General features: G+C 47.9%; 2 protein-coding genes, 1 long non-coding RNA gene and 2 other non-coding genes across 15 annotated transcripts; 4 read left to right on the top strand and 1 right to left on the bottom strand.

Annotated features, from left to right (window-relative positions):
- Positions 1-28,649: 28,649 nt before the first annotated feature.
- Positions 28,650-28,722, bottom strand: TRNAK-UUU (transfer RNA lysine (anticodon UUU)). Its single transcript has one exon. It is a non-coding gene; the product is annotated as a tRNA-Lys (tRNA).
- Positions 28,723-52,682: 23,960 nt separating this feature from the next.
- Positions 52,683-68,103, top strand: BLACAT1 (BLACAT1 overlapping LEMD1 locus). 2 transcript variants are annotated; one of them, XM_055369600.2, is made up of 2 exons: positions 52,683-53,116; positions 61,923-68,103. In XM_055369600.2, the coding sequence occupies exon 2, from the start codon at positions 61,959-61,961 to the stop codon at positions 62,058-62,060; it is 102 nt and encodes a 33-aa protein (XP_055225575.2). In that variant the 5' UTR covers positions 52,683-53,116; positions 61,923-61,958; the 3' UTR covers positions 62,061-68,103. The 2 variants fall into 2 exon arrangements, with proteins under 2 accessions (XP_055225575.2, XP_055225569.2); XM_055369594.2 differs by lacking the exon at positions 52,683-53,116 and adding an exon at positions 54,565-57,957.
- MIR135B (microRNA mir-135b) lies at positions 54,592-54,704 on the top strand. Its single transcript, NR_106466.1, has one exon. It is a non-coding gene; the product is annotated as a microRNA mir-135b (primary transcript).
- A 12,833-nt stretch (positions 68,104-80,936) lies between the features above and the next one.
- LEMD1 (LEM domain containing 1) lies at positions 80,937-121,628 on the top strand. Of its 10 annotated transcripts, none has more exons than XM_055369510.2 (7): positions 80,937-81,006; positions 82,421-82,540; positions 83,644-83,766; positions 86,707-86,771; positions 105,058-105,141; positions 118,646-118,722; positions 121,148-121,628. In XM_055369510.2, exons 2-7 carry the CDS (start codon positions 82,459-82,461, stop codon positions 121,344-121,346), a joined length of 630 nt encoding a protein of 209 aa, XP_055225485.1. In that variant the 5' UTR covers positions 80,937-81,006; positions 82,421-82,458; the 3' UTR covers positions 121,347-121,628. The 10 variants fall into 10 exon arrangements, with proteins under 10 accessions (XP_055225485.1, XP_018885102.1, XP_055225519.1 ...); XM_019029557.4 differs by lacking the exon at positions 105,058-105,141 and adding an exon at positions 113,418-113,483; XM_055369515.2 differs by lacking the exon at positions 80,937-81,006 and adding an exon at positions 81,091-81,227.
- Positions 121,629-123,811: 2,183 nt separating this feature from the next.
- On the top strand, positions 123,812-126,073 carry LOC134759071 (uncharacterized). Its single transcript, XR_010134945.1, has 3 exons — positions 123,812-124,570; positions 124,692-124,722; positions 125,844-126,073. It is a non-coding gene; the product is annotated as an uncharacterized lncRNA (long non-coding RNA).
- The last annotated feature ends 8,372 nt before the right edge of the window (positions 126,074-134,445 follow it).

Raw genomic sequence — 134,445 nt, forward strand, 5'->3', positions numbered from 1 at the left:
GGCCTGTGTATGTGTGCTCTTTGGGTCAGCCTAATTTTTCTGCTTCTCATCTGTACCATTTCAAAAATTCCCTCTGAACCCCTTGGTGTCCCCTGCCCTCCGATGCCAACTTTCTTTCTGTGCATCTTGCAATAAGCCAAACACAGTAGAAGCAGCACTACCTAGGACTTCCACTAAGGAGGGGCTCCTTCCCTGCTGCCTTACCAAGCAATACTTTGAGCCTTAAAGCCACGTAAACTGTGTGACCTTGGGCAGTTACTGACATATCTGACTTCCTTTCCTGTCCATAACATGGAGATGGTAATAGTCCCTCTCTCATGGAGCTGTTGTGAGGTTTCAATAAGATGTAAACTTGGCACCCAATCAATGCTGTTTCTCTTTTCTGCAGCCCATTAACTCCCTCCTTGCAGAGGGACAGACAACAGACCCTCAGCTGGGGGTTTCCCTGGCACCCCAGCCCCTGGGGCCCATCCCCTGTGGGCCCTGCAGCCCCCTTCCTCTCTGCTAGTCTAATGGATCTGTGGCATCCCCGGGAGGCCCTGGTCACCCTAGCCATGTAGCAGTGTAATGCTGGCAGGCCTGAGCAGCATGACAATGGTGGCCCCAGCAGCAGCTCAGCCCACTGCCCACTCTGCTCCTGTCTCCTCCTCGCTGCCAGTGACATGCCACTGCTCTGCAGATAGGACAGGCGTCCCTGGGTGCCTGAGGGCTGAGCAGGGAAGCTGGAAACAGCTCTCCCTCGCAGACTGTGTGGGCAGTGCATTTGAATAGCATCTGAAAAACCAAAGTTCAAGCCCGCCCCACTTTCCCCTGGGAGGCACAGCATCCAGACAGGGAGAGTTCAGCCAACAGAGAATCTTTTCTGCACATTGTCAGGGGCTCCCTTTCCCTCTGGCCCTATATCCGAGCAGGCACAGTCTCTGAAAGCACTGCAGGGACATTTGGGAGGCCGGAGACTTGACTCCGCCCCTAAGGTGCAGAAATCACTTTGTTTCTCTGGGCCTCTGTTTTCCTCTATAGCAAAAGGGGAATAGTGTGAATACCTGCCTTTCAGGATGTGAGAACTAAATGCAAAGGTGACTGTGAAAGTGCTTTGCACACTGTAGAACGACCTGCATGTGTATGAGATCATTAGTGTTTGTCCAAAGGGCCCTTTTTAGGGTTCCAGGAATCAAGTAAAGACATGAAAAATGAGAAGCTAAGTGAGAACAGAGAAACTCACCTCAACAGCCTGCCCTTGGCAGGCAGGAGGGAGATTGGCAGCAGAGACCTGAAGATGGACTGACCCATTATGGCCTAGCTAGTTAGAGGTCTGTGAGTCATTGGGACAGCAGGACTTGGCTAGACTGAGCCAACTCTTACTCCTCCTCTGGCTAAACCTAGGCCATTGTTTTCCAGTGATTTATGAGAAGTGGGGATGATTAGGAGAAAAATATCATTTACCTGTAGCAGTGTGATTCCAGCAGAGAGCCTGGGACTTTCTGCTTTATCACTGCACCAAGTGTCATATCCTCCCTTTGCTATTTGTGGTGAAAGTACAGGCATGTGTGCATTCATGCATGTGTTTACACATGTGCATGCACATGCACGCACACACACACACCATTCTAGACTTCAGATGAGGCAACAGCTGCATCCCCGGAGGGTTCTAGGACAGGGTGGACCCATAAATAGAGTCAGCCAATCACAGACCAGTTGACCCTAGCAACTATCAAACCAATTAGAACCCCACCACTACATCCAGTGGTGCCTTCCAAACTTACACACACACACACACACACACACACACACACACACCCCACACCCTTCAGGTTGATGCATTGCCATGACAACAGAATCACCACACAAAGCTGGTGTAAATGGGAAAGTGGTCCTTAGGAACAAGACTGGAAGAGTCTTTGGGGTGAGGCTGCAGGCCACACTGGCTGGGGTGGGCCACTGAGAGGACCCCTACGCAGGGTGGGAGAGGAGAGACAGCTGGTTTACCTGGGCTTTCTAAGCCCATTCTTTACCCCTGGGTCTCTGTTTGCTCACCTAGAGAATGGGGTCAAAGACTCCTACTTGGGTTACAGTGAAATGTAATGAAATTATTTCTCAACTAATAGATAGGGATAAGAGCCGTAGATTTTCTTTTCAGGAAACCTTAAGAATTTTGAGACTTTTGGACCAAGAGAGTTGATTGATCTCCAGGAAGACCTAAAACCAAACCCTAAAACCCAGCTCGTGAGTTCATTGGACAGTTGGATCTCAGTTCAGTTTGAAAGTAGTTACTCAATATCTGCCATGGGCCAAGCACAGGTGCTGATTTCAGCCGTAGCCAGGTAGCCCTTGAGGAGCCAGTTGAACATCTTGGTGAAGACTTTTAGAAATGCTCCGGAGGCCTGTTGGATGGGCCTGGAGACAAGTGTTCTGGAGGTGGCTGACCGGGAAAGACTTTGCTCAGGGCCAAGGAAGAAGGCCGAGGTTTGAACCCGCAGGCCCCACTGGCCCACTGGCCTTTAGCTTCCGGGCCCCACACCCCTCCTTCAGACAGATGCCAGAGAGGCCTTAACCTTAGCCATTGGCCAATCTGCCAGTGGCTCCTCCTCTGCCCAGTTGCTTCCAGTAGCTCCTCAACAGGGGGCCTTTGAGTCCCCAACCCCTCTTTCAGAATCTGATGAAATCTGAGGAATCAAAACACATATGCACAGCATTTTCTGTTCATTTTCATGAGCTATGGGCCTCCTTGTGCTCATTCACAGACTCCCTTATGGCATATGGATCCCCTGCCTCCCTCGTCAGCTCATCCTGATTTTCTCCCTCTCTTGTTGTGTCCAGCCACATCAAACTATGAGTACTTCTCTTGTACACACCACTGTGTTTCACTGCTTCACGCCTTGGCACATGTTCCCACCTATAGGAGAGGTTCCCTCCTTCACCACTTACGTAGTAAACTCCTATTCATTCTTCAAAATCCAGCTCAAGAGTCACTGCCTCCTTGACACACACAGGCTCAATGTTGTCTACACAGGCTTGATCACTCCCCAGTCGGAAGCATGTCTGTTCAACATACTTCTCTCACTGTGTGCCTCCCAGTGCGTGGGGGCTCCATGTCTTCCTCCTTTACTGGACTGAGAGCTTCCTGTGGCCAGAGACTACATCTTTAGCCTTTGTATGCCCAGGACTAGTATATATCAGGTGCTCAGCAGGGTCTAGGACAGGGGTCCCCAACTCCTGGCTGCCTGTTAGGAACTGGGCCACACAGCAGGAGGTGAGCAGCAGGCAAGCAAGCAAAGCTTCATCTGTATTTACAGCCGCTCCCAGTCACTCACATTCCCATCTGAGCTCTGCCTTCTATCATATCAGTGGCAGCATTAGATTCTCATAGGAGCACAAAGCCTGTTGTGAACTGCACATGTGAGGGATCTACGTTGCATGCTCCTTATGAGAATCTAATGCCTGATGATCTGTCATTGTCTCCCATCACCCCCAGATGGGACCATCTAGTTACGGGAAAACAAGGTCAGGGCTCCCATTGATTCTACATGATGGTGAGTTGTATAATTATTTCATTGTATATTACAAGGTAATAATAATAGAAATAGAGTGCACACTAAATGTAATGCGCTTTAATCATCCTGAAACCATCTCCCTGCCCGGTCGGTGAAAAAAACTGTTTTCCATGAAACTGGTCCCTGGTGCCAAAAAGGTTAGGCGCCACTGGTCTAGAGAACCGACACGGCAGAACTGAATTGGCAGAGGAAGCAAAGCTGATGAAGGAAGAAGAGAATAAGCAGACCAGAAGTTAGGACAGGAGCAAGGGGAAGAGAGGTGTTGGAAAGGAAAGGGAAGCCAGGAGGTGCCCACAGAGCAAGACTGAAAAACATCATTGAATTTGGCAACTAGGAAGCCATTGGTAGGGTGGCCATAGGCCCAGTTTGCCTGGGATTCTCCCAGTTCTAGCATTGAAAGTCCTGGGCAGACAGAGATGGTTGGTAGCCCTAGATTGGTGACTTTAACAAGGGCAATTCTGGAGATGGGAGTAGGGCAGAGGCCTGAATGGTGGGCTGAGGGATGAATGGAAGGCGGGAGAGGGAGACTGGGAGAATTGGTGGCTGCTGAGCTGTTTGGCTGAGCTGAAATGAGGCAGGAGCTAAGGACCGTGCCGGTCTCCTGGCCCTTCTCTCCTGCCCACCGCCAACCCCCTCCCTGGAGAGAAAGCAAACACAGCTGCCGTCAGGAACACTGTGTACACCCTTAATGAATTCTTCTTGAAAGGCTCCAAGCCCACCACCTGGGTCGCCCAACTAGTCCCGCACCATCCCAATCCCCGCTGGACCAGCGGTTCTCCGTTGTCTGACTTCCTGTGGTAAGTATTCAGGGGTTTTATCCAGTTGGTGCAATGGATCCTGCTTGGACTAGGGATGGCTCTTCTCTTCTTTTGAACTGTTATTTACAAGTCTCATTTGTCTTTGCATATTAATAGATTGTCTGACTAATTCGATTCTGAACTTTTTTTTTGAGACCGAGTCTCGCTCTGCTGCTCAGGCTGGAGTGCAGTGGCGTGATCTCAGCTCGCTGCAACCTCTGCCTCCTGGGTTCAAGCAATTCTTGTGTCTTGGCCTCCCAAGTAGCTGGGATTATAGGCGCCCACCACCACACCCAGCTAATTTTTGTATTTTTAGTAGAGATGGGGTTTCACCATGTTGCCCAAGCTTGTCTTGAACTTCTGACCTCAGGTGATCCACCTGCCTTGGCCTCCCAAAGTGCTAGGATTACAGGCATGAGCACCTTGCCGCCAGACCTCTGAACTTCTTGAAGACAGGGATCATGCCCATCCTCACTGCCTCCCTTCTTTCCCTCTCTTTCCCCTTTCCTTCCTTCAGTAAACACTAATTAAGTGGTGTTTGAATTCAGTAGTTGTGGTGACTGCCATACTTCCTGCCCTCAGGCACCTCACAGTCTGGATTCCAGCCTCCGAAATGGGGAGTTTTATATCCCTGAGCAGCAGAAGAGGGTCCTTGCAGGGCTTTAGTGAGTCTGAAAACCCATAACATTATATGCTAAAATTGTGAGTGTGTATGTGTGTGTTATGTGAGATAAAGAAGCAGAGACTGTATGTTTCTAAAGAGAGAATCTCAGCTGGCTGGGTGCAGTGGCTTATGCCTGTAATACCAGCACTTTGGGAGGCAGAGGCAGGTGGATTGCTTGAGATCAGGAGTTCGAGACCAGCCTGGCCAACATGGTGACACCTTATCTCTACAAAAAAATGCAAAAATTAGCCCAGCATAGTGGTGCATGCCTGTAGTCCCAGGTACTCAGGAGGCTGAGTTGGGAGAATCACTTGAAGCTGGGAGGCAGAGGTTGCAGTGAGCTGAGATCGTACCTCTGCACTCCAGCCTGGGGGACAAAGCAAGACCCTGTGGAGAGAGAAGGAGAGAGAGAGAGAGAGAGAGAGAGAGAGAGAGAGAGAGAGAGAGAGAGAATCTCTACAAATTAACATGTTCAAGTGGAATCAATCTGCGATATTCAAGTCCTATATATGTGATATGAGCAAATTATTTGGCACTCTGTACCTCTATTTCCTCATCTGTAAAATGGGGGTAATATAGCACCCTTCTCATAGGGCCATGATGAGGGTTAGATGGGATAGGTATATAAATTTAACATAGATCTTGGAACATACTAAGAGGACAATTAACACTAGCTATTGTTCTTTTTGAGAGAAAGGAACTTTTGTGAAATTCTCAAAAGGTTCCAAGAGCCACTGGTCCAGTGAGTGAGCAACCTGCGTGCTGAACGTGGCGTCCCACTGGGACAGTGCTAAGGGGAGTTAGTCTGAGGTGCACTTGAGGCACCTTGAACTTCCCCTCTGCATCTCCCAACCCCCAAGTAGCTCAGGACCTTGCTCTAAACAGCCACTCAGGAGGAAAGACCATTTGAATGGACCGTCCCCAGTGCCACCGAATAGCGTGTCCAGGTTAAAACACATGTTAGGAGAGAAACCAGAACTCCACTTCCCCCAGGGGAATGGATTTTAAAAGAAAAAGAAAAGAAAAGAAGGCCTTTGCTCTTGATCACATTAAAAGCAATAGCCTCCACAGCAATTAGGCACTCGTAAATTACACAGCCTGCCTCTGTCAGCTGGCTCCACACTATCTCATTAGCCAGGGTGCCGAGAGACACTGCACACCCTGCTGGGAGCCGCCTCATTGCCAAGTTCCTGCTCCATAATTAAACACAAAATCCCAACCTCGTGGAGGCACCCACCGCCCCTCCTGTGGGGGACAGAGAGGCAGTGGGGGAGGGACAGAGCCAAGGTGAGGCCTTGCTTCTAGGAGTGAGCTGTGAGCAGTCAGCCCAGGGCTCTCCCATGACCTTGGGAGGGGATTTGGGACAGGAAGTGAAAGGGCACGGAATGAGAGGAGGGAGTCCCACCTTCTTCCTACCTGAACGCCTGAGACCAAGAGAGAAAATGGGCCACGTTGGCTTCTGCAGGAGATTCTGAGTTTCAACTTTAGGAAATGAGGTCCTAGAAAGCGGGGGATTGTCTGAGGACATCTACTCACTCCACTGCCCACATCTGAGCACACCCACATAGACTCCATTGGTTTGGAGCCAGACAAGGGCTGATGAGATGCATGCTGGGGCACTGTCAGGTTGCTAGACAAGGTGGACCCCAAAGGGCCTCGTAGCCAGAACTGGGTTAAGGGGTGGCCAGCTGGCAGGTGCACAGAATGCCCTTGGAAAGTATCAAGATGTGTGGTTGGAGAAATTGTTTGGGGCCGGGTGCAGTGGCTCGTGCCTCTAATCCCAGCACTTTGGGAGACTGAGGCAGGAGGATTGCTTGAGTCCAGGAGTTTGTGATCAGCCTGGGCAACATAGTGAGACATAGTGTCCCTCCCCCACTGCCTCCCTGCCAGCCCCCCCACCCCTGTTTCTACCAAAAGTTAAAAAAAAATTAGGCCGGTATAGTGGCTCACACCTGTAATCCCAGCTTTTGGGAGGCTGAGGCGGGCAGATCGCTTGAGGCCAGGAGTTCGAGACCAGCCTGGCCAACGTGGCAGAACCCCATCTATACTAAAAATACAAAACTTGGTGGCACAAGCCAATAATCCCAGCTACTTGGGAGGCTGAGGCAGGAGAATTGCTTGAATCCGGGATGCCGAGGTTGCAGTGAGCTGAGATCACACCGCTGCACTCCAGCCTGGGTGACAGAGCGAGACCCTGACTCAAAAGAAAAAAAAAATTAGCCAGGCATGGTGGCATGTTCATGTGGTCCCAGCTGCTGGGGAGGCTGAGGTGGGAAGATTACCTGAGCCCAGGAGGTCAAGGGTACAGAAAGCTGTGATCGCACCACTGCACTCCAGTCCGGGTGGCAGAATAAGACCCCGTCTCTAAAAAAAGAAAAGGAAAGGAAAAAAGAAATTGTTTGACAAGTGTGTAAGCTGTAAGTGAGCCCCTCGCTGTGGTGACTTCTCTAATGACAAGCTGGTGGGACTGGCTGCACAGCAGGGCTCTTGCTTGCTGGGTGAGGAACACAGACCAGATTGGGGAGGGGAGAGGGACCAAGGCTGGCCCCCGCAGTTCTTCTCTGCCCACCTCACAAAGCCCTTGGCATCTCTTCTAAACCTATTTTGAACAAATACTTAAAAGATGTCCCCATGAAGCGGTGACAAATGATTAGCCTGCCCTGCTTGCCCACTTGTTTCCTGCCAACTGTGACCACCAGGGAGGATGGAGAAGATGCTCCAGGCTTCTGAATCCCACCCAACTGCTGCTGCCCAGGGACAGCCAGGATGGGAGCAGAAGCAGGGGAGAGAGGGCAGCTGCCTGGCGCCTGGGGAGGGGAGCATCCCCACCTGCATCCCCACCTCTGAGTTCTCTGGTCGTCCCGCCTGGGCAGCTTGGGCCAGGATGACACCAGGCTCCAGCTCCAGCCGCTGGATCTTGATAGGGAAGGACAGAGCCTGAGAGAAAATCGTGCAAGCAGGCGAGTTTACTGGAGACAGAGACAGGGGACCCAGAGGCCAGAGCCTCTGAAACCAGGGCATGGGTAGAAGATGTGGATGCTATTTGGCAGACATTTGCATGGCATTTTATGTTAAAACTGAGCCACTGCATTGGTGCCAGCATTCAGCTAGAGCCCAGGGAACTAACTCTGCTGACAGCATCAGAAAAATGCACAGAAATTCCCCCAGCCCCTGCCCTTCTCCCCTGGTGGTTCTTCTGGCTCCAATTGGCCCCAGGCCAACACTGTGATTTTTGGCCCCAGACCTTGCCTCCCCCGCTCACTCTTTGCCTCCCTCCATCCTAGGGGCAGGGGTGAGGACAGACTTGTGGTGGTGACTCACAGTGTTGTCCTCTGAGGTTAGCACAGCCCAGAGAAATGCCTGGGCAGGCTGTGCTCCTCTCACTCCTCACTCAGAAGCTCAGTTTGAGAAGCAGCCCTTGGCCAGGCTTGGGACCTGTGCCCAAGACTGAGGAGAGACAGCTGTCATGCCCCCACCTCAGCCTGGAGGCACCAGGTTCCCTGGCCTGCGGGCCCAGCACGGAGTTCTTAGCCCAGTCCTGGGGATGTTGTTTCCTGGAGTTGCAGCTAATTTCCCTAATTTCCTCCCAGACCAGCTTCCCCTTTCCCTGAAGCCTGGGAGGGGCTGGGACCCACAGAGCAGCCAGGTGTGGCCCCAGGGATAGGAGTGGGGCCTGGCAGAACAGGGAGGGGTCAGGACCTGGGAACAGTCTGGACAGGCGCAAGGTGGGAACCACATCGGGACCAGTGAGGAAGAGGCTGGGGTTTAGACTCACACTTCCTTTTCCTCTCGGCTGAGCCCCGGGACCAGAATGGTTCGAGTTACCAGGGCCTTCCGGGAATGCAAGCTGAGTGATGGGGCAGATATCGGGCCAGTTCAGCTCAGACACCCCTGAATGATCAGCGAGACTCAGGGGCCCACACCCACATGGACAGGTATATCCAACCAAAATGCACCTGAGTGTGTCAGTTACTACCAGGTGCCACTATCTGAGTGGCCAGGCAGTGGTACCTGGCAAGTTTACCTGGTACAATACCTGAATATATCAAGCTGCCTCCAAATCAGACCATTATGCCAAATGTCCTGGCAAGAAAGACATACTCCAGGGGGCCAGCTCCTCCAGGGGCCAGCCTAGCTCTGCAGGTTGGTATCTGGCAGTACCTGGTGTAGCCAGGGAAACAAAGGGAATTTGTCAGCTGGAATCTGTACTTCCCCAGGCCTACTATTTGCTCCAGGAGCTCTCCCGTGGGTCCCCTGGGGCACTGATATTTCTCAGCATGTCTTCCCTAGGATCCCAGCCATTCATGATCCCACAACTGACTTTGCTCTTAGTTGAACAGCTGGTGACTGAACCTGATCCAATATTTACTCCTGGAAAGAGGGCAAAGGGGCAGGTGTCACTCCAGGCAGCCTGGAGCTGCAGTTGGCTGGGTCTGGGGGAAGGGAGGGGAGGGTTTGCTATTTTCTCTGGTGCCAGAGGCTTTCTCAGACTTTAGGTATTCCCCACCTAACCATCTGCCTCCTCTTCCTGACATGGGCTGGGGAGGGGACTGGAAGGGAGCTTTGTCCCCAGGGAACTGTCCCTGAGAGGGGTGAAGCCAAGTAGATGAGGAACCTCAGCCGGGAGGTGAGAAACCCAGACCACCAGCTTGAGAGGACAAGGAGCCTCCCCAGTGGGGGGCTTGCAGGGAAAGGAGGCTGTCCTGCAAGAAGGGGCAGTCTGCAGGATGCCTGCAGGTTTCCCTGAAAGGGGATGGGGAAGAGAAAAGACCGGAGACTGGAGTGAGACCCTCAGTGAGGAATGGAAGCAGGTGGTCCATGAGTACCAGGGCCGGGGCTGCCGCCTCAGAAAGGAGTCAGGCCACGGCCACTCCAGAAATCTGGTGAATCCAGAAAGTTGGTGATTTCCCCACCCTTGGCATTGTAATCGAATCCTCCCTGGTGTGATTACAATGAATCTTGGAACTCAAAGTGTGATTTCAGGGAAAGGCAGCCAGGAGCTCTCCCTTACCAGTGCGGCCTCGGGGAGAAGCCCTAGGGACAGTGAATTTGGGATGCTTCAAAAGCAGCAGGCCCAGGTGGGGTGGGGCTTGCTGAGGAGAGAGGGTGGAGGCAGGGAGGGGGCAGTGGTGTGCTGTCCTGAGGAGAACGGGCTTTGCTATGCACCTACTGTGTGTCAGGCACCTTATATACCAGACTACAGTGAATCTTCAGGACAACACGAAGTCACTGTTGTTAGCCAATTTTACAGATGAGCAAACTGAGGCTCACAGAGGTTATGTGGCTTTCCTAGTCACTCAGGGTGAGGCAGAGCATCCAGGTCTGAGTCCCAAGCATGTGTGCCTTTTGTAACAGCTCCAGACCTAGGGAGATTCCAGACCCAGGGAGGGATGCCAGCAGCCCAGCACGGGGCAAGTCAAACTTGGGAGGGTGTCTCTGCCACACCTCAGTGTGCCCATCCTCTGGTGCATGCCTGCTTCCTGGCAGCCCCCAAAGACTCTGAATCAGAGGCAGCGCCACTCAAGAGAGGACATAGGCTCTGACCTCGGAAGACTCTGGATTCCGATGCTACTCATGAGCAGATGTGACCTTGGGCAAGCCATCCACAAAGAGAACCTCGTCACGCCTTTGTCTAAGGTTGTTTCATAATTAAATGAGATAATGCGTATAAAACATCTGGCACGGACCACATGTGGTGGCTCACGCCTGTAATCCCAGCAATTTGGGAAGCTGAATGGGGAGGATCACTTGAGCCCAGGAATTCAGGACCAGTCTGGGCAACATGGTGAGACTCTGTCCCTACAAAAAATTTAAAAATTAGCCAGGCATGATGGCACGTGTCTGTAGTCCCAGCTACATGGGAGGCTGAGGTGGGAGGATCACTTGAACCCCCGAGGTCAAGTCTGCAGTGAGCCGTGATTGTGCCACTGAACTCCAGCCTGGGTGATGGAGTGAGATTCTGTCTCAAAAAATAAATTCATTAATTAATTTAATTAAATAAAAAACTTGGCACAGAGTAGGTGCTTAAGAAATGATAGTTCTCTGCAGGGCTGGCTTCCATGGGCACGCATCATGCCGTCTATCAGGTCCTGTGCTCAGAAGGGCCCCACACTCAGAGGGCCTCCTGCTTGTTTTAATGCTTTATTGTTCTCTTGTTTAAATTCTTAATACTTTTTCAACAAGGAGCCTTGCATTTTCATTTTGCATCAGATCCTGCAAATTATCTAGCCCATCTGGGTTATTGGTGTGGGTTTAGTTCCTTGAATCCAGAAAGGACTACCTGTGACCCACACTATGAAACAGCCACCATTTCATCATTTCGTGATTTTGTCTGCCCAGGAAATGCTTCTCTGCTTATCCTCCGTGCATCTAGCTGTTGCTTATAAGAAATCAGAGTGAGCCAGACAGAACCGCAACTCTCCTTTGGCCCCCAGCACCTCCAGGGACATGAAAGCAGATCATACCCCTGCTTGCTCTGAGGAGAGGGACTTCTGAGGGAGAATCTTGAGCCCTGGTTTCTGGCAATGAAGGGTGGTCTCCCTGATGCCAACAGCCCAACAGCAAGATATTAAATGCCTCACAAGGTTGGAGGCCCCAGCTCCCAGGGACTCACATCTTCCACCGGGGCCCAGCAGTGTGCTGTGGCCCCTCCCCGCCCACTAGGATGAGGGCTGTAGGCCGGGGCAGACACAGAGCTCTAAGCAGCAAGGTCAGGAAATGATCACCTTGGGAGGTGTTCCAGGAGCTGGAGCTCAGCCCACCACCTCCCTCCACTACAGCCTGCGTGGAAACATCTGACCTCCGCAGTGCCTGCCCCTTACCTGTTCTCAGACTCCTATTCCCAGGGGCCCAGGTGTTTGCTAAATTGGCAGTTTTGACCCATCCACTGACCCCTGAGAAGCATCGCTATAGGGAAATGAAAATCGGGAGGCTGTCTGTCTTCTCTTTCTTTCTCTCTCTGTCTCTCGAAAGATGATTTAAGCCATTTCTAGATCTAGCAGCCTTTTGCAAGGACACTGGAGTTGGGGGGTGGTGATGAGGGAGAGGACAGTGGAAGAGGAGGCTGAGGTGCAGCTGCGGGACTTGGGGAGGAGAATCATAGGCTGACTCAAAGATTATGAAATAGCTCAGCTAGAAGGGAACTTTGAGAAACTGAGGTCAGAGAGGGAAAGTAAATTGCCCAAAGTCACAGAGCCAGGACTGGAACATGGGTAACCTAATGCCCAGCCCAGGGGTCTTTCCACTTCACCATTTGACTTCAGGATCAGGGACAAACTGGAGGGGTGAGGGAAGAAGAGAGACTTCACCCCTGTCCACCTGCACCACACACACACACACACACACACACACACACACACACACACACACACACACACACACATTTAGATTTATTCTAGATCCAGTTCCTCCTGGACACTGGAGAAAGGGAGGTGTTAAACCCTAGTCAGGTAAAAAGAACATCAAGGTAAGGAGGTATGTGGCTCTGACCCTACCCTTCCATTGGCATGGCCTCTGAAGTCTGAGGTTCCTGGAATGGCATGGTGTGGTATGTGTCTGCCAGGACCCTTCTCCCAACAGCTGATCTTACGTGACTGGTACCTTTCTGAGTCCCAGACTTAGATTTTGGGCCCTCTTCATAGGAAAGAGGGACTTGGAGGGTTTCCCATTCAGGGATGATTTTAAAGATAATAATATTAGTAGCTAGTATTTATAAGCACATTATATGTGCCAAGTGCTGTTCTAAAAACTTTTCTTATATCAACTAATCTAATATTCACACAACCCTTGGAGATAGATACTATCATTACCCCTATTTTATAGTCAAAGAAATGGAAACACAGACAGGTTAGATAGATTGCCCAAGCCTACACAGCTAGTAAACAGTAGAACTGGGATTTGAACCTAGATACCCTACCCTTTGGGCTCCTAGTTAAGTGCTTCTCGCAATGTAACATCTTGATCCCCATCCAGTGAGGTTTTTGTTTTTGCTTTTGTTTGGAGACAGGAGATCTTGTTCTGCTGCCCAGGCTGGAGTGCAGTGGTATGAACATGGCTCACTGCAACCTCACCCTCCTGGGCTCAAGTGATCCTCCTGCCTCAGCCTCCCAAGTCCCAAGTAGCTGGGACCACAGGTGCACACCACCACACCTGGCTAATTTTAAAAAAAATTTTGTAGAGACATGGTCTCACCATGTTGCTCAGGCAGGTCTTGAACACCTGGACTCAGGCAGTCTGCCCATCTCAGCCTCCCAAATTGCTGGGATTACAGGTGTGAGCCGCAGAGCCTAGCCTCCAGTGAGTTTTTAGTTGAAAGCTACACATAGTTCTACTTCCGTCTGATTCATCTCCATCTGCCTCATTCCTCACTCCCCACACCACCTAGGTGCCAGGCACCACTGCCCAACTAGGAAGTAAATCTGAAGTTTGGGAGATCTGCTTCTCTCTCCTGAGTGCCCCTTTCCTGCCCCTCAGAACACCCCTTAGTGGCATATACTGCCACCTCCTGGCCACCAAAGGTTAAGACTGACCCTGTGTGCGTATTTCAGGACTCTGTCCCTGGTACTCAACTTCTCTCTGGATGATGACATCCTCGCCACAGCTACGTGACCACCTATAGCAAGCTAATCCAGTCTGCTACCCATGGGCTGCATGTGGCCCAGGATGGCTTTGAATGTGGCCTAATATAAATTCATAGGCTTTCTTAAAACATTATGAGATTTTTAAAACCTCATCAGCTATTGTTAATATATTTTATATGTAGCCCCAGACAGTTCTTCTTCCAATGTAGCCCAGGGAAGCAAAAAGATTGGATAACCCTGATCTATACTCTGTTGATTCCCAAATGTTTATCTCTCTCTGTTTTTAAGAGTCTCGCTCTGTTGCCCAGGTTGGAGTGCAGTGGTGCGATCTCGGCTCACTGCAACCTCCACCTCCCGGGTTCAAGTGATTCTTGTGCCTCAGCCTCCCAAGTAGCTGGGGTTACAGGTGCGTGCCACCACGCCTGGCTAATTTTTGTATTTTTTAGTAGATACAGGGTTTCACCATGTTGGCCAGGCTAGTCTCAAACTCCTGACCTCAATGGATCCACCTGCCTCGGCCTCCCAGCGTGCTGGGTTTACAGGCATGAGCCACTGTGCCAGGCCCCAAATGTTGATCTCTTTAGAGATCCAGATCTATCCTGATGCAAATGCAAATGGCTCGAACCCTCCAGCACCTGTAACTTCCCTCAAGTCACAGGGCTACAAAACGCAGAGCTGGAACCAGACCCCGGGGCACCTGGATACTTACTCAGTGCTCACATCACAGCACCACACTGCTTCTCCAACAGTAGCATGAAACATGGACACAATGAGTGCCCAGAGAGGGAAAGGATAAAGATCACATGCTGGCTGGTGGGAGAGTCAAGATTTAGATCCAAGTTAGAGTGGTGGCAAAACAAGTCTGCTTTCTGTAGCGTGCCATGTCTGTTCTGAGGGTTTGCAGAAGGCAAATAGCTCTTTTTTTCTTTTTTCTTTTTTTTTTCTGAGACAGAGTCTCACTCTGTTACCCAGGCTGGAGTGCAATGGCACAACCCTGGCTCACTGCAACCTCCGCCTCCCAGGTTCAAGCGATTCTCATGCCTCAGCCTCCCAAGTAGCTGGCGTTACAGGCGTCCACCACCAGGCCTGGCTAATTTTTTTTGTATTTTTAGTAGAGATGGGGTTTCGCCATGTTGGCCAGGCTGGTCTTGAACTCCTGACCTCAGGTGATCCACCTGCCTTGGCCTCCCAAAGTGTTGGGGTTACAGGTGTGAGCCACTGTTTTAAGAGCAAATGGCTCTTAAAACACACAGATGTTGAGGTGACGTGTGAGGCAAGCTGAAGGATGGGTGAGCTGTCGGTGGTCGGAAAAGGCTTTGTGGCTGAGGAGTGAGGGCAAAGGGGCATGTGCTGGCACTTCCTGCGGCCGACTGTGACAATGGAATGAAAATTCCCCTGGAAGGGAGGACAGAGAGTTGAGGGCAGGACCTTGGGTTCTGGCATCACAGAGGGCACTGGAAGAAGAAATGGAACAAGGGAAAGGGACTTGAAACAGTCACACGAGAGGAGCTGAAGTATCAATACTTCAGAGATGGACTCCTGCATCTTAGGGCAGGGATCAGGAAATCACGGCCTGCCTCTGTTTTTGGACCGCCTGAAAGCTAAGAATGGTTTTTACTTTCTTACACGGCTGAAAAAAAAATCCATAAAGAAAAACAATCTTTCATGACACATGACAATTATATAAAAACTGGAATTCTAGTATCTATAAATAAAGTTTTATTGGAACGCTGCCGTGCTCATTCACTTATGCATTGTCTATGACTGCTTCCTGCTACAACGGCAGAGTTGAGTAGCTGCAACAGAAACCACAGGTCCCACAAAGCTTAAAATGTTTATTATCCCACCCTTTACAGAAAAGCTTGCCAACCCTACCTCAGAGGATAAGGGTCACGGGCCACAGGTTCGGCCCCCATGTTGGAAGGGAAGTTCAAGCTGCAGACAGAGACAGAGGGGAAGGGGGTGGGTTTTCAGGAGGCCTTTGTAAGAACACCAGCTGTCCTGATTTTCTTTTCTTTCTTTCTTTTTTCTCTTTTTTTTTAATTTTGAGATGGGGTCTCACTATGTTGCCCAGGCTGGTCTCGAACTCCTGGGCATAAGCGATCCTCCTGCCTTGGCCTCTCCTCTCAAAGTGCTGGGATTATAGGCATCAGCCACCGTGCCTGGCTTTCTTGACAATGAGCCCACATCCTCCGCCCCCCCGGCTCCATGAGACCTGGCCTAGAGGGACTCAGACCCCCCCTCCACACACTCTGGTGTGGAGAGGAAGCCCAGCCCCAACATTATGGCTTTGAGTGATTCCATACCCTCTAAGCCTTAGGATCCACCTCTGTAAGATGAGAATAATAATGCAAACCTTGAAAGGTTGTTGAGAATTCCAAAAGATAACAAAGTTCATGCCACAGTTGTTGGTGCCAGATGGCATTCTGCAATCTGTAGATCTCGGTGCTGTTAGGCCAGGCAGCCCGCAGCCAGCTTCTGAAGCCCGCAGGTTTCAGAAGTGGGTGCACCTCCTAACTATGTCCACTAGAGGGCAGGAAGTCCCTGCTGGCGGCCAGGAGGGTGTCAGCTGGAGCCGGTCCGCAGGTCCCCCTTCCTGGGGAGAGGTGCCCTCCCCTGCTGTTTACAACCCTGGCCTTTGATCAGCTTCTGTTCTCCCCATGGCCTGCTGAGGGCCAGACGGGCGCAGAGCCTCCCGCTGGGGGCGGGCCAGGCTTCCTTCTTGCCCTTTCGCCTCTCCCACTGGCAGGCCAGACTGAGGCCAGGCCACTGGATAAACACTCCTTGGCCAGTCTATTTGCAGAGTTTTGCAAAGCCCTTCCATGCACATTGCCTTATGTGCTCCTCCAACAGCCCAGGGATGCAGGCAGAGCAGGTAACATGATACCCCTTCATCTAGGTGAGGAAACCAAAGCTCAGAGAGGCTAAGTGACTTCTCCAAGATCCCACGGCTGGTGAGCAGGGTGGCTGGGATCGTAGCTGGTGTCTTCTTCTCCTCCTCCTCCTCCTCCTCCTTCTTCTCCTTCTTCTCCCTCTCCTTCTCCTTCTCCTCCTCCTCCTCCTTCTTCTCCTTCTTCTCCTTCTTCTCCCTCTCCTTCTCCTCCTCCTCCTCCTCCTCCTTCTTCTCCTTCTCCTCCTCCTCCTTCTCCTCCTCCTCCTCCTCCTCCTTCTCCTTCTCCTCCTCCTCCTCCTCCTTCTTCTTCTTCCTTTTTTTTTTTTTGAGACGGAGTTTCACTTTTGTTGCCCAGGCTGGAGTGCAATGGCCTGATCTCAGCTCACTGCAACCTCCGCCTCCTGGGTTCAAGTGATTCTCTTGCCTCAGCCTCCCGAGTAGCTGGGATTACAGGCATGCGCCACCACACACGGCTAATTTTATATTTTTAGTTGCGATTGGGTTCCTCCATGTTGGTCAGGTTGGTCTGGAACTCCAGACCTCAGGTGATCCGCCCGCCTCAGCCTCCCAAAGTGGTGGGGTTACAGGCATGAGCCACCATGCCTGGTCGTAGCTGGTGTCTTCTGATGCCAGGTTGTGGCTCTCTCCTGTAAGCAGGCTGCCCTTAACAACCGCACCCTCCCTGAGGAGGCTCTAATGTCTGCAGTTTCTTTCAATGGTCCTGCTCTTGACCTCCTCCCTGGTAAAACACCAAACCACCCTTTCTGCCCTCTCAGAACTCAGAATGGTGCAAGGTGCTTCCATGCACAGGAGCTCATTTCTACCAAGAACAGGCTCCCCCAGGGCATTTGAGGACAGCGACTCTTATCTCAAGGGGCTTTGGATGCAGTTGGGAATACAAAGGCAGACAGTTCTACACACACAAAAATGGGAGGCTGGGCAGTGACTCTGAGGGCCAGGCAACTGACCCAGACAGTGACAGAGAGATTGTGGGGCTGTGGTGGTCAAGGAAGGCTGCCAGGAGCATGGGGACCTTTGGGAAGCTACAGGGGAGTGAGGAGGCAGGAACGCTCAGGGTCTTTCCAGGTATATGGTGAACCAGACAGACATCTGTACCAGACGGCAGAGCGAAGCCATCAAGTTAGAGGAGGCTGGTTCTCAGAGAGCTTCAAATGCCAGGCGAAGGGAGGTCAATTTGGTCATGTGAGAGACGGGGAGTCATTGAAGGTGTTTGAGGGAGGGGGGACAGGAAGCAGTGGCATTTCAGGAAGGCTGACATCCAAGTGAGGAGGAGACTGGGAGCATGTCTGGGACTGAAGAGTAGACTAATTTTTCTTTTAATTTTTGTAGACTAGGGGAGTATGTTTCTGTGGCCCAGGCTTAAGGTAACTAACTGTAGACGCAACGGAAAACTGCCAGGGTGTCCTGCAGGATGTGATGTTGGGGGTAAAGGAGAAGGACCAGCCCAACATGGGAATAACTGGAGAGTCAAGCAATGTGTGTGTGTGTGTGTGTGTGTGTGTGTGTGTGTGTGTGTGTGTGTGTGTGTGTGTCGGGGGACGGGCGTGTGATCTCAGGGAAAGGATCATTAGTTCTTTTTATATGAGGGTGAATTTGAGGACATCAGATAGAAATGCTTCGTGAACAGATCAAGATACAGGACAGGATGTTGGAAGACAGTCAGGGCTTCAGTGTGGATGAGGAGGGAGTCAGCCACAGGGGCATGGTCTTGCAGCCGGGGAGGGACTCTGGATGCTGGGGGAGCCAGTGTGGAGAGGGAGGCTGAGGCCAGCAGGAAGAGAACTAGAGGTGGGAGGGGTCAGGGCAAGGGTATGTGTTGAGGTCTCCCCAGTGGCCAGTCCCCTTCCCCACCTCAGCAGCTCCTATTTTCATTTGGAAGATCCTGGCAACTCTGGGGACAGAAGGGATCTCTGGCTGTGGAGTGGAGCACATGGTATCATGATTGATTCGAGGGGGACATGTCTCCTAAGTCTTGCCAACCAGAGACTTACAGGGCTTTTGAATGACATCCTGGGACAAGAAGCTCTTTCTATCACTGTGTGAAGGAAGAGGCAGGTGGCACCAAGAGCAGCAGCCTGGGAGGGAGTATGAGGCTGAGGAAGACAGAGAGGCAGAAAGAAAGAACTAGCCCTATGTGACATCCCTGAGTTGCTCCATCAGTCCTTGCTGGAACCATTTGTGAATGAATAGATGTCCTGTATTTTTTAGCCTGTTAGGTAGAGAGGTTTTCAGTTTCCTGCAAATAGAAGATTCCTAATTCCTATGGAAGATGCAAGAGAGCCTGAAGAATATTCCTTTCAATAATTAAGGAAGAACATTTCAAAATGGAAGAAGGGGTGAATAGTATCAAATGCTGAGAGTGTCAGATCAGAGACTTTTCTGAGGGGGAGCGGTTCTGAGGGGGAGCAGTGAGGGAGAACAGGGTCTTGCTCTGTTGCCCAGGCTGGAGTGTAGTGGTTTGATCGCGGCTCACTGTAGCCTCGACATCCCGGGCTCAAGCGATCCTCCCACCTCAGCCTCCCAAATAGCTGGGACTACAGACATGTACCACCATGCCTGACTAATTTTTTTTTAATTTTTGTAGAGATGGGGTCTTGCTATGTTGCCCAGGCTGGTCTCAAACTCCTGGGTTCAAGCGATCCTCCTGCCTCAGCCTCCCAAAGTGCTAGGATTACAAGCGTGAGCCACCGCACCCAGCCCAGAGATGTTTTATAGTTACTCAAAAACTGTGTGACAGAAAAGGAACCTGGGGGTCAGAGAGGCTTGTAGAATCTGGCAGCCCCTACAGCCAGGACTCAGAACTCCCAGTCTGATCAGTTACCTCAAGGGGGAAAGGGAGCTGTTTCCCCTTGGGGGAGCTATTTCCAGAGCTCCTCCTCACCCATGTCTTTGCTGTAGCCCTCCCTCCACCAAGCCCAGCCTCACTCAACTCCTTTCCAGGGGCTCAGTGGCCATCTCCCTGCCCCCAGGCCAAACTCACCTGACTGTACCTCAGGTAGAAGAATAGCTAATATTTTTAAAACTGTTTAGGGAAAAAGAAACCACCTTCCTCTTTACTTGCCACCCCAGCACTGGGACAGTTCTTCCTCGTGTCTAACCTAATTCCCTTCAGCTGGGAGGGACCCATCAGTGCTCCCACTGACCCACCCTTGTTGGGGGGCCTGTAGGGCATCTGAAGGTGACACACTGGACAAGGAAAGAGAGGCAGGCAGGCAATAGGAGTGGCTGCAGAGGCAGACGGGCGTCCTGCCCCAAATACGGCCCCCCGGGCTGCTGCAGCGAGGGCTGGGCTCTTCCTGAGCGGATTACCGCTGTGGTCTAAGTGACTGAAGCTGCTGAGAATGCTATTGTAGCAAGAGGCTTACCGAAATGTAGACACCCAGCCCTGGCATGTCCCGACACACAGATGGGAAAATAAGCAGAATAAGCTCCCAGTGCTAAGCCGCTCTATTGTCCTGTTGCTGCTAAAACACCTTGCTGGTTCTGCCAAGCGCCCACCCCTCCAGCACTGCTCACTGTGGCTCTGTGGGCTTCCCCTCTTCTGATGGCAGAGAGGCCGCCCTGCAGGAAGGTGAGACAGGGAGGTCGACAGCCCACGTGTCCGGCTGCCAGGCTATGCTGTTCAGCCTGAATATGACAGAGGAGATGCATGCAGTTGGGTAACATGCCCAAGGTCACACAGCAGCACAGTAGCAGGGCCAGGGTTAGCATCTAGATTCCTGACCTCTGGTGAGAGGTCTCTCCCAGGCACCCTGGGTCCCATCCCATCCCAAGCTCTGTCTGCCACAAATCCCCCTTCCTGATTCCCCTAGACACCCAGTTCTTTCCCTGCCACAGCCCAGGTGGCTGCCCTCTAGGAACCCTGATGAGCAGACTTGCAACAGATCAGTGTGCAGATCGGCACGGGATCTTCCTCAATTCGGTGTTGGTTCACTTAACGGGGATGGAGTCACAGGCTGTGGCCACACGACGTGGAGAGAGATCAAGTCCCCACTGCTGCCAGGGGAAAACAGACTAGAAAACTCCCATCCCAGCATCTGAGGACATTAAGGGCAGGCAGGAAATGGGAGCGGATCTGCGATGCCCACTCCACGGGAGGCGAACTGTTGCTTCAGGGAGGAGGCCCTGGTGCCCCACAGGTGCAAGGCCTTGGGAACCCAGAGGAAGCACTGGGGCTTTCCAGGAATCTGGCGGCTCTAGGGTGGAGGCAGGAGGGGGGTGAGGAAGATGGGGCTGGGGGAGGGGGCAGGGTGGGTGGGGAGAAGATGGGTCTGGTGTAGCAGCAGGGCTGTGGGGTTCTACTGACTGCTGTGCACCTCCAGCTGGGCGTCCCGCAAATACTTCCAAGACAACACACCCCAACCTCAACTCAGCGTCACTCCGACAGCCTTTCCCCTGTGTTCGGTGGCCTGGCCGGTGGCGCACCCTCCCCCAAGCGCCCAGCCAGAGATCGGAAAGCCCCTCTTCACACCTCCCTCTTCACAAGCTTTCATTTCCTGCCAGTCACACATTTTGCCAAGTTTACCTTCTTGGTTTTTCTCAAATTCATCCTGTCCTCTCCCACCGCTGCCTTGGATCTCTTCTCACCTGGCTGCAGCAACAGCCTCCTGGCTGCCCTCGCGCCTCACCCCTGAAACCCATCCTCCATGCGGCCTCCAGCCTCATCCCTCTTTCCCGTTCAAACTTCCAGGGTCTCCCCATCCCCAGGGAGAGCATTTTAGGCTCCTTAGTATGACCAAAAGGATGTCTATGGTTTGACTCCTGCCTGCCACAGCCGTGCAGTACGGTGGTTAGAAGCACAGATGCTGGAGCCGGATTTCCTGGGTTCAAATCCTATCTGTGGCTGGGCGCGGTGGCTCACACCTGTAATCCCTGCATTTTGGGAGGCCGAGGCGGGCAGATCACTTGAGGTCAGGAGTTCGAGATCAGCCTGGCCAACTTGGTAAAACTCCACCTCTACTAAAAATACAAAAAATTAGCCCAGTGTGGTGGTGCATGCCTGTAATCCTAGCTACTCTGGAGGCTGAGACAGGAGAATAGCTTGAACCTGGGAAGTGGAAGTTGCAAGAGCTGAGATCACACCACTGCACTCCAGCCTGGGTGACAGAGCAAGACTCTGTCTCAAAAAAAAAAAAAAAAAACCTACTGTTACTTTCTAGCTGTGTGTCCGAGGCAAGTCACTGAACCTCTCTGTGCCATGGTTTTCTCACCTATGAAATTGGTATTTTAAGAGTACCTGCCTGATAGACTTGTTGCGAGGATTGAATGAGTTTTTCTGTGTAGAAGCAGTTAGAACTGGAATTATTACCCCCCTACCCCTGCCAGCCTGGCTTCTTCTCCTGCCTCTCTCTGTCTCACACGTTTGCATCCACAGCTCAGCTTTTCTTGTAATTCTCTCTCTAGCAATTGTGCAATTTCTCAGCTCAGTGTCCGGGCCCCTCAAAGGGATAACTTCATCCTGCAGTCTTCAGTCCACCCCCAAGAGCCACTGGTCGCCCCCGTGGCTTGGCTCTCCCTAGCATGTGGCTGCCTGCTTTCTTCTCTGTCTCCCCTGCTGCCCTAGAGGTCCTTGAGGACGGATCTGGGTTCCTGGTGCCTAAATCCTGCGTGGTACACAGGAGGCCCTTGATAAATATGTGTGGAACGAATGGTTGCAACATTGTTCCTGGAGAGTTCTCAGAACTCTCTGAGAGTTTGTAGTGAGGAGTGAGGGTGCTTATGAATGAAGCTTCACCCCACCCCTCACCCCCCACCACCCCATCCCCCTCCCCATCACCATGGTCCTGGGGATACATGTTAACATTCATGCCCTGCCCAGGTGTGATGGCTCATGCCTCTACTCCCAGCACTTTGGGAGGTTGAGGTGGGAGGATTGATTTCTTGAGCCCAGGAGCTCCAGACCAGCCTGGACAACATAGCAAGATCCCATCTCTACAAAAATAGTCCTGGCTATGCCAGAGGCTGAGGTGAGAGGATCACTTGAGCCCAGGAGGTCGAGGCTGCAGTGAGCCAAGATTGTGCCACTGCACTCCAACCTGGATGACAGAGTGAGAACTTGTCTCAAAACAAAAAACAAAGCTGGGCGCAGTGCCTCATGCCTGTAATCCCAGCACTTTGGGAGGCTGAGGCAGGTGGATCACGAGGTCAGGAGTACAAGACTAGCCTGGCCAACATGGTGACACCTTGTCTCTACTAAAAATACAAAAAATTAGCCAGGTGTGATGGCATGCACCTGTAATCCCAGCTACTCGGGAGGCTGAGGCAGGAGAATCCCTTGAACCTGGGAGGCAGAGGTTGCAGTGAGCCAAGACCACACCACTGCACTCCAGCCTGGGCAACAGAGCGAAACTCTGTCTCAAAAAAAAAACAAGAAACAACCCCACATTTTTGTCCACCAGGCCATGTGTCTGCTCCACTGCTATGGGCATCAAGCACACAGTGATGGGCCAAGCCAGGGAAAGGGACTACTGCCTTCTGGGGGGCCCAGCAGAGGGAAGGAGCGAAAGAGAAGGAAAGTGGGAGCTGTCATAGTGAGAGGTCTCCACAGCCAACTTTGTTTGGGCCTTTACTGGTTCCTATGACCCTAGGGACCTGCCCCCAGAGTGACCCAACAATGTTGTCTGGGCTGGAGTCAGAACAGGGATCTGGTCCCTTAGCTCTGCCATGCCCCTTCCCAGGGCCCATGACATGGGGATAATAATGCCTACTCCACTTCCCAGGGTGATTGGAAGGCTCATGTTCATCCACTCACCCATTCTTCACCCATCCATCCATTCATTCGGCAACTTCATTAAGTCATTATCTTCTATGCCAAGCATGGTACTAGTTGCAGGGGACACGACCTTGGTTAATACACACACAGCCCCTGCTCCTGGGGAACTTGGAGACTTAGGAGATAGACAGGCAATGAAATAAGTGTGGTGATCAACAAAGTATGGACTATAATGGAATGAATAAAATAAATGGTGGAGAGGCCTCAATGGGACCCCCAGGACTGCCCTCTGCTCATGTGGTGATATTGGCACCAAAGACAGGGTGTCTTAGCCAGGAGTAGCTCACTTCTGTCATCCCAGCACTTTGGGAGGGTAAGGTGGGAGGATTGCTTGAACCCAGAGTTCGAGACCAGCCTGGGCAACATAGCAAGACCCCACTTCTGCAAAAAATTAAAAAATTAGCCTGGCATGGTGGCACACACTTGTAGTCCCAGCTACTCTGGAGGCTGAGGTGGAAGGAGGGCTTAAGCCCAGGAGTTTGAGGCTGCAGTGGGCCAAGACTGTAGCACTGCACTCCAGCCTGGGCAACAGAGCAAGACCCTGTCTCAAAAAAAAATTTTTTTTTTTGAGGCACAGTGTCTTGTGGTTACAGATTCTTGGCACCATGGCCCTCCTCCCTCCCTGCCCTCCCATGCCAAGGGCCAACATTGCTGCCCTTTAGTTCCTGGAAGGGCTTCGCACCATTAAGGGCTTAATATCGTGAGGCCCCAAGGCCCCTGCCAGCTCACTGTGTTTAGAGCCATATTTAAATCAGTTCAATGCCTCTGGGAAGAGAAAGCCAGCTGCCTGGTGATCCCTCACTACCTCTCCAGGCAGCTCAGAGATGCCCTCTATGCTTCTTCCTCCTGGGTTCATCTGGAAGCAATCTAACATTGTTTAAAAGCTAGCCTTGACAGGCAGATCAATTGAGGTCAGGAGTTTGAGACCAGCCTGGCCAACATGGAGAAACCCCGCCTCTACTGAAAAATACAATAATCAGCCGGGTGTGGTGGTGCATGCCTGTAATCCCAGCTACTCTGGAGGCTAAGGCACGAGAATCACTTGAACCCAGGAGGTGGAGGTTGCAGTGAGCCAAGATAGCACCACTGCACTCCAGCCTGGGTGATAGAGTGAGACTCAGTCTCAAATAAATAAACAGATAAATAAATAAAAGCTAGGCTCGAGCTGGACAGCTGGACAGCCTGGGTTTGAATCCTACCTCAACCCTGTAGTAGCTGGGTGGCCCTGGACAAATGTCCTCACCTCTCTGAGCCTCAGCTTCTGTATTTGTAATGAGACCTCCACCATGGAGCTGTGCGACTACATGACCTAATGTACATAAAGTGTTTACAGCAGTGCCTGCGTGTGATTAGCTCTGTTTTATGAACAATGCCCTTGCTTTTACTACATTGCATTCTGTGTTACTTGCTCTGCTCTCCTGAGTCCTTGTGGGCAGTACCCTCTATCTTCCTCATTCATCTTGGTATCCCCAGGGCCTGGCACAGTGCCTGGCTCAGAGCAAGGAGGCCAAAAATATTTGTGGAGTGACGTCTGACTTAACCGTCAGAATGAGCACTAAGATGGGCTGGGGCCAACAGCCAGTGCTGCCCACAGGTGGGCAGGGGCACGCTGCCTGGGGAGGGGTCTGAGGGAAGCGGGCCAGGGCCAAGGGAGGCCCAGTCAGGGGACGCTTGGTGCTGCTTTTCCTGCTTGCAGATCCCAAGGCGCAGTGGCGGGCCGGGGGCGGGAAAGGCAGGCCCGTCCTCCGAAGCAGGTGCCCAGGCAGGTAGAGTCTGGAGCCAGCCTAGAAGATTTACAGTTCTGCCACTGAGCGCCTGGACCAGGGACAGCTAGAGGGAATCCACACGGCCCTGCAGAATGGAGGGGGCAGCTGGCCAGGCCAGGCCTGGGACAGAGGGCACCCCTGGAACTGCCAGGGTTTGAGGAAGGAGGGGCAGTCCTGATGGTTACCCCCTCAGGGGGAAGGGCAGAGGATGTACCCTGCTGGAAGGACTCGGAATGTCAGCAGACAGCCAGCCCTGTGCCTCACCACACTCCCAGGAGACCGGGGCCAAGGTGGGAAGGAGCCTGCTCTGAACCTTACGGGACTGTGACAGTCCCAGGGCTCACACCCTGCTCACCAGTGCGCTGCTCACCCCACATACAGCTTCGCAGGGCACACATGGGGCCACGGGGTCTTCACCCTTGGAGCTCAGCTAGGGCATAGCAGGTAGGGGTGGGGGATGGGGGCAGGGATCTGACAGTCTCACTCAGTTGAGGGGGATGCTGAGTCATAGATGTTGGGAAGCCCATTCTAATGGTGATGAGAGTGTTGTAAGTCCCTCAAGGACTGGCTTTCTTGCTAACAGATGAGAAAGGGTCTGGCATGTTGGATCATGGGTGAGGGGTGTCCTCTGCTCTAAACCTGCTCAGGGTCGGGCTCCATTTTCTCTTCTCAGCCTTTGAACCCCAAAAGATGGAACTGGCCAACCAATGGACAGCTGAGGATGTCGGCCAAATCCCTGCGGGTGGGGACACCCTGCAGAGTGACAGTGACCTGCTGCAGGAACCCCATACCACACACATATAAACACGCTACACGTATACACACACACACCACACATACACCACACACATATACACACACACATGCATATGTACAGCACACACCATATATATACCATACATACTACATACACACACAGTACACATACACATACACACCACACAGCACACATATACACACACTACACATATATACACACACAGCATTCACACCACACATACTACACACACATCACACACACACACACCCAACCCCATACACACCACACACATCCCTTTCCCTCCCTCAGCATCTCACTAACACACATACACACCACTCTGCTCCTTTCACAAGCTAACAATTCCAAACAGACATGCCTGCCGGACTTAATGTTTCCCATAGGGAATGAGGTGGTGGTCAAGGCCTGGCTTGTGGGAATGGAGGTATGGTTCTATTAGCAGTTGTGTGTATGTGACATATTAAACCTGAGTTTGCTGTTGTTCAATATTCAGTCATTCAACATGTATTTCCACACTAATTAAACACTTACTGTGTGCTAGGCACAATTCTAGGTTCTAGGGAATCCTAGTTGAGGTTTCCCAAGAAGTGAACCTTGAGACAAGGGCTTTAAAAAAATTAAAAAGCTTTATTGAGATATAACTCACATACCATATAATTTACCCCTTCAAAGTATATAATGTGGTGATTTTTAGTATATTAAGAGTTGTGCAGCCATCACAATTTTAGAACACTTTCATCACCCTATAAAGAAACCTCATACACATTAGCAGTTATTCCCATTCTCCTCTTCCCCTGACCCCTAGCAATCACAGATATACTTTTTGTCTCTATAGATTTCCCTATTCTGGACTTTCATATCAATGGAATCATACAATATGTGGCCCTTTGTGACTAGCTTCATTCATCTAGCATGATGTTTTCAAAGTTCATCCATGTTGTAGCACGTATTAGTACTTCATTCCTTTCTATGGCTGAATACTATTCCATTGTATGGATGTACCACATTTAGCTTATTCATTCACCATTTCATGGACATTTGGGTGGTTTCCACTTTCTTGCTATTATGGATTATGCTGCTATAAATATTTATATACAAGTTTTTGTGTGGACATATGTTTCAATTCTTTCAGGTATAGATACCTAGTGGAAATGTTGGGTCATATGGTAGCTCCATATTTAACATTTTGGGAACCTGCCAAACTGTCCTCCAAAGCAGCTGCGCCATTTTACATTCCCACCAGCAACATATGAAGCATTCCAATTTGAAATAAAGTTTTAACTGTAGAATTTTATTTAGGAAGTGATCCCAGGATATACCAGGAGTGGAATAGGGAAGGAAAACTGGGAAGGGAAGGCAGCCAATAAAGGATCATTATCAGGCAAATTACCCCTGGGAGTCATCAAAGCTCAAGGCCACTGAGTAACTCTGGGAGCCAGGTTAGAACGGGCACCACAGAATCATTTTACCTGGGAAACAAAGGGGTAGAGGTATGTTATACACTAGCTCCCAACAACGATTAGTTTCTACCCTAATCATCATCACCCACTGAGGCAACCAACCAGAACACCTCAATCCAAGCTCATACTTCTTATTTTACACACTAGTAGTATCCCTTCCTCTACTTATAACACTTGTTTATACTCAAAATACCTCAGGTTCACTAAATATGCTAGTAATAATACTTGCTACCTGAGATCTATTAACTGCCATTGGTTGAGGCTTTCTGGGGTGTGTGTTAGTTTCCTGAGAATTACCTTTTGCTGGATGCAAGGTGTATTAGTCCATTTTCACACTGCTATAAAGAACTGCCTGAGACTGGGTAATTAAAAAGGAAAGAGATTTAATTGACTCACAGTTCTGCAGGGCTGGGGAGACCTCAGGAAACTTGCAATCATGGCAGAAGGGGAAACAAACATGTCCTTCTTCACATGGCAGCAGGGAGGAGAAGAATGAGAGCTGACCAAAGGGGGAATTCCACCCCTTATAAAACCATCAGATCTCTGGTGAGAACTCACTATCATGAAAACAGTATGGGGGAACCACCTCCATGATTCGATTATCTCCACCTGGTCCCGCCCTTGACACATGGGGATTATTACAAGTCAAGGTGAGATCTGAGTAGGAACACAGAGCCAAGCCATATCACAAGGCAAGCAAAGCAGGTACCGCAGGAGAAAGCCATCTGGCAAAGAAAGGCAGATGCTGGTGGATGGTTAAGCACTGCTCTGTAGTTAGAGCAAAGGAGGTGAACAGAGTACCAACAGCACCTACTACCTGGGGTGAACCAAAGTTCCTGCCCTCATGGAGCTTACACTCTAATGAAAGAGCCATAAACAAACATATGTACTACACAGTCACGTAGCACCAGAAGGGAAAAAGCAGGTCAGGGGTTGGAGAGGGATGGGGGATGCTGTGTTAGCTTAGGTGGTCAGGGCAGGCATTTCTGAGGAGGTGAGATTCTAGCTGAGACCTAAATAGAGTGAAGGACAGGCTGTCTGAAGCCAGTTGCCTGCCTGTATTTTTTTCTTTTTTTTTTTTTTTGAGACAAGAGTCTCACTCTGTCGCCCAGGCTGGAGTGCAGTGGCACGATGTTGGCTCACTGCAACTTCCCCCTGCCAGCAATTCTCCTGCCTCAGCCTCCCAAGTAGCTGGGATTACAAGCACACGCCACCATGCCCGGCTAATTTTTGCACTTTTTAGTAGAGACAGGATTGCACCATACTTACCAGGCTGGTCTCGAACTCCTGACCTTGTGATCCTCCCGTCTCAGCCTCCCAAAGTGCTGGGATTACAGGAGTGAGCCACCGTGCCCAGCCAAAATAGGACGCCTGAACAAGGACTTGAACCCTGGACCCTCAGATTAAAAGTCTGATGCTCTACCCACTGAGCTCTCCGGGCTCACCTGCCTGTATTAAAGTCTGGGCTGTGGTGCTAAAACACTGAGTGAGGAATAACCTTGGTAGGTTGGGACAAGGGTTGGAGCAGCTGCAAAAGGTCCACAGTGGCTTCTGCAGAGTGAATGAGGCAGAGCTTAGGAAATGAGATGAAAAATGCAGCCAGGGGCCTCATCAAGTTGGGCCAGGTTGAGAAATAGTTTGAGTTTTATTCTAAAGGTAACAGAGGCCACTGGATGGGTGAGAATCAGAGGAATTTTTAAATCTGGTTTCTGCTTTTGTTTCTTGGTATTGAAGCCATTGGATTTCAGTACTGAAACTTCCCTATCCCAATCTTTAGTGAGGCTGTTAGCCAACACTTTGCTGCTGGGCGTCCAAACCCAACACTGCAACACTCATTCATTCCACTTATGTTCCCAGCACTGTCCTAGGCGTGGGTATGCAGCAGTGAACGCATCTGACATAAGCCCTGCCCTCCCAGAGTGTTCTACAAGGAGGAGATGAATAAACAACATAAATATGCACTATAGGTTATACATACAGAGCCCATACTAGACAACGGTCAAGGGTTTAGACTAGAGAAAAATGAAGTACATGCAAGGGATACCAAGTGCTGGGGGGTGCTTAGAAATTTCAAACACAGGGGTCAAGGATGTCTTCCCCATGGGGCTGACACACTAAGATAGCCCCTCTCAGCCTGGCTGGCTTCCAGGAAGGCTTCTCCCCAGCTCCAGGGAATGCGTCCATTTCCTCCCTAGCACGGACCCTGCGGCCAGGAGGGAGGGCCCTGGTTGGATCTACCGAGGAGAGAGAGAAGAGCAGGGACCCTGGAGCGGAGGACTCGGGTGTGCTCATCAGATGGTCCAGGCACATGGCCTTGGAGGATGGTGGGGGGCTGGGGTGGGGGCAGGGGAGGAAAGGGGCTGGGGCTGGCAAGTCTCAGGGGAATATTGATGAGTTTTCTGGCAAGAAGTGACAGGGCTGGTGGGGACGGTGTAATGAAGACAGATGATCTCAGGCCAGCTCTGCTCATCTTCCTGTGGGAGGAGGAGGGGCACAACCCGGGTGGAGGGTGGGGAGTGGGCTTGCCAAGTGCCTGCTGTGCCCTCTCCTCTGGCACCTTAGCTCTCCAGCTGCCCCAGCTTCTCCCCGCTGCCCCTCCTTCCTCCACTCACCTCAGCCCACGCTCTTCTCTCCTTCCTGCCCTGCTTTCTCTGGAGAGAAGACCCTTTCCCCTTCCCCACTTTTCTCTCTTCTTTCTTTTCTTTTTCCCTGTTTCTCCCATTTGCCTGTCCTTCCACAGCTCTCTTTTGTCACTTCTTTTTCTCTCTGCCCACCTCCACCCCCAGCCTCCTGACTGTGACCTCCAGAGCAATGCGCTGTCTTTTCTCTGGGGATTTCCTACAATTCTCTAAAACAGCAGCGACCCCTGATTCTATCAACAATTTATTCAGTGCCCCCTGCATGGTGGGCACTTGCTGTGCCAGCCTGCAGACCAGGGCTGCACAGTACCAGGGAGGAGGGAACATGGAATATTCGATTTTCCCTGACTTCCTTCCTTCCTTCCTGCCTGCCTTCCTTCCTGCCTTCCTTCCTTCCTTCTTCCTTCCTTCTTTTCTTCCTTCCTTCCTGCCTTCCTTCCTTCCTTCTTCCTTCCTTCTTTTCTTCCTTCCTTCCTGCCTTCCTTCCTTCCTTCCTCTTTCTTGCTTTCTCCTTCCTTCCTTCCCTCTTTCTTGCTTTCTCCTTCCTTCCTTCCCTCTTTCTTGCTTTCTCCTTCCTTCCTTCCCTCCCTCCCTCTTTCCTTCCTTCCTTCCTTTCAATCGTAGTAAAATACACAGAACATAAAATTTACCACTAGTGACATTTATTTTTTGTTTATTTATTTTTTTGAGACGGAGTCTCGCTCTGTCGCCCAGTCTAGAGTCCAGTGGTGTGATCTCGGTTCACTGCAACCTCCACCTCCCAGGTTCAAGCAATTCTCCTGTCTCAGCTTCCCGAGTAGCTGGAATTACAGGCGTGCACCACTTCTGGCTAATTTTTGTATTTTTAGTAGAGACTGGGTTTCACCATATCAGCCAGGCTGGTCTTGAACTCCTGATCTCGTGATCCGCCCACCTTAGCCTCCCAAAGTGCTGGGATTACAGGCTTGAGCCACCGCGCCCGGCCACTAGTGATACTTAGTACATTGGATGTGTGTCATCACCACCATCTAGTTCCAGCACATTTCATCCCCAAAAGGAAACCCCATTCCCATGAGCAGTCAGTCCTATTGCCCCTCCTCTCAGCCCCTGGCAACCACTCAGCTGTTTTCTTGTCGGTGGACTTGCCTATTCTAGATATTTCATATAAATAAACATGTGCTTTTTGTGTCTGACTTCTTACACTTAGCAGAATGTTTTCAAGGTTCGCCATGTTGTAGCATGTATCAGTATTTCACTCCTTTTTCTGGCTGAATAATATTCTACCATGTGGTTATACCATATTTTGTTTATCCATTCACCCATCAGTTGATGGAATTTGAGTTGTTTAGGTCACTGAATTTTGAAGCAGAAACCCTAGTGTTGAGTTCCACGCCACTCCTACCTGTGTGGCCTTGAGCAGCCATGTATGTCTTGGAGCACTGATAATTTCACCTATGAAATGGAACTGTAAAACTTTAAGTCTCTATGCTCTTTTAGAGCATAAGAAAAATGGTCTATGATCTTCTAGCTTGATAAGTTGGAAACTGCCTCTCACCTCTCTCCTTCTGTACCTCTCCCATTTGCTATTGAATTTGGGATCAATGTTGAGTAAAAAAATTCATGTGCCAGCTGGGTGTGGTGGCTCACACCTGTAATCCCAGCACTTTGGGAGGCCGAGGTGGGCGGATCACAAGGTCAGGAGATCAAGACCATCCTGGCTAACATGGTGAAACCCCATCTCTACTAAAAATACAAAAAATTAGCCAGGCATGGTGGTGGGTGCCTGTAGTCCCAGCTACTCGGGAGGCTGAGGCAGGAGAATGGCGTGAACCCGGAAGGCAGAACTTGCAGTGATTCGAGATCGCACCACTGCACTCCAGCCTGGGCGACAGAGACTCCGTCTCAAAAAAAAAAAAAAATCCATGTGCCAAAGTCAGGTGGACTAATAATGTTTATTGTTGTGTTCATTGTCACCTAGACCATTTTCCTGATTTATTTATTTATTTTTATTTACTTATTCTTTTTTAGATAGAGTCTTGCTCTGTCGCCCAACCTGGAGTACAGTGGTGTGATCTTGGCTCACTGCAACCTCCACCTCCCAGGTTCAAGTGATTCTCCTGCCTCAGCCTCCCGAGTAGCTGGGATTACAGGCACTGCTACCACACCTGGCTAATTTTTGTATTTTTAGCAGAGGCGGGGATTCTCCATGTTGGCCATTCTGGTCTTGAACTCCTGACCTGAAGTGATCTGCTTGCCTCGACCTCCCAAAGTGCTGGGATTACAGGCATGAGCCAGTGTGCCTGGCCCATTTTACAGATTTAAACATGCATTATTTTTCAAATTTTAGTATCTTTGAAATTGGCACATAGTTTACAACCAATGGTTGTATAGTAACTAATAAAACTCTTTATTTTTCTAGTGGTTTGTAAAATAATTGTGCTTATTCCAATCAGCAGTTCAAGGTTAGTGTAACATGCTAGGAATAGGTCAGTGAACATCACCATGAACAATACGAGAAATAAAAACTGACTTCCTAATGAAACATTTTTGATGTAAGTTAACTGATATCCTGGTATGTGAACTCTCAGCTAAATGAGTTGGTTGACATGGAAATATTGATTTACTTGAGCTGACATAATGTCAACATCATTTAAAACACCATGCAGACACACCTTGCTGGCACAAATGGTTCTAAAACACTTGGCCGCCATGGTAGGGCCATAGATTCCATGAGAAAATCCATGTGAATGGACTTTGTGAACTGAGACGCTAGATGGTAGTGCAAAGGTGCGGTTATTAGTCTCTCATTCTCCCAAAGCTCTGCCTCCCTGCCCTGCCCCCTCCCACCCTCTCCAACATGGGAGAAGTCGCATACAAATACTGAATATTTTTGCCTTCATTAAAACAGGCCAGATATCGTAATTACATCCCAGAGAGCAGAGGGCTCCATCTGAAGGGAGGAGAGGGAGGTGGATGAAAGTCAGTCAGACATGCAGAATTCATGAGCTTGGCTAATTGATCACCTCCACTAAGAACAGATCTTAGCTGACTAGGGAAGAAAACCATATCCGGTTGTCCTGGCCCTGCTCAAACCTTGTCTCCTCCCGGAGCCTTGAGTTGGGCCAGCCTGCCTCTGAACTCCCATGGCAGGCCCTCGGTCAAGACCTGAGCACTAACTGCTCCTGTGGCTGTCCTCTGTCTCCAGCTAGACTGTGAATGAGTTGAGAGCAGAGGCGTTCTGTGAACTCTTTTCTGTGAGTTTTCTCATGGCTATGTGGCAGGAATGTAGTAGAAATATGGAGAGGAGTCAGGAATAAGGGCAGTGTTCCTCAAAATGTCCACCCAGACCACCTGCATGGGCTATCACCTGCTGGAGCTGGTTACAAATGAAATTCCTGGGAATCCACCCAAGAGACTGTATTGCAGTACGTAGGGCCCGGGAATCTGCATTTAAACAATCTACCGCAAATAATTCTATGCTCAGTACAGTCAGAAAACCACCAAGTCTAAGGATTAAACTAGGTGATCCTGCAGGTGCTTTCCAACCCAACAGCCTGTGATGTACTTTGCTGTCTTCTAAGCATTCAGTCCTCCTCCTCTCTGTCCTTGAAAGCCTACTGTGTGTCTCGCTTCTGCCAGTGTAGGAAACTGATGCTCAGCCAATGTTCAGGAAAAGCGTCCAAGGGGAGACTAGCATTGCTGTCCCTGCTGCCAGCAAGAGAGCAAGGAGGGTGGAGGAGGACAAGATGGGGCTGTGGGCTGGGGAAGGGGAAGGACCAGGACGGGAGGGGGCTGAATGAGCCAGCAGGAGGTGCCTTGGACCTTGGCAGTCACTGGGGGCCCTGCTGGTCCCATGGCCCCTGCACTCCCTGCCCACCCAACTAGCCTGCCCAAAAGGAGGGAACAGTGCTAGCCAGACACCTTTGTGCTTTGATCACTAAGAGAACTCACTACCACCAAGAAGAATGGGCTGCTGAGGTTTAATAGGACTCATGTCGGAGGATGAGGAACAACTTGTGGGGCCTTTGGCTTCACTAAGCTACCATGCAGAGCTGTGACTCTGGACCGATGCCATGGAGATCCCTGTGCTTGATCCTCCAGCCAGGTCCCTGATGCACCCCTTGTCTGAGGTGAGCATGCTCAGGGTTTAATAACGGCTGGTGCAGCTAACGTTTATTATGTCCGGCCCCCAGCTAAGCACTTTACATGCATTACCTCATTTAATCTCTATGCCGACCCTACTAATAAACCCCTTTTGCAGATAGGAAAACTGACGTTGTGATGTATGGTGTAACTTGCACAATGTCACCTGGTTCTTTCTTTTTCTTTTCTTTTTTTTTATGACAGAGTCTCTCCGTTGCCCACGCTGGAGTGCAGTGGCACAATCTTGGCTCACTGCAACCTCTGTCTCCTGGGTTCAAGCAATTCTCCTGCCTCAGCCTTCCAAGTAGCTGGGATTACAGGTGCCCACCACTGCACTCGACTAATTTTTGTATTTTCAGTAGAGACGGGATTTCACCATGTTAGCCAGGCTGGTCTCAAACTCCTGACCTCAGGTGATCCACCTGCCTCGGCCTCCCAGAGTGCTGGGATTACAGGCATGAGCCACCATGTCTGGCCTGGTTCTTTCAACTGGTGTTTTACCTCTTCCTCAGATGTCCATCTCTATCCCTGTTGCTCTCCTCTTTATCCTCTCCGGCCTGGCTCTGTCCCTCTTATAGCAAGGGGCCTGGAACTCAACCTAGCGTGAATGCTCTAAGGGTTCTGTCCTGGTGTGGGACACTTCCCTTCTGCTGATGCAGCCCTGTGGTGGGCTTTTCTGGAAGCCTCACCACATTGGTGTTCAACCTGAGCTTACTGTCAGGTGAAGCCCCTAAATTGATGCTTTCTGATCCTAACTCTCTATTCTATTTTTATATAATGGGGATTCTGTGCCCAGGTACAGGAATTTACATTCATCCCTATTAAATATTTTCACCTACATGCTTCTTGGTTCTGTCTGTTACATCCCCTATGGACACACACACACATACACACACACACACACACACACTCCTCTTTCCCAGAAGACAGATGTGTATTTTGGACAATCTACTCCATGGGGACTATCTGTTTTCCACTCTTACCCTTAAAAGTAAGGAAACACAAGTTGTGTACATGTTTCCTCCAGGGTTTTCCTGGTCACATTGCATACTCAGGCAAGAAGGCTTCATGACCAAGCGTGCAGGCTCTGGGTCAGACTGCCTGGGTTGGAATCCCAGCCTGAGCACGGAGCCTTGTGACCTGGAGATATTAATGTAGCCTCTGTACTTCAGTGTTCTTCTCTGTAAAATGGGGATAACTATATCTATCTCACTTGTTATTCTGAGAATTAAATGTGATAGTTGGCCGGGTGCAGTGGCTCACACCTGTAATCCCAGCGCTTTGGGAGGCTGAGCAGGTGAGTGGCTTAAGGCCAGGAGTTCGAGACCAGCCTGGCCAACATGGTGAAACCCCATCTCTACTAAAAATAAAAAAATAGCCAGGTGTGGTGGCATGTGCCTGTAATCCCAGCTACTCAGGAGACTGAGGTATGAGCATCACTTGAACCTGGGAGGCGGAGTTTGCAGTGAGCCGAGATCGCACCACTTCACTCCAGTCTGGGAGGCAGAGTGAGACCCTGTCTCACACACACACCAAAAAATGTGATAGTAATTGGGCAGTAAATATGTTGGCCTCCTCGTTGCTTCTTCCGGCTTCTCTGGGTCCCCCGATCTTGCTTTCCCATCCCGACACCCTCCCACATCTGTTTGACCTTAGTTACAAAGAGAAACACAGAATTTCTGTGATGAAAGGGCTTCAGATGCAGTCCAATCCAGCCCCTTTGTTGTACAGATGAGAAAACCACAGTCCCTCCTGCCATTCCTCTGTTGCTTCATTTTGTTCCAAAGTCGTTGTATTTCCAGCACTCCAGTTACCACCTTTTCTCTCTCCAGCACACATAGCAATCAGATCAGGCTGCTTTTCCCCAGTGCAATCAGTGAGCTCCCAGCCTCCAGCTTGCTGGATTTATGGCTCTCTGCTGGCTCACGGGGTCCTTAGGGGTCTGTGTAGCTCAGGAGTTATGGGCCAGCCGAGACAGGGCTTTCAGTGCACTTGGCCCAACTTGTCAGTCACCTCCTGGGGCCGGTTGCATGGAAAAAAGAAAATCAAATACCAAGGCCAATATGCTGACCACATTTTTATGCTCTTCATTCAAATCCAAAATGTTCCCTATGGGGCATGCTGGAAGCTGTTCAGAAGTGAAAGGCAGAGATCGTTCTCCAACTGGCCAGGAAAGGAGGACTACAGGGAGGATGCCGCATGTCTGAGCAGTTTGTGTCCCTTCTCAGAAGACGTTGTGCCCATGTGCCAGGGCAGTGCAATGACAGAGGGTGGTGGGGTAGAAGCTCTGATTTCTCTGAATTCTCCATTAATTCCTTCAAAAAAAGGTTAATAGTTATGTAACTAGCTTTTAGACAATTCCTCGACTTCCTCTTCCCAACCAAAGCACCAACTTTAGCTCCTCTAATACAGACATTCTGGGGCCAGCCCTTTGCCAGAGATAAGGAGGGGCAGCCTACCTAGGCTGTTTAAGGCAGTTTTGTAATGCAGGGGGTGGATGTTGTATAGCTAGCTTTCTTTCCAAGTAAGGAAAAAATACAATAATCATTTCTTAAGATAAAGGACATTCTAGGCTGGGTACAGTGGCTCACACATGTAATCCCAGCACTTTGGGAGGCCAAGGCAGGCAGATCACTTGAGGCCAGGGGTTCAAGACCAGCCTGGGCAACATGGCAAAACCCCATCTCTACTAAAAATGCAAATAATTAGCTGGGCATGGTGGCACATGCCTGTAGACCCAGCTATTCAGGAGGCTGAGGTGGGTGAATCACCTGAGCCCAAGGCTGCAGTGAGCCAAGATCGTGCCACTGCACTCCAGCCTGAGTGACAGAGTGAGACCCTATCTCAAAAAAAAAAAAAAAAAAAGAGAAAGAGAGATAAAGGACATTCTAACAACACTAAGGGTGGTGGGGAGAGAGAGAGAGAGAATGGACAAAATGTCAGACTGAGGAACAATCTTTAAATTGAATTAATTCGGCATTATTAAAATGCCAACTGATTGTCTTCGCATTTGCTTTTTGCAGTAGCAGCGCGATCCCCTGGGGCTGGAGTCTGAGATATGGAATTAACTCAGGGCCTGCCACTTAGCAACATGTGACTTTGGGTAAGTTAACTGACAGACTTGAACATCAGTAGACTTGCCTTCAGTTTCCTCATCTGTAAAACAGGAAGGATAGCACTTATCTCATCAGGTGGCTTGGGGAGAGAGGGGCAGAGAAAGGAATGGACCATTTACTGAGCAACTATGAAAAGACAGGCATGTTGATATAGGATGTTTCATTTAATCTTCAGGACAACCTAATGAGGTAGGTGTTATCATGACCATTTTACAGATGAGGAAACTGAGACTCAGAGGTTAAGTAATTTGCCCAAGGTAACTCACAAACCCACAGTTAGCACCTGTGTTTGCTTGAATGCAAAGCCTACACTCTTTCCAGAAGGGCAGGCAGAAAGGAGGAAAGGGAAGGAAACAGGCTGGGGCAACAGTTCCTGGTCCAGACCTCAGTTTTCTCTGCGAAGTAGAAAGCAAGATCATCTACTGAGATGGGGAGGCAGGGAAGGGTCAGGAGTGGTGTAGGTTTGGAGAAACTTCTGTGGCCCCAAGACAGAGAACTTACCCATCCTCAGAGATAATGTTGCTAACAAGTTGTTCAGCACCTGGTTTTCTCTGGGACATGCTCCCCAGGGGAAGGGTCACTGTCTTGTTCATAAAGAAGAAACATATTTTACCGCCTGCCACAGTGGCTCATGCCTGTAATCCCAGCACTTTGGGAGGCCAAGGTGGGCGCATCACATGGTCTGGAGTTCAAGACCAGCCTGGTCAACATGGTGAAACCCCGTCTCTACTAAAACTACAAAAATTAGCCAGGCTTGGGGCGGGCGCCTGTATTCCCAGCTACTCAAGAGGCTGAGGCAGCAGAATTGCTTGAACCCAGGAGGTGGAGGTTGCAGTGAGCAGAGATTGCACCACTGCACTCCAGCCTGGATGATAGAGCAAGACTCAGTCTCAAAAAAAAAAAAAAACAAACAAGCAAACAAACAAAAACATATTTTACCATTTGCTTATTGCAAAAGCAATACCTAGTACAGTGCCTGGCATGTAGTAGTAAATTTATGTTATTTAATAAATAATATGGAGTCCCAGGCCAGGCGCGGTGGCTCTTGCCTATAATCCCAGCACTTTGGGAGGCTGAGGCAGGCAGATCACGAGGTCAAGAGATTGAGACCATCCTGGCCAACATGGCGAAACCCTGTCTCTACTAAAAATACAAAAATTAGCTGGGCGTGGTGGCGCATGCCTGTAGTCCCAGCTACTCGGGAGGCTGAAGCAGGAGAATCACTTGAACCCAGGAGGTGGAGGTTGCAGTGAGCCGAGATTGCACCACTGCACCCCAGCCTGGCAACAGAGTGAGACTCCATCTCAAAATAATAATAATAAAAAATAATAATATGGAGGCCCTACTATGTACTGAATCTGCTGTAGGTATTGGGGCCCCTTACATTCTAATAGGAGAGTTGGATAGTAACACAGAAGCCAATAAATAAAACATTCTCAGTTAGAAATAAAACTATGAATAAAGTAAGATAGAGTAAGGGGATAGAGAGTGCCTGTTGCAATAGGGAGCTTCTCTCAGGAGGTAACATTTGAGATACACCTGGAATGATGAGACAAAGTTATTCATGCCAAGATGATGGAAGGGTGTTCCAGGCAGAAGGAACAACAAGTGTGAGGCCCTCAGCGAGAACAATCTTGGAATGTTCAGGGAAGCCAGAAGGAAGGCTTGTGCAGCTGGAGAGGAGGTGAGTGTGGGGGAGAGTTGTAGTAAACGAGAGAAGAAGGGTCAGACCGTGTAAAACCTCATAAGCCAAGTTAAGAAGCTTGGATTTTATTCTAATTCCAGTAAGAAGTCTTTGGAAGGTTTTAAGCAGTGGGAGGGATGTGATCTGATTTGTGCTTTAAAACACTCACTCTGGCTTTTAGATGGAAAGTAGACTGTAGTGGGAAGAATGAGTGGAAGCAGGAGGCCAGGGAGGAAGCTGGCGCAGTCAGCCAGGAGAGGGGCAAGAACACTAGACTCAAGGGGCAGCCAGGGAGACAGACAGAAGTGGTTGGATTTGAGCAATGGGTCTGGCTGATAGATTAGCTGTGGGAGGGCGAGAAAAAGAGAGGAATCAAGGATGTTCTCTACGTTTTCGGACAGCGCTGATGGTCCTATTACTGAAGGAGGAGCGATTGGGAGCAAAAGGTATGGAAATCAAGAATTCCATCATGGACATGTTAAATTCAAAGTTCCTGGTAGACATCTGTTATGGGTTGACTTGTGTCTCCCCCAAAAAAGTCCTAATTCCCAATACCTGTCTATGTGATCTTATTTGGAAATAGGGTCTTTGCACATGTAATAAGATAAGGTCATGAGGGTGGCTCTAATCCAATATAACTATCATCTTTATAAAAAGAGATCGGCCCGGCACGGTGGCTCATGCCTGTAATCCCAGCACTTTGGGAGGCCGAGGGGGGCAGATCACCTGAGGTCAGGAGTTTGAGACCAGCCTGGCCAACATGGAGAAACCCCGTCTCTACTAAAAATACCAAAAAATTAGCTGGGGGTAGTGGTGGGTACCTGTAATCCCAGCTACTCAGGGGGCTGAGACAGGAGAATCACTTGAACCGAGGAGGCAGAGGTTGCAGTGAGCTGAGATGGAGCCATTGCACTCCAGCCTGGGCAACAAGAGCGAAACTCTGTCTAAAAAAAAAAGAGAGAGACAGAGATCAATTGGTCGGGCACAGTGGCTCATGCCTGTAATCCCAGCTACTTGGGAGGCTGAGGCAGGAGAACTGCTTAAACCTGGGAGGCAGAGGTTGCAGTGAGCTGAGATCGCGCCATTGCATTCCAGCCTGAGTAACAAGAGTGAAACTTTGTCTCAAAAAAAAGAAAAAAAAAAAAGAGAGAGAGATCAAGTTCAGCAAAAACACACAGAGAAGAACAGCATATGAAGACATAGACACAGAGAGAAGATGGTCTCACAGTGATGAAGATGGCAGAGACTGGAGTGATGCTGCTACAAGCCTAGGAACGCCTGGGGCTAGAAAAGGCAAGGAAGGATCCTCCCCTAGAGGGGTCAGCCTGGCCCTGCCAACACCTTCATTTTGAACTTCTAGCCTCCAGAACTTTAAGACAACACATTTCTGCCATTTTAAGCCACATAATTTGCAGTACTTTGTTAAAGCAGCTCTAGGAAGCTAATACAACAGCTGAGTGAAGAGGTCAAATGAGCATTTGGATATGCAAGCCTGCAGCTTAGGAGAGAGCTTGGTTTCTAAAGCCAAAGGAATAAAATTGCCTAGAGAGTGGGTTTGGGAGAATTGAGAGGAGAAAAGAGCCCAGGGAGAGACAGAGGAATGGCCAGTGAGGCAGGGGTACCAGGAAGTGCCTCAAGGGAAGAGTTGGAAGGAGGAGAGAGCAGTCAATTATGTCATACACTTATGATGATGGGTGAAATTGAACTGGCTTCAGCCTTTGGATTTTGCAAGATGGAGACTGTCGATGATTTTGACAAGAGAAGTGTCAGCAGGGTGGTGAAGACAGAAGTCAAACTGGAGTGAGCTGAGGAGTGAATAAAGGTAAGAAAGTGTAGAGTAATTACAGAGAACTATCTTGAGTTTTGCTGTAAAATGATAAAGAAAAGGGCTATTACCTAGAAAAAGGTGTGGGAGCCAGGAAAGGTTTTTTTATTTTATTTTATTTTTTATGAGATGGAGTCTCACTCTGTCGCCCAGGCTGGAGTGTAGTGGCATGATCTCGGCTCACTGCAACCTCCGCCTCCTGGGTCCAAGCGATTCTCCTGCCTCAGCCTCCTAAGTAGCTGGGATTACAGGTGCACACCAACATGCCCAGCTAATTTTTCTGTATTTTTAGTAGAGATGGGGTTTCACCATGTTGGCCAGGCTGGTCTCCAACTCCTGACCTCGTGATCTGTCCACCTCGGCCTCCCAAAGTGCTCAGATTACGGGCTTAAGCCACCGCGCCTGGCTGGTTTTTTTTAAGGTAGGCAACATTAAGGCATGTTTTTCTGTATGTGGGGATGATCTAGGGTTGAAAGAGAAACTGATGATTCAGGAAAGACAGGGTATAATTTCAAGGAGCAAAGACACAGAAGTGAGGGTGGATGGGATCCAGTGCAAAAATGCAGGAGTTGGCCCTAAGTAGGAATGGAGACTTTTCATCTATTACAGCTGCAGGGAAGGCAGAGAATATGAGTAGAGATTGTGTAGATGGGTTGGTGGATTGTGATGGGACCATGAAGTAATTCTCACCTGTTTGCATCCATTTGTATTTATTATATCAGTGAAGTATGGGTTGAGGGATGGTATTGCCATGCCTGATACTGTCATCCAGGAAAGTGGACAGTCAGTTAAAGCTACACACAGTCCAGACTCTTAGGTGGCAATGAGGACTCTCCTGAAGAAAAGGATGACTGAAATGAATCCTTGTATCCATGAAGTGTCCGGTGCTGTGCTAGGCACATGACATATTCATTGATGAAAACTGTGGCTTTCTATCTGGATCACAGAGCTGATGCTCTGGTGACTGTAACAGGAATAGGCTCTAGCCCACTGTGCTACACACAACAGACTCAGGATGCTGTGAGTGACGGTAATTTCTAAGTACTTCTGATTGCTTAGCAAGGAAAGCATCTGCATTTTGTCCCTTCTGATGAGTTATCTCTGTTTTCAAGACTGACCAGGGACTGGGCTACAGTGTGTTTCGTGTTAATTAGGAGAAGGGGGACAGGAGGCAAAGGTAGGGGTCAGTAAGGTGACCTGTCCAGATTGGAGCTGCAAGATATCCCTGCCCCAGACTAAAACACTGCACCCTCTGCCTCAGAAGGGAAACAGAGAGCCTCCCTCCTCTGGAAGCTCAGAGCAGAAAAAGGCACAGCCACATTTTTTCTTTAGATGAAAATATGGCCACCCAGTCCTGGGCCTTTGCCTTCCCTTCCTATTCCTTCTTAGTTGCTCCTTCTCCAGAATAAATTATTTCTATTTCTATTTCTTTTTTTTTTCTTTTTTTCTTTTTTTTTTGAGACGGAGTCTCGCTTGGTCGCCCAGGCTGGAGTGCAGTGGTGCGATCTTGGTTCACTGCAACCTCCATCTCCCGGGTTCAAGTGATTGCCCTGCCTCAGCCTCCCAAGTAGCTGGAATTACAGGTGCACACCACCACACCCAGCTAAGTTTTGTATTTTTAGTAGAACTGGGGTTTCACCAGGCTACTCTTGAACTCCTGACCTCAGGTGATCTGCCTGCCTCAGCCTCCCAAAGTGCTGGGATTACAGCTGTGGGCCACCACGCCCGGCTATTTCTATTTCTTTTAACTCCTTTTATTTTGAGTAGAGACGGGGTTTCGCCATATTGACCAGGCTGGTCTCGAACTCCTGACCTTAAGTCATCTGCCCATCTTGGCCTCCCAAAGTGCTGGGATTACAGGCATGAGCCACCGCGCCCGTCCAACTCCTATTTTTCTAGCCTTTCTGATTCCACCTGCCCTCCTCCATTTCACTGAAGCTGGGGCCTATCTTTGCCTTTTCCTCCCCAGGATCTCCCACAGAATGCTTCCTTCCTGTCCCAACCCTTCCACCAATACCACTAGATGTGAAAGTCCAAAGGGTTTTTTTTAAGACACCTCTAAAGTTCCCACTGATGTTATGCCCCAGTGTCTGAGGTGACCCGACCTGGTCTCTGTGTGGCTGAGAGAGTGTCTCTTTGTGCTGGCTGATGAATGGCTGCCCTGCACTGTCCCAGGACCTCAATCCCTGGAGGGTAACAGGAGAAAGCCCACTCCCCTCCTTAGGCTCTGCACCTGCTGCTCTCAGCTTTCTTTGGGGCCACAGGGTGGTTGGGCAGGGAGCTAGCTCACTAAGCCAGAAAAGAGCAGCACCAGGTCAGCAGATCAGGAGTCTCTCTCTGTCTTATCCTCTCTGGACAGAATGGGGCCGCCGAGGGGCTGCCCAGACCCACAGCCTTTCCTCCCCATGACTCCTGCTTTGTCCCCACACATCTCCTATTACCTGCAGGGATTTGGATCTCTCAATAGAAAGTGAGCCTGCTGGGATGCTATTTACCTCTGTGAACGAGGGTTTGAACTGTAGAATTTCTGGGCTGGAAAACATCTCACCTGGTTAGCCATCTTCACCCCTGCCTGAAGACACGGCACTGTGCAAACCTTCAGGCCAGCATCACTTTCTGAAGGAGACTCTGATTTTCCTCGATAATATATCTCGGTGCTTCAAACCACAAAACTCCATTCAGTTCAACAAAAGTGCACGGAGTGCCTATTTTAGTATTGTTTTTATGTTGTTTTACATATTATTAAAGTATTTCACTATTTGTTTTGGACAGGTAATACATGCACATGGTACAACATCACAACTGCTAGAGGGGGAACAATGAAAGCAGGTGCCCCATCCACTCAGGTCCCCTTCCAGAAGTACCTATCATTAGCAATCAATGTCTTGTGTATTTTTCCATAGACATTCGACACATATACAATTTCATTTAATCTTCACAACAGCCTTCTCAGATGGATATCTTAAATCCATCTGAGATTTGGCAGATGAGGGAACCATGGCTCAGAGAATGTTGGTAACATTGGCAATTCCCATCGAAGTGCATGTTAAGTCCAAAGCCCAAACAGTTTCTGCTATAACATGTTCCCAGATCTACCATTTAATCATTTCCTTCCCTTCTACCACAGCCTCTCACATCAGCAGGTTTGGCTCCAGAGCCTGGGTGTGCAGGGCCCTGTCCTAGGTGCTGAAGGCTCTGGTAGAGGCAGGGGATTACTTAGTCTCTACCATCATGGGCTCGTGGATAAGCTGGGAGGCTAGCAAATACCTGAAGTATAGTAGAGAAAAGGCATGGAGCCAAACAATTCTGCTGGCCAATGAATTTGTACATGGTACTAAGCAAGCCACTGCCTCTTTCTGACTCTGTTTCCCTATCTGTCCGGTGGAGATAAACTTAACTCTCAGGGCTCTTGTGAGAATCTAGGGATAGTAAATGTATAGGAAAGCATACAATCCCAGAACATGGAAAGGAGTCTAGCCAGTGCTATTGATAGCTCCCCCCAGGTGAAGGCCAATGGTCACTAAATGAGGAGGTAAACAGAGTGGTGCAGGCCGCTGGGGAGTGACAGATTGAAACAGGGATGTCATCATCTATGTTCTTTATTTTGGGGATGTCTTCAGCAGGGACAAAGTTGGGCCAATTGCAACCATCAGACACTAGAAGTTAAAGGGGGCTACAGTGTGGGGTTGGGCTCAGAAAGAGCAACACACAGGTAAGCCTCTTTCAAAACATTAGTCTTTGGAACCTGGAGAAATCTGCCTGGATCACACCTGCAAATACTACTCTGGGCAGCTCTCTAGCTCCTGCAGGTCCTTCCTAGGCTCACCTCGCTCTGTTGTGTGCTCCCTCTCTGCAAGCTGGACGATTCACTGCTTTCTCATGAGCCAGTTACTAGCAGCTCAAGGGCCTCTCTACAGGTTTCTTCTGACCAGAACTCTTCCCTTGCCCCTCACCATCCCATCTTCACCCAGCTATCTTTCATCCTTTAGATCTCATTCCTCAGAGAAGCCTTTCTGGGCTCCCCAGTGAAGAGTAAGAGTCCCCATTACTCACACTCCCCAGATGTCTCCTGATTAGCTCATGGCACTAGTCAGTGTCCATCTTGTCCACCAGACTGTGCACTCCAGAGGACTGGGCACCACACGCACTGGTTCACCTGTGTATACCCCCAATGCCTAGCACAGAGCCTGGCATGGAAGACATGCTACATTATTATTGAATGAACGGCTGAAGTTACTCAATCCTGCCTTTTGGGTTCAAACTTTGCCTGTACCTTGGTTTAGCACCTCTCACACTGGGATAACACCTCTGACTCCAGTATTTGTTGCTTTTTTAAAACATGATTGTCTCATCTGGATCTTCTTCTTTTGCATTCCTGGCACCCAGCCCGTGTCATGGCACGGGTGGTGGGGGGCGGTGGCGGGGGGGAATCCTGCATATTTCTTGCTAAATGAATGAATTCTTGGCAGGAAGCTGCTTTGAACCAGAGGGCATTTCCTTCCAGGCAGTTAATGAGCTGTCTGCCAAGGTGGGCCAAAGGAAAGAAATTAGTAACAATATTGGACTGCAGTTGAGGGGGCTGGAGAGAGGAGAAAAGCAAAGATCCTTAGTGCCATCTCTTCTTTGTCATTGTGTGTGGGGCAGGACATGGGCCGTGGTCACTGAAGGGATCCTCTCGAGGGCTCTAAAAGCCCTCTCTGACTGAAGCGGGTTGGGCTCAGGTGACCAACCCCTGCTGCCCCCCCCCCCCACTTCCGCCTCCTTGGGAAGGGGGCGTGGCGGGAGAGGAGGAAAGATACTGGGATCTTCGGCCTCTAGGCCTTTTTCCCTAGTATCTTCGTCCCCAAGACCCAAGCCAGAATTGGGAGGGGAGGGGGCTGAGGCCAAGCCGGGTGGCGGGGGAGGGGAGGGGCGGGGCGGCGCGGCCAGCCGGCTGGTGTCCCCTGGTGTCTGGAGCCGAGGCCCCGGGCTCTCGGCCTCCACGAAGCGAGGCGAACCGGAGCTGTGCGGTGAATGCAAAGAGCCGGGAGAGCTCCCAGCCCGGCGCCGCCGACGGCGTCCTCAGCCACAGCCCAATGAGAAGAGAGCAGATAATTTATTCTCTAATCCCGGTTCGGGTACCCGGCGCTGGCGAGTGGCGGGGGTAGGAGGGGTGGGTCTCCTCTTCCTCCGTCCCCTCCCCCGCCCCTGCGGGCTCCCGGCCGCACACACACACATTTCCTGACAATTAGCGAACACACCTTGGCCGCGCGGCCTCCGGCGGCGGCGCCGCAGCTTTTGTCTCCCGCCCGCCGGGCTGCGAGGTGCGGGCGCTTAGGCGCGAAGTTGCAGCTCCGACGCGCTGCTCCGGAATGCCGGCCGACCGCGGCCGTCGGGGGGGCGCGGAGGGCGGGGTGGGCCGGGCACGCCGGCCCCGGGGCTGGGGGGCTGCAAAAGAGAGAAGAGAGACAAAAGTAAGGCAGCGCTGGCCCCTCTTCCTTTGTTATAACCCTGAGTGTGTGCGGGCGTGAGCGCGCGCGGGAGTGTCTGTGTGCGCGAGGGTGTGCATATGTGTGTGTGCATGTGCGCGCATGTGTGTGCGCGCGTGTGTGCAAATGCCTGCATATGTGTGCGGGTCGGGACTGGCCGGGGGCGGCAGGACCCGAAGGCGCTAGGCGGCTTCACCGGATTGGGAGTTGAATCGCGTCCCGGTCTTTCTAGCTGTGCCCGGAACTCGGGCGTGCGGGCAGGTAGCCGTCCCGCTCTCGCCAGTTCCTCCGAGTACTGAGCTCGGAGTTTGTTCACAGGCTGAGCCCGTGCTGGGGGTGTCGCAGCTTGGGCCCGGCCTGCAGGGGTGGGGGAGGAAGAAGCTCCGGCTGAGGGTCTGCCCCGACCGCAGAGGGCGCACGAGGGGGTCTCCCGGCACCGGCGCGGCGCCCACGCCGCCACAGGGGCCCCTTTGAAACCCGGGTAGAAGCTTGTGATAGGCGTTGCGACCCGGGAAGGCGCGAGGCTGTGGAGGTGGCTCGTGGGGCCATGGAGGGAGTGGGGGGCGGCGAGACGGAGTCCGTCTAAATGCCAATTCCCAGAAGTTCAGCGTATCGGTTATTTCCTACCTTAATGCATATTTATGCCGCGCCGAAATAGGCTTCATAATTAACTCCCGGAGTCATCCGCAGAGGTTAAAGGGACCCCGAAGATTTGTGCATTGATTGGGTACCTCGGCGGGGTGTGTGTGCACGCGCGTGTGTGCGTGCGCCCCGTGCGAACCCATTGAAGAATAATTATTTTTCTCCACTGGAAGCTACAGCAGAGAATCGGACAAGGAGGGAAGAAAGAGATTGGTGAGGGGGAGAGAGAGAGAAAGAGAGAGAGAGACACAAAGGAAGTGAGTGCAAGAGGAGCCGGCTTAGCATCTAAACTGTGAGTACTGAGCGAAAACAAATAGGCAGAAAGTGCCGCGAGTTGGCGACCCCTTGGCCGGGTTGGGGGCCCGAGTGCGGCTGAGGGGGACTTTCCTCCCCGCCCCAGGCTTGGCTGGGCGAAGAGGGGTCCCTAAGGCATGGGCGGGATGCGGGTTCAGGCACTCACCTGAAAGCTGACCGGCGGCGGGCTGCGTCAACCGCCGCCCTAGGTCGACCAAAGAGGAAGCCCCCTCCCCGCCCCCATTGCCTTTGTTCCTTTTAAAGGATTTTGCCGCTGGTGGGATTGGGGAGAGTGTGAGAGGGAGCCTTGGCTCCGGAGGTAGCCGATCCTCCTGTCCCCGCTGAGTGAAACCCGCTTGGAGTGCCTCCTCCGTTTCCTTTATACCCCATGGTATGGAGTGGTATGAGGAAGGGGCTGTAAAGGGGTTAGGGATCAGGGGTTTGTGACACCTGTGCATATGTTTGTCTGGTACCCTTGGAACAGAGGGCCCCAGGAGACCCCAGTTTGGGGCCTGGAAGAAGCCATGTCCGTGGACAAAACCACCAACTCCAGTATATGTGGAGGCAAACATGGTCCCAGGCTTAGAGGAGACACCAGCGACTCCCCACACACATCAGAGTCCTTCCTAGCCATTGTGTCTGTGGGGTCTAGGTCTGGCCAGACCTCTTGGCCATAAGCCTGCCTCCCACTGCCTCCCCATCCCTGGGGCCCTTGCATGCCTAAGAAAGGCCGGAGCTAGGAGCCCACCTGGAGGAGGAGCTCTGGCCGGGTAGGGGCCCAGGAAGGCAGCTAGATGAGGATAGCTGCTCCCTTTCCTGAGAAAGGGTCCATAACAGGGTGCCCCCAGGAAACAAGAGCTGGCCAGCCCTGCCAGTGCTGAGCTGGTCAGGAGAGGACGTCTGGGGGCCCAAGGGAGAGCCCTCCCTTCCGACCAACATTCCACAGCCTCCGTTTGGAAGTGCTTGTATACTGCCTTCCTTTCCTCAACCCTCATTAACAAATTCTTCTTTTGGTCTGATTTAATCTTTCCTGATGATTTTTTTTTTTTTTTTTACATACCTTAATCTGCCAGTGAACAACTTTTCTCAACTTGAGCCTTAAGAAGGGCTAACTTTGGAGGAAAAGTCAGCTCTTTTGAGGCTGGGATGGGAACCCCTGGTCAAAGAGCTCTGAATTGAGGGGAAAGGGATTGTCCTCTAAGAAACCCCCTTCAGGGGTAATTTTGGTGGCTTATGCCCTCCAGGAGGACACAACGGAGGCCTGGGGCTGCAAACAACTTCTATCTCTGAGTCATTCAGTGCTGGCTTTCCATTGCCCCACTGGGGCTGCTACAGAGGCAGGAAAAGAGGATCTCTCTCTCACACACACACACACACACACACACACACACACTTACACCAGATAACACTTCCTCCAAGTAGTATTGGGCACTCTCTGAGACTCAGGGCCCCTCCCATTGCCCATACACCACCACCCCCCACCCCCATCCCACGCACCCCACACACATAAAGAGAACATCCAGGAGTCTCAGAGCTGGGGACTACCATCCTAAAGGCATGAAGAGGAAGGAGAGACCCTCAACTAGGGAGGATCAAGTTCAGTGTAACCCTGGAAGAGGTGACATGAAGACTGGGTGGCGGGGGAGACCACAGTCCTGCTGACGTGACTGCTCTGAATTGCAGTCATATGCATATGGGCCTGTCTTCCCACTGGACTGCCTGCTGGGCCTCCCTGAGTGCTGTCTCCTGGTGCCTAGCACGGTGCCCATCCCACTGTCTGTGCTTGGTGCATATTTGATAAATGAGTGGTGTCCCTGAAGCCATTCTCCCCACCCTTCATCTCTGTCTGCCTCCTCCTCCAAGAGGTACTCCACAGGGGCTTGGGAGAGCCCAGTTCCATAGTTCTTTGGGCTGGAGCACCATCACCCCATGGGGGTTGAGGAGGGGCATGGAAGAAAAGGGGTGGGGGCAGGAATAGTGCTTGGGCAGACACTGAGACATTTCGATATTCATAAATTGCTCAGGTTGAAATGCATGTGGGTTTGCCAATGACCCATTCTTATATTTTTCTTTAACAGCTTTATTGGCTGAGAGGCAAAACTGTGGCCTGGGTCCTGGACTTGGGGAGGCTAGATTCTTGTAACACAAGAACCTCCCTGTGTCCTCCCTCCCACAGCCCAACCTTGGAGCTTATTGGAGATCAGATGCAGAGGCTGGGGGTACCCAGGCTGCAGAGACTCCCCCAGCTTCTGCCCGTGTTTGCTCTCCTGCCCCTGGGTCTCTTGCTATCTTCATTGCCTGGGACTATTGCCAGGTCTCCCGTCTCTCCCTTCCCTAAGAACCCAGGGCTGCCAGGCTAGGACCTCCCTCTGTTTGCCTGGGAAGGCTCAGAACTGAGGCTCCTGGAACAACTAGAGAAAGCCCTTGCGGGAAAAATTGTGCTTTCCTGCTCAGTGGAGCAGTGCCCACCCCACTTTACCTCAGGGGGCTGGGGGCTCCCAAGCTGTTAAATGAGAGGGAACCTGAGCTGTCCATCCTTTGGAGTAGAGATGGGACCTCGAAGCAGAGGGGACCGGAGTCATGGGGAAAGGCTACCTAGTGGCCTTTTTCCGTAGCAAGCACACTGCTGGTCTAGTGCAGGTCTGGAGGACAATGTATGTGGGAGCCTGCTGGGTCCATCTTCATGAAACTAGCCTTCTCGTGCGTTGGTTCTGGGCCAGGGACTGCACCCACAGATCCGTCTCAACCACAACTCCGAATCTGCAGGCTTGTTTGGGGCAGATAGCAGAATCAGATCCCCTGAGGCTCTCTGAAGTTTCAGCAGTGCCTTCCCACCCCCGTGTGAGTGGAATTAGATTTCCAGGCTTTGCTGCCCACTCACACCCCATAACCTGTTCCAGCCCAGGGACTCTCTTCCCTGAGGGGACAGGCATAAGGGAGCTCCAAGCACACACCAAGCCTGAAATACAGGAGAGCTTAGATCTCTTGCTCTTGTTTCCAAGCTTTATCAGCCATTCATTCGTTCATTGAATGTATACCTATACCATTCAGCCAACATCCATAGAATAATGTGAAATGCTTCTGATTTAGTCTTTTTGGATTGGAGTATATGTGGGGTGGTAAAAGCAAGTGGCTTTTATTTAGTATCTTCCTAATGTCCTGGTTCCCTTCCACCATGGGCAAAGGCAGGTCTGCTGAGCTCTAAGTCCCTGCAAAGGGTACATAAGTCTATGAAAGGCTCTGAGAGGACGAGTCAGCTCCAACGTAGACTCATGAAATTTTGGAGTTGTTGGGACCGTAGGATTTATCTGTCTAACTTAATTCCAGATGCAAGGATCCCTTCTACATTAGCTTACCATTTATTGAGCAGCTACTGTGTGCCAGGCAGTGGGTCTGAGAAGTGGCTGTGCACCCTGTGTTTGATGATCTCTGGTGACAGGGAGCCCACTGGCTCCTGTTGGAACAGTCCTACTTCTTTCCTTTCTTGGACTGAGCCCAGTTTGCCCCCCTGGCCCTTCCCTCTGTGACTTTCTCTGCTGCGGAGGGGTAATGGTTCACTTTTCTGGCAAAGGAGTTCTCCTCCTGGCTTAGCCTCAACCAGAGCCATCTCCAACCAGTGCCCTGATGTGGGCTGAGGTCCAGGGTGGTGACTGTGTGCCCTTGAAGGAAATGGTGGGACTGGGGGCTCCCTAAAAAGGGAGTTGCTGCAGCCTGCTCCCCAGTGAAACAGGCTTTAGTTTTCATGCTGGACCTGGCTTCTGCAGCTTGCACTAAGATTAAGGGACTTGTTACTACAGAGGAGGGGAGGGCACACCCACCAGCCAATCAGGCCAGGGACACCTGAGGTCTCTTCTCCCCAGCCCTCCTTCCGCCTCTTCCCCCAGGCCCCCTCATCTCTCCCTGCTGCCTCCGGTTCTGCCTGTGCTCCACCTCTGCTTCCAGTTTCTCTTTGTCAGCATTCTTCTTTTCTGGCTCTCTGCTTTCTCTCTCTCAGGCTTCTCCTACCCTCTCCTCTAAGAGCAAAAAATGCCCATCCAGGCAAGTTGTAGCCTCCATCAACCTCAGTTTTCTCATCTACCAAATGGGAATAATAATAATAAATATTTGTGTTACTGAAAGATGATCATTAAGGGGGACCTAGATGCATGACACAGTTTTCACTAAAAAAAAAAAAGTTTCTTTTCCCCTTCTCGCCTTTTTTCTCCCATTGAGTTTCTTCTGCATTTCCATCTGCTATCACCTCTGTCCTCTTCTTCACAATTTCTCTCAGTGTCTCCATTCTGTGTCTCTCAGTTCCATCTCCCCCTCACTCCTGTTTTGTCTCCCACCTCCTTTTATTCCCTCTTGGTTACCCCCCTGACCACTTCCCCCAACTCCTGCCACAGGCGGCAGGGCCCAGGCTGTGCTGGCAGCAAGGGCAGGCAAGCTGGGCGGGTGGCTGTCTCCACTTCTCATTAGAGGCCCAAGAATGTGTGGAGTCATGAGGGACAATGGGAGCCTGCGGCAGGAAGAATGGGGCCTCTGTTGGGGCAGAAGTTTCCCAAATCCGGCTGAATGGGAGTACCTGAGGGCCAGGGAGGGGTGGAAACTCCTGAAGTGGAGAGGAGGCCACTGGTGGTAGGTGTGGGGGATGGGCAAGGCTCTAGAATTGGCCACCATGGGAATTCTTAGCATCTGTTGGCATTTCTGGGGAGAGCTCAGACCTCAAAGGTGACTGCCTCTCTCCCTGGAGTGGCCAAGGAGGAAAGGGAGGAAAGGGATCCTGGGGGACAGAGGCAGGGGAAGCTAAAGAGAAAATGTTCCAGTGGCCCTGTGAGGTGGCCCTTATACACAGTGGATATCCCTTGGGCTGCTGGGCCCCAGTTCTCACCACCAGCAAGCTGCAGAAAGGTTGTGGTGGCCACAGAGGAGACAGGAATCGTGGGCATGGCCCCATCTTGAGGAGAGGGAGTCCTCGAGGTTCTCGCCCAGCAGTGGCCTTTCACTGCCCAGGTTCTCGGGATTGGAGGAAGCAGGGTTTTCCTCGGGAAAGGAGGTGAGGCTTGACCTGTTTCCTCTTTCTCCATATTCCAAGTGAGGTTCAGTCCGGCCTGAGACATGATGGCTGTCCCCACCTCCATCCCCAGCCCAGTCCCTCTGGCCCAGACACACCTTAGAGAGAGATGCCCTACTTCCACAGCTTACTTGGGGCTTGTCAGGTGGGCTGGGATTGGTAGGCAGGCCAGGGGCTGAGCCCTTCATGTGCCCAGGGATAGGCAGCTGGGATTGGCAGGCTATGGCTGGGAATCCGAGCGCAGGACTGGGTGAGGGTGGGTGGAGGGGGCCAGGCTCGAGCAGGTCTGAGAAAGGAAATGGAAGGACAGACAAGTGCTGACCTTGTCCTCCCCGGGCAGGGGAGTGGTGGGAGCAGAATAGGGGTATGGGTGAGGAGAGGAACCAGGGCTGCGGAGAAGAGGAGGGGGGCCAGGCAGGAGAGGGGGGCCTGCAGGGAGCCGTCTCAGGTCTCCTGCCAAAAATTAAACTATAAAAAAGCTGGAGGGGAGCGGCAGGGGAAGGAAGGAGAGAAAGGAGATGGGGAGGGAGGGAGGGACCAAACAGCCCCTCTGCACCAATAGCCCGGCAGGGGGACGTGAGTAATACATGGCTGGTTCAGAGGGAGTGAGATCAAAAGCCAGTAGATACAAGAGGTTTGTGCTTCACCGACCAGACAGCCAGAGGCTCAATGAGACCTTTGTTACTCAGGCCCAAGTCAGGGTTGAAGGAATACCTGACTGCCCCGCCTGCCCAGCCCGCCCCCACCTCCACCCCCACCGTCCTCAGGGCTGGGGGAGGGGCCGGTCACAAGTGAGTCAAGTTGAGTTGGGTACAGCTCAGCCCTGGCCGGTGGTGGGCGGGCAGGGGGAGGGAGGAGGCCTGCCCTCGCTGGGGCGTGGAGCTTCTCGGGGTGAGTGGAGGAGTGAGTGGCTGCCTGGAAGGCAGGAAGTGGCTCTGCGGGGAATTGTGAGGCGGACTGCGAGGGAAAGGGGGCCTTGTTGAGTCCGCCAGGTGAGCAGCCCCTCGGACCCCCAGCCCCTGGCCCAGCATCCCTTGGGAGGGAGCTGAGGGCATTCTGCCTAGAGTCCATGGCTTTATGCAGGGCCTGGGTCTGGGGTTCTGGGGCCCCATGAGAGAGGAAGGAAAGGAGAACCAGAGGGGGTTGGGGCTGGGGCAGATGGCCCAAAGTTCAGGTGGGAGGCTGCAGGATGCCTGGTTGTTTGGTCCTGAAGGTTGGGCATGTCTGGAGTGTGTGGAGGGGCGTGCTGTGCTGTGCTGTGTGCTGTGTGCTGTGCTGTGTGCTGTGCTGTGCTGTGCTGTTGTTGGGGAATGCAGGATTCCTGTCCAGTGAAAACAGGTTGCTTCTACCAGGGTTGTGCAGGGAGCCAGCAAGTGTTGCCCTGGGGCTGAGGGTACAGTTGGGGTGGGAGAGGCAGCTACTCCCTGGCAGAGGCAGGGCCTGATCTGGGCCTGGGACCTCTTACCGTCTTCTTGGGGGCCCCTGGGAGAGGTCTGAGGCCCCTGGGGCTTTCCTGAGCCTGGGCTAGCAGGAGCCCTAGAAGCCCACTTCTCTGAAGCTGATGCCTGCAGCTGACCCGTCACGGGAGGGGGTGGGGAACTAGTACTTGTGATTAGAACACACCTTTTCCAGGGCCCTGAGACCTTGGTTCCCCTCAACTCAGCTCTTCAATCCAGTCCTAGAGATGTCTGTGCTAACCCCCATGTCCTGCCAATGAGAGCTGCAGGGCACTGCGCACCCCTCCCACAGCCTTGTCAGGGACGGCTCCAGAATGAGCTGCCCTCAGCTTGGGGAGGTTTCAGCTGAAGCCCTCTTTCTGACTCCAACCAGGTCTGGAGATGGAGATCTCACTCTCCTCTAAACTATGCAAGAATGGGTGTTGTCGGTAACCACCCAGACTGGTCTGGGTAGGTTGGCCCAGCCCCCACCCCTGGGGGCACTCAAGAAACCTATTTACCCCTCTAAACAAAGGGTAGGTCCTCATCGCTGCCCTCCTTTACCCAGACCCTCCTTTGCCCTCTGTGCTTCCAGTGGCTGGACTAGAAAGAGTTAAGCTTTGTAAAGAGGGAGCCTAACCTGGGGCCCCCCATCCTGGGTACTGGCAGCAGCAGCCTTGAAAAGATCCGGCCTTATTCTCTAGGGAAGGGGTAGTTAAGGACCCTGGGCAGGGGGCTGGAAGCTAATTAAGGGAATTTGAGGAGGTCCTTTATGGCCAGGAAGCCACCCCTCCTCATACCCTGGAGTGAGGACCATTGTGTGAGGCCTTTGTAGGGCAAGAACTGGAAACTCATTACTGGGATGGCTTTAGTGCAGGTGGTGGAAGATGGTGAGAGAATTTAACCTGGGGGGCCCAGTCCTGGAGGGAGGCAGTGTGGGTGGGTCTGGGGTCAGGGGTGCTGAGAAGGGGAGTGAGGGCTTCTCGGGTGCCCCAGCTTCTCGCTTCCCTATGAGATTCCTGCCGCTGGACCCCTCCACTCTGCTGTGGCCTATGGCTTTTCATTCCTATGTGATTGCTGTCCCAAACTCATGTAGGGCTAAAAGCCATGGGCTACAGTGAGGGGCGAGCTCCTTCTCCTGCGCAGCTGTACCTCCCGTGGGACCAGGTTCGGAGCCAGCCACCAAGGGGCACCAGAAGGAGGCTTTGCTTGGGGGTGGGGCATCACGGGATCTGGTAACCTGGGATCGGGGCTAAGCCGTGTGACCTTGGCCCAGTCACTTCCCTTCTGGCCCTGTTTCCTCACTCTGGAATGAAGAGACTGGGCCGGTGATTCCAGAGGGAGATTCCCTCTGAGGAAGGAAGGAGACCTTCAGGGTGTGCTGAGCTTTCTGAGTTGGTTCTTTCCCCCTTGCCAAATTACTGAGGCCTGGCTTATGGCCAGAGATTTGGGGGCTGAAGTCAAGGGCCTCAGGCCATGAAGACTTGGGCCTTTGCTCAGTGCCTCCAGGAAAACCTCACTCCTTCACTCCTTTCTCTGAGGTCAGCTTGGAATCCGCAGCCTTTTTTCTGTGTAAGGAGACCTCTGGGCTCTTTCTGAGGCTGAAATGGGAACACTCCATGCCGGCCACGAGGGAAGAGGAGGTGTCTGCAGAGTGAAACTAGGAAGGCAGGCGCTCCCCCGGGTGACAGGCTGGACTCCAGGGTCCCTGGCTCCTGGTGTGCTACCATCTCCAGGAGCTGCCCCCTCCTGCGGTGTGTGAAGGGCACCAGCCCTCCCTGCCCCCGTCCTGCTTGTCACTCAGCTTGCCTGGCTCCTCCCTATGCCTGTCGCCACTCCCACATTCCTTCCCCTGCCCGCTTTTAAATCGGCCTGATTTTAGCCCTCCCATCCTGGAAGATTCCAACAGGTGGCTGTGGTGGAAGAGGAAGCATCCTCGTACCCCACCTTCTACCCCCTGTTCCAGTCCCCGGTCTGTCTAAGACAGACCACTGAAGAATCACAGAAAGCACTAGATTTGGTATTGACAATCAGAAGGCAAGTTTCTTATAATATCTCAGAGCCCTTAATTTCACCAACCAACATTTACTGGGTACCTACTATGTACCCCATGATTCTAACCGCCTTGCCTGCACTAACCCATTTCATCCTCAAGACAGTCCTATCTACTGTTAGCCTATTTTACTTAATGGGAATTCTGAGGCACAGGGAGCTAAGAAATTGGCCCACGTTCATATGGATAGGAAGGAGCACAACTGGGACGTGAACCCACATGTTCTGGTGCCAAAACCCATGCTCTTAGCACATCATGCTGCACATTGGGAGAGCCAACACCAGTGCATGGGAAAGTACTCTGAAAACCAGGGAGTGCTGTACCCAGACGGGAGGTTGTTCTCACGAGATCTCTATTGGATGCACGTCCACAAATTGGCCCCGTGGCCCAACTCCAATCACCCTTTGTCCATCACTGGTTTTCCTTTTCCCACAGGAGGTCGGGGGGAGCGGGGGGATCAGAACAATAGGAGAAGCAAAGAGAAATCCCAAGCCAGCTGGGTTTTTGCTGGGGCTGATCCAGGCTACTTCCCCTCCTGCCCCAGCTTAGATGGTGAAAGGAACAAGGCATGAGAATTGGCCAGGGTTTCTTACTTGCCCTCTGGGTTCTCTCACCCAGAGTTCAGAGACGGCTGGCACCTTCCTCCACTTCCCTCATTGTCCAGCTGCCCTGGGCCCACAGTGAGCCTATCCTATTCCCTACCCTGCTCTGAGGCTGTCCAGGCACCTGATTTGCTTCCGTTAACTCCTGATCTCCTAACTGGAAGTCCAGGCTCTAACCTTGTCACTTTCCTCCCCCCTGCAACTGGGCCCCTCCCGGGAATCCTGTTGTTCAGTTTGCCCGGGTAGTCCCCAGCACTGGGCTCGGCCTGGGAGGAAGGGTACAGATGAGCCATTCCAGAGATTATACCTCTGTAAAGCTCTAGCAAGGCAAGGGACTTTGTAGGGATGGCTGAGTAAATGTTTGTTGAATGAAGTACGAACTGGGAGAAAAGATGGATGGGGTAAAAGAGGTAAGTTGCCACCAGCAGGGACATAGAGCAAGCCCACAGCTCAGCAACTCACCGGAGACAGTCCTCGCTTTGCTGGGGCTGGGCCTGGATTGCTTCTGGGGGTTACAAAGGTGGATCTCCATTCTATTCTTTGTCTCTTGGCTACTGCCAATGGGACAGGCCTGGAGAAGATATGCAATTGTATATTTCACATGATTGTTCAACTGCATTGAATAAGCAAGTTGCCCTCATGTCCCTTCTCCCTGGAGGATTCACAGATCAGAGGGCTGTGTGTGTCTTGTCCCCTGCCTGCAGACGGCTGAAACTTTATTCCCAGCAATCTAAGTCTTTTTTACAGTCCTCAGATATACCCAGCATAAGGCCTCCCTTGCGAGAGTGGGCCCATGTTTAACAACACTGAATTCAGATGACTTTTATTGTATTTGTTCCATTTTTGGTGGAAATAGAGTTTGACTACTAAGCCCTACTCCTTCCTAAATATAAAGACTATTGGGGAAAAAAAAGTCTCTCTCCCCATCTTTCAAAAGTTTGACACTAAAGTTTGACCTTTGGGGTTCATTCTGGCGCTGACAGTCCGGTTCACCAGGTTCCCAGCTGCTGCTGCCTGTCATGTTGGCCACTCTTAGGGTGGGCCAGCCTCTGCCAAGCCAGGCTGGAAAACACTGAGTGCAGGCCACAAAGACATTTCAGGACTATTGCTGCTCTGACCTCTCCAGCTCCCAAGAATCTCAGAACCACTGAGAATGCTTGGCTGCCCTTGCAGTCTGGAAAAGTGGAGGGATCTTTCTCCATAGGTGGGCAAGCAAGATACAAGGGTGGCTGGCCTGGCAAGCTAGGGTCTGTGGTCTCTGAAGGCCATTGGAGGCAGAGGCCTTGGCCTGTGATTCCAGAGAGCTCGGTGAGCCAGAGGCTAGAGCTCAGGCTCAAGCAGGCCAAGAAGGAGTTAACCTCCAAGGAGAATGTGGGCTTCTCCCAGACTGGAGGTCTGTGCCCAGTTTTGCTGGTGCCAACTCTGGGAAGAAGTCCTGGGATCTGTAGTTTGTGCCACCACCCACCCCTGGCCTGCCTGTTTATCAACACGGTCTTGTAGACTACAGTTCCCAGAAACCTGCAGAGGCTAGGCTTTGGGGGAAGGGGTGGGGAAGGAGGCTCCGTGGCGGCCAGAGGGAGAGGGAGAGGGAGGAGGTGGGGAGAGAAAACCCAATTCACCCCCTTCCTTTTTAATTCTTTCTCCTGGTGTGTCTGCTCCACCGCCCGAGCTAATCCCCCAAATCCGGTCTCCTAAGCCGCAGCTGCTTCCCTTCGCAGTGATGAATGGCTCAGGGAGGGAAGGTGAATTCATATTTTAATTACTGAGGCGCGGTGCTAAGGGAGCCGGGGAGGGGGTGGAGGGCTCAGCTTTGTTCTAGAGGCGTCGAGGGCACACCCTCCTTACTGGGTCACTTCTCTTTTGCCCTTTACCTGGGGTGGGGGGTGGCGGGGAGTTAAGGTGGGGGTTGCCTTGCTGAGAGTGCCTCTGCTCTCTGCCTTGGGAGATGAAGGGATGGGTCGTGGGGGGCGCAATATCCCTCTTCTTGTTTATCAGAGAATTGCTGGCATGCCCCAACACTTTTAAATAGCTTCCTAGCCTTCCACCCCCGCTGCCGCCCACTTTGATGAAGGACATTGCCAAAATTCGAGACACCTAGGAGTTTGTGGTCTGCAAGCCTGGGGCCCTGGATTTCTCTTTATCTTACTTTCTGGCCTGCTCTGAGTCTCCTCTTTCTCTTGGTTCTTCCACATGTTCATGCTGTCTCTGACTCACTGCCCCATTTTTGCCAGAGGTGCAAGGTTTGGAGGACCCCAGGAGAGTATCTGGCACAGAGAGATGTGGGGGTCAGGCCAAGGGAAAGGATCAGTAGGGAGGCTGAGGAACCTCCTAGTGGTGGGGGAGGACGGATGCTCTATGGATTGGCATCTCTTCTGCTTGGCTTCCACAAAGCTGGCTGGGCAGAGCATCGTCTGTGCCCCCAGACCGTAAACCATCTTGGATCTGAGCTGGGAAAAAGCCAGAGAGGAGGATGGGGAAGAAGCCAGGGCCAACAGCTTGCAGTCAGATGCAGCCAACTGTGTGGTAGCAGGAGGTTTGTCCAGTGTCCACCCTGCCTCTCCATCCTATTCTGGGCTTCTGTTTTTCTGGGGGCTGTTTTTCCATTCCTTAGTCCCTCCTGGACTATGGGCATGGAAAAGGAGGGGGAGGATGGGAGGGGAGTTCCCATGATGAGCTCTGATGAGTGGGGAGTGGACCCAGGTGCTAGTCCAGACTCCTCCCCCTCAAATAGACGCAGCAAGGGGACCTGACTTCAGGGAGCCTGCAGCTGGTACTGGAGCCCTCTGCCAAGGGTGAAGGGGTAAAGTCAGGGAAGAGAGTCGACAGGACTCCTGCTCGAGCAAAGCAGAGAGGAGCAGAGACCACAGCCTGGCAGAGGGACTCCCCAGGTACCTGCTGCTGGGGACTCTGAGGGAGGAGTGGGGTTCACAGCGGGCAGGGATACTGAAATGGGTTGGAATTCTCTGCCCCATGTCCCCCCACTTCAGGGGCTGGCCCGGCAATCTGCATGCTGCAGACAGAGCCCAGGCAGCCTCCGGGGCATGGAGTTGTGCACCTTACAGTGAGGACCCTTTTAGAGACCCTGTTAGAGAAGAGGAAGGATAACCAGAGCACTTCAGAGCAAAGATCTGAGCAGAATAACCAGGCCCTGTTTATGATACTTTCTACTCTTAGATACAAGGACCCAGGAATCCCACTGAGGCAGCCAGCCCTCGAACACCTCTCGGGAGCCAAGCTACAGCCCCTAGCCCAGCTCCTGGCCAGCTTCATTAGCTCTCTGATGTGTAGGTTCTGGTTCCTGTGACCTCACTCCCCATCCTTCCCTACAGTGACAAGCTGAGCAAAAAAAGCCAGGATTTTCTTAAATTCCCCAAAGGACCCTGGGGAGGAACGGGTCATTTAAGGGGGTATATTTTGCTGTTTTTAAGAAAGAACAGTCATTGAAAAGGAAGTGGGGTGAAAAGGGAAGGGGATCGATGCACTCTGGGGCCAGAGACCCTGAGCTGCACCTTGACCTGTTTGTGGGGCTGCTACCTGCCTGGCTTGTTTTAGTTGGGAGTTCCTTCCCAGATTAGCCTTGTTGTGCCTGTCAATTTCTCCCCATGTATTTTTCAATAATCATGGGACTGCTTTGTTGATCATACCCTTGACTTATATCCCCAGCAAGAGAAGTGCATGTGTGACAATAACTGATTACACGGGAATCCACCTGCCCTCCCTCCCTCCTTCCTGATCAAGTTAGGATTCCAGCCCCTTAGGTTTGGGGTCTTGGTGTTAAACCTTGCCTAATCTCCTGGTACACTGAAATGAGGTAATGAAGGCCCAGAGAGATGTAGCCACTTGCTTAGGATGACACAGCATGTTAGCATCAGAGCCAGGAATAGAACCCAGGCCACCTAAGTCCCAGATTGGATCCCTGTCTCTCTCTAGGTTTGTCACAGGAGGGATCCAGAGATAGCTGCAGGGGATAGATCTAGAAATATAGTAGTTGTGTCTTGGCTCTATATATATCCTGGAGGTTGCTCTCTGCTAACTATATATACTCCACCAGAGTGGGTGTGTAAATGATGCTGGAAATCGGGTTATTAAATAACCAGCCTACCTACCCATGCTGACTCAAGCTGGGCCTCCTGCCCATCCAGCTGGCCAGTGGAAATGCATTGCACCTATTAATTACAGCTATTAGCTGTATTACCGGGATGCTGAGAGGCTGAGGGAGGGGAGAATCTTGACAGGACTTGGATCCACCGGGCACTGTGCTTGGTGTGGGCCTCGGCTCTGTCTGGAGAAACACGAAGGAAGTTTTTCCAAAAGGGCAAGGTTGTCCAGACCAGTGGAACTGTCCAGAAAGCCACCACCTGGGCCATGCCACATTCCTCAAAGGCAGTGAAACCACTTTGCACATGTGCCTTGCTAGGGTAGCCCAGGACATCCTATGCAATCTCTATTGCTTGAGGGGCTGGAGAAGGGAGACACCTCATGCTTCCCTATTCCAAACCCCTCCAGCATAGCCCTGTGCCTCCCTCCTTCCCCGCAGCACTTGGGCTTCACTCACCTGCTTGCCCCCATGTTCTTCCTGGAGAGAGGAGTGATTCAGACCAGACCCCGACCTGACCTCCACGCAGGGCGCTTTCCTTCCTTTGTTCTCAGCTTCTTCGCTTGAGTGGCTTGAATGCACTTCTGCTCCCTTTCCATAGGCCCAGGGGCAGAGGAAGGGCAGAGAGGTGAACTGGAAAAATCTGCAGGTGGCTAAGGCTAGGGAAACCTAAATGAGCCTTTGGAGAAAGGGATACTCTTGCAGACTGAAGCTGAGCTCCTGAAGCTCCCTCTCTTCCCCAGCCAGACTGCAACAGATACCAGAGCGGCCCCTGGCTCCTGCTGAGGGCCGGGTCAGCCAGAGGTGGGGGACAGCGTGTCCAGCTGGCGCAGATCCAGCCTCAGCCTCTACCTCAGACTTATGTGCCAGGGAAGAAACCATGTCTTTACCCTTTTGTATCTACCTCTCAACCCTTTGCCCAGCATAGGTGCTAAATAAAAGAGCCTGTTGGCTAAAAGAACCCTCTTTGCTGTCTCTTCTCTGCATGGTGAGGATGGGATTTGCATTGCCCTGAGCAGTCAAAGGAAGGGTATAATTGCTCCCTATAGGCTTTCCTAGGGTGTCAGACAACTTGGGGTTGTTAAGGAAGGGAGGAATCTGACTCGGTCCCAGGTGTCAAAGTAAAGCTACACTGGATGAAGGGGTCCGCATTTGGATGGAGGAGGGCCTGTCGTGTGTGCAACCTGCAGAAGCGAGTGGAAGCCCCCAGCTAGAACCTGGTGTAAGGTGGCACAAGCCAGAGGCTATTTTAAGCCAGCTTGCTTCCTGTTCCCCAACCACAGGTGTATGGTGATGAGGTGGGGCAGAGCGGGTGGGAGGGGAAAAAAGGAGGCAGCAGCTGGGCATTCTCTTTCCTCCCTTGGACTCACCCAGTCTCCAGTGTGAGGAATGACATCAGCTCCACACAGATCAGGAAGCACTGAGGTTTCAAAGAGCTGTTGTTTGGAGGCTTGACTCCTCCCCCAGCCGGTGTGAGAGACCTAGCGGGCTGCCTCAGGGAGTGGCAATGACTGGGCCAGACCCAGAGGGTTCTGGGAGCATTAACCCCAGCTTGCTTCTCTCTTCCTACCTTTCTCCTGCCCCCTCTCCCTCCCTTGCCTTTCCCTGCAGATCTCTGGTGAGTGTTCTCCCAGCCTGGCGTAGGGCATGCCCCAGTTCACTTTCGCCTGCTTCTGTGGTCTCCACGGCTTCTGCAAAATGAAGAGGAAGAAGGAGGAAGTTCACAGAGAGCGGGAGACGGCGGTGTGATCAGAACCAGGGCCCCTCCATCAAGCCCCCAGCAGGTCCCAGGCCTGATGGTGCCTGCTTCTGGCTGGGGCTTGGAGCAGGAAGCCGTGTGTATATCTTAAGTCTTGATTTAGCCAGTGCTCTTCTCAGCCTGACTCTCACCCGTGGGCATCACCTCCTGTGTGCCTCTCATCCTCCTCATGCCCACACCCATTAGCTTCCAATTCTCAGACCTCCTTGGAGAGAGGCCCCAGCCACACAAGGGGGAACCCCAGGACCTGCCGCATGCCTTCCAGAGACTGAGAAGCCCCAGGGAGGCCAAGGAGTGAAACTTCTTTCCTGCCCTGAGAGCTTCGGGGGACTCTTCTCAGGGTAACCGCATGAGGCATGTGCCGCCTTGGGCTAGGAGAGCTGTTGCTAAATGGGAAACTGGCTGCTCTAGCAGAGAACTTCCAGCAGCCCTGACCCTGGAGAAGGCCTCCAGGGCGGAATTGTGAGACTCTCCTGGGATTCCAGGACCTGGGGCAAGAGTCCTTTTCCAGCCCCCTGCCAGCATCCTCCTGGGCCAGGTGGGGCCAGGCCTGAGGTGGCCAGCCCAGTGAGGAGGAAGGCAGAGGTGGCCAGTGGCTCTGTGGCTCCCTCTGTTCTTGCTCTCCAGAAAGCAGTGTTTCCTCCAGCCCTGGCCCTGACCCACCCATGTTCATGATGCCTGTGCCTCCTTGCCAGCGTCACAGATGTGGGGAGGCCTGTTCCCCAGGCCCTGACTCCCCTCCTCAGGGACTGTCTTGCTATGGCCAGACTGAGGGACCCCTTTTCTGGACTGAGCCGTGCCCTCCCTCGATTCTCCTGTCTCCCCTGCCTTTTTCTTCTCTCCTCAGAAGCCATAGAGGGGACTGCGTTCGTATGTGGTGCCTTCAGTGGAAACTCTTAGGGTAGGGGGACCTCTAGGACCTTCCTCGACTTTTTCCCTCATTCCCCACCCCCGCCAACCTTCCAGATTCAGCCTCTGCCCTTACCCCCAGCCCATTTCCAGGAGGTAGGAAGCAAAAGAAAAAAGCATTTCCTTCCCTCTTTCCTTCTTCCTTCCTTCCTCTCTCCCTTCATTTTGGTATAACTTAGCCTTTTGTCTTTGATCCTGGAGTTCTCCGGGGCTAGAAGACATGCAGAGAGGAATGCCAGCAGCAGAGATGCTTCAGGCAGATTCTGTAAGCCTGTTCTCCCTCATCAGGGAGCAGCTCAGCCAAGGAGCAAAGTCAGACCCCCTCTAGCTCCCCAGGGACAGAATAGCCCTTCTGACAGGTAAACAGGTGACCTGGGTAGAGAGGGCAAGGCCCCAAGATAGGAGAGTCTGGGCTCCCCTTTCCTTGGAATGTGGGCCTCTCTGGGCAACTAGGGAGGGCAAAAGTCTTCCTCGGCTGGTTCGCCCAAAACCTGGGAGAAGCAAGGGCACATTCTATGCTGGCAGCCTCTGCCTGCCCAGCTCATGCCCACACTCAGGGGCCTTTCCTGGGCTTTGGGCAGATTGGGTGGGATTCAGGTTGTCTTTATGAGGCTTGAGCACAGCTTGAGTTCCTCCTCCCATCCTCCAACCCCTTCCTTTGCCCCTACCTCCTAGCCCCCACCTTCTACAATCTGTTATTTCCTTTTATATCCAAAGAATTATAAACAGAAGTCCTTCCCTCAAGGGAACAGCAAGATTCAGCAATAAAGGCCAGTGGGGTCACAAAGGACAGAAGAAAAACTCCCTGGTTCTTTGTCCTCTTGGATAGTAGAGGCCTTGGGTGAGGCAAAGAGATGGGCAGAAAAAGTTACCTTGATACAGAGGCCAGAGAGCCTCCTGGAGGGCATGTGTGTCCCTAGCGGTCACCTGTGAGGCTGCAATCCTAGAAAAGTCACTTCTGTGGCAGAGGATGAAATTGTATCCCCGGAGACACAGAGATATTGGGTGTTATGTCCTGACCACACAGGCTCACCAGGAGGAAAGGTTAGGAAAGTGGAGAAAGTACGTCCTGGGGAGCGGGTGGCCAAGGAGAGCTTTCCCCTTGTGCGCCTCTCAGACCTTGGCAGGGATTGCAGCTGCAGGGGTTTGGCAGTGAGCCCATCCAGAGAGCTTCCTCCCCGGGAGAACTCCCTTGGCTCCAGAGGGATACTAGATATCTTGAGCCCTGGCTTTGGGAACATGGGTGGGGTCCCAAGGTCAACGTGTTCTGAGTGGAGGTCCAGTTGTCCTCTGCCTCCAAGCCAGCAGCCTCTTCTTCACCCAGGGCTGAGGTTGGGGCCAGCACTGCAGCTGGAATTGTCTGAGCAGGAGGTAGCAGCTTCTAGCCAGGCACACCCCAACCCCACATTCTATTGTCCCTCAGTTTCCTTCTCAGGGAAATGGGGACTTTGCTCCTTTTAGCATCTCAGGAAGCAGTCTGGACACCTGTGCCCTCCTCTAGGCCCTTGGATGAGCCCAGGGAATAGGAAAAGGCCAAAGCAGCCCCAGCATTCGCAGACCCTGTGCCCTGGGCCTCTGACTTCGGGCCAGGCTTCTGCTCCTTCTAGGATGGGCCTGGCTGCCCTGCCTTCCCATCCTCTCTCCATAGTTCTCTCCCAGAGACTCCACCTTGAGGTGGGGGCCCTGAGCTCTTGGGGTGAGGGAGGGGCACATGGGTAGATGATTCTGTGGAGGAGATCAGGCCTCTTGTTCTTGCTGCGTGGCACTGATTCCTCCTTGCAGATGGGTGAGGGGGCTAGTTTTCCCCATCTGTAAAGCGAGGACTTCCCATGGCCATTTTCCCTCTTGGGCTTCAGGCTGCTGAATGGAAGATCAAGAAGTGTGAAGGGTGCTTGGGGTCCTTGTGACTTGAGTGTTGCCTAGGACCCTGGCCCACAGGACCCAAGGGGCTTCTTGTCTCAGGTTGAAACCTTTTTATCAGAATGTCATTTTCTTCTCTGCTCCCAGGGAAGGGCTTTTTGCATGTAGCATATGGGTTCATAGAAATATATAGGGAGATTGTTATTTTTAGAAAAAAAAAGAGCAATAATTAACTAACTGAAATACACATGAAGTGTTAGAGTGGGATGCAAGGAGCACTGAGCTGGGAGCCAGGTCTCCTGGCTTCTAGCCCTGCTTGGAAACTAATGACCTATATGACCTTAGACTAGTCATGTCTTATTTCTGAGACTCAGGTTCCTCAACTATAAATAGGGGATTACATGAATTTCCTCTTAAGTCTCCTTTGGAGTCCAGGGCTCTGTGAGTCTGGGAAGTTGAGCCTCAGTGGGGCATAGGGTTGTGGAACCAGAGGGTCGCAGGTTTCCTCTGCCCTCACAGATGCATTCTGTGCAGACAACAGACATATCTGGAGGGTGGATGGAAGTGGTATGGTGGCTCTGAGAAGTGAGAGGGGGAGTGAGAGGGAAAGGCAAGTCACCCAGAGCTTCTGCTAGAATCTTCCCCTAGCCAGGGCCCAGGACTCCTTGCAGTTCTGCCTCTCTTCCCTCCTACAGCCAGGCCCAAGGGGAGTAAGTCAGTTGGCCTAGACTCTGACTCCAGGTCCTGTCTAGGCCATCACAGGCGCCACTCTTATGTACGTTCTCACTTTCTCTCTGTCACATACACACAGCATCACCACCACCACCACCACAACCACCTGCAGATAGATGCTCAAGTGATTCTAGAAGAGATCTCAAGGACTGGCGCTCTGCTCCAGTTATGTAACCCATGGGCTTCCCTTTGCACAGCTCCTCATGTGCCCATCTCCATGCTGATCAAACCACCCCACCTCATTCCTTGCCTTCTGCAAGGGGAAGTGCCTCAGGCTGGAGTTTGTCCTGTCTACAGACTGAATATGCATTTTGCCCAGTGGCTGGAGATGTGCTGGTGGTGGAATGTGCTGGTGATTGTTTCTGGATGGAGAGCCACAGCCCCCCAGTGTTCTGCCATGACTGACTCCTGACCTTGGCAAATTGCCTCCTCTCTCCCAGCCTCCTCCATAACAGGTGGCGATGAGTCCCATTTCCTCCCTACCTCACAGGAAGGCACGCATTATAAAGGGCACACTTATCAGATGTGCCCAGATGTGGCTGGAACTTTTGGAGACAGATACTTGGTTCACAACTGCAAAGGTGGGCTTTCACCAGAGAAGAAAATCTCTGGGCTGCTGAGTTCAGTGGGCTCCTTGCAGGCTGGTCCAGGAAGTCTGGTGTTCCTCCTGAAGGTGGCTGCTATGTCCAGCAGGTGATCAAGCTGACAGTACCACAAGAACCAAGAAACAGAATCTGTTCCCAAGGAATGAACGTTCTATCTCTCTGACCCAAAAGCAAGAGCAAGAGAGAGCTGTCACCATCATCACCCGGCTCCCAACACAAACACAGCCCCCCAAGTCCATATTGCTGACAAGGGTGTCTGGCTTGGGGTGAATCCTCTGGACCCCCAGGCCATCCCTGGAGTGGTCAGTGCCCACTGTGCCAGGGTTATTGTGGCTAGTCTGCCTGGGTTCGCTTCTCTAAATTTCCATGGGATAGGAACTATAGATCATGAAGAAGAAACAGGAACCTTGACTCTTCGCGGAGGAGCCCAGGAGGTCAGAACCATCCACCAGGAGGGTGAGCGGTAGCTGCCCAGGGCATCCCTGGAGGAAGTCGTCATACTGAGGAAGAAATTGCCAAAGCCAAGAGCTCCCAGACCTGGGCAGCTCAGGAGCTGACAGAAACCACCCCCCAAGTCTGGAGTTCAAGGGTTTTCCTCGTGGGCTGCTGGTCTGTCTCTTTCCCTTCTGGGGCAGCCGTCTCTCCTCCTTCAGCTCATTCCCGTGTTCCATCTGAGGGGCGGGAGGAAGGCACGAGGGGGAGATGGCAGGACCCAGACAGATCCTCAGGACTCTCCCAGCCTCTGTTGCCATGGCAACACTGCTATTTTTATCCCGTTGTTCATGATGCTCAAAGCTCTAACTTTCTCTGTTCCAGAGAGGCCAGGCTGGTTTCTGCCCTCATCCTTTAACACAGCATCTTCTCCCAGAGGCCTGAGGATGGGAAAAAGTGATGGAGAAAAGGGGAACCCCTAAGGTCACCCCTCAGCCAGGGGGAACTGTTTAACAGGGGTTTGTCTCTGCCCTTTTGAGCCTTTGGTTTTCTACCTGGCTCAGGCACCCAGGTTTATGTTTTCTAGATCAAAACTCTGCATGGTCTCCCTGAGAGACTGCTCCAGAGAGAAAAGAGCTGCCAATCATGATGGATTTTTTCCTACACAGGTATGACACTGCAGCCACTTCCCTTCTTGGGAAAATTAAACTTCATTCTGAAGAATGTCCTGTTGGTGGTATAAGCCAACCCCTGCCCTCCTAAAAGGGGATAGATAATTAAATTTGGTTAATTAGCAATCAGATTCACTGGGGAATTGAAACCAGTACTTCCCTTTCTTCTGTCCCTCCACCAAAGAACCGGAACAAATGGCTTCATGTCTTTGTCCAGTCTTTCTGCCTAAAGCAAAATAGCATATATTCTCCAGGCTGAAAAGTAGATTCCTCCTCACCCCTACTCAAGACGGCCACATTTCAATCCAGGCTCTTGAAGACAGGGTCTAATGAAACGATTTCTGTTCTTTCTCTGTCTGTTCCCTCTGGCCCAGCTTCTAGTCCTCTCCTTATGTCCCCACCTCCATGGCAGTGGCAAGAGACCCCTGAGAGTCAATGGTGCTAACGTTCCCCACCTATATACCCCTATGTAGTTTATCGAGATTTGAACCCAGCACCTGGGTGGCTGTGTTGGGCGGATCCATTTCACATCCTCAAGATCACAACCCTGGCGACAGGTCTGGATTAATTCTGTAAAGTAGCAATCTATATCATGCTAAACTCCTGCACTGAGGTTCTACCTGGGCTGAACTGACTCGTGGATGGTTAAGTTTCCTGGGGTGGCTGGAACCCATTTACTAAGCCTCTAATTGGTTTCATTTTGGCTCAAGTTGCATGGTTTCCCGAATCTATGCACCTGGAGTAAGCACTTTTCTGGTTGCCACTGAAAAGCATGCCGGCAAACGCTGCTCTGTTAATTGCTGTAATAAACAGACTTTATTATATCCCTTTGCAGTAAATGGATTATGTTGTCAGGGTAGAAGGGGCATCCGTGTTTATTTTGCACTGTAATACACTGCAGCAGCAGAAGCTAAACATTTGTTTCCATCAAATCTGCTGAGAGGAGGGAGAATGGAGACTGGGGGGAAGAGTCAGGAGTATGGACATAAAGTGAGGTGTTGGGGCCAAGAAGGAGGCTTTGGGAGACACCCCGGTCTCCTGGAACTCCGTGAGCCTCCCTTGTGCTATCTCTAAACTGAAGGAAGCCAGGCCTCATGCCTCTTACCATCTCAGAAATAATGGTGGGATAAAGCCAGCTAGAGTGGGTGGGTGTGGGGAACAGGGAAGGTGGTTTAGGACTACAATGTGATCACATAGTCTTAAAGGTGCTTTTAAGAAAGAGAAAGAGCCAGGCGCAGTGGTTCATGCCTGTGAGGCCAAGGTAGGGGGATCACTTGAGCTCAGGAGTTAAGACCAGCCTGGGCAACATAGCCAGACTTCGTCTCTACTAAATATATAAATATATATATATATATATATATATATATATATATATATATTTTTTTTTTTTTTTTTAATTAGCCAGGCATGGTAGCATTCACCTGTAGTGCCAGCTACTTGGGAGGCTGAGGTGGGAGGATCCCTTGAGCCTGGGAAGAGATCATGCCACTGCATTCCAGCCTGGGCAACAGAGCAAGACCCTGTCTCAAAAGAGAGAGAAAAAAAAAGAAAGATAAGAATCCTTAGTTGGGCTTCTCAGAACCTAAGACTGTATTCACAGAACACACGGGAATTTTCAGACTTAAAAAAGAGAGAAAGATGCTATAAGATGGCATAACATTAAGAACAAGAATTATTATATCATGTATGTGATTATATATCCATAAAGCTGTTTGAAAAAGAATTATTATGTCATAACTCCACTTGGATGGGGGAACAGAGATTCCAATGATCTCTGAAGCAGGACGCCCTGAGAGAGGGCGGAGAGATCAGGCCATCAAGTCTAACCCCAAAGCCAGTCTCTTGTAAGGCAAGAAGTGATTTGGGCCAAGACGAGACTCAAGTATCACACAGGCAGCTGTTGTTTAGAGCGGTGGATTGACTGCTCCTGAGAGGGCTGGCTGCCTCTTCTGCAGGCTCAGCCACCATGATGCCTAGCACAAAGCGCTCTCTAAGTGTTTGTTAAGTGGTCTGGGGCAGATATGACCCCAAGCCTTTCCATCTTCAGGAGTCCGCCAAGATGCCTGCCCCAGTCCCTCTGCTGTCTGCAGCCCAGCCTTCACCCTCTTGCATGGGGAAATGTATGCTGTGCACTGCTGTTGACTGAATCTGTTCTATCAATATTGAGTCCCGGCCCTATGCAAAGCCCTGTGGGAGGGGCTGCAGGAGAAATGTAGGAAAGCCAGACATTGCTCCAGCCCTCGAGAAACTCACAATTTAATATTATTTTTCTTTTTTCCCAAGACAGAGTCTCGCTCTGTTGCCCAAGCTGGAGTGCAGTGGCGCAACCTCGGCTCACTACAACCTCTGCCTGTTGGGCTCAAGCGATTCTCCTGCCTCAGCCTCCCAAGTAGCTGGGATTACAGGCACCCACCACCACGCCTGACTAATTTTTGTATTTTTAGTAGAGACGGGGTTTCACCATGTTGGTCAGGCTGGTCTCGAACACCTGACCTTGTGATCCCAAAGTGCCTCCCAAAGTGCTGGGATTACAGGTGTGAGCCACCATGCCTGGCCAATTTAATAATAATTTAGAAAACAATGTGGCAAGGCTCAAAAATGCCTCAGCTAAAGTACAAGCAAAGTGCTCCAGGGCTTCAGAGGCCTGAGAGAACACAACTGTAGAGTAGGGAAGAATCAGGGAAGGCATCACAGAAGAAGTGGAATTTTTATATTTTTTATTTTTAGAGGCAGGGTCTTGCTCTGTTGCCCAGGCTGGAGTGCAGTGGCACAATCATGGCTCACTGCAGCCTCAACCTCCCAGGCTCAAGTGGTCTTCTCACCTCAGCTTCCTGAGTAGCTGGGACTACAAGCACGTACCACCATGCCCAGCTAGTTATTTGTAGTTTTTTGTAGAGGCAGGGTCTTACTATGTTGCCCAGGCTGGTCTTGAACTCCTGAGCTGAAGCTATCCTCCTGCCTTGGCCTTCCAAAGTGCTGGGATAACAGGCAAGAGCCACTGTGCCTGGCTGAGGTGGGATTTCCCAGGGACCCTCCTCTCTTCTTTGCCAGCGTCTACAGACTTCTGCCCATGGCTGTATGTACGCACGGACAGAGCTAGCAATGACCCTGCTGGCAGGTATGATAGGAAGCCTCTTCTGTCACAGGTAAGCCTTATTGTTCCCAAATTCCTCTCCTCTCCAAAGTCTGACATCTGAAATTTCATGAGTGCTTCCTCTCTTTGACTTCAGGTTTTGATCTCTTGGGGTTTGTAATCCAGAAAGGAAGCAACCACTGGGCAGTTTTCAGGCACTTGTCCCACAGCATCAGTGATTACCTCAGATTCCCTCTTGGAGCAGGTTTTGTTAGGATGAGGGGAAAGAGCCTGGGAGCAGTGCACACTGGGCCAAGGAGGGAGAGGCCCCACCCGGTGGGAGACCGGGAGCACACAAAGGAGGAGTGGCTGGGGGCTCTCTGAACTTCCCTATCTCATTGCACTACCTGGCCAGGCCATGCATGTCTACACACACTTATGCTTGTCCACTCTTCAGCCCTCCTCCCTCCTTTTCCCTTCCTCTTCCTTTCTCAAACTCTTCTCCTGCTACCTTTTCCCTACCCTTCTTCCAAAGAGACAGTGAGAACCTCAAAGATATCACGTGGTTATCTGTCACACCCCACCACATTGTCTGGGGCCAGAAGATTGGGAAGGGACTGCAGGCTGGTAATCCTAAAGCTTCTGTGTTGGGCGGGTGCGGTGGCTTACACCTGTAATCCCAGCACTTTGGGAGGTCGAGGTGGGTGGACCATGAGGTCAGGAGATCAAGACCATCTTGACCAACATGGTGAAACCCCGTCTCTATTAAAAATACAAAAATTAGCTGGGTGTGGTGGCACGCACCTGTAGTCCCAGCTACTCTGGAGGCTGAGGCAGGAGAATCTCTTGAACCCGGGAGGCGGAGGTTGCAGTGAGCCAAGATCGCACCACTGCACTCCAGCCTGGCAACAGAGCAAGACTCAGTCTCAAAAAAAAGAAAGAAAAAAGCTTCTGTGTTGTTCTCCTGGCTTTGCCCCAGCTAAAATGTGTATTGGTGACCAGACAGACATGCGACTTTGTCTGGACCTCAGTTTCCCCTACTTATAAAGTGGGTGGAACTCTGCCTCCACCACCCTTCCACTCAATTGGCTATGGAGGGAAGAGCACAAGACTTGTTGTCTTTACTATCTGTGGCGGCCTAGAGAAGTCACTCAATCTCCCTAGACTTCTGTTTTTCATATGGAAAATGCAGATAATAATATCCACAAGTTTTTGCAGGGGTCAAGTCAGATAGCCTGTGCTCGAGTGCTTACCTAGCTCCCAGCCTGGCACAAAGCAGGTGTTCAATATGAGTTAACTGGAAGGTTCGTTGAAAAAATTAGGAATCGCAAGTGTGCATGTTGCACGTGTCACATGTTCCACTGCATCTAGCACGGTGTTGGGTACGAAGTAGACATTCAGTCAATATGCACAGGTCAAATTGAACTGAAAACAGGGTACGGAGAGGTCAGGAATGATTAGTTCACTTGTGTGTTGGCTAACGTCTCCTTTTTCAGGTAATAGACAAGAAATAGTGTGTAAATCTGCTTATCCCCAAAAGGCGTGTGACCTGTGCAGTGAAAGTGAGCTGGGGTCCTCCGCCCCACCCCCAAGCTCGCTGGGCGCTCTAGGACAAGTCTCTTCCTCCTGCTGCACTTTAGGGAGCATCCTGCAGACGGCGCTCTCCCATCATCTCAGCCTCAGCCGAATTGAGCTGGGGTAGGGAGCGAGGGGTGAGGGGAAGTGTGAAGGAAAAACAGCCCCACGCGTCACTCACATATTTACATCTGAACTGTCAAAATAGTTATTTTTAAGTCGAGTTCCGTCTGCTGCGGGTTTAAAACTGAGCGGCGCGGGGGCGGGGCGCCCCACTGCGGAGGGAGGGCGGCTGGAGCCGCGGCCTGAGTGCGCGTGCGCAGTGTGCCTCGCCGGCTGCTTGGGGGTCCCCCGGCTGAGTGGGAAGCTCCTGGGGCAGTGTGGGCGCGGAGGTGTGCGTGTGGAAGACCGGCTCTTCCTTTGGCCACTTTGCACCTAGCGGGGGAGCTGCGTAAACTGTTGGCGTCCGCGTGGTCTGCCATTCCTGGTTCTCCACGGTGATGGGCGGCTTTCTCCTGTCTCATGGGAACCACGCATCCCATTCCAGGAGGAAGATCTGTCTTGTTCTTACCTCCTCTGGATGACTTTGGTTGTCCACCCCTACCCTACTCTCCCACCCCGTCCCTGACAACGTCTGGAAATTCTCCATAGCCTCCCTCTATACTTCCTAGTTACAACTGGGATCCATGCCCATCTCTAAAACAAGACTTCATGGGCTCCATTCAGATCCAGGTCTGATTTGAGGATGCCCCTCCGCCCAGCCGTCTGCAACACAGCCCTTCCTAAGAGGGAAGGAGCTGGGGGCTTCTACGGGAACTGGTCAGCGCTTGGGCGGGCCTGAAGCCGAGGACCCTTGGGTGTGCAAGCAGCAGAGAGAATGACTTGGCCTTCTATGTGGCAAGAATTCATTTTTCTCTGCAAAGTGAGGAGCCTGCTGGTTTGACACTCAGGATGCTTCTTTCTCGCTCTCTCGATTGCTCTCTCAGGGGCAGTGGGATTTGAGACAGACGCTGGCTGGCCCTGCTGCCATTAATATGTGTCCCAGCCCTGTCCAATGTCTGCTCTGTAATGAGTAGTGTTTCGGAATGTCACCTCTGTTAATGGGGAAGCGACACCTGTGCACAGCCGGAACCACCTCTCTGTCTTCATTAGGCAGTCCGCGGCCTGGCTGCTGGCTGCCCTCGCTGGGTGACAGATGATGGGGATGAGGAGTGAGAGCAGCAGCCTCCTGCTGTCCAGGATTCATTCCCAGACAATGACCCCAAATGCCTGTCCCTGCTCCCCCCACCCCCCAACATCAAAATAGCCGAGAAAAATGCCCTTCTCGGGCAAGGTGCGGCAAGGACAGATAATAGCTAAAAAGCATGCTAAGGAGAGTAGAGGAGTCATTTCCAGAAACAGAGACCTGTGCTAGCCACTGTGATCTCCGGCTTAGATTGCATTTGGGGGTCTCTTCCTCCCCCAACCCCGGCTATCTCCACAGGCCATCTTTTATGCCTCTTCTAATAAATCTGTCCCCCATGCAAAAGTCACAGTGTGAGGGCATAATGGATGTTCTAATTCCAGATTTCTCTCTAGCCCAGACCTGCATATGGCCTCCCAGCAAAATCCTGATCCTTTCAAATCTCAGCCCTCATATCTGCCTGACACAATGCGACATTGAAATGAGCCAAGCCATAAAATGTCCTGAGACATTGACAGGGCTTCAGAGGACCCCTACCATCATGATAAGATCAGCCTTTGAAACACACCACCAGCGTGGATATCATATTCCTCTGGTTCAGTTCAACATACCCACCCTCCCCACAAGGCTGTGTTAAAATAGTTGCAGCATCTCCTTCATCTCCTCCACTGCCCAAGCAAATTAAACTGGACCAGAAGTGTCCTTCCATACTCTCTAGGTCATTGGAGATGGAGGTGGGTTGGGGCCACCTGTGGAGGGTAAGGGATGGTGGTGATGATCACTTGCAATTGCCTGAGGCAACTGTCTGATCCAGAAGCTGCATGGATAGCTGGTTACTTGACTGGGGCTGGCGGTGGAAGTGGCTTCCCATTGCCAAGCCCTCACTTTGAAAGGCTGTGAGGGAGCCATGTGGAGATCTGGACTTTTCCCATGACCTCTCTTCCCTGTCTCAGAGAAGGGCACCTCTGTTTACTGAGATATTCAAGCCAGAAATCTGACTCATTCCTGACTCTCTCCACTCTCCACCCCACCTTTGATAGGTCACCAAATTCTCAAATCCTATTGACTCTCCCTTCTAAATCTCCCTCAAATCTATTTCTTTTCATCCCCACCTAGTTACTTAGTCCAAGCCAGCATCTTTTCTCACTTTGCTCTCCAGTCTACCACCCTCTCTCTCTTGCGTCGCCAGCCTCCCTGACTTTTCTTGCCATTCCAGGAACACACACATGGTCCTCCCTGACTATCCAGTCTAAATCAGAGCACTTTCCTCCCAAGCCTTTCCCTGTCACATCAGTCTGTCTCATTATCACATTCTGAAAGGTTCTTGTTCACTCCACTTGCTTGTGTGTCTGCTTTTCCCTCCTAGGACAATACGCTTCAGGAGGGCAGGAATCTCGTTTGCTTTATTTAACCTTGTATTCATAGCATCAAAATTAGTGCAAAGCATGTGGTAGGGTTCAGGAAATATTTGTTGAATGAATGAAGGAATGGTTTGCTGCAACCTAACGATATCCCTGTACCCAGTCCTGCACCCTTCCTCTCATCCCCTCCGTAGCACCTCAACGGCTCTTTCTCAAAGATAACTGTCGTGGCATCACTCCCCTACTCCAAGCTTTTTGGTAACAGGATTGGCAAAATGTTGACAACTGTTGAAGCAGGGTGAGGGGTGTATGTGGGTTTCGTTATGCTTTGACTTTACTTGCTTGTAATTGACTTCTGTTTATTTTAAATGTTTTAAAATTATGGAAACAAAAAACCACCATAAAATCTTCAGTGGCTCCCACTGTCTTAGGATAAAGCCTAAGAGCTCCTTATCCTGCTTCCTAGGCCCTTGGCTGTCTGGCCCTCTGCCAGTCTTCCAGCCTCACCCATTGCCAGTCACCCAATTGCCTTCCACACTCGGGATCCTCAGGAAACACCCACACTTCTCCTTAGTACCAGGAACCGTTATAATGCTCTGGAACAGTTGTTTGTTTCCATTTCACGAGTATGGAATTGACTAGAGTTTTTCTGTATGGCTGCTAGAAGGCCAGGTCAATTTGGAGATCCTCCTGCACGTACAGACTGTGTATCAGCCATGAGAGTTTCCATCTCAGCCTCATTCCTTCTCCATTTCATGCTACTACTTTTTCTGTCTTCTTTTTCTTCCACTTTTATTATCTTTCTGTGACTGTCTTCAGATCCCTGCTGGTACAGAGTCTCCTTTAAGCCATGGGAATTCAACACTCCTGGATTCTAAGGACAGAAATGGATGTCCCACAATGTCCTCGCCATCTTGGTTTGTGTGGTCTCCTATTTCATGACATTGCTCCTTACCACGTGTACTGCGGTGAAAACCCATTCCCTTGAGTGTGCGCTCTTTCTGTCTCTCTCTCTCTGTCTCTCTCTCTCTCTCTCTCAAATGTTCTTTTGAGAAAAAGCAGATTCCAACTGGCCTTTATTATGAGAAGCTACTTTCAGTTTCCCTGAGTTTCCAGGTAAAGGGGTGAGCTATGATATCAAATGAGATGGGGAGATGCCCCAGTCATGAGTGATGTCCCCTCATCAGCAAGAATCCCAGTGCAGGACCCCAGAGCCATGTTGTCATACTGGAGCCTTACTCACAGTTCACACTTGTGAGCGCTTACTGTGAGCACTTAAAGAAAACAGTGTTTTTAGCTCCTGAGATGTGTTAACTCAGTCCTTAAAAATTCTGGAAGGAATGTACTGTTATGACTACATTTCCATTTCACAGATGTGAAAGCCAGGGCCCAGCTAGTAAGTGACACAAATGGAGGCAGTGATACAAAAATCCAGGATACAACCAGAGGCAGTATGACCCCGGAGCCTGTTCTCCTAACCACTCTGAAATTGCCTCTTAAGATTCCCTGGGGCTTCCTGAGCTCCTGGTTGGTGACTCTGGTAATCGAAAGCCTCCCGGCATCTCCTCCACTACTGTTCATTATCATTTCACAGAGTGACTGGGGTGAGGGACACACTTGGTCTCTCTCCCTGCCTTCTTTCTCCCATCCTGCCCTGCCTTGCTAGATTACTCTTCCTGACAGCCCTGAACACCCTTCTTCAGAGGCCTCCAGGGTGGCAACCCATCATCAGCTTCAGAGGGCCCCAGACCGGAAGGATCCTGGAACCTGAAGGGACCTGGGGGCCTAAACACCCTCAGGGAAATCCTGGAGCTCTCTGCAAGCTAGTTCAACCGTATCCATCCGCTTAGCTAAAGCACATCCTTTGCTGAAGCCAGCCTGGTCTCATCCCCACTTCTACCCCCAAGCCTTGTTCATGATATGCCTTTGCCTACAATGCCCATCCTTCTGCTTCCTGCCAATCCAGACCTTACCTGTTCTTCCCACTCTGAGTTCCACCTCCTCCAGGAAGCTTTCCCTGAACAACACCACCCCCGACCAGGGGAGATTTTTCTCTGTTTCTGACCTTCTTTGGCATTTATGGCTACCACTCTATTGGTATTTGATTATGAACTTTCACTTCTTACCTTTGCTCATGCGTGTTTCTGGTTGGTTTCTCCATTTAGAATGTAATCCGTTTGAAGAACTACATCTTACATGTTTATCTATCCCTGTGGGTTGGCCATAATTTCTTGCATGCGGTTTTTGTATCATAAAACTCTGTATGCAGGACTCATAGGATACCAGGAAAGGAGCCCCCAGCTCATGTTTACCAGCATCAAAGGTCAGATTTGCCTTCATGACAGGACGGGAGGTTAGGACCGTTTAGGTTTTAAGCAGCAGCTCAGAAAATAGGGTAGATGGATATCTTCCTAACTTTGTATAGCAAGGAAAGTGTTCCTTTAAGTGTACTCTTCATATGAGTCCAGTGTGTAAAGCAGGTGAGGGTGGAGTTGTTCTGGCTCCCCTGGAGTGGAGCTGCTCTGTGTCCCCCACCCCTCCATGGCAGCTCCAGGCACTGCAGAGGAAACCTTGGGACTGGAGTATCATAGTTTCAAAAATTGCTAGGAAAAATCACATCTTACTCCATATAAAAAGAATTTACTAATTTGGATTATTGAAAGGAGAAATTATATGCACTCATTTTATTAAAAGCATATTTGCTATTATGTTTTAGAATGGCAATTAGGCAGCATTTTCCCCTTTGTTATACACATTTGTTGTTTTTTTCCCTCTGTCAACCTTGTTCATGCCTCATGCTTTTGAAGGGAAGATGCTTCTGCCAGAACCTTCACTGTATTTGAGTAAAGGCTCTGTTTACTCTTCCATTTCCCCCACTACACCAGCTATTCCTTGAGAGTGGAGTCTACTGGGCTCACTCATTTCCTCATCTGCAGCCTTAGCAGGGTGCCTGGTACGTAGTAGGTGCTCAGTAACTGAACTCCCAAGGGGTTTGAGTCTTTAATTATACAGCCACCTCTCAACGAGCTAGACCTGGCTCACGAGCTCTGCGGATGATCCGTGGTGAATTTTAATGTGGTGTTGGCATCCTCCTGCTGCTCAGCTTAAGCCTGAGCTGCTTCCCTGTCCTCCCCCTCCCCACCTCCCCACTTCCCCTGCCCAGCTGGCATGGGCTCAGAGAATATTAGTTAATTTTAATATTAGCCTAGGAAAGATTAATTAGGAAAGCAAATTTGCTCTAAAAGGTGTAATTAATTCCGAAGCCAAATAGAAGAGGGTTATGGATTATCTGCATTGCTGCTGGCTTCAAGTAGTGTAGATAATCAAGGGTTGACTAGACAAGTGCAGAATAATTTTTAAAGTGTCAGTGCTGTGTAGACCAAACTCCATATGGTTCCTTATGTAAGCAGGCTCATGGCTGAGACAAAAGATTTGTACTGAGATGGTGCCTGTGCAAGTGAAGTGAGGAGGAAACACATAATCAGCCATCCTGTTGTGGCTATTCTGCCTTCTAAATCATTCATGAATCATGTATCTTCCTCTCTAGTCCTCCCCCAAATGGAATCATCTCTTTTCTAGAGTGTTGTAATAACCTCCAAGGAGTCCTGTAGCCTCCAGACTGTTCCTTACCAATTCATCCTCCACTCGATATCAAACTAGATGTAATTATACCATGAGCTATTTATAAACCTCTACGTGTGCCCAGAGGTGAAGGCAGAGCCCTTAGTGTGACACACCAGATCCTTCACAAATTGGAGGGATCCACCTATTCATCCTGACTTATTTCTCATCTTGCTCACCACACCCTAGAATGTCTGTCCCCAGCCCCTTGTTTATAGGGCAAACTATTGCTCATCCTCGAAGTCTCAGCTTCAATGTACCTTTGGATGCTTACGGTTCAGATTCTGGGCTCCTGCAGCATTCTTTTAACTCTTTATCTTATTTTTTGTAGCTATTTGTTTCCTTTTCTCTTTAAGGAGACAGCTCCTTGAAAGAGGGGCTATAGCTTTTGCATCTTTGTAGTCTCCTCTACCTCTCCTTGATTTAGGCCAAGCATAACCCCTATCCCACAGGAGATGATCACTAAATAATTTTTGAAAGAAATTGATCAGCTAATGATTTCAACAATGATGCCAACCAGATCAGCTCACTGAAACCCAAACTTCTCCCTTTTCCCTCCGGTCAGTAGTAAATTCGGCCTGAAATATCTGGGGAAATGCCTCCGCTTTCCACTTCCTTTTGCCTGCATAGTGGAGACTCAGAGGCAGGTGGCTTCAGAAGTTATCTGAGAATGATGAGTGATGCGGGCTTTAGACTGACAACTGCTGATCTTTGCTTTAGTTGATTTCTCCTTTTGCAAATGGTTATTGGCAATTGAAACTGCAAATCTACTATCTTCTCCCCTATGTAAATTGCATTTACATTTAAATTGTGCATTCTTCCAAAGAATGGGGTTAGTAAATAACTCGAAGATTAAATTTGAGGAGAGGAAATTGTGCCCCACGTCAAACCTGAGACTGAAGTGACATCTGGCTTTTACTATTTCCGTTATTTCAGTTTAATAACAGCATGTGGCATTAAGGGAAGAGAAATTGGATCTACATTTTAATGAAAGGAGGAAGCTCTCAGGGTTTAGATACCTTATCATGTTGAATACCTACTCAATTGGCAATTAAAACTCGCTTCCCTCAAGAAATGGAATAAAATATCTTTGCAGCCATGGGGAGAATGAAAAATAAAAAACAAGCTAATGCTCAGGACTGCACAGATAAAACTGAGGGAGATGGTGTGCTGCAAACAATGAAACCAAATATTTCAGGATAGCACAGAGTACAGGAATTCATAAATGGAATAATGCTGACAATAGAATCAGAACTATGCTGGTGGATTTTCAAGAGAATAATTTCAAGCAGAATAGTTTGCACATAATATAGGGCACAACCCATAGATGTTGATTGAAATCATCTGATTTAATCCTTCTCTACCTAGCTTGTTTCAAACCCCAGAGATTTAACCAAGAAAATATTTTAGAAATGTCTGTTTCATCCCAATAGTCTAACTGTTTAAATGGAAGCAGTTCCACCTGCTGGCTGCTTTTTTGTTGAAAGCAATTCTGGGAAATGTAAACAAAATGCTTGTGCCTCCTAATAACCCAAGCCTATCATTTATTTGCTTTGATGGAAACAAATGTGTCAATTTTCAAAGTCTTTGTTTGGTGAATGCAATGTTTGGATGTTGGTAAATGTTTGCATTACATGTTTGTTTGAAAACTGATGCTCTATTCAGAAACTGTGGAGCCATAGCCCTTGGAGCCACAGCCTGGGAGACTCAATGAGCCTTCATAACCACCCACCCAAAGACGTTCAGCTCTTTCCCAGAATCTGGAAAGGACTGAAACTATAGACTCCCACGGGCAAGTGTAAATGAGATGAAGCCTCCTGAGGAAGGTACTGGATGTGGAAACTCTCTGGGGCTAGGGCTCATGAGTAGAATAATGGAAAACATTTATATAATGCTTTCTATGTGCCAAGCACTTTATGTGTATTGTAACTCATTGAATAACATAGCCCTTTGATACAGGTACCATTTTTATTATCCCCCATTATGGACAAAGAAGAGGAGACACAGTGAAGTTAGTAACTTACCTGATGTGATGTCACCCAGCTGGTAAATGACAGAACTGGGATTTGACTCTAAGCAGGCTGTCTCCACTGTCCTCTTCACCCCTTTCAGATCATTCCCTCTATCCTGCAATTTAATGAAGGCATTGCGTTTTCTCACAGTTACATTTTGTCTTGCACACGTCTTTAAAATCTAAGCAGTCTTTCTTGAAAGATGCAGGCTAATAGTCTCACCGATCTTTCCTTAAACAAAATAAGACAACAACAAGAAGTAGGCTTTTGCGATGTAGATGATAATATCTGTTTCAGCTGGCTTATAAGAGTATCCAGAGGATGAAGTGAGACGATACGAACATGCTTTGAAAAGGCCAAATCCATCAAACTTCTGCAATGTATTATTATTTATCTGCCCTCCATCCTGATTTCTTATTTTCTTAATTGAATAATCCTTAACAAATTAATATAGGTTTCTTCCGCTTTCCTATTTTCCCTGGAGTAGATGGTCAAATTGCCCAACTACTAGTATGGGCCTTTTGATGGGTGGTCTAGACAGTTGGGTTTGTTTGATTTCTCCTTTCTCTTCCTCGTTTCTTGACACCATTTGGTTTGGTAGCAGCTCCTTACTTGCTGTGCATAATGATAACTTCTCTGCATCTCTTGACGTTGTATCATGGCAGTGTGCCTATGAAGTCAACCAGTACCTCCTTTTGTTTGAACTTTGGTTAAATTAATCATCTGATTTGCACATCAATCTGTTGCTATGGGGGTTACTGATGTCACACTGTCAGTATTATGATTACCATAATATCTAACAGGCAGAAAGGGACTGGTTGCTAGTGGAAACCTCAGGGTGAAACTCACCCAGCTTTAGTAACCAACTCGATTGCATAGACTTTAGATAACCATGTGAAGGGGTAAGTGAATTAATCATCCAGTTGGATTCCATTTGAATATTTTTCTTCCATATGTGTGTTCCCTCTAGGCAATTGTCTAGTGTCACTTGAAATTGATGAGGGCTCTATTGGAGGTTATTTTTGGGAAGCTGGTGAAACAACAGACAGCTGTTCTCAGGAACGAATGTCATAGGATCTGCCGAAGCAAGCTTCCAGTAAAAAAGAAAGAAAAAAAATCTGAGGTGCTGAGATGCATTGTCCTTTTTCTTCCTAGCATTAGTTTTTTTCCCACTGGCCTCAAAGTGTTAAGTCAGTTTCCCAAACACATAGAAAAGGAGGAAACTAACATTTACTAGGTACCTACTATGTGTACTAGAATGTAACTCTCTTTAAAGCATGGCTTTAAAGTAGAGAACTGTCAAACTAGGTATTCCAGAACAACCCTATTATATATAACAATTCATGACTTTTTCTAGCTTGTATACAGTGTTCTTCCTAATTGGACATTGACTGATCACCAACAAAAGCAAAGTCATTATTTAAAATTGGTCTAGATCCTCCTATGCTGAATAATTATCTGGCTGTTGTTTCCACTGCAGTATTAAAAAGCCTTGAAACATGATAGAAATGTGGTACAATAAACTCCAAAATTTAAAAATCTCCTTTAAAAGGTTTGACAAATGGGTCTGTCTTTTTGCGGATTTTGTTACGTAGGTAGAAGGGTCAACTTTGGGAGATCGAGGGATCAACTGGATAAAACTGATTGAATTTGAGGTTGTGCAGATTTGGAAAGCCATATCAAGATTTGCATAAATCTATATGAATCAATTTGTGTGCCAGAGAATGAATAGCTGACTTTTTTTCAAATGCCAATTCAGCAATTACTAAGTCTGTTGGTGGTTAATTAAAAACTACCATCTTGTTACGTTCAGAGTTAAATTACAAGTGTGAAAGCTGCTACTGTTTGCAATAACTGAATGCTCTGTACTCTCTGTCCTGTCATCAAAAGGAGGGCAGGGATAAATAACTTTTATTTAACTCACTAAAAAAAAAAAAAAAACCTCTCAGCTCTTTCATATTTAATTAACTTCTTATCTTCTCAGAGCTTGAGTTTTGCTCAGAGTTCCTGAGCAGTAATGGAAATATCTGTTTATTTTGTCCAGAAGATTTTTCTCATATTCATTGAACAGAACAGTTGTAACTAATTGAGCCCTAAAGACACTGGGGAAAATGACACCCATCCAGAGTTTTACACTGGAGGCAACTAATCCCAGCAGGGATTTATGGCAGAACTAGAAAGTGTTGATTTTTGCTTTATTGCCTGTGCACCTAGGAGGTTGGGGAGATAGGATTATAAACACTTATGTGGATTGGTAACATTTTAGTACTTATTGGTAAGGCTGTCTTAATGAATTTAATGTTTTGTTATTTCAAGGATTCTACCATCAGAAAAGAGGCCAAACTTCTATCACCATGGTGGATGTGAAGTGTCTGAGTGACTGTAAATTGCAGAACCAACTTGAGAAGCTTGGATTTTCACCTGGCCCAATACTACGTATGTACAGTATGCAGCAAATATTACAGACTTGTCATTTATGGTTTATAAATAACTTACAATAGAAGGAACATATGCAGTAAAGCCATTAAAATAGAAATAGGAACATAGAGAAAACAGAAAACCACAAAAAGGGAAGAGGCGGTAAATATACCCAAATCCTATTTACAGATTAGGATTGGGTGTTTGTCTTACTGCAACCTCTGCCTCCCAGATTCAAGCGATTCTCCTGCCTTAGCCTCCCAAGCAGCTGGGATTACAGGTGCACACCACCATGCCCCAGTAATGATTTTGTATTTTGTAGAGACGGGGTTTCACCATGTTGGCCAGGCTTGTCTCGAACTTCTGACCTCAAGTACTCCACCTGCCTTGGCCTCCCAAAGTGCTGGAATTACAGGCGTGAGTCACCACACCCAGCCCATGGATTGGGTGTTTTTCATCAGTGAAAAACCAGTTACTCTTTATTATGTTGTTCAATTTTTTTGTTTTGTTTTTAGTATGTGGACCCTGTTAACTATTTATTTATTATCTGTATTCCCCATAGATAGGATGCACAGCCTTGTCTGTGTTCTCAGATGTGTCCAATGCCTGACTCTGTGGTTAATCCATACAGGTATCACCTAAGTGTGTGGAAAGGAAGGAGAGAGTTGAATAGCTATGAGTCTACCTCATTTAAAAAGCCATAATTGGGCAGGGCGCAGTGGCTCATGTCTGTAATCCCAGCAATTTGGGAGGCCGAGGCGGGTGGATCACTTGAGGTTAGGAATTCAAGATCAGCCTGGCCAACATGGCGAAACCTCGTCTCTACTAAAGTAAACACAAAAATTAGCCGAGTGTGGTGGCGAACCTGTGGTCCCAGCTGCTGGAGGGGCTGAGGCCGGAGAATCGCTTGAATCTGGGAGGCAGAGGCTTCAGTGAGCTGAGATCAAGCTACTGCACCCAGCTTGGGAGACACAGTGAGACCCTGTCTCAAATAAAAGCCATAATTAACCAATAATGTAAGGGTTAAGAATAAAATTCTGAGTTATGAAATACCTTGAACCTAGTAGGCTCATATACAAAAAAACAGAACAATTTAATTTGTTCTCCAAATTCTTCCTCAGCTTCCACCAGAAAGTTGTATGAAAAAAAGTTAGTACAATTGTTGGTCTCACCTCCCTGTGCACCACCTGTGATGAATGGACCCAGAGAGCTGGACGGAGCTCAGGACGGTGATGACAGCGAAGGTACCACCATAAGCTGTACTGCTAGATAGCAACTTTGCACTTATTAATACCTTGTCCAGCATTATTTATGCAGCTTTAAATGGTGTGCAGCCTGACCTGTGAAATAGCCGTGGGGCCTCTTTGCACAGAAAGCCTGGAAAATAGGCCCCTGGGCTGTAAAAAGAATCTGTTAACTTCACATCTGTATTCACGCCAGTGACTTAACTTGGTGGAAAGTTGGGGGAATGACTGCTCAACGTGCATGTCCTTTTACTAACTAGAGCCAAATGTGTGGTGATGCCTTACAATCAGAAATTCCTACAGGTAAATTCTGGGCCTCCGTTGAGGTCTCAACCTCTGCTTTGCCTCAGTTGATAAATCTGACCATTATTTTGGGGGGATTAAATGATTTTATGCCTATTAAGAAAGATGAGCCACACTGATGGCTCCCACCTACATGTAATCCCAGCACTTTGGGAGGCCGAGGCCGGTGGAGCACCTGAGGCCAGGAATTCGAGACCAGCCTGGCCAACATGGTGAAACCTCGTCTCTACTAAAAATACAAAAATTAGTTGGGCGTGATGGCACGCACCTGTAATCCCAGCTACTTGGGAGGCTGAGGCAGGAGAATTGCCTGAACCAGGGAGGCGGAGGTTGCAGTGAGCCAAGATTGCACCACTGTACTCCAGCCCAGTGGACAGAGCGAGACTCCGTCTAAAAGAAAAAAAAAAAAGATGAACCAGATTATACCTCCCTGAAACCCCTCCTATGCTGACTGCCCTCCTGATTTATATGACAACTGACAGCAGCTGGTCTCTTTCAGGTCACAGAATGTGTAGGGAACAGGGGTCTCCAGGATCTCTGGGCTTTGCTGACAGTGACCCCTGCTCTGGGTACACCATTCTCCTGCAGTGGTTTCTAGCTTCAGGGATCTTAGGGGAAGGGCTTGGGGATTCCCACAATACATTCCAAGGCATTTCCATTCAACAAATATTTATCATGAGTTCTCTATGAGCCACAGTAGAATGACAGAACTACCATTTATTGAAGGCCACCAGTGCAACCTGGGCCGAATGCTCATCATCCCATTTAACTCTCACAGCACTTAGTAGAAGCTCAGAGAGGCCAAGTGACTGGCCCAGCATCATTGAGCTCGGAAGCAGCCCCAGAAGATAAGCATACGTTAGCACAGGCCATGCAGAGCAGGACCCATCTGTCTTTGTCACCACCCTGTGTCCAGCTCCTGGAACAGTTCCAGGCACATAGCAGAACTTGGTGTATGTTTGTTGGATGAAAGAAAGTGAGAGAACTGAGATTTGGACCCAGTCTGGCTCTCCAAACTTTGCTCTTTCCACTCCATACCCTACATTTTTCTCATAATTTCTATTGTGAGCTTGTGACCACATTACATTTTTTTTTTTTTTACCATGTCTGATCTACAAAAAAAAGGACAATATCATATAGTTCAAATTAAAAACTGGATAAACCATGCAAGTGCCTGGGGCCCTCTGAAAAATCCTGTAATCCCGACATTGGAGGCGGCACAGATACTGAAAGCTTTCCCCAGGGGTTTTGCACCGCTGGCCTCACTTGAAAAGGATGGCAAGGTTTAGGGATAAACTTCACTGGCCCTTGAGCAGGCAGTTAGCACGGGGGTGCCTCAGGGAAAGTGGCTACCCCAGGCCTCTCCTGGTTGTAGATTGTGTTCAGAGTCCTGTCCCAGATCCAAGCCCGCTTCTGTTTCCTGCCCTGGGGAGGGGCTCAAGAGACCAAACCAACACTCTGGTGAAAAGCAGTGCCAGGTTGAAGATTTCAGAACTGTTCACGACTTCCCAGGACTTCGGGTTAAAGCTACAAAACCAAGCTGTTGTGGTCTCAGTCCCCGCCGTCCTGGGTCCCAGCATGTAGCCCTCTACAGAAGTGCGTTGATGCTAGGGCTAGGAGAAAATTGGTCCTTCTGTTTATAAGGTTTGCCACTGCTTTAGATAGTGCCTACCTGATCTAAGCCAACTACGGGCCATCAGGTCGAGGTGGAAGCGTTGATTCAGTCCTACCCTTGTAATGCAATTCTGTGGTTGCCACAAGTAGCAAACCTGGTTCTCCAAGTTAGGTTTGAACCATACATTTGAATTGGCTCATTGGAAAAGTCTCATAGCCACTGGTACCATTAGATTGGAGGAGTTGTAATGAACTGGACGGGGGTATCCTGTGGACTTAGCCTTCTCCTTTCATGGAAACACCTAGTCCTGGAATGGGCTTGTAGTGGAGGTGGAGGTGCAGGGAGTCCTAGACCTGAGGCTGAGTATGAGGTCATCCAAACAATCAGTGGGTTTGATTTTTCTCATTTTCACTAACTGACTGTCTTGTCAGTGGGGAGACACAGTTTTAATTATCTAACTGCTTTCAAACTTTCCAAATATTTTTGACTTGGAGAGCTCATTTAAAATGGATGTGCAACTCCACCATTCCTCTAGGTTTATCAAAATGCTTCTTTGCAGGCTAATCAACAACATCCTTTTCCGTCCCTAGCAGTTCCCCCAATTTTAAAGGCTTTTAGCACAGGTCTGGCCTTGCCTTCCCTGGGTGCCTTTTTGGATCCAGAAGGAGAAAATCCTCCCTTCCTATCTTGGCATTCAGGGATGCACGGGGCTTACAGCTGGTTCAAAGGGACAATGACTAGACTGCAAACGGCTGCCCAGATGGGCAGCCGGCTTGTGTATTTCTCTTGGAGGCATGCAAATATGACAGGCCTTATTCCCAGAGGAAGGCCTAAGTCTGTTTCACGAAGGCTGCTGCAGCTCAGGAGAAATGTTCTTTTCCGTCAGAAGAGCCACGTGAATTTTCATCCCCTTGCAAAAATGTCCTCTAATTGAGAGAATTCACCCTGATGATTGATGTTTATTCCCTTTGCTAGCTCAAATGTTCTCATGGCCTATTTTCCTTTTGTTTCCCATGATCCAGAGCTTAATATCATTTTGCAAGGAAATATCATACTCTCAACAGAAAAAAGCAAGAAACTCAAAAAAGTATGTACCATTCTAATGCCTGAATACTTATACCCATATATTAAAAACAGGGAGTAGCTCTGTTCATCTGTATTAAGAAAGGGGATAGCAAGTCACTACATTCTGTTATAGTGGTAAAATCCTAGTTTAAAGAGGATCATTTTAATGCAGATTTCTGTATGATGAAAAAATTTCCATGATCTAGCAGAGGACCCAGAATGACAGGGTCCCTCCTGCCCCTTCTTAAAAAAGCCACCACTCTGCTTTCCCCAGCTGTCACGCCCCCTCCCCATTTTCACTGTCTGTTGTCTACATTCACATATAGCACTTAGCTTGGTTCTGGGCCCACAGTGAACATAGAATAAATGTGAGTTTCCATCCCGTTCGCTTTTCTAGCCCCTAACATCTGGCTTCTACTCCCAGCACCGTATTGAAGCATACGGCCAAGTGTGTGAGGGTTACAGGTTTTGGGGTGAGGCCTAACTGGCTTAGGATTTCTGCCCTCAGCTTCCTGGAAGCATGATTTTGGGGAAGTGAGTGAACGGATCTAAGCCTCCTAGCACAGTTTAACAGCAGTGCCTACCTCACAGGGTGGATGCGAAGTGAAAGGCAGGTAAATCTCTGAGCATCAAACACAGCCCATAACTAGTGCTTAATAATGAACTCCAAGGTGCCAACTCTAGTGACTTTTTCTGTCTTTTGACCTCTGACCATTTTTATTTGGAGATGCCTGCCTTCTTAGATTTCAGAATTCTGCCACTCCTTGGTTCTTGGTTCTGTATCTTTGTTTCTATTCTGACTTTTTGTCTTCCTCTTGGCCCCTGATGTGCCTGTGCCTGAGACCTCCTCCTTCAGCCTCTGCTCAGTGTCATTCACTCACCCCCTCTTCGCGGCGTCCCCACACACGCTTCTCTCCTGAGGCACAGGTCTGCATATCCAACTGCCTACTGGGAAGTGCCTCCCTTTTCCTTCTCTTTCCCTTCCTTCCTCGCTTCTTCCTGCATTCATTTGACAAATGGTTACCTAACTTCATGAACATTTTGTGGGTTACGCAGACGTGTTCACGCTTCTCCCCATGGTTATCCCCCTGTACCTCAGGCTCAGGTGTCCAGGAATGACCATGCATATTTCAGCCCACCCTAAACCTGCATTTGTGGCCTGGGTTTATCCTGATGGTTCCACAACCTCCCCACTGTCCAGGCTCAAAGCCTTGGAGTTACTGGACTGCCCCCTCCCTGCAGCTCTTCACATACAAAGAGCTGCCAAGTCTTAGGGATCTGAACGATTTTAAAAAATCCATCCCTTCTGTCTCTTCCCCCTGCTGCTATCCTAGCTTGCACCCACATTACTTATTTATTTATTTTAGAGACAGGGTCTCATTCTGTTACCCAGGCTGGAGTGCAGTGGCACCGTGATAGCTCACTGTAATCTCAAACTCCTGGGCTCAAGCAATACTCCTCCCTCAGCCTCCCAAGTAGCTAGGACTACAGGTACACTCCACCACACCTGGGTAACTGAAAAACAATTCTGGCCGGGCATGGTGGCTTACTCCTCTAATCCCAGCAATTTGGGAGGCCAAGGTGGAAGGATTGCCTGAGCTCAAGAGTTCAAGACTCAGCCTGGGCAACCTAGGGAGACCATGTCTCTACAAAATAAAAAAACTGGCTGGGTGTGGTGGTGCACACCTGTGATCCCAGCTACTTGGGGGGCTGAGGTGGGAGGACTGCTTGAGCCTGGGAGGTTGAGGCTGCAGTGAGCCATGATCACACCACTACACTCCAGCCTGGGCAATAGCATGAGACCCCATCTCAAAAAAACTTTTTTTTTTTTTTGTAGAGACAGGGGTCTCACGCTGTCACCCAGGCTGGTCTCGAACTCCTGGCCTCGAGTGATCCTCTTGCCTTGGCCTCTCAAAGCACTGGGATTACAGGCATCAGCCACCTCGCCCGGCCTCCATATTATTATTTTATTTGAACAATTGCAAAATCCTCCTGTGTTTGCCTCTAACTTTTCCCAATTCCAGTTCAGATCTACAAGCAGAGATTTAATCATGTTACTGACTTGCCCAGAGACTTTCAAAACAAGATGCAAACTTGCTATACACCATGAGTCAACTCCAGTATCTCCTGTAACCTCATCTCCCTCATCATCCAACCCAACAAATTCTTACCTTGTTTCTGCACCTCTCAGACTGTCTTCCCATGAACCATTACTTCAACTGTTCTTTATGCCTGAAATTCTTTTCACTCTTCTCACCCCCTACCACATTTTTCTTCCTGTTAAAACCCTGTGATCTTTTAAGGAATATCTCAATGGCCACTTCTGTGAGTCCTTTTAAAATGGCATTAAGATGGGTGGATCACTTGAGGCCAGGAGTTCGAGACCAGTCTGGCCAACATGGCGAAACCCTGTCTCTACTAAAAATACAAAAAATTATCTGGGCATGGTGGCATGTGTCTGTTGTCCCAGCTACTCAGGAGGCTAAGGCACAAGAATCACTTGAACTCGGGAGGCAGAGGTTGCAATGAGCCGAGATTGTGCAGCTACACTCCAGCTTGGGTGACAGAGTGAGAGGAGACTCTCAAAAAAAAAAAAAAAATGGCATTTTATCCTGGGCAACATAGCAACACCTCGTATCTCCAAAAAAAAAAAAAAAATAGTTGGGCATGGTGACACGCACATGTCATCCCAGCTATTCAGGAGGCTGAGGTAGGAGGCTGGCTTGAGCCCAGGAGTTTGAGACCAGCCTGGGAAAGATGGTGACACCTTGTCTCTACAAAAATTGTAAAAATTAACTGTACATGGTGATGCGCACCTGTGGTCCCAGCTACTCAGGAGGCTGAGGTAGGAGAATCTCTTGAGGCTTGGGATGTCGAGGCTGCAGTAAGCCATGATGACACCACTGCACTCTAGCCTGGGTGACAGAGTGAAACCCTGTCTCAAAAAAATAATAAAAATTAAAATAAAAAATTAAATGATATTTTATCCTCATTTAGTAGCTATCACAGGGTCTTGCACATAGTAGGAGTTGAAAGCTCACCTCACCAAATCTACCGAACAGCTCCAATGGCAAAAAGGTTAGTTTGCAAATATGGTCTGGTATTTAAACTAGTTGCTAAGTTTAAACAAATGAAAAGAAATCTTCAAGTAAACATTGCCATGTATGCTCTAGCTTCAGCTTCCCGTTTAAACATAGTTCAAATTTGATGAAGTAATTCTGATATCATACCAAAATTTCTAAAAGTATATTTTAACTTCCAAATAGCTCATTAAAGGAATCCTTTCCATTCGGTAAACCTCAGTTCTGCAGAAAACCCTTTAATATAGTTCCTGCAAAGATGCTACAGCAGAAAAAGCAACCTGAGTATTGCAAATGCATCAGGTAGGACCAGTGGCCTTCGGTCTCCACTTTACATAAACCTGAAATAAAACCACATCGATATTTTGAATTGGCAATAGAATTAAATAGGAAGTTTGCGATGGCATAAAATGTTTTGATTTGAAGGATTTATATAAGCCATTTTCATTCTCAGAAGGGCCTCAAGACATCTGTTCATCCTTAAATCTGAAAGTAAATGTAAATAAGCATTCACATTTCCATGTAAAAGGTGGTAGAAGGTGTGTTTATTGAGACACTTGTCTAACACTGTAGACCTTAATTACTTAAGAGCATTTGTTTGTACCTAACAGTCTTCTGAGTGCCTAGATAGGTAGTATTTGCATTTCTTTGAAATACCACATTTTCCTCTCATTTTTAGTTGGTTTCTAGTGGAATGCAAGCCACTTAGAGATATGGAATATGCAGTTTCTGGACTCTTTTTTACACTGTATGTGTCTGCTTTATCAAATCACATATGCAGCCCATTGGATTCGGTTGTTAAAACCACTCATTAAGCCAGGTCAAATTTTTTTTTTTTAATTGGGGACTTTTTCCATCAGAAAGACACTAGACACAGCTTATGTTACCAATAACGGAGTGGGACATTAAGTCAGTATGTGTAACTCAGTCTCTAAGTGCCCTTCTACCAAACGGGAAAATGGGATTTGGGGTTGATTGGTAGGGAGGCAGAGTAATCTACAATGTCAAGCTACATAAAGTGGGCTTTGAGTAAGGTGGCCGTATAATTTATCATCCTGACCAGTATGCTTTTGAAAAAGGACACTAACCTGAAGGGATGCTGGAACAATAGGAGTAAACTGGGACTATCTTGGGCAAATCGGGTCAAATGGTCCTGGGTTTGGGAGCGGTTCCAAGGTTGGAAGTGTTTATATCTGTGTCCCATCTTCAGAGGGCTGCTGCATCCAACAACCAGAGGGCAGCTGGCCCTGGGAGGTGTGTACTTCTGAGCCCTCCTGGGCCACCTGGGTGTTTCTTTACCCTCTCCCAGGCACAACATGCTCATCCCTGCCAGAATCTCAGTTTACTCTGTTCTGCCAGCCTGCATGCTCTCTTCTCATCTTCCCACCCATCCTGCACAGTCTGTGGGTCTGGGCCCAAGAATCAGTCTTTCTTTTCTTTTCTTTTCTTTTCTTTTCTTTTCTTTTCTTTTCTTTTCTTTTCTTTTCTTTTCTTTTCTTTCTTTCTTTTCTTTCTTTCTTTCCTTTCTTTCTTTCTCTTTTCCTTCCTTCCTTCTTTCCTTCTTTCCTTCCTACCTTCCTTCCTTCCTTTCCTCTCTCTTTCTTTCTTTTTTTTTTTGAGACGGAGTCTCACTCTGTGGCCTAGGCTGGAGTGCAGTGGCACAATCTTGGCTCACTGCAAGCTCCGCCTCCCGGGTTCACGCCATTCTCCTGCCTCTGCCTCTCCGAGTAGCTGGGACTACATGCGCCCGCCACCACGCCCGGCTAAATTTTTGTATTTTTAGTAGAGACGGGGTTTCATCGTGGTCTTGATCTCCTGACCTCGTGATCTGCCCGCCTCGGCCTCCCAAAGAGCTGGGATAACTGGCGTGAGCCACTGCGCCTGGCCCTCTCTTTCTTTCTTCTTTTTCCTTCCTTCCTTCCTTTCCCTCCCTCCCTCCCTCCCTCCTTTCTTTCTTTCTTTCTTTCTTTCTTTCTTTCTTTCTTTCTTTCTTTCTTTTTCTTTCCTTCCTTCCTTCCTCTCTTTCTGTCTTTCTTTCTTCCTTCCTTCCTTCCTTTCCTTCTTTCTCTCTCTCTTCTTTCTTTTTCCTTCCTTCCTTTCTTTCCCTCCCTCCCTCCTTCCTTCCTTTCTCTTTTTTCTTTCTTCTTTTTCCTTCATTCCTGTCTTTCCCTCTCTCCCTTCCTTCCTTCCTTCTTTCTCTTCCTTCCTTCCTTCCTCTCTCCCTCCCTCCTTCTTTTCTTTTCCTTCCTTCCTTTCTTTCTTTCCTTCTTTCTTTCTCTATTTCTTCCTTTCCTTTCCTTTCTTTCTCTTTTCTTTCCTGTCCTTCCTTCCTTCCTTTGCTTTCTTTTCTTTTCTTTTCTTTCTTTCCTTTCTCACGGAGACTCATTCTGCTGCCCAGGCTGGAGTGCAGTGGCGTCATCATAATTCACTGCAGCCTTGACCTCCTGAGCTCAAGTTAACCTCTGGCCTCAGCCTCCCAAGTAGCTGGGACTACAGGCACGGGGCACCATGCCCCGCTACTTTTTCATTCAGTCTCCACCCCACCCCTGCCCAGGAGTTTTTGCCGCAGGCTGTAAAATGTTGAAGGTGAAAACCCATAATTTGACTCCTCTGCATTGAATTCCATGCCAGGCATTTGGGGGTGGGGCAGGGACTTACTCAGTCCCTGTTGGCTGAACTGAAAGGAGCTTTCCTCTACTGATGTTGATGATCTTTCTCTTTCTGACTTCCTATTCTGTACCATATACGTTGTCTCTTAGATGTACCTTGATGTAGTCTCTTGAAAGATGATGCTTAGATCATTGTGAATGGATGACCATTCAGTTAATGGTTGCAACAGAGTTTCCACCCCTGGATCTCAGCCTGTGAGTCAACAACTATTTATTGAATACAGGACATTGTGCTAGATTTTCTTGAGGAAGAATATAAGTGCAGAAAAAGGCATAGATCCTATCATGAAGAAACTTGAAAATGAGCTCTGGAAACAAAGAATATGCGTATAAAAAATATGGATTCTGCCAGGTGTGGTGGCTCATGCTTGTAATATTGGCACTTTGGGAGGCTGAGGCAGGAGGATCACTTGAGCCCTGGAGTGCAAGACCAGTTTGGGCAACATGACAAGAACCCATCTCTACAAGAAAAATAAAAATAAATGAACTGGGGGCTGGGCACGGTGGCTCACGCCTGTAATCCCAGCACTTTGGGAGGCCGAGGTGGGCAGATCACCTGAGGTCAGGAGTTCGAGACCAACCATGGCCAATATGGTGAAACTCCATCTCTACTAAAAATAGAAAAAAATTAGCTGGGAGTGGTGGTGCATGCCTGTAATCCCAGATACTCCAGAGGCTGAGGCAGGAGAATCACTTGAACCCGGGAGGTGGAGGTTGCAGTGAGCTGTGATAGCGCCATTGCCCTCCAGCCTGGGCAACAAGCGCAAAACTCTGTCTCAAAAAAAAAAATTAATTAATTAACTGGGCATAGTGGCACGCACGCTTGTGGTCCCAAGCTACTCAGGAGGCTGAGGCAGGAGGATTGCTTGAGCTTAGGAGGTTGAGGCTGCAGTGAGCCAAGTTCATGCCACTGTACTCCAGCCTGGGCAACAGAGTGAGGCCTTCTCTTAAAAAAAAAAAAAAGACTGTAGAGCCAGACTGCCTGGGTTCAAATCTCAGCTCTACTACTAACTTGGACAAGACACTCAACCTCTCTATGTCTTAGTTTCCTCATCTATAAATAAGGTTAAGAACAGTATCAACCTCACAGAGTGTTGTGAAGATTGAGTTAAAATATGCAAAGCAGGGTAGTATATGTATATGTAATAAGAGGCAAGTACAAATAAGAGCTATTATTATCATTAACATTATTGTTACATGAAAAGCATGTTATTTAATTACCTGTAGTACAAAACAACATACTTAGTGAAAAATAACATAATGGAAAATGAATGTTTAGTATTGAACTTTTAAGTGCTGCAGAATGTGATTTATCAAGAGCCTACAGATATATTTATAGAAGTAAATATACAGATACAATTAAAGATTACTTTCTGTAAGCCCTGCGTGTTGAATGAGGCAGACTGAACTTTAAAAAACAATCATATGCCGGCCAGGCTTGGTGGCTTATGCCTGTAATCCCAGCACTTTGAGAGGCTGAGGTGGGTGGATTGCTTGAGCCCAGGAGTTCAAGATCAGCCTGGGCAACACGGTGAAACCCTGTCTCTACTAAAAACACAAAAAATTAGCCCGGTGTGGTGGCGCACACCTGTGGTCTCAGCTACTTGAGAGGCTGAGGTGTGAGGATCACCTGAGCCCAGGATCTCAGATCATGCCACTTGCACTCCTGCCTGGGTCACAGAGGCCTTGTTTTTTGTTGTTGTTGTTTGTTCAAGTCACATGTGCCCTCCCAGTATTTGGGACTCCTTCTTAATCTTATACTTAAATTTAGCTGAGCTTGATGGCTCGCTTCTTTAATCTCAGCGCTTTGGGAGGTCAAGGAGGGAGGCTCACTTGAGCCCAGGAGTTCGAGACTAGCCTGGGCAACATGACAAAACCCATCTCTACAATAATTGCAAAAAAATTAGCTGGGCATGGTGGTGTGCACCTGTGGTCCCAGCTACTTGGGAGGCCAAGGTGAAAGGATGGCTTGAGCCCAGGTCGAGGCTGCAGTGAGCCGTGATGGCGCCAATGCACTCCAGCTTGGGTGACAGAGTGAGATCCTGTCTCAAAAAAAAAAAAAAAAGAAAGAAAAAAAGAAAAAGTTCTTAAATCTTTTTCCACACCTCTCGAAATATTTTCAAACTTACAGAAAGTTGCAAGGATAGTACAAACACCTCCCACATTCCTTCCACTCCAGTTCCTCAGTTGGTACCTGGTACCACATTTGAGGAGTGTGTGTGTGTGTGTGTGTGTGGGTACCCTACCATTGTCTCTTTCTGAATGATTTGAGAGCAAATTGCAGACATGAAGCCCCTGGGCTCCCCAGTAAGTACTCTGCCTACCAAAGGACACTCTCCTACATAACCACCATATGACCCTCCAGATAAGGAAATCCACGCTGATTCATTGCTTCCAACCAGTACTCAGACCCCACGCAAGTTTCACCAACTGTCCCAACGATGTCTTTTTGCTTTCTCATCCACAACCACTCCAGGAACACACGCTCTCTTTAGTTGTCATCTCTTCCTTCTCCTTCGATCTGGAGCCACGGTGCCTCAGTCTTTCCCTGTCATTCCTGCCCTTGACAGTTTTCAAGAGTACAGGCCATTCATTCTGTAGGGTTACTAGGAACTATCTCTACCCACAGAACACTTTTGATGCCAAATGTGTGGGTTTTTTTCCTCATGCCAACCAGTTCTCCAACTCTCCAGACACCAGCCAGATGTCCAACAATTCAGTAGAATTCTGACACTATAGACCTGGAGTTAGCGTCAGATCCCACAGGTTAAGGGGCTCAGTCCAGCCCCCCACTTAAAATGCCAATCTCAAGTCCTGGGTCTCCCATACTTCTAATTGACTCACTAAAAATCAAGGGTTCCCACAACACCTTGGATTTGCTAACTTGCTAGAACAGCTTGCAGAACTCAGGAGTGCTCTTTCCTTACCAGTGTATTTTAAAGGATACAGCTCAGAAACAGCCAATGGGAGAGATGCAGGGGGCAAGGTCTAGGGCAAGAGACGCAGAGTTTCCATGCTTTCTCTGGGCGCGCTGCCCTCTAAGTACCTTAATGCGTTCACCAACTCAGAAACTCTCTAAACTCTGTCTTTTAGGAGTTTTATGGAGGTTCTGTTACTTACGCATGATTGACTAAATCATTGGCTATCAGTGATTAATTCAACCTTCAGCTCCCCTCCTCTACCTGGAGGTCAGGGGGTGTGGCTCCAAGTTCAAATCTTTTTTTTTTTTTTTGAGATGGAGTCTTTTTTGAGATGGACTCCAGTCTCCCACGCTGGAGTGCAGTGGTGCGATTTCAGCTTACTGCAACCTCCCCCTCCCAGGTTCAACCAGTTCTCCTGCCTCAGCCTCCCAAGTAGCTGGGATTATAGGCACGTGCCGCCACACCCGGCTAATTTTTATATTTTTAGTAGAAACAGGGTTTCATCATGTTGGCTAGGCTGGTCTTGAACTCCTGACCTGGTGATCCACCCGCCTCAGGCTCTCAAAGTGCTGGGATTACAGGTCTAAGCCACCGTGCCCAGTCCCAAGTTCAAATCTTCTTATCACATGGTTGGCCTTTCTGACGACCAGACCCCATTTTGAAGCTATCTAAGGGTCTTTGGGCACCAGTCAACTCATTAGCATACAAAAAGATAACTCTTGTAGCTCCAGAGATTCCAAGGGTCCTTAGAAGTTCTTGTGTCAGGAACCTAGGAATCAGACAAAAATATTGGGGGGAGGAGCCAAGATGGCCAAATAGGAACAGCTCCCATCTACAGCTCCCAGCATGAGCGACGCAGAAGATGCTGTGATTTCGGCATTTCCATCTGAGGTACCAGGTTCATCTCACTGGGGAGTGCCAGACAGTGGGCTCAGGACAGTGGGTGCAGCGCACGGTGTGCGAGCCGAAGCAGGGCGAGGCATTGCCTCACTCGGGAAGCACAAGGGGTCAGGGAGTTCCCTTTCCTGGTCAAGGAAAGGGGTGACAGACGGCACCTGGAAAATCGGGCCACTCCCACTCGAATACTGCGCTTTTCCGATGGGCTTAGGAAATAGCGCACCAGGAGATTATATCCCACACATGGCTGGGAGGGTCCTACGCCCACAGAGTCTCGCTGATTGCTAGCACAGCAGTCTGAGATCAAACTGCAAGGCGGCAGTGAGGCTGGGGGAGGGGTGCCCGCCATTGCCCAGGCTCGCTTAGGTAAACAAAGCAGCCGGAAAGCTCAAACTGGGTGGAGCCCACCACAGCTCAAGGAGGCCTGCCTGCCTCTGTAGCCTCCACCTCTGGGGGCAGGACACAGACAAACAAAAAGACAGCAGTAACCTTTGCAGACTTAAATGTCCCTGTCTGACAACTTTGAGGAGAGCAGTGGTTCTCCCAGCAAGCAGCTGGAGATCTGAGAACGGGCAGACTGCCTCCTCAAGTGGGTCCCTGACCCCTGACCCCCGAGCAGCCTAACTAGGAGGCACCCCCCAGTAGGGGCAGACTGACACCTCACACAGCCCGGTACTCCTCTGAGACAAAACTTCCAGAGGAACGATCAGACAGCAGCATTCACGGATCACGAAAATCCACGGTTCTGCAGACACCGCTGCTGATACCCAGGCAAACGGGGTCTGGAGTGGACCTCTAGCAAACTCCAACAGACCTGCAGCTGAGGGTCCTATCTGTTAGAAGGAAAACTAACAAACAGAAAGGACATCCACACCAAAAACCCATCTGTACATCACCATCATCAAAGACCAAAAGTAGATAAAACCACAAAGATGGGGAAAAAACAGAGCAGAAAAACTGGAAACTCTAAAAAGCAGAGCGCCTCTCCTCCTCCAAAGGAATGCAGTTCCTCACCAGCAACGGAACAAAGCCGGATGGAGAATGACTTTGACAGGTTGAGAGAAGAAGGCTTCAGACGATCAAACTACTCCGAGCTACAGGAGGACATTCAAACCAAAGGCAAAGAAGTTGAAAACTTTGAAAAAAATTTAGATGAATGTATAACTAGAATAACCAATACAGAGAAGTGCTTAAAGGAGCTGATGGAGCTGAAAGCCAAGGCTCGAGAACTACGTGAAGAATGCAGAAGCCTCAGGAGCCGATGCGATCAACTGGAAGAAAGGGTATAAGTGATGGAAGGTGAATGAATGAAATGAAGCGAGAAGGGAAGTTTAGAGAAAAAGGAATAAAAAGAAACGAACAAAGCCTCCAAGAAATATGGGACTATGTGAAAAGACCAAATCTGCGTCTGATTGGTGTACCTGAAAGTGACGGGGAGAATGGAACCAAGTTGGAAAACACTCTGCAGGATATTTTCCAGGAGAACTTCCCCAATCTAGCAAGGCAGGCCAACATTCAGATTCAGGAAATACAGAGAATGCCACAAAGATACTCCTCGAGAAGAGCAACTCCAAGACACATAATTGTCAGATTCGCCAAAGTTGAAATGAAGGAAAAAATGTTAAGGGCAGCCAGAGAGAAAAGTCGGGTTACCCACAAAGGGAAGCCCATCAGACTAACAGCGGATCTCTTGGCAGAAACTCTTACAAGCCAGAAAAGAGTGGGGGCCAATATTCAACATTCTTAAAGAAAAGAATTTTCAACCCAGAATTTCATATCCAGCCAAACTAAGCTTCATAAGTGAAGGAGAAATAAAATACTTTACTGACAAGCAAATGCTGAGAGATTTTGTCACCACCAGGCCTGCCCTAAAAGAGCTCCTGAAGGAAGCACTAAACATGGAAAGGCACAACCAGTACCAGCCACTGCAAAATCATGCCAAAATGTAAAGACCATCGAGACTAGGAAGAAACTGCATCAACTAACGAGCAAAATAGCCAGCTAACATCATAATGACAGGATCAAATTCACACATAACAATATTAACTTTAAATGTAAATGGACTAAATGCTCCAATTAAAAGACACAGACTGGCAAATAGGATAAAGAGTCAAGACCCATCAGTGTGCTGTGTTCAGGAAACCCATCTCACGTGCAGAGACACACATAGGCTCAAAATAAAAAGATAGAGGAAGATCTACCAAGCAAATGGAAAACAAAAAAAGGCAGGGGTTGCAATCCTAGTATCTGAAAAACAGACTTTAAACCAACAAAGATCAAAAGAGACAAAGAAGGCCATTACATAATGGTAAAGGGATCAATTCAACAAGAAGAGCTAACTATCCTAAATATATATGCACCCAATACAGGAGCACCCAGATTCATAAAGCAAGTCCTGAGTGACCTACAAAGAGACTTAGACTCCCACACAATAATAATGGGAGACTTTAACACCCCACTGTCAACATTAGACAGATCAACGAGACAGAAAGTTAACAAGGATACCCAGGAATTGAACTCAGCTCTGCACCAAGCAGACCTAATAGACATCTACAGAACTCTCCACCCCACATCAACAGAATATACATTTTTTTCAGCACCACACCACACCTATTCCAAAACTGACCACACACTTGGAAGTAAAGCTCTCCTCAGCAAATGTAAAAGAACAGAAATTATAACAAACTGTCTCTCAGACCACAGTGCAATCAAACTAGAACTCAGGATTAAGAAACCCACTCAAAACCACTCAACTACATGGAAACTGAACAACCTGCCCCTGAATGACTACTGGGTACATAACGAAATGAAGGCAGAAATAAAGATGTTCTTTGAAACCAACGAGAACAAAGACACAACATACCAGAATCTCTGGGATGCATTCAAAGCAGTGTGTAGAGGGAAATTTATAGCACTAAATGCCCACAAGAGAAAGCAGGAAAGATCCAAAATTGACACCCTAACATCACAATTAAAAGAACTCAAAAAGCAAGAGCAAACACATTCAAAAGCTAGCAGAAGGCAATAAATAACTAAAATCAGAGCAGAACTGAAGGAAATAGAGACAAAAAAAGCCTTTCAAAAAATTAATGAATCCAGGAGCTGGTTCTTTGAAAGGATCAACAAAATTGATAGACCACTAGCAAGACTAATAAAGAAAAAAAGAGAGAAGAATCAAATAGACGCAATAAAAAATGATAAAGGGGATATCACCACCAATCCCCAGAAATACAAACTACCATCACAGAATACTACAAACACCTCTACGCAAATAAACTAGAAAATCTAGAAGAAATGGATAAATTCCTCAACACATACACTCTCCCAAGACTAAACCAGGAAGAAGTTGAATCTCTGAATGGACCAATAACAGGCTCTGAAATTGTGGCAATAATCAATAGCTTACCAACCAAAAAGAGTCCAGGACCAGATGGATTCACAGCCGAATTCTACCAGAGGTACAAGGAGGAACTGGTACCATTCCTTCTGAAACTATTCCAATCAATAGAAAAAGAGGGAATCCTCCCTAACTCATTTTATGAGGCCAGCACCATCCTGATACCAAAGCCGGGCAGAGACACAACCAAAAAAGAGAATTTTAGACCAATATCCTTGATGAACATTGATGCAAAAATCCTCAATAAAATATTGGCAAACCGAATCCAGCAGCACATCAAAAAGCTTATCCACCATGATCAAGTGGGCTTCATCCCTGGGTTGCAAGGCTGGTTCAATATACACAAATCAATAAATGTAATCCAGCATATAAACAGAACCAAAGACAAAAACCACATGATTATCTCAATAGATGCAGAAAAGGCCTTTGACAAAATTCAACAATGCTTCATGCTAAAAACTCTCAATAAATTAGGTATTGATGGGACGTATCTCAAAATAATAAGAGCTATCTATGACAAACCCACAGCCAATATCATACTGAATGGGCAAAAACTGGAAGCATTCCCTTTGAAAACTGGCACAAGACAGGGATGCCCTCTCTCACCACTCCTATTCAACATAGTGTTGGAAGTTCTGGCCAGGGCAATTAGACAGGAGAAGGAAATAAAGGGTATTCAATTAGAAAAAGAGGAAGTCAAATTGTCCCTGTTTGCAGATGACATGATTGTATACCTAGAACACCCCATTGTCTCAGCCCAAAAATCTCCTTAAGCTGATAAGCAACTTCAGCAAAGTCTCAGGACACAAAATCAATATACAAAAATCACAAGCATTCTTATACACCAATAACAGACAGAGAGCCAAATCATGAATGAACTCCCATTCACAATTGCTTCAAAGAGAATAAAATACCTAGGAATCCAACTTACAAGGGATGTGAAGGACCTCTTCAAGGAGAACAACAAACCACTGCTCAATGAAATAAAAGAGGATACAAACAAATGGAAGAACATTCCATGCTCATGGGTAGGAAGAATCAATATCGTGAAAATGGCCATACTGCCCAAGGTAATTTATAGATTCAATGCCATCCCCATCAAGCTACCAATGACTTTCTTCACAGAATTGGAAAAAACTACTTTAAAGTTCATGTGGAACCAAAAAAGAGCCTGCATCACCAAGTCAATCCTAAGCCAAAAGAACAAAGCTGGAGGCATCACGCTACCTGACTTCAAACTATACTACAAGGCTACAGTAACCAAAACAGCATGATACTGGTACCAAAACAGAGATATAGATCAATGGAACAGAACAGAGCCCTCAGAAATAATGCCGCATATCTACAACTATCTGATCTTTGACAAACCTGAGAAAAACAAGCAATGGGGAAAGGATTCCCCATTTAATAAATGGTGCTGGGAAAGCCGGCTAGCCATATGTAGAAAGCTGAAACTGGATCCCTTCCTTACACATTACACAAAAATTAATTCAAGATGGATTAAAGACTTAAACGTTAGACCTAAAACCATAAAAACCCTAGAAGAAAACCTAGGCATTACCATTCAGAACACAGGCATGGGCAAGGACTTCATGTCTAAAACACCAAAAGCAATGGCAACAAAAGCCAAAATTGACAAATGGGATCTAATTAAACTAAAGAGCTTCTGCACAGCAAAAGAAACTACCACAGCAAAAGAGTGAACAGTCAACCTACAAAATGGGAGAAAATTTTTGCAACCTACTCATCTGACAAAGGGCTAATATCCAGAATCTACAATGAACTCAAACAAATTTACAAGAAAAAAACAAACAACCCCATCAAAAAGTGGGCAAAGGATATGAACAGACACTTCTCAAAAGACGACATTTATGCAGCCAAAAGACACATGAGAAAATGCTCATCATCACTGGCCATCAGAGAAATGCAAATCAAAACCACAATGAGATACCATCTCACACCAGTTAGAATGGCAATCATTAAAAAGTCAGAAAACAACAGGTGCTGGAGAGGATGTGGAGAAATAGGAACACTTTTACACTCTTGGTGGGACTGTAAACTAGTTCAACCATTGTGGAAGTCAGTGTGGCGATTCCTCGGGGATCTAGGACTAGAAATACCATTTGACCCAGCCATCCCATTACTGGGTATATACCCAAAGGACTATAAATCATGCTGCTATAAAGACACATGCACACGTATGTTTATTGCGGCATTATTCACAATAGCAAAGACTTGGAACCAACCCAAATGTCCAACAATGATAGACTGGATTAAGAAAATGTGGCACATATATACCATGGAATACTATGCAGCCATAAAAAATGATGAGTTCATGTCCTTTGTAGGGACATGGATGAAATTGGAAATCATCATTCTCAGTAAACTATCACAAGGACAAAAAACCAAACACCACATGTTCTCACTCATAGATGGGAATTGAACAATGAGAACACATGGACACAGGAAGGGGAACATCACACTCTGGTGACTGTTGTGGGGTGGGGGGAGGGGGGAGAGATAGCATTAGGAGATATACCTAGTGCTAAATGACGAGTTAATGGGTGCAGCACACCAGCATGGCACATGTATACATATGTAACTAACCTGCACATTGTGCACATGTACCCTAAAACTTAAAGTATAATAATAATAAAAAAAGGAAAAAAAAGACAAAAATACTATAATAAAAGATGCTTCTATCACACCTATTACTCAGGAAATTACAAGGGCTTCAGGAGCTCTGTGCCAGGAGAGGGAACAGAAGACCAAGTGTATATTTCTTATTGTGTCACAACATCACAAGGGTGAACCTCAAATTGGATTTGTCTGATTTTTCCTTTTGATTAGTATTAGAGGCCATGCGTTCTCGGCAGGAATTCTTTGGAAATGGCGCTGTGCTCTTCTCATTACATCCCCATGGGACAAACAATGTCACTGTGTCCCACTGCTAGTAATGTTAACCTTAATTACCTGGAAAAGTTGATGTTTGTCAGGCTTCTTGGCCAGGCATAGTGGCTCACGCTTGTAATCCCAACACTTTGGGAGGCCAAGGCAGGTGGATTGCTTGAGCTCAGGAGTTCAATAGTGGGCAACATAGTGAGACCTCTTCTCTACAAAAAAAACATAAAAATTAGCTGGGCATGGTGGCACGTGCCTGTAGTCTCAGCTACCTGGGAGACTGAAGTGGGAGGATGGTTTGAGCCTGGGAGATTGAGGCTGCAGTGAGATTGCACCTTTGCACTCCAGTCTGGGTTGACAAAGTGACCCTGTGTCAAAACAAAACAAAACAAAAACCCCAAAACATTATTTTTCCCTTTGTAATTGAACAGCATTCTGTGGGGAGATATTCTGAAATGACACCAACATATTGTTCCTCACAGACCCTCACTCGTTAGCCTTAGCATCTGTAGAACACTCTGCCTGAATCAGCTTCCACTGTGGTGATGGCCTATTGAGATTTTCTATTTCTATCAGTCCTTCTACATTTATTAGTTGGCATTCTACTGTAAGAAGCATTTTCCTTTCTCCCTATTCATTCAATAACTCACTCACTCACTCATTCATTCATGTAAGTATGAATTTATTGATTTCTTTTCATCCAATGGGTTGTATCCACTGACATCACTATTTTCATACTCAAATTTTCCCAGATTTGGCTAGTGGGAGCCCCTTCAAGATAGATACTGTGTCCTTTGACATGTCCTCATCATTATTTGAGCACTTCCTTGGTTTCTGGCACAAAAGATGTTTCAGACTCATCTTATACTTTTCCTGCCCCAGGAGCCTTGATTCCTTTCACAAGATGGTGTTTGGAAACCAAGATCTAGGCCTTCAGTGAGCACCTTTCTACTGGGTCTTATTGCTTCTAGGCCCTTTTCAGTGGACAGAGCTAGAAAATAAATGTATGTATCTGTGTACATATACACACATACATCTCTATTTTTATGTAAATTAAAAACTGTGAGTTTCTATTTATCTCCAATTGCAATCTAACAATCCAATGTTCTTTCTAATCATTCACTTTTATAAAATCACTTCTCTGACAGTTATTCCATTATCCTCTGATTATAGATTCCATTAGCCTCACTGTATGTACATTTTCACTTAGCTTTCTAATTCTTTTTTTTTTTAGACGGAGTCTCGCTCTATTGCCCAGGCTGGAGTGCAGTGGTGTGATCTCAGCTCACTGCAATCTCCACCTCCTGGATTCAAGCAATTCTCCTGCCTCAACCTCCCAAGTAGCTGGAACTACAGGCGTGCGCCACCACACTCGGCTAATTTTTGTATTTTTAGTAGAGATGGGGTTTCACCATGTTGGCCAGGCTGGTCTTGAACTCCTGACCTCAGGTGATCCACCCGCCTTGGCCTCCCAAAGTGCTGGGATTACAGGTGTGAGTCACCACACTCAGCCTCAATTTTCTAATTTTCTCAGTGTAACTAATCACCCAATCACAATAACCACTTTCTTCTCCGTATCACCCGTAACTACGTCCGTGACTACGGAACATACCAACACCTCCTTGCAGCCCCTACTACAAGGGAGCCCTCTTCCTTCCCCTCACTGTCCCTCTTCCTTGCCCCAGGGCACACTAATGTGTCCATGCTGGTCCCCCTACCCCTCCCACTGCTCTAATTCTTCTACTACCAGGCAGGCAGAAACCCTCCACAACCTCACCACTCCATTTCTTGGCCTCCAGGCATGCCAACACTTCTGTGTCCATGTCCCTTCTGCCTCTTTTCTTAGTGTGCAGAGCATACTGACACCCCAGGGGACGATAAGGAAGGGAAGGAAAACTTCATGTCTCATTTTTGCTTCCAAATTTTAAGTGTATTTCAATGTCTTTCTGCCAAAACTTTAATGGGATTTTAACTCTCTATGCCTCAATTTCTATTGTTGCTTAGGAGATACCTTGTAAGCCTACAATAGCATGTGCAGGGCCCACCCCAAAGGCTGCCACCAGCAGGCCTAGTGTATCACGGGAATATATATTAAAGGACTACCATTAAGTAGTGTGTGATTCAAGTTGTATATACAGGTTTTAGAAGACCTGATGTTAAACATCTCTCTAATAGTTTTTTAATTAATTGAAAAACTTCTTTATTCCCAATAGTAGTTGTATATTCAAGTTGGGTCAAAGTGAAGAGAAAATTACATAGTCTCTTAACTACTTAATAAGCCCTTTCTTCTTACCTTTGACGTGTGCTAAGGGGGCTGCTAAATGCCATCTTTACAAGGAATGTAATTTAACATTCTTCCTGTAAAAATATTGACCTCCTGGTAGATATGATCAATATATCTTGATCTTATTGATGAAATGTTGATTTCTTTTCTGTGTAATAGAACCCAGTTTTTGAAATTCAAGAGCAGCAGGAGGAAATAGTGGAACCAAACACTGATTATAATGATTCCAAGATGATAATAAGGGTAAACTTACTTATTTTCATAAAACTGAGTTATGAGCAGTGGTGTTCTCCTGTAGAAAAAAATATGGATTTGTTTAGAAAACTCAGCTTTCTTTTCTTTTTCATCTAAGAATACACCAATACTGGCTTTAGCTAAATTATACTTTGCTTTGTGAGTAGGGATCTATGTCTTCATTTTAGGAAGAGGAGTTTCCTGTTGTACCTCCCATATGAGCACCCCTGAGTTATTTTTAATCTCTTGAGACTTGTCAGGGCTTCGTAAGCACTAGGCATTATTCATTACAATTCATGAGTCCAGGAATGATTTATTATAGATAATTTTTTTTCTTGAGACAGGGTCTCGCTCTATCTCCCAGATTGAAGTGCAGTGGTGTGATCATAGCTCTCCATAGCCTCGACCTCCTGGGCTAAGACTTCTGAGCAGCTAAGACTACAGGTGTGTGCCACCACACCCTGCTAATTTTTACATTTTTTGTGGAGATGAGATCTTGCTGTGTTGCCCAGCCTTCTTGGAGGAGGCTATGTGATTTATCTCACAGATGAGGACACAGGCAGAAAGGGAATATGACTTGCCCAAGACCACATAGAGGATTAGAGGAAAATTGGAAATAGAAATCTAGTGTCCTAATTTCCATTCTGTTGCCCTCTCCATTATATCAAAAGGCCACAGGGGAGGAAAAAAAGACCAGGCACCTGAGTGATGAAATAGCTCCCCTCAGTGTCCTTTCCATGGTATTACAGAAGGACTCGGGACATCTGTTTTCCCGCGGAAGCAAAGGCTCGTCTTTCTGATGATTGCTACGTAGTGAGAGTCCATGGGAGGCACTTCTTGGTGAACCTTCCAATCACAAACTAAAACCATGGCACAGAAATCAGCACAGTTAGAAATGGGCTGACATACGCAGATTGGTAGCTGGAATTTGCCCAAGTGGGGAGGAAAAAACTGTGTCTGAAAATCTTTTAAAATAAAATACATTATGCGTATGAAAAGGAATAAAGAATTACGTAATGAGAAGTTGGATTCCCACCCAAAAGATTGAAAAATAAATCATTGCTGAATCAGCTGAAGCCCCCAGTGTATCCCTCTTGGGACATCTTCCTTTTCCCCCATGGCAACCACTAACCTGAATTTTCTACTTATCCTTCTTTCCCTTTTCTTTATAGCATTCACAAACTTTAATTCAGTTTTTCATGATTTTGTATTTTATTTAAATGATATTATACTGCAGGTTTTCTTCTGCAGCTTCCCTTACCATGCAGCATCATGCTGTGAGCTTACATGGTCATTATTGGTAGCTTTAGTTCATTTATTTTCACTGCTATATAGAATTATTGGAGAAGTATTTTTATTCATTCCCTATTTGTTGGACATTTGGATCATTTTCAAATTTTTCTAACACAAACAATGCTGTTACAAACTTTGTGGTACAGGACCCAGTGTGTATATGTGTAAGAATTTTTTTTCTGATTGCGTGAATGTACCTACAAGTGGGACTGCTGAATGGAAGGGGTCTACACATGTTCAACTTAAGAGATTATATTAAATTGCTCTACAACATGGTTGCACCATTTTTTGCTTCCCCCAGTAATATATTAAGAACTCCAGGGGCTGGGCATGGTAGCTAATGCCTATTATCCCAGCACTTTGAGAGTCCAAGGCGGAAGGAGTTCAAATAAGAAGTTCAAGACCAGCCTGGGTAACATAGCAAGACCCTGTCTCTAAAAATAAAATTTAAGAAAACAATCAGCTGAGCATAGTGGTGCCCAGCTGCAATCCTTGCTTATCAGGAGACTGAGGCAGGAGGATGTCTTGAGCCTGGGAGTTCAAGGCTACAATGAGCTTTGATCCTGCCACTGCATTCTAGCCTGGGCGACAGAGCAAGATCCTGTCTTAAAAAAAAAACAAATGCTCCATTGTTCTAAATCTTCTTCAGAATTTAGTGTTGCTAGATTTATTTTTGTCAGTGTGGTGGGTGTAAGATGGTATTTTATTATTGCAATTTTTATGTATTTTATTATTAATAAGTTTGGGCATCTTTTCACATTTATTGGTCATTTGTGTTTTCTCATCTGTGAAATGCCTATTCATGTCTTTTGCCCATTTTTTATTAGGTTGTTTACCTTCTTCTTTTTAATTTATAGAAGCTCGTTATATACTGTGGTTACCAATCTTTTGTTAGCTATATGTGTAGCACGTATCTTCCAGTAGTTTTGGCTTGTCTTTTTACTCTCTTCTTGGTGCCTTTTAAAAATTAGATGTGCTAATATTTGTAGTTTTTATTTTGAAGTAATTTCTTTCTCTTTTTTTTCTTTTTTTTTTTTTGAGACAATTTCGCTCTTGTTGCCCAGGCTACATTGCAATGGCATGATCTCGGCTCACCCCAACCTCCATCTCCCAGGTTCAAGCAATTCTCCTGGCTCAGCCTCCTGAGTAGCTGGGATTACAGGCATGCGCCACCAAACCTAGCTAATTTTGTATTTTTAGTAGAGACAGGGTTTCTCCATGTTGGTCAGGCTGGTCTCAAACTCCCAACCTCAGATGATCTGCCCACCTCAGCCTCCCAAAGTGCTGGGATTACAGGCATGAGCCACCATGGCCGGCCTATTTTGAAATAATTTCAAACTTACAGAAAGTTGCCAACAAAGAATTCTTACATGGTCATATTGAATCTAACCATACCCAAATTTACCAGTGGTTAAGATTTTTCCATCGGTGTTTTACAATTTTATCTATCTTTTTTCCTTGCCCTATTTCAGATCAAACTGCAGACATCATGTTTTTTTGACCTCTGCCCAAAATTTCAGTATGTATTTCCTTAGAATAAAGACATAATATCACTTATATAATCACAGTACAATGACAAGAATCAAGATTTTTAAAAATTGAGATGACATTTACACGATATAAAATTAATTTTTTTTTTTTTTTTTGAGAAGGAGTCTCACTGTGTCACCCAGGCTGTAGTGCAGTAGGGCGATCTCGACTCACTGCAACCTCCGCCTCCCTGGTTCAAGCGATTCTCCTGTCTCAGCCTCCAGAGTAGCTGGGATTACAGGTGCACGTCACCACACCCAGCTAATTTTTGTATTTTTAGTAGAGACAGGGTTTCGCCACGTTGGTCAGGTTGGTCTCGTGACCTCCTGACCTCGTGATCTGCCTGTCTCGGCCTCCCAAAGTGCTGGGATTACAGGCATGAGCGAGACTGGGTCTCAAAATAAAATAAATAAATCAATAGGCCAGACTTGGTGGCTCATGCCTGTAATCCCAGCACTTTGGGAGGCCAAGGCGGGTGGATCACCTGAGGTCAGAAGTTCGAGTCCAGCCCGGCCAACATGGCGAAACTTCATCTCTACTAAAAATACAAAAATTAGCTGGGTGTGGTGGTGGGCACCTGTAATCCCAGCTACTTGGGAGGCTGAGGCATGAGAATTGCTTGAACTCGGGAGGTGGAGGTTGTGGTGAGCCGAGATTGTGCCATTGCACTCCAGCCTGGGAGACAAGAGGGAAACTCCATCTCAAAAAATAAATAAATAAAATAAATAAATAAACAAATAAACAAATAATACAGTTCACAATCCAGTGGCATCTAGTACATTCAAAATGCTGTGAAACCACCACCTCTATTTTAGTTCCAAAACATTTTTGTCACCCTAAAATAAAACCAATACCCATTAAGTAGTTACCCCCAGTCGCTCCACCCCCCACCCCACCCCACCCCACCCCTGCAGCAGCTATTAATCTGCTGTTTTAATGGATTTACTTCTGGAGATTTCACATAAATGGAATCATTCAATGTGTGATGTTTTGTGTTTCACTTCTTTCGCTTCATATAAGGTTTCTGAGGTTCATCTATGTTGTCCATGTATTTGCGTCACACTTCATTCCTTTTTATGGCTGAATTATATTCCATTATATGTATATACCACAATTTGTTTATTCATTCATCCATTGATGGACATTTGGGTTGTTTCTACCTTTTGGCTGTTGTGAACAGTGCCACTATGAACATTCATGTTCAAGTATTTGAGTACCTGATTTCCATTTTTTTTTGGCTAGGTACCTAGGAGTGGAATTGCTGGGTCATATAATAATTCTATGTCTGACTTTCGGAGAAAGTACCAAACTGTGTTCCGCAGTGGCTGGGCCATTTTACGTTACCACTAACAATGTATGAGGGTTGCAGTTTCTACACATCCTTGCTAACACTTGCTATTTTCCTTTTTTTTTTTTTTTTTTTTTAAGACAGAGTCTCTCTCTGTCACCCAGTCTGGAGTGCAGTGGCACGATCTCGGCTCACTGCAACCTCTGCCTCTTGGGTTCAAGGGATTCTCCTGCCTCAGCCCTGCAAGCAGCTGGGATTACAGGTGCCTGCCACCATGCCTGGCTAATTTTTGTATTTTTAGTACAGATGGTGTTTCACCATGTTGGCCAGGCTGGTCTCAAACTCCTAACCTGAAGTGATCCATCCACCTCGGCCTCCCAAAGTGCTGGGATTACAGGTGTGAGCCACCGTGCCCGGCCTTTTTTTTCTTTTTAATAGCCATTCTACTGGGTATAAAGTGGTATCTCATTGTAGTTTTTATTTGCATTTCCCTAATGACTAATGATGTCACTATCTTATGACATCATTATATCAAGATAGGTCATTATCTTATTATAAGGAATCTTATGTGCTTATTGGCCACTTCTATATCTTCTTTGAAGAAATGTCTGTTTAAGTCCTTTGCCCATCTTTAGACTGGGTTTTCTTTTTCTTTTTGAGTTGTAAGAATTCTTTATATATTCTAGATAATAGACCCCAGATATATAATGTGCAAGTTTTTTTTCCAGTCTATACATTGTCTTTTTAACTATGTTGCCCAGGGTAGTTTCAAACTCCTGGGCTCAAGCAGTCCACCTGCCTCAGCCTCCTGAATAGCTGGGACTATTAGCATGTACCACCACGCCCGGCTACTTTCTTGATAATGTCCTTTATTGCACAAAAGTTTTCAGAAGTTTGATTATGATGTGTCTTGGCATGGATTTCTTTAGGTTTATCTGATTTGGGTTCATGCAGCTTCTTGATCTGTAGATTTATGTTTTTTGCCAAATTTGGGACATTTTCAGCCATTATTTCTTCAAAAATTTTTTTAGGCCCACTTCATTCTTCTCTCCTTTAGGGACTCTGATGACACAAATGTTAGGTCTTTCATTACAGTCTCATGAGACCCTGAGACACTGTTTATTTTTTTCTATTTTCTCTCTGTCATTCAGCTTGGGTGATTTATATTGTTCTATCTTCAAATTCATTGATTCTTTTCTCTGTCTTCTCTATTCTGCCATTGAGTCCATATTTTGGTTGTATTTTTTTCAGTTCTAATTTGTTTTTTTTTAAGGCAGGATTTCACTGTCACCCAGGCTGGAGTACAGTGGCACAATCACGGTTCACTGTAACCTCAAACTCCTGGGCCCAAACGATCCTCCTGCCTCAGCCTCCCGAGTAGCTGGGACTACAGGCACACACCATCATGCCTGGCTAATTTTTTTTATCTTTTATTTTTAGAGATGGGATATCGCTTTGCTGCGCAGGCTGTCAGTTCCAAAATTTACACTTGGTTCTTCTTTATATATTCTACTTCTCTGCAAAGAGTTTATATTTTTTCATTTGTTTCAAACATGTTCACATTGTTCATTGAAACTTACGACAGCTGCTTTAAAATCTTGGTAAGATAATTCCAACATTTGTGTCATCTTGATGTCAGTGTCTATTATGGTCTCCCCTCATGAGACCCTGGATGGTTTTTGTTTTTTGTTTTTCTTGAGACGGAGTCTCTCGCTGTCGCCCAGGCTGGAATGCAGTGGTGTGATCTTGGCTCATTTCAACCTCCGCCTCCCGGGTTCAAGCAATCCTCCTGCCTCAGCCTCCTGAGTAGCTGGGATTACAGGTGCCCGCCACTATGCCCGGCTTTTTTTTTTTTTTTTTTTTTTTCAGTAGAGACGAGGTTTCACCATGTTGGCCAGGTTGGTCTTGAACTCCTAACCTCAAGTGATCCACCTGCCTTGGCCTCCCAAAGTGCTGGGATTACAGGCATGAGCCACCACACCCGGCCTTCTGGGTGGCTTTTAAATCTTGTTTTAGCAGACCTTCTCTGACTCTAAGCTGGTGGGAAAAGAGGGGCACTGCCTCTTTGCTGCCAGGTGGAGGTAAAAGTCCAGGCTCCCACTGGGGACACCTTGGGGTGTGCGTGGAGGCGGGGGATGCCTCCTTACTGCTGGGCTGCTGGGAGGGCTCCCATGTGCGCTCCATTGACACCACCCAGGCGGGGAGCAGGAGGGTTTGCCACATGGGGGTGAAAGTCCAGGCTTCTCATGCATCTTGGTTAGTAGGGGTGGAGATGGGCTGTTTGGCTGCCACAGGGCAGTTAACGTCAAAAAGTTTTTTGTCTTACTAGGCTGCCCTTTTCCTTGTCTTTTGGCTTTTCCGGGAGCTTTTTTTCACCTGCATCCCTTGGTGTTTCCAGGTTGTCAGCTCCTCCAGCTCCCAGTCCAGGATATATAAAGTAAAAAAAAAAAACCCCTGGGAACTCACCACCTTGTCTTCCCTGAGTCTCAAGCTCCCTGGCCTAGACCTTCTCTCTATATCTTCCAGAGTCTTCATAGGCTTGTTTTAGGTATAATGTCCAAGGGGCTTGGCTGTACTTAGCAGAATAAATTGAGAGAAGTACATCTACCCCAATTTGTTCCCAATACTGTTTTCCAACGGTCCATTTTTTTTTCTTCTGAGCTGCAATGTTTGTTCTTGTCATATATCAAGTTTCCATATATACATCGGTATTTTTAATGGATTATTTATTTACTTTAAAATTTTAGATTCAGGGGGTGCTTGCGCAGGTTTGTTACACAGGTATTACACAGGTATATTGTGCGGTGCTGAGAATTGGGCTTCTAATGATCGCATCGCCCAGGTAGTAAACATAAACATGTGTGTTCAGCCCTTGCCTTCCTCGCTCCCCCTTTCGGAATCCCCTGCTTATTGTTTCCATCGTTGTGTTCCTGTGTATTTAAATGGGAATTTAAATTTCTTTACATTTATTGAAATTTCCTTTAATGTCCTTCAGTAAGATTCTATAATTTTCTTAGTAAAGGATATGCTCATCTTTTGTTAGCTTTATTAGTAGGTAGGCTTTTAATTTTTGCTCCATTGGGAATAGGACCTCTTTTAAAGCATATTTTAAATTGTTACTGGTGTATAGAAATGAAGTTGACTTCTGTATATTGATTTTACAACAATAAACTCTTTGCAATTATAATACTTTTTCTGCAGATTATTTTGTAGCCTGGTTTGTATAGCTTTAATTTCTTTTTGTTTTACTGTGCTGGCTAAGACTTTTTATTACACTAGTGAAGGAGAGCGATGACAGTGGACATTCTTTCCTTGGTCCTGATTTTAAAGGAAATACTTCTAATATTTTACCTTTGAGTATGACTTATGGTGTAGGTTTTCGAACATGTCTTTTATCAAGTTAAGGAAGTTCCTATTCCTGGTTTACTAAAAGTTTTTTTTTTTTTTTTTTTTTTTTTTAGAGAGAGAGTGTAGCTCTGTCGCCCAGGCTGGAGTGCAGTGGCGTAATCTCAGCTCACTGCAACCTCCACCTCCCGGGTTCAAGTGATTCTCCTGCCCCAGCCTCCCAAGTAGCTGAGATTACAGGTGCACACCACCATGCCCAGCTAATTTTTGTATCTTTAGTAGAGGTGGAGTTTCACCATGTTGGCCAGGCTGGTCTCGAACTCCTGGCCTCAAGTGATCCACCTGACTCGTCCTCCCAAAGTGCTGGGATTACAGGCATGAGCCACCTCCCCTGGTTGCTAGAAGATTTTTTAAAAACCAGGAATGGAGATGATCATAAGGTTTTTAACCTTGCTTTGGTTAATGTGGTGCAGATAATTTTTAAAGCCTTTTAGTTAATTCAAAATCATTACTTGGGTTAAGAGAATACAACGTTTTAAATAAAAGCTTTATCATACCAGGATTCAGGCAAAAACAATGAAGTAAAAGTCTGCTATGATTATAGATCTTTTACCAACTTAATAATTTTTAGTCAATAAAGGGATTTGGAGTTAACTCAGTTTTAAAGGTCCGTAAATCAAAAGGAAGTTTTTCTTTTTTTCTGCCTGTAATCAGGTCATAACTTCCAGTTTGCTATGTCATTTGTAAAAGTGTCCAATTCTACATACAGGCCTTTAAGAAGTAATTGCATTATTGAATTAGAGCAATTGGAGAATGTATTATGTTTCAGTTTGGAGAGAATGCCATCCCTAAGCTTCAGGGACATCCCTGCCTTCTGACTTCTCCAAGTCCAGCGGTAAGGAGTCTTGGGAGAATAAGAGAAAGAAAGGGTGGGAAACTGGGCTCTCAGCACCCTTTTCTTGACTACCTTTAATTGTAGGTGTCATCCTGTGAAATTTTGGCCAGCTTCAAGCCTACACGGTAAATATATGTCTTGTGGAAATGCAAACAACCTTGTATTTCTTTATGGACAGTTAGTGATGGCTCTAGTCAAGGTGGCTCACGCCTGTAATCCCAGCACTTTGGGAGTCTGAGGTGGGTGGATCACTTAAGGTCAGGAGTTCAAGACCAGCCTGGCCAACATAGTGACTCCCCATTTCTACTAAAAATACAAAAATTAGCCAGGCATGGTGGCATGCACTTGTAGTCTCGGCTACTCGGGAGGCTGAGGCAGGAGAATTGCTTGAACCCGGGTGGCGGAGGTTGCAGTGAGCCGAGATTGTGGCACTGCACTCCAGCCTGGGTGACAGAGCAAGACTCTATCACAAAAAAAAAAAAAAGCAAATGTACTTTTTGATGACTTTAATGAGAATACAAAATGATTATTGTTCTTTCTGGCTCTGGATGTTAGCCCAGTGTTTTGTAGTTAACTATAATGTGATACAGTATGACATAAAATATCATACGCAATATTATTTCAGACTGACTATGATATACCTAAGTAGGCCAGAATTAGCACAAAATAGTCCACCTGGAAAAAAACACCCTTATGAAAATGTCAATTCATCCGAGATAATTAAGAATGGAACTACTGGCTAAAAATGTTACTTCCATAGGAAATTAATGATTTTGATAATTTATTAATTAATGAAAAGTTTTTAAAACCATGTTTTGACATATTTTCAATGATGAGTTCTTCTATAATAATAGAAATGTATTTTTACAGCATTGGAGCCAGAATATCTGGGTTTAAATTATAGCTATGCCTTTTATGAATTGTGTTGTCTAGGGCAAATAATTCAGCTCCCTAAGCCTCTACTTCCTCCTCTGTAAAATGGTGACTGTAATAATTATCTCCTAGAGTTATTAGAAAGATTAAGTGAATTGGCCAGGCATGGTGGCTCACACTTGTAATCCCTGCACTTTGGGAGGCCGAGGCAGGTGGATCAAAAGGTCAGGAGATCAAGGCCATCCTGGTGAAACCCCGTCTCTACTAAAAATACAAAAGAATTATCTGGGTGTTGTGGCTCGCGCCTGTAATCCCAGCTACTCAGGAGGCTGAGGCAGAAGAATCACTTGAACCTGGGAGGCGGCGATTGCAGTGAGCCAAGATCACGCCACTGCACGCCATCCTGGCAACAGAGCAAGACTCTGTCACAAAAAAAAAAAAAAAAAAAAAAAAAAAAAAATTAAGTGAATTGAAGTATGTTAAATGCCCAAGATAATAGATGTTCAGAACATGGTATTTCTAATTCCCTCCACTATCATGCTGCAGTACCATGTGGTGATTATGGGCAGGGACTGTGGGGCTCTTAGCTCTATTACCTCACCAGCTGTGTGAGCACAGGCAAGCTACTTAAATGCTCTATACCTCAGGGTTCTCATCTGTAAAATGGGCACAATAAAAGCACCTTTCACATAGGGTGGTTTTGAGAATGAAATTAGTTTACTGATGTAAAATGCTTAGAATGGTGCCTGGTGCACAGGGAATGCCATATACGTGTTAGCTAGTGTTGTAGTGAGACAGTCACAGTTTGTTGTATTGGCATATCTCTGACTTACTACTTTTATAACTAACTACAGCTGTGGCCAGTAATATGCTTCAGGCCTTGGGAGTGTGGTGGAATTTTCGGACTTGAATGCTGAGGTATAGCAAAGAGGGTGGAAAAGCAGAGGGGGCCACATATTCCCCAGCTCTGGGCTCCAAATGCTTTGCTAAAACAGCCATCTTTGCAGATTCTAGCTCTGGGCCTAAGGAGAAGAGAGCAAAGATATTATGTGTCTCCTGGGTGCCATTTACCCTCACTGAGCCACTGCTTTAATAAACACCAATATTTTTTAGCTCCACTGTAAATGTTGTTTATAGTGAAAATCATATTATAACAGCATTAATGGAATTTTTTAAAAGATGAAATATAAATCAACTGCAAACACACCACTTGATGCAAAAACTGATTTTATTTTTTCAATTTACCTCTAGTTTTTGTTTACATGCATATCTAGTATATGTTTACACAGTAGACATCACTGTTTATGTACAATTTATACCCTGTTTATTAACACTAATCAATAACACTTTTCCCTGTTATATGGTCTTTATAATAATAATTATTATTGATAGCTGCACAGTCAGGTAGATAGGCCATAATTACTCCATTTTTGAAAATGACAATGTCCACCTTCTACATACTGCGGGAGAACTCTACATATGAATAATAGCAAAGAAAACAAATTGTAAAAGAAAAGGAAATAAAAGGCCTAAATCTCCTTATGGCACAAGGGGAGTATTTGATTGCCTAGGAGCTGTGAAATTCTATCATTTGATTTTGCAATGAACTTCTGCCCCAAATGCTTTATTTCACGTATCTATTTTTAAATTTAAGCGAATTAAAAAGAAGTTGCATGTGATGGATATGTAGAGGTTCATGATACTGTTGTCTATTTTTGTATATGCTTAAAATTTTCCATAAGTAAAAAAAGAATTTGCTAATAAATGATTTTTCCAATACCCTTGGAAATAGCTTGAAATATCTCTTGGTGAGCATGCCAACACTAACCCACATAGCACCTTTGTGGGAAATCTCTTCCTCAAGAGCCTTTGCTTCCCTGTTCCTGGAAGGGTATGTGGTAAGGGTATGTAAATCTACAGTGTCTACACGGGGAAAGGTGCTGTTTGCATGTGGCACTCTTGCATGGTGCACAACTTCCCACATATGCAAAGGCCTTGCTTGGGTATCGCTAAACCACTGTTGAGAACATGTTTAAGAAGGGGGACACAGGGGCTGGGCGCGGTGGCTCAGGCCTGTAATCCCAACACTTTGGGAGGCTGAGGTGGGCGGATCACAAGGTCAGGAGATCGAGACCATCCTGGCTAACACAGTGAAACCCCACCTCTACTAAAAAATATAAAAAATTAGCCAGGCATCGTGGCAGGTGCCTGTAGTCCCAGCTACTCGAGAGGCTGAGGCAGGAGAATGGCGTGAACCTGGGAGGCGCAGCTTGCAGTAAGCCGAGATCGCGCCACTGCACTCCAGCCTGGGTGACAGAGCGAGACTCCATCTCAAAAAAAAAAAGAAGGGGCCACAGGGAGTACAGGGGAAGGGGAGGAGGCTGTAGCTGTTCCATCATTGGTGACCTGTACTGGGTAGATGGTGACTAGCAGTGCGTGATGCTACAGCAAGCCATGCCCTCCCCACCCCACCCTGCGCTGGGACCCTTGGGCCTGCCATAAGTCATAGTCCACACTCACTGGAGGGGTCCACTCTATTGTTGTGTCCTGACCACATCCTTGCTAAGACCCAGGCTCTCCTTTCTCCTAGTAGCTCTGTGATGAACACAAATGCCCCTCTCCTGTCGGACCCTCCAGACACTCCAGTCCAGTCTACCTTGGGATTGCGGTCATTACTCTCCTCTTGACTTTCCTTGTGCTTCTTGTTCTGTCCTGGTCTCTGTCAGTCCTTTCCCTGTCTGACGCGAGTCCCAGCTCCTTATACCACTCCTGGGAATTCTCCAGTTCCTGACTCACTGTCTGCAGCCTGCAGGCTCTGACAGCATCGCAGGTGTCAGAAGGCGCCTCTTATGTTCAAGGGTCCTGGGCTTCCAGCGTGGGAGTAGACGGCAAGTTACCGGTGGCCCCAAATGTTAGATATTGTGGCTTGATTACAGAGAAATAGGAGACAGCTCCATGAGATCCAACAGATGGTCTGATTAGGGAAGAAGGAAGCCAGTGCAGAACACTTACAAAATAACCATGCTTGATAGTGAGCTGTTTTGTACAGGGACGGTTTGGCAAGCCCTTCTGAAATCTTCACAGCCGGCGTCAGGCCTGGCACTCAGCAGCACGCAACAAATAATTGTTAAATGAATAAATAAAACATAAGGGCTGGGCACAGTGGCTCACACCTGTAATCCCAGCACTTTGGGAGGCTGAGGCGGGTGGATTGCTTGAGGCCAGGTGTTCGAGACCAGCCTATCCAACATGACAAAACCCCGTCTCTGCTAAAAATATTATACAAAAATTAGCCAGGCGCGGTGAAGCGTGCCTGTAATCTCAGCTACTTAGAAGGCTGAGGCAGGAGAATTGCTTGAACCCAGGAGGCAGAGGTTACAGTTAGCCAAGATCGTGCCACTACACTCCAGCCTGGGTGACTCTGTCTCCAAAAACAAACAAACAAAACACTACAGTACAAAATGTGTATATTAGGGCTGAAGAAATATAGCATAGAAGAGTGATCTGAGTGGATGAGAGTAATCAAGATTTCCTATGGGGGAAATTACTTTTAGAAACTGAAGGGTAGAGAGAAGTCTAGTGTAGCAGTCCAAGCACATAGTTCTCCACTGATAATACTGTGTAGCCTCTAGCAAGTTACTTAACCTTTCTGTGTCTCAGACTCATTTCCAAAACAGAATAGTGCTTACTAGATAGGGGTGGAGTGCTCCCTCGCAGGTGGTGCTCACTGGAAGGCCTCAGTGAGTTAATGGGTAAATGGGGCTTAGAGCTTGATCAATAGAATTAGCAACATCATCTGACATCCCATCTTCACATTCCTGGGAGTCCCCTACAATTGCTCCTACTTCTCTTACAAAGCAACATTTCATTTTCCTAAATTATTTTCTAGTCCTTGTTCATAGTCAACTTGCTTTGTTAAAATTACTTTATTCTTTGTAGAAAATGATGCATGCTTATAAAAAAGAGCTCCAAGCAATAAAGTACAAATAAAGAAGCAAAATAGAGCTGATATTTAAGAACAGAGTGCTGTTCTCATCACGTGGCCCTAGTCCCTTGTATGTATATTGTTCTCATGCGAGTCACTGAAGTAAAATATTACTCCATGGAACTTGGATGTTTTTGCTAATTCTTGAATAAAGACAAACAAGTTTGTATTTTAAAGTACCAAACTACCTAATGTGCCAAAAACTTTTGGCACATTATGTGACTTTTTCTAGAATAAAAACCAAGGTTATTTGTATAAGACATTGGAAACAAATTCCTCTTGACATTTTCTTTCTATTTATCAGTGGCCTGAGGCTTCCACCACTAAACCCAAAGCTGTAGATACCTATTGCTTGGATTATAAGCCTTCCAAGGGAAGAAGGTAATGATGTTTTTTAGCATATGTGGAAATTGATATTATTGTATTCTGTAGCTCTGGAAAAAACTAATTATTCAGATTTCTGTGAAGGGTTTAGCCTGAAAAGAATCTGTTGAGAAAGGAGAAAGATTTGTAATATCCAACAATTTCAAAGCCAAAGTTACTAGTTCATTGTTCATATTTAGAGATAAGGAAATAGGCCCGGGAGAATTGGGAGGACAGGGCAAAAGTCACAGTGGACTGAGATCACAGCCCAAGTCTCCTGATGTGTAGCCATTTGGAAACATTTCTTTCTATTTGTGCCTTGGAAGGTGGGCAAGAGGCAAAAAAAAAAAAAATTTAAAGGATATAAGGCCGGGTGCGGTGGCTCTTGCCTGTAATCCCAGCACTTTGGGAGGCCGAGGCAGATGGATTGCCTGAGGTCAGGAGTTCGAGACCAGTCTGGCCAACATGGTGAAACCCCATCTCTACTAAAAACACAAAAAAATTAGCCAGACGTGGTGGCATGCGCCTGTAATCCCAGCTACTCGGGAGGCTGAGGCAGGGGAATTGCTTGAACCAGGGAGGCGGAGCTTGCTGTGAGCCGAGATCATGCCACTGCACTCCAGCCTGGGCGACAGAGCGAGACTCTGCCTCAAAAAAAAAAAAAGAAAAAAAAAAAAAAAGGATATGAATACACAGTTAAATAGGATAAATAAGACCTAGGGTTCAATAGGTCAGAAGAATGGCTTTAGTTAACAATAACCTATTGAACACTTCAAAATAGCTAGAAGAGAATAATTTAAACATTCCTAGCATAAAGAGAAGATAAATATTTAAGGTGGTGGATATCCCAATTACCCTGATTTGATCTTTACACATTATATGAAGGTATCAGAATAGCACATGTTGGCCGGGCACAGTGGCTCATGCCTGTCATCCCAGCATTTTGGGAGGCTGAGGTAGGAGGATCACTTGAGGCCAGGAGTTTGAGATCAGCTTAAGCAAAATAGTGAGATCCTGTCTCTACAGAAAAATTTAAAAATTAGCCAGGCATGGTGGTATGTGCCTACAGGCCCAGTTAACCTGGGAGGCTGACGCAGAAGGATTAGTTGAGCCCAGGAGTTCAAGGCTGCAATGCAGTGAGCTATGATCGCGCCACTGCATTCCAGCCTCGGCAACAGAGTGAGACCCTGTCTCAAAAAAATATGTATGTAATATAAAATTACATATACCCCCAAATATGTAAATCTATTATGTATCAATTTTTAAAAACGAATAAAAAGAGTAGGTAGTTCAAATAAAAGCTCAAGACAGGCAATTGTATTAGTCAGAAAGTAAAGCTTTCTGGAGAGTTTCCTAACTTCTGAATAAACTTAAGCAGGTTTTGCAGAATTAGACTAGTGGAAACATAAGGCTCTCGCAAAAAAATTTCAGAAAGTACTCTTGCCTTTTTAAGTGCAAAATAAGCAGATTGCAAAGGCGCTTTTCCTCTCCACCCTGAAAGGTGGTGTTTGTACTTGAGAAGGGAGGAAGGAGGGGGCCTGAGTACTGAGGCTTCCCATCCACTTATACAATTTCCCAGCAAGGACTTGGGGATCTGCAAGGCCTGTGCCAAGTCAGGCTTTATGCCGGCATTGAGAAGTGATACACAAGTGGGTGGAAACAATGAAGAAATGTTTTGTGGGATTTGAGAGACCTCATATCCCCCAATACGCTGTTAATATCACTTGTTGAAATTAGAGACTGGGCACAGTGGCTCACGCCTGTAATCCCAGCACTTTGGGAGGCTGAGGTGGGAGGATCCCTTGAGCCCAGGAGTTTGAGACCAGCCTGGGCAACAAGGTGAGACCTCGTCTCTACAAAAAAATTTATTTTTTAATTTTTTTGGAGACAGGGTCTCATTCTGCCACCCAGGCTGGGGTGCAGTGGCACAATCATAGAACACTGCAGCCTCCAACTCCTCGGCTCAACTGATTCTCCCGTCTTAGCCTCCATGCCCAGCTAATTTTTATAGTTTTTGTAGAGCCAGCGTTTCGAACTCCTGGGCTCAAGCAGTCTGCCTGCCTTGGCCTCCCAAAGTGCTGGAATTACAGGTGTGAACCACCACACCTGGCCTACAAAAATTTTTTTTTAATTAGCTGGGGGTGGTGGCATGTACCTGTGGTCCGAGCTACTCGAGAGGCGGACGTGGGAGGATGTCTTGAGCCCAAGAGGTTGAGGCTGCAGTGAGCTGTGATTGTACCACTGCACTCCAGCCTGGACAACAGAACAAGATCCTGTCTTAAAAGAAAAAAAAAGAAATTAGCCTAGGTTTTTAGTAAGGAGAGGCTACCTCTAAAGCCCCACCATGACTGCACCCTTGGGCTTCAAGACCCACACACTTTAAGGGGGTACTCAGGTGCACCACAGCTGTCCACAATCCTAAGAGGCACTGATGTTTTCACAGGTGGGCTGCAAGAGCACCAAGCACCAGAATCACATATGGGACTATCACCAAAGAGAGAGACTACTGCGCAGAAGACCAGACTATCGAGAGCTGGAGAGAAGAAGGTTTCCCAGTGGGCTTGAAGCTTGCTGTGTTTGGTATTTTCATCATTGTGGTGTTTGTCTACCTGACTGTGGAAAATAAGTCGCTGTTTGGTTAAGTAATTTAGGAGCAAAGCAATGCTCCAAGCGAGGCCTCCTGCTTCAGGAAAGACCAAAACACTACCCTGAAGGGCCAGCCTAGCCTGCAGCCCTCCCTTGCAGGGAGCCTTCCCTTGCACTGTGCTGCTCTCACAGATCGGTATCTGGGCTCAGCCAGGTGGAAGGAACCAATGGGAGAACGAGGCACCTGTGTTAAGAGCATGATGGTTAGGAAATCCCCCAAGTCATGTCAACTCTCATTAAAGGTGCTTCCATATTTGAGCAGGCGTCAAACAAGGAAACTGTCTGGCGTTTTTCTAAGTATGGTGACAAGCCATAGGTCGCATTTTATTCACTCCTCCAATTGTATAGCCAATTCTGGGAAACAGCTAATTTACAGCAGAAGAATGTGTCTAGTTTAGTAAACACAAAGAAATGTCCAACACCATGAAAACAATTTAGAACAGGATAGCATTTTTGCCTTTGAAACTTAGCAGGGTTCTAAAAAATTACCATCTGACAAAGGAATGTAATAACCATGGCCTCAGGGACCAGGCAGAGCTGTGTAGGCACCCGGCTCCTCTCTTTATCGGCCCTGTGACCTTGGGTGAGTTAGTTGTCCTCCTGGAGTTTCAATTTCAGCTTTCAAAAATAGGGGTAGAATAGGCCTCTTAGGGTGATGAAGAATTTGAGGAAATAATGTGAGTAGTGGACTTAGTGTGGTCCACACCTGACTTGTAGCAAGCACTCAATAAATGCTTAAGCAATGTTACACTTTGGCACAATATGGGAGGAGCTAATTCTAGGTACAAAAAAGCACCAAAGGCTGGGCATGGTGGCTCACGCCTGTAATCCCAGCACTTTGGGAGGCCGAAGTGGGTGGATCAGTTGAGGTCGGGAGTTCAAGACCAGCCTGGCCAACATGGCAAAACCCTGTCTCTACAAAAATACAAAAAATTAGCCGGGTGTGGTGGCGCATGCCTGTAGTCCCAGCTACTCGGGAGGCTGAGTCAGGAGAATCACTTGAACCCAGGAGGCAGAGGTTGCAGTAAGCAGAGATCGTGCCACTGCACTCCAGCCTGGGCAACAGCCCAGGCTCATGATCCACCTGCCTCGGCCTCCCAAAGTGCTGGGATTACAGGCATGAGCCACCATGCCCAGCCTGAAAATGCTTATTTAAAAATTTTTTTAAAAAATAGCTTTATTGTGGAAGGCTGAGATAGGGGAATTGCTTGAGTCCAGGAGTTCAAGGCTGCAGTGAGTTGTGATCACACTACTTCACTCCAGCCTGGGCCCTGTCTCTTAAAATATGTATATGTCGAGAGAGAGATAAATAATTTATATGCCATATAATTCACCTACTGAGAGTTACAGTTCAATGATTTTTAGTATATTCATAGGGTTATGCAATCATTCCTGCAATAAATTTTAGAATATTTTCATCATTCCAAAAAGAAATTCTTAAGGTGCTCATTTTAATGGTAAACAAAAAAGGACACAAATTTGTTGTACCATATTATCACAACTGCACAACACTGGAAGAAAATACGTCAAAATGTTAAGAGTACTTCGGTGACTGGAGCTCTAATTTTTCCCCCTATTTCTACTTTTTAAATATTTTTCAAGATTTCCATAAGCAGTGTGTATCAGTTTGCTAATGAGAGAATATAAATATTAATTTTTAAAAATTGCATTCTGTCTGGATGTGGTGGCTCATGCTTGTAATCCCAGCACTTTGGGAGGCTGAGGTGGGAGGATTGCTTGAGGCCAGGGGTTTGAGACCAGCCTGGACAACATAGCAAGATCCTGCCTATAAAACAAAAAAAGAAGAAGAAATTTTTGAAAAACTGCATACTGTATTACAGTTTGAATGCAAGGATCATAAAACTCTAGTAAGACTGGCTTAAACAGATATTTATTTTTATCTCATAAAAAGAAGTCTAGGGCCAGGCGCTGTGGCTCAACCCTGTAATTCCAGCACTTTGGGAGGCCTAGGTGGGAGGATCACCTGAGGTTGGAAGTTCAAGACCAGCCTGACCAACATGGACAAACCGTGTCTCTACTAAAAATACAAAATTAGCCAGGTGTGGTGGCACATGCCTGTAATCCCAGCTACTCGGGAGGCTGAGGCAGGAGAATCACTTGAACCCGAGAGGCGGAGGTTGCAGTGAGCCAAGATCATGCCATTGCACTACAGCCTGAGTTTTTTGAAACTCCATCTCAAAAAAAAAAAAAAGTCTAGAGTTTAAGATGTCCAATGTTGTTTAAAATGACCAAAAATGTAATATAATTCTGATTCAAACAAACCAACTGCAGAAAAAATTATGATCAAGGAGATGTGAAACTGACCCGATTCTTGGTGGTATTCAGAGAGGTTTGGTCTGACTGAGCTGCAGCAGCTGTCCGACTCCCAGGGGAAAAAGCGAAAGGCTGAGAGAATCCCAGACACTGGCCTGACACGTTGGAACTGCTGAAATTCCATGAAGGATCCAGATAATGGCCATCACATCATCATTTAAGGCAGGACGTAAGGACTAACCATGTCTCTTCTCCAGCTCTACATATTTCATCCTGAGCAGCAAGGGAGGCTGAGAAAGTGGGCACTGGAGCCTTGGCAGCCTCTGTGTTAGAAGAGGGAGAAGAGGATTGGTCATAGGAGTAAGCAGAGCCAACCTACAGTGGTGGCCACATGCACTTAAAAAAGAAAACTTCTGTTGTGTTGTTTGGTTTGTTTGTTTTGAGACAGGGTCTCACTCTATTACCCAGGCTGGAGTGTGGTGGATCACCGCAACTTCCACCTCCCGGGCTCAAGTGAACCTCCCACCTCAGCCTTCTGAGTAGCTGGGACTACAGGCCCGCACCACCACACCTGGCTAATTTTTTTTGTATTTTTTATAGAGATGGGGTTTCACCATGTTGCCCAGGCTGGTTCCGAACTCTTGGGCTCATGTGATCCTCCCAAAGTGCTGGGTTTACAGGCGTGAGCCACTGCGCTCCACCAAAACTTCAGTTCTTAATAAAACCAAACATGATAAAAAATAAAACTCCTAGAAAGTTTCCTCCATTATTTTCAACTTTTCCCAGTTCTTTTATGTTAGAATTCTGGAATCAGTTTGAAGAGACTGCACAAGACAATTACTTTTGTGTCTGACCATTCAAGGTGTGAGTTCCCAACCAGCAGTATCAGCATCTCAGGCTCCGTCCCAACTACTGAGCCAGAATCTGCATTTCAACAGGATCCCAGGTGATTCCTACCCAAATTAAAGTTTGGGAAGCATTGTGGTGGCCCATCCCTATCAGATGCTGTGATATAGTGATATAATAAAAAATTTATATTTTGTCTCTGCCCCTGGTTCCTGGCACAGAGTTCCTAAAACTGTTGGAATCTCCTGAGTGGTAAGTGTCTTTTTTAATGCTATTTGAGATGACTGGTGGCTGGGGGCCACTAGATAGCTTCAGGATGGGGACAGGTCACCAGAAAGATCAAGGCAGGATTCTAGGGTTAGAACTTTCAGTCCCATCCCCCCAAACTCCAGGAAAGGGAGATGAACTGAAGGTTAAGTCAATCATCAATGGCCAGTGATTTAATCAATCTTGCCTCCATAACGAAGCCGCTATAAAAACCCAGAAGGACTGGGTTCAGAAGCAGGTTCTGGGTAGCTGAACCTGTGGAGATGCCTGGAGGGTGGAGTGCTAGAAACAGCGCGGAGCTCCGTGCCCCTTCCCACATGCTTCACCCTGTGCATCTCTTCCATCTGAATGCTCATCTGCACCCTTTATTATTAAACCAATACATGTAAGGGAAGTGTTTCCCTTAGTTTTGTGAACCACCCTGGGAAATTAATCTAACCCAAGGAGAGGGTCCTAGGAACCTTGATTTATAGTCAGTTGTTCAGAAGCACAGGTCACAATGTAGGGTTCTTAACTGGCATTGGAAGTGGGGGGCAGTCTTCTGAGACTGAGCCCCGAACCTGTGGGATCTGATGCTGTGCCTAGGCAGACAGTGTTGGAATTGAATTAAATTATAGGGCATCCAGTTGGTGTCTGATGGAGAATTTGGTGTCAGAATTGCTTGGTGTGTGGGGAAAAACCCCACACATCTGGTGTCAGAACTGTTGTGGTGGGTGGGAGTAGGAAAAAACACTTTGGTTGGCCGGGCATGGTGGCTTACACCTATAATCCTAACACTTTGGGAGGCTGAGGCGGGCAGATCGCTTGAGCTGAGGAGTTTGAGACCAGCCTAAGCAACATAGCAAAACCCTGTCTCTACAAAAAATACAAAAATTATCCATGTGTGGTGGTGCATGCCTGTAGCCTCAGCTACTTGGGTGACTGAGGTGGGAGGATCGTTGAACCCTGGAGGTCGAGGATATAGTGAGCCATGGTTTCGATACTACACTCCAGCCTTGGTGACAAAGGAGACCCTGTCTCAAAAAAACAAAACAACAACAACAAAAAAACCCAAAAAGAAACAAATAAATGAAAAAACACTTTTGTTTTTTTCCTATCTCTAATAGATCCATATATAGGAGGAGTCTCTAAAACTCAGGCCAGAGGACCAATGAGTTAAGTCTATCAGGAACCTAAGTGCAGTGGGGACGTGTTCCCTCTTGGAGAAAAACTTGTCTTAAAAGAAGAGACTCAAGGCATACAAGTTTGGTCCCAGGCAATGTGTCACCATCTATTCAACAGTCGATTAGCACCTCTTGTTCCCTTGCAATAAAATGACAAATAAAACCAGCCAGGCATAGTGACTCACATCTGTAATCCTAGCACTTTGGTAGGCAGAGGTGGGAGGATCACTTGAGGCTGGGAGTTGAAGACCAACCTAAGCAACAAAGCAAGACTGTCTCTACGAAAAAAAAAAAAGAAGAAGAAAAAAAGAAAAATTAGCTACTCAGGAGGCTGAGCCCAGAGGATCACTTGGGCCCAGGATTTCAAGGAGGCTGCAGTGAGCTATTATTGCGCCACTGCACTCCCCCTGGGTGACAGAGCAAGACCCTGTCTCTAAAAAAAAATTTTTTTAAATCAGTATAGGATATAGTTCCTGCTCTTAAGGAACACATGGTCTGACAGGAGAGATGGAAAAGTCAACAGATAGTACGGTGTTAAGTGACATCCTTTTGATGGTGGCATAGGGTACCCTGGAAGCACAAAAGAGCAACCTTCTCCTATATTGGGAATAGACAGGGGTAGCTTCCTAGAAAAAGTGGTATCACAGCTGAAGCCAGAAGGATGAGTAGGACTCAGTCCAAATAAGGGAAAAGTGGGCGAGGCTAAAGGAAAAGTCTGCCAGGCGAGGGAGCAGTATTTACAAAGACTAGTGTGTGAGAGACTGCATGGCAGGTTTAGGAAGCCACAAGAGAGTGAAGCGGGTGGGGAGAGATGCGGCTGGAAAAGAAGGTGGGATTCAGATCATGGAGGGTCTTGGGACCATAGGAAGGAAAATATGGTCCATGTTAAAGTTTGAACTTTAATGGAAGCCAATGCATAAGAAAAGTAACTCTTCTAAGGACTAACAGTGTCTGCCTCCCTGAATGTCTTCCGTGTCAGTTGCCACAGCCCCCTGCCTGAGAGCTGGAGAGACAGGCTTCTAAGGAGGGGCCAAACCAAGGAGCTGTGTGCTGAATCCCTTGAGGGACTTGGGACAGGGGAGAGGCAGGTCAGTTTGCAGTGTATTGGCAGCAACAGATGTGGGCAGCCCAATGTGGGTGCCTTTGATACGGGCAGTGAATGGGGCAATGCTACTGGAGCAAAAGCAGCAGAGAAGGAATAGTGAGGTGCTGGCTGGTGGCTGAGATAGCTTTGTGGGGCTCCCAGGGAGAACAGAATTGTGGCTGCAATTGCCCAGTGCAAATAGATAGGACAGGGGAATCGGGGGTGAAGAGGAACAGTTAAAACCTCTCTGCTTAGAAAACTCTAAGAATGCACTTGCCCTGTTTTTTGAGTATTTGTGATGTGACCCAAGCGTCTTATGATTCTTTTTTTTTTTTTTTTTTTGAAACAGAGTCTCACTCTGTCACCCAGGCTGGAGTGCAGTGGCACGATCTCAGCTCACTGCAACCTCCGCCTCCCGGGTTCAAGTGATTCTCCTGCCTCAGCCTCCCAGGTAGCTGGGATTACAGGAACGCACCGCTGCACCCAGCTGATTTTTGTATTTTTAGTAGAGATATGGTTTCTCCATGTTGCCCTGGCTGGTCTTGAACTCTTGACCTCAGGTGATCCACCTGCCTCGGCCTTCCAAAGTGCTGGGATTACAGGTGTGAGCCACTGCACCCAGTTCATGATCTTCTTTTTAAGGCTCACCTTTCCCTGGTAATTTGGGGAAAATAGGTCCAGGGAGTGGAGGCTGACTGACATCCCAGGATCACTGCCATCAAGCTGACCTCCGCAGAGAGCTGATGCAGGCCAGGCCAATTCTCCCACTGCTGCCCTGTCCCTACATTCTCCACAATACAGTGACACAGGCTGTGTAACAGGCTTTTCTGACATTTTAGATGGAAGGGAAAATGTATATGAAATTGAAATGTGGGGAGGGAAGAACCTTAACACCAAATGCTAAATGAATCATTCCCAGAATCCTAGGAAAATGAAAAGTGCTAACCCCATTAAAAGTGCGTTGAAGTGGCTAGCTTTGCTTTCTGCTTCAGGATTCATCGTTTTCCGAGGGCCCCACCTTTAATCCTTCAGAGTGATTCTCCACCCTGAGACCCGCATACAGGGCACAGTTATACCTCCCTCCCAGCAGCTCACAATGATTCAGACGTAGTGCTGGTCTCAGACACAATCCTGCCTGAATCTATATAAAGAAAGAGAAAAATCTCCCTCACTCCACAACAGCATACTATGCCAAGATTTCTCCTGCTTCCAACGTGCAGAGTGTATTTGTTTGTTTTCAAATCTTATGCTTCGTTCTGTTTCTGCAGTTTCTAGAGCACAGCTGGGGACCTGGTACGTAAAGAACTGGCCTTACCTCAGTGCCTTCTCCAACAGCAGAGTCATTGACCCACCCCTATCCCAGCTATACAAGGACCCATGATCTTGAGATTTTCTTGACCTTGGGCCAAATCAAATTCCAAGGCAGGGCTCTAGTCTCAGCAATAGGAAGAGAATTAGTCTAGAGACTGATTTCTTCTTGTCAAGAGCAAACTCCTTGCCAGCGAGGTGTTTTATTTTTTCAATTTCAATGACTCGTCTGCCTCCCCTACAAATCTTGGAGCTCCTTGTGTCGAGGACTGTATCTTAATCATCTCTGGATCTCCTCTCGAAGTGATGTCTGTGCTACCTCCAGAAAGAGCCCATTTCCATTTTGAGCAGTTTCCAACTCAAATAGACATTTGAAACCACAAAACCAATACCCCAGATTTTGCCTCCTGTTTATCCCTGTGATGAGAAGTCCCTAAAATGAGCAAACTGCTGTTGAAAGGCATTCCCAATCAACCTCATTATGCAGTGTTTAGCTTTCTAACACACTGTCATTCCCACGGCATCCAAAGTCCTCATTCCTATAAATGTCGCTATTTACAGCAGGGTCAATCCTGCCACCCAGCAAAGGTGTTCTCCATCCCATGGCCAAACAATGAAGTGGAGCCCTGGCTGGAGAAACAGGATTGAGCTAATTGCATGTCACACAGACACACTGGATTTCACAGGCTTGTGTTCTACAGATGGGGCGATGAGGCCAATTCTATTGCATGCATGCTGTTTAAATCTCTACCCAGTCAATATTCAGGGTGACAGATGGAAGAAATTCTTAAAGGTTCTATTTCTGTTCTTCGACATTCAAAGAAACACTGTGCTACCACCTCTTAAAAATAATTGGTTAAGTACCAAGTTATTTTCATTGCCACAGTCATAAATAAAGAAGTGCCAGACCACAATGTTTATATCTATAGTAGTTGATAATCTTACATGCAAGAAAAATGATTGTTGATATTTAGGAGGTTGTTTTTCTTGCTTTTTTTCCTCCCTTCCTTTCCTCCCCTACCCCTACCTCCCAGCCAAGAAAAGTCTTGTTGATTAGAGTAACAAGAAGGGGCTGATTTGGAAGTAAAATTAAACTTGACTCTTTCCTGAAGCAAGAACGTAATCTCAAGACTAAAATAAGAAAGTGCCTAACCAACTTGGCATTTTATTCTGAGGAAGATTCCCGATAGAAACTTGGATGGAAGAAAATGAAAGGGAAGCCAATTAGCCTGTGTTAAGCAATGCTAACTTTTAACAATCTTGCTCAAGAAGAAATGAACCTGTTAAGAGGGTCATCCAGGGCTTCCTTGCCGCCTCGGTGCACAGCCCAATCATGCTTCCTTCTTGTTCATTTTGACAAAGCAGGTGAGTGAGGAGCAGGAAAAAAATATGCGGAGGTGTTGCAGCAACTCGCTAATCAGCACTGCTACAAGATCGCCAGCATTTACAGGACCGCATTCACTGAGAAATGATGGCTGCTATGAATGTTCTCGTGTGTGGGCGTCACCTAAACACAACCCTGCCTAATGAATCAATCTCTGGAGAGCCGGAGGGGGCTATTCTAGGTACTGCAGATGTGGATGAGGACAGCTCTCCTCATTTCCTGGCAACAGGAGACTGGTGTGACAACTCTAATTCCTGGAGAGCCATTGGTAAAATCCTCCTTGGGTTCAAGAGTTAGCTAAAAATATGTGGAGGGGAAAGGATGAGTTTGTCTTTTTTTTTTTTTTTTTTTTTTTAGTTTATTGCTACTGGGTTTTTTTAAATTTGTCCCTTGAAGGAGAATGGATTATTAATGTTCATTGCTGTTCTGATTAGGAGGCAGCTCTTTTTCCCTTCCCAGATTAATGTTGGGCAACCCTTCAAATTGGCAGACAGAGAGAAGGGTAACTCCACAACCTGTATGAACAGGGATGGCTTTGCTGCTGTGAAGAACACGTTGCTCTCACTTGCATTACTAGAAAAGAAAGGTGAGATCTGGTCTAAGAAGGGCTGAGGCAGAAATTTAAAAATAAATATGCATTAATTCACTCCGAGAAAAGTAACAGGCAAGGCAAGGGTTAAAAAGAAAAGAAGCAAGTTTTCCTCTGCTTAGCAGCTCACTTCAAGGACAGTTATAAGATAACGCTGTCCGAAAAGCCAAGGCCAAAGGAATGGGCTCCAGACACCCACTCCTTCCTCCAGAGCAAGGTTGAAAGGAAAAAAAAGAAAGACAAATTCCTTTACTGTTACTCCTTTCCCTGGCTTCTTAAGCATAACTGTGTTTTACAAATGTCTGTATTTAGCTAGTTCTTGTTTTTCTTTTGACTCAGCTACAAGGCCACCAGCTATGCAAGGCCACAAGTTATGCACTATATGGTTAACTGCCTTTGTTTTGCTTTTGTAAGCCCGCTTATAAAAACCCCGCTCTGTCTTTGTTCAATGCTCAGCTTTTTGGATGTGAATCCACTGAGCCGGTGCATATCTTAAAATAAATATCCTCCTGTTCTGCCATATCTGTCTCTCCATTCCTCAGTTTACCTCAACGGGGCAACGTTAGGGAGAGCGTCCTAAGCAGAAGATCCAGGATCCAATTCTACCTCTGCCCTGGCAGGCTCCCGTGGGGCCTCAGCTTCCTCATCTGTAAAATGAGCACTAGAATGATCTGAGCCAGAAACTATGCAATGGGGAAGCTTAAAGACATTACGTTAAGTGAAATAAGTCAGTCAGAAAAGGACAAATACTGTATGATTTCATTTACATGAGCTACCTGGAGTAGTCGGATTCACAGAGATAGAAAGCAGAATGGTGTTGCCGGAGCTGGAGACTGTGGGGAATGGGGAGTTACTGTTTAATGGGTACGGAATATCCATTTTGGAGAATGAAAAAAGTTCTAAGATGGATGGTGGTGATGGCTGCACAGCAGCATGGATGTGCTTAGTGTCACTGAACTGTACCCTTAAAAATGGTTACAATGGTAAATTTTGTTATGTATATTTTGCCACTATTTTTTTGAGACGGAGTTTCCCTCTTGTTGCCCAGGCTGGAGTGCAATGGTGTGATCTCGGCTCACCGCAACCTCCGCTTCCCAGGTTCAAGTGATTCTCCTGCCTCAGCCTCCTGAGTAGCTGGGATTACAGGCATGCACCACCATGCCCGGCTAATTTTGTATTTTTAATAGAGATGGGGTTTCTCCATGTTGGCCAGGCTGGTCTCAAACTCCCGACCTCAGGTGATCCGCCTGCCTCAGCCTCCCAAAGTGCTGGGATTATAGGCGTGAGCCACCGTGCCTGGCCTTTCACAATATATATTATAAAATAAACTAAGCAACTACTCACAACATTCACTCAAATTATCAGGAGTCTCAAATTCAAGCACCCATGGGGGTCAGGTCATTTGTATGAGTGAGCCCACGGTCTTGCCTAGCGTACAGAGGAGGTAGCAGCTCCCAGCCCAGCCAAACCATCCATGCAGGAATGTGATTAGACTTTTCAAGAGGAAGGGAATATTCTGGATATTTATGTGAAATGTCTTAATTATTTAAATTGGCATCTAATTCAAAATTTTAAAAAGCAACAAACTGTGGGCAAACAAAATACATCTGCAGGTGAGATTCTGTTTTCTATCTCTCTGTAGGTAACCAGTCTGTAGCATCTACTTTTTTTTCTTCTTCGTCTGCCAGCATTCCCACCCCCACACATCTCCCTTAATAACAGGTTCTGGCCAAGACAAACTATCTGGATAAGTCCATTGACCTTCTACATTGTGTGCCTATGGGAGCCCAGCCAGAATACGCCAGCATAGGCAGGGTACACCCACCTATAGACAGGTGCAATGGCATCAGCACTGCCATCATTCTAGCAGAGCCTATCAGAGATCTGGGGTACACATGTGCATTTTCTAGCCCCAAACTCACTTTTACCTCAAGAATTCTACTAATTCTTATCATTATTTTCTTAGTTTTCTCAATGGAGACCTAGTGAAATAGTTCTCACCTCCTCTCCCATCACACTCTTTGCCTTTGCTCTCTTAATTTCTGGTGTAAAACCAGCTTCCTTACTACATCTGATGTCCACACTCACTACCATATTCAGAAGTCAGATGAGGCCGGGTGCAGGCCTGTAATCTCAGCACTTTGGAAGGCAGAGGTAGGCGGATCACTTGAGGTCAGGAGTTTGAGATCAGCCTAGCCAACATGGTGAAACTCCATCTCTACCAAAAAAACACAAAAATTAGCCAGGTGTGGTGGCACATGCCTGTAATCCCAGCTAATTGGGAGGCTGAGACAGAAGAATTGCTTGAACCCGGGAGGCAGAGGTTGCAGTGAGCTGAGATTGTGCCACTGCACTCCAGCCTGGGTGAAAGAGCAAGACCCTGTATCAAAAAAAAAAAAAAAAAAAAAAAAAGAAGTCAGATGATATCATGCATCTTTCTTGATTTTTGACAAGTGTGGAAAATACATCCCAATATGTAAGCTTCTAGAGTACAAGGGTTTTATACTTTATGGGAGTAGTAGCAGCCATGCAGATTCTAGAGGTCGCCTGTACTGTATTTCACTTATAAGCCTGATACTGCAACTTGGCAAAATAACATAGGCAGCATTCCACATTTGCTAGCAGCTTCATTTAAAGGTGGGACGTTGTTTGCAAAAGTAGGCCATTTGGAGAAGTGTGGGGAACATATCACTAATCATCTGCCAGTTCGATGCCTGCTTATACCAAATCTGGTAGCAAAAAGGAGAAACTTGAGCATTTCCTTAGGCTAGACTTTCTACAATTAATTCTCAGTGACAGCGCAGATGTCTCTTGCTTGTAAGAAGCCATCAAAAGGTTCTTTTGGATGTGCTATGCTCTCCCTAAGTGGGGAAGCAGAAGTACTGCTTAGATAAACAGATCTGCATCCTCAGGAAATTCTGCTCTGCTGGCTATGGGAAGGCTGTAGGCTCTGTATTCAGTGAGTCTTTCTGCCCAACCACCCATGTGGTTCAGTGTGGCCCTATGCCCAGCAATGCCTCTTTCGATCAGCACTTTTCCCCAGACAACTACGGTTTACCTGTTTGAGAGCCATGACAATTTTTCTCCTGTTTATCATTCTGCTGGCAAGTATAGAGAGCCTACTATGTGCTGCGCACTGTGCTAGGAGCTGGGATATAACAAGTAAGACACTCTCCCCTCCCTCAAGAAGCTCACCAAATAGTGGGGGAAGCAGAGCCATAAACAGATGATTGTAACCTGTCCTGAGTGTTTGGATGGATGCAGTTTTGGTGCTCTACCCAGATCCTCTTCCCTGGCTCAGCACACCCACCTCTGCAGCATGGGGGTTGGCTGCTAATGGCTCATGAGTGCCCCTCTCCTCCTGAGAGTTGTCCTCAGATGATGGGTGCTGCCTCTCCTACTCCCTTATACCCACCCACTCCCTTATACCCTTTGGCAGCCCACAGCCAAAGGATGGACTGATGTGGCCTGGGCACAGTAGCTTATGCCTATAATCTCAGCAGTTTCACAGGCCAAGGCAGGAGGATCTCTTGAGGCCAGGACTTCGAGACTAGCCTGGGCAACCCAGGGAGACCTCATCTCTACAAAAAATAAACAAAATCAGCCAGGCGTCATGGTGCACACCTGTAGTCCCAGCTCCTCGAGAGGCTGAGATGGGAGGATTGCTTGAGCCCGGGAAGTTGAGGCTGCAGTAAGCCAAGATTGTGCCACTGCCCTCCAGCCTGGGTGACAGAGTGAGACCCTGATTTTTAAAAGGGGGAGCATTGGCCGGGCGCAGTGGCTCATGTCTGTAATCCCAGCACTTTGGGAGGCCAAGGCAGGTGGATTATCTAAAGTCAGGAGTTCAAGATCAGCCTGGCCAACATGGTGAAACCCCATCTCTACCAAAACTACAAGAATTAGCTGGGCATGGTGGCAGATGCCTGTAATCCCAGCTACTCTGGTGGCTGAGGCAGGAAAATCACTTGAGCCCGGGAGGCCGAGGTTGCAGTGAGCAAAGATCGCACCATTGCACTCCAGGCTGGACAACAGAGCGAGACTCCATCTCCAATAAATAAATAAATAAATAAATAAATAAGCATTAAGGTGGAGAGAGGATAATTCTGCAATATTATTTATGCTCCAGAAGACCCTACCCATCCACTGTGAATCAGGCCAGGGCTAGACTTTACCTGGGACC

The sequence above is a fragment of the Gorilla gorilla genome, chromosome 1, assembly GCF_029281585.2.
Source record: "Gorilla gorilla gorilla isolate KB3781 chromosome 1, NHGRI_mGorGor1-v2.1_pri, whole genome shotgun sequence".
Classification (NCBI taxonomy): domain Eukaryota; kingdom Metazoa; phylum Chordata; class Mammalia; order Primates; family Hominidae; genus Gorilla; species Gorilla gorilla.

Bases quoted from the DNA above. Each gene is read 5' to 3' on its own strand.
- LEMD1 (XM_055369510.2), top strand. From the start codon at position 82,459: ATGGTGGATGTGAAGTGTCTGAGTGACTGTAAATTGCAGAACCAACTT. The intron at 82,541-83,643 runs GTATGTACAGTA...ATTCTTCCTCAG, and splicing joins TTCACCTGGCCCAATACTAC to CTTCCACCAGAAAGTTGTAT. The intron at 86,772-105,057 runs GTATGTACCATT...TCTGTGTAATAG, and splicing joins AAAGCAAGAAACTCAAAAAA to AACCCAGTTTTTGAAATTCA.
- BLACAT1 (XM_055369600.2), top strand. From the start codon at position 61,959: ATGCCCCAGTTCACTTTCGCCTGCTTCTGTGGTCTCCACGGCTTCTGC.